The sequence below is a fragment of the Calonectris borealis genome, chromosome 2 (genome assembly GCF_964195595.1).
Source record: "Calonectris borealis chromosome 2, bCalBor7.hap1.2, whole genome shotgun sequence".
Lineage (NCBI taxonomy): Eukaryota > Metazoa > Chordata > Aves > Procellariiformes > Procellariidae > Calonectris > Calonectris borealis.
In genome coordinates, this window is record NC_134313.1 from 27,841,311 (window position 1) to 27,985,489 (window position 144,179).

At 40.8% G+C, this 144,179-nt stretch overlaps 1 protein-coding gene across 2 annotated transcripts; it reads left to right on the forward strand.

Annotated features, from left to right (window-relative positions):
- Positions 1-51,132: 51,132 nt before the first annotated feature.
- On the forward strand, positions 51,133-117,302 carry TRIQK (triple QxxK/R motif containing). 2 transcript variants are annotated; one of them, XM_075141491.1, is made up of 4 exons: positions 51,133-51,178; positions 71,814-71,894; positions 102,243-102,328; positions 114,264-117,302. In XM_075141491.1, exons 2-4 carry the CDS (start codon positions 71,834-71,836, stop codon positions 114,375-114,377), a joined length of 261 nt encoding a protein of 86 aa, XP_074997592.1. In that variant the 5' UTR covers positions 51,133-51,178; positions 71,814-71,833; the 3' UTR covers positions 114,378-117,302. The 2 variants fall into 2 exon arrangements, with proteins under 2 accessions (XP_074997592.1, XP_074997593.1); XM_075141492.1 differs by lacking the exon at positions 51,133-51,178 and adding an exon at positions 71,238-71,335.
- Positions 117,303-144,179: the final 26,877 nt, after the last annotated feature.

Sequence of the window (144,179 nt, forward strand, 5' to 3'; positions counted from 1 at the left end):
TAAATACTCTGAGTTTGTCTGTAACAGAATTGTGCATCCAGAAAACTTGGGTATCATTCTTTCAGGCCTGTAACCCAGGCCACAGGCACAAGGTGACAGAAAATTTACTAATCAGCTGCACAGTGAGGCAAGTCCTCTGCAGTGTTTCCATGTGCCTGCTAGCACATATAAAAATTAGCTGGGCCAAATGAGATGGGTTAGAGCAAGACTTTCTGGATGTTTAGTGAGTCAGTGTACCTCTTGGGAATGCTGTCCATGAAATGCCCAGCGCTGAAAAGTCAATTGCACTTGTGCAGTTGCCCTGGAGTGATAGCAGGATATACATGATAACTCAGTTTGCCAACTTGTTACTGGGCAAAGCTTCAAGCTGCTCTCGATTCTTGCCTTCCCTTCAGTTTTGGTTACTCTGACGTCTGTGGGAAGTGTCACAGCTGACATCTGGAAGTGCTGAGTGAACAAACTGGGCAGAAATAGCAGCAAAATGGGAGCAATGGGAGGACTCTCTGTCCTGAACCAGTCTTCTAAGAGCTTCCTTTGAGCTCATCAGGTGTACAGCCTGAAGGGGCATTAGATTTTCTCACTGGATCTCCCATATAACATGGTCTATTAACACTTACCTGGTTACCCTTACACTGAGGGTTGACTAACATTTGTGAAAGGATGGCTAATCAGGCACCTTCCAGGCATCCAGTGTTGACTAAGCTTCCAAGAGACATAGGCTCTACCCCAGTAGTTTGATCATTCAGTGTTAAATGTTAGTTAATTTATATTATCAATATGTGTGACTTCAGCCATTATTTTCTGTTAGATTAAATGGGGACTTTAAGGTTCTTTGGCATTCACTAGCCAATCATCTCTCTACTCTCCATGCCATTTCTCAATCTATGTCTTATTAAAGAATCTGAATGAGTCACATTTCTTTGTAACACATCTTCTCTAGCCTTCACATAAAGTTTAAGACTTTTTTCAAACTCTAAATTTCCAGTTTAAAACTGTGTGCACAGGACCTGAACACATTGTCCCATCATTAATCTTGTCAATGTGCTGAGAGATATCACCTCTTTGGCCCGTCTAGTTACAAAGTTGAAACTAGCTTCCTCATGGCATTGCACTGGAAGCTCTTGTTGAATTTCTTGTCCTTTCCCACCCTTGAATCCTCTTCTGAGTCCCAGTTTCAGGTGTCACCTCTCCTCCTGCAGATGTATCCTCCCTGCTTCTTAAATGTAAAGAGGCTGTAAAACAGTGGATCCTAATAAGTAAGCAGTGCAGATCAATTTGAGTGACTTGTTCTCATCATCAAATGAACTACGTAGATATGCCTACTTTGGAGCATCAGAGAAGAGAAAAATCTTCATTGCGTAAGTCCACATGTGATCGAAACACTGAAACACAAATATTTGTAGATATTTGTACAGGGACCACACCCTTGGCTGGCATCTTATCTCTGGATTTCCGGAGGAGTGGAAGTGGTCCATAAGTATGTGGAACATTGCAAAGCCTGAATAATTAGAAATTTAAAGGACTCTCTGCCTAAAAGCATAACCTCTTTTGTATTTACTGCATAGTTTATGCACGAAAAATAGATAAGATTTTGTTGATTTTCAAGCTATCCATTTTCTTCCCACTTCTTCCCCTCTCCGATTTGATCATATTTACTGAAGTGACACATGAACATTTCCCCATGGTGACAGTCATGGTTGAAACATGCAAATCCAAGGAGTTGTTCCAGAGAAAGAGAAATGGAACATTACTTTAAAAAAAATCCCAGACATCCCAGAAAGCAGTCAAATATTTATGCAAAATGAGTGTAGCTTTATACACTGGCACTGAACAACACAATGCTCTGTCTCACACAATACTGTCATTCATGTGCGTACATACTGCCACAGGCAAAAGTCCCACACAATGTATTTTTATACAATTGCTAGCATATTTCATTACAAGTTGTTTTTTTAATTCCCTTATGCAGGGGATTCTCTTGATAGAGACATTCTGTCTCCCCAGTGTTTCCTAAAAGGAAGAAGAGTTGCAATATAGAATCTAGAGAAAATTATGGAATAAAACATTAAATTTCAGTTGTAAATAGCATTAGCAAAGAATATTGTTATAGCAATAACAAAGGAGATGGAAAGAAACTTTTTCTTCTCTTAAGAGAATTCAGAGCACACTGAGTTATATTTTGTGTTCTCACAGCTACCATGTAAGCAATTAGAAATACACTGCAAAGTAGAGAATTGCTAGTATTAAATTTATGATATACAGCACATTAGGACTCTGGAAGCTGTTAGTGTAAATTAGAACTGGAGCAAACCTGTGCAACTGAAGCACAGAGCAGAATGACCATCAACCTCTCTATTTCAAGAAGCAAATACCTGATATCATCCTACCTACCCAAGTAGCAAGTGATAGGATGAGAGGAAACGGCTTCAAGTTGCGCCAGGGGAGGTTTAGATTAGATATTAGGAAACATTCCTTGTCAAGCATTGGAACAGGCTGCCCAGGGAAGTGGTGGAGTCACCATCCCTGGAGGTACTTAAAAGACATGTAGAAGTGGTAGTTAGGGACACGGCTTAGTGGTGGCCTTGGCAGTGCTAGGTTAACAATTGGACTCTATGATCTTAGGGGTCTTTTCCAACTTGAATGATTCTATGATTCTACCTCAAAGGAATATCAAAAGGCAAATTTCCAAAGACTGAAAATTTGGGGAAGGGCAAACAAAAGCATATGAGATGCTTCACTTTAGTTATCTTGCATGTAATTCTGATGCAGAAGCCATGGATGAACACAGTAATGATACACGAGTTGAATCCTGGACTGTGGACTTTCTGTTAAACTGAAGCCCTGTGCACGCCACAGGCAGCCTTTCGAGGGCAGTGGTAGTGCCTAGCCGCACTGCTCCGCACTCCAGCACTTGGAAGGCCTGTGCGTGAGGAAGGACTCGGATACGCCAGAAAATGATGAGGCTCTTCCTGTTCTACTCTCCCAAACTGGACTGACCCTCTTCATCCAGCATGGGTAAGAAATGGGAAATATGGAAGCATTGTCTGGTTCTTTGCTGCACAAATAGGCCAGTATTCTCCTGTGCAAAAAAAAAGAAATAAAATAAATGAAATAAAATAAAATGAAATGAAATAAAATAAAATAAAATAAATCCTCCAGAAGCATCTAGTGAGGACCCAGCTCTTTGTTCTTCTTTGAGATACCAGAGACAATGAAATGATGAAATCTACACACAAGACAGTCTGTATCATAAATGAATAAAACATTTTTTTAATTCCTCTGTGGGGGCTTTTCTGTGAAATCCAGGTGTCCTTTCCATTGAAACTCTCAGAAGAGGAAAAAATTATACTATTCATTATCCCAGGCACAGCATTTGCATAGAACACTCTTCACACAGTGGCTCCTGTCAAAATATCCGTCACTCTGCAACGTCAGCTCTCTGGCTACCATGCACCATTTGTGACACCTTGACATGCGTTTCCTATGTCCACTACACTCCAGCATGCTAAACATCCTATACCACCCATCCCTTTCCCCTTTGCAGGACAATTAAGATTTTTCTTCCTTCCTCTCCCTGGCCGAGCAGCCATGTCATCCTGCTTAAAACCCGTAAATCTGTACAAAAACTTCAGGCCTTTATTAGAAGGGGCATCTGAATGATTTGAAAGTGGGCTCACTTTATAGGTGTTTTTTGTCAGATCATTTTTCTGTGACATTTTTCCCAGAGGTTCACAGATACTCTTTTTTGGGGGAGCCAGTTTGTTTTGTTAAATGATAGGGACTTCACATAGATTTCAGTATCGTTACGAAGCATGGAGTAAGTAGTGTTTAAACAAGCCTGCTCCTGTAACTTCATGGCATTTAAATGCACTCCTCCACTTTAATATCCTCTTAAATCATTTATGTGTACATCACTATTGAACATACCATACTTTACATTCCACATGTAGCGACACAGGACAATTACAACAATGCAAGCTAATTAAAGCTACAGGGTAAAACTCTGACCCCGTTGAAGTCAAAGGGAGTTTTGCATCTTACTTCAATAGAGTAAGCCTTTCACCCCGAGGCCCTTTCTGTCCCCCTAAGTTTCGCCGGCTGTTTGTGCAAAGAGTCCTGGAGAATATCAGGTCTCAGAGAGCCAATTAGCCAGAGACAGCAGTACAACAAAGCTTCCCCCCGCCGATGCGGAGCGGGCGGCCCTTTGCCTTCAGGAAACAGGCCCAAGCTGGGTGGGGCTGTGGCTCCCAGTGGCAGCCCCCCCATGGGTATAAGGTAAAGGCGGAGGAGCCGCTCTGCGGGCGCAAGAATGCGATGGGGGTGAAGCTACATGAAAGTGATTGAAGGTGAGGGGAAAGGGCCTGAAGCTGGGTTGCGAGGGCAAGTGATCTGAGCACTTGAGAGCCAAACGTTTCCCTAATTGCTGTTTAAAATGACTGCTGCTGACCAGGGGTGCCCAACCCTCCCCACTGGCTGGGCCACACAGCTCCCTCCAGTTGCCGCCGAAGGGCGGTATGTGGTGGCGCATCCCCTGGGAAGGACCAGATGTCCCGCACATGCAGAGCACACGTGACCTTTTGCTTTTATCTTCTACTTTCCCAGGGGCTCCTCAGCAGAGGACAGAGAGTAGGTTGCTGACTGGAGGAATTACTCCAGCAGTGGCAATCCATTCCTAGTCGCTCTGTGTCCCACCGGGTCCCTCGGCCTCTCCCATGACATTTGAACAGAACGTGCACTTTCCACCTAATGGGAAATAGGGTCCCAGGCAGGGCTGGAGCCGTGGGCTGACTGCTCTCCACCTCTGCCTGCCAGAAATGAGACTCCACATGAGATCTCTAATCACCAATGCCACTGGCCCATAGTCTGTGAAGTTTTAAAATGCGACCTGAAGAGGTAGGTGCTCATATGTTCAAAATGTCCAAGGGGATTGCTTCTCAGTGGATTGTGAAGTGGTCTTAGTAGCCCAGTGGGGTTAGTTGTTCCAAGAGTAAAATTAGTTTTTGAAGAATGGAAGTCCATTCTTGTTCTGAAATATTGAGTGAAGACTAGACTTTTTCTTGACACATTTTGTTTCAATGGAAAACAGATTTTGGCATGATCTGGCCTTAATATTGGATAGTACATTACAGATGATGGAGACGCTGACAAAATGGAAGGATCATAAGATAATTACAAGCTGTTGAAAGGTGTTTTCTGGGTGAAGATATTCATACTCATAGAATAGTGCACTGGGACTACTGTTCTTGGACCAGGGTAACACTTACTGTGAAACTGAACCTAGAGAAGAAAAAGGATCCTTGAATTTGGTATTAGATCAAGGCTTTTTGAAGGTTTTTGAGGTTCTTAGCCTTATGAAAACCTGAATCAGACATTGTTCACCTTCCAAATGACAATGTCATTGCCTGAAGGCCTCCTTGGTGCCTGAAGTTCCTTGCTATTTTCATACTTCACTTTTCGCTGTGGGAATTGAATGTGAACAAACAGTGTTCATTTTGAGATTCTTGTGTTGCAAAAGGTCAGGTCCAATTCTATAATTCTATGTATTCATCTTTACAAAGAAGTGTTTTGTTCAATCTGGACACAGAAAGATAATGAAAGCTCTTTAAACTGGTTAAAGGCAGACACGGATTCATTTATCCAGTCAATTTTGTTGTTTTTTGAATAATAGTGAAACACTGCCTTTGAAAAATCTTCGCTGAATTGCCTTGGGGAACCTTAGTGAAATCAAAATCAATGTGAATACTTAAAAGACCTGCCCATGCCATGATGGCACATACTTCTTTTGTCTCCGTACTGCAATCATTGAAGAAGATGACATAGAAAAGGAGCTCCACATTATCAAACGTTTTGGTTTTTTTTTGCTGAAATGCTTTAGCGACATAGGGATATGTTAGTCAGAAAGAAGTTCATATCAAGAAAAATAAAGTTATAAAAATTAATGATCATGAGCTTGTCTATCTCTGACAGTGTTATTGATGAAATGCTAGAGCATGCAGGAGAGTTGGATAAACTGGAAAGAAATAACTGTAGTTTAATCCATACCAAGTGTGGAACAGTTGTCTAATGATCCCCTTACAAGTACAGACCAGATCATGAGATTACATAAACATGCCTTTTATTAATTTCCTTCTTCTAGCTAGAAACAATAATACCCTTTTTTTTATGGTGATCTGTTTTGGGACACAGTAACCACCTTTGAAGAGTAAGAATCAGTTTTTCTTCTAGACAAGCACAACTGGGACTCATCAGGAGACCATGACAGATGGGCAGAGGTCTCTTCCAGGTATTCCAACCACGGCCTTCATTCCTGGTTTGTACAGGGAATAAGGCTTTATAAAAGGGATTTCAGGTGCATGCTGGTGAAGATATTTTTAGCCAACAGGGAAGAATATGTCATTGTTTTTCCTGTCAAAGTCACTGATTAGCACTCGATACTCTTGGGCATCTGAGGTGTAGGGCTCAGTGAACTTGCAATCATCATTAGCAGCAATGGGTTCCACTGAGCATAACTGTAGGCTGAAACTGTTAGGCCAGATTCAGTGACCTTCCACAAGATATCAGGGCCATGCAATATACCTCATGGAATGGTCTTTTATAATAACAAAGTATGATGCATTGAACTGCATGATTTCTTGCCAATCTTGATTTCTGTCATGTGGCTGCTCTACTTTATGGGTGATAGAACCAGGTATCAAGAAACACTAGTTTCCACAAGTCCAGGGACCTGCTGGGCACAAGTTTGGTCAAACTGAGTATCTTCTGAATTGCTGAGGCCACTGCAGTCAATAAGCCCATGACATTCAGTGTAAATGTAAACCATATTTTAGAGCAGCTCCAGCCAAGAGGAATTTGGAGGTGTTCATGGATTCAGCATGGCACCAGCTAGAGGCATTTTGGGAGAAGAGGACCTTTGGCTGAAATGCTTATGCTGGGAGTGTGACTTGCCTAAAGCCTCTCCCTCTGGGGTATGTCTCAGATTTTTATTCACTGTGTTTTGGACAGATGACAGAAAAATTGAGTTACTCCCCATGCTGTAAGGAATATCCCTCCCGCTGTCAGTGATGTGGCAGGCATTTTCAATCGGAAGCTGTTCTGTGATTGTCTATCTTGTGGCAAATAAATGGAAGTAGGTACAAGGAGGTGTCTCGCACACTAACCAGGAAGAGGGGAGCCTGAGGACAGTGGCACAGACTGTGCTAAAAAGGTATCCATTAGTGTCTGCTGTACATTTGTAAGTCCCCAAGGTAGGATGGATGGATGCGCTGTATTATAGGGACCAATAAGGAAAATATAGTGGGTTGGTCAAAACCCAAGTCCTTTATTACAGAGTCATTCGAAGTCAGCGGGTTGGTCCTCTGGAAGTGCATGGTGAATGTACAGTGCAAACATTCACAGTTCATAGCCTGTGATTGCTCTGTCATCACTTTCCACATGGAATCTCACTACTATCAGTTGTGTTCTACCCTTCCAAAAGTTACCTTCAAAATAAGAGTTATTATACAATATTGCATTAGGGAACTGGCTTGATAAATGGAATGCCGTATTTCTCTATTCCTTTGCTGCTGTGAAGTATTGATCTCTTAAGTTTATACATGATCATACTTCCTCCTCTGTTCTGACATAAGCATGCAAACCATTGTTGTTGCAAGGTTGTAAAGCCTTCAAACATATGACTACATTTTGTCCTTGTAAGATGACAGTTATATCAACATGTGTTTTTTGATTAAGCAATGCTAGCAGCATCTCATTTTGCATACCTTGTTGGTGGCTTTTTTATTGAATGTCTGAAATATAATAGATAGAGACATGTCCTTGGAAATGTAAAATAGTATTTCCTTTCTCACATATTTTACACTTTTCTGATGAAAACCAACCCTCATCTCCTTGACTGCTGAAAGGGTTGATTTGCATCATTGGCTAAGGATGGTTCTGATGCCCAGACAGCCAACTCCAAAAGGCTTGTCCTTTCCACTCTTTCTAGGTATTATAATGAAGTGCTCTGGAGTAATCTAAATTATGTAAATATTCTTTCCTATCAACTATGCTTCTCATATATTCCCTTAGAGCAAGATTAAAACAGTGTACGAAGTGTGCTTGATAGTGCCTCTAAAATGCTATACACTTAAACTGTACTTTTTCATGGCTTTTCTACTGGAATGAATTAGGCAAAGCAGAATTAACCTTGTCAGTCACCAAGTCAGCTTCCATGACACAGAGTGCTGTAACTAAGAATACAGAAATAACAAGAGAGCCCCAATGCAGTCACCCTCCACTGATTCCTGCATAGAGTATGTAAAGTGCTTTGGGGTGCTCTGAGAAGATAGACCTAATATAAATGTAAAGTAAGAGTTAGCAAAGAAAAGCCCTTTTGCTTGGAAGTCAAGGGCAAGGGAAAGCGTTCTCAGGCAAACAAAAGGTTTTATGTCCAAAACTATGGATGGTGGGGGAAGCTCTGCACAGACCTCAGACACAGAAACACTGAGCTGCTAACTGGAGTATGTGGTGTGAGCAGGAGTTTAGGCAGGGGAAACAGCCTGCTTTAGCATGAGGCAGAGGAAAAGTGAGTGACCAGAAAAAAGGAGTGAATTACACCAAGTTGGCCGGGAGTGTTGATCTGCTGCAGGGTTGGAAGGCTCTGCAAAGGGACCTGGACAGGCTGGATCGATGGGCTGAGGCCAACTGTATAAGGTTCAACAAGGCCAAGTGCCGGGTCCTGCACTTCGGCCACAACAACCCCAGGCAACGCTACAGGCTTGGGGAAGAGTGGCTGGAAAGCTGCCCAGAGGAAAAGGACCTGGGGGTGTTGATTGACAGCCGGCTGAACATGAGCCAGCAGTGTGCCCAGGTGGCCAAGAAGGCCAACGGCATCCTGGCCTGTATCAGAAATAGTGTGGCCAGCAGGAGCAGGGAGGTGATCGTGCCCCTGTACTCGGCACTGGTGAGGCTGCACCTCGAATCCTGTGTTCAGTTTTGGGGCCCTCACTACAAGAAGGACATTGAGGTGCTGGAGCGTGTCCAGAGAAGGGCAACAAAGCTGGTGAAGGGCCTGGAGCACAAGTCTTATGAGGAGTGGCTGAGGGAACTGGGACTGTTTAGTCTGGAGAAGAGGAGGCTGAGGGGAGACCTCATCGTGCTCTACAACTACCTGAAAGGAGGTTGTAGCGAAGTAGGTGTTGGTCTCTTCTCCCAAGTAACTAGCGATAGGATGAGAGGAAATGGCCTCAAGTTGCACCAAGGGAGGTTTAGACTGGACATTAGGACAAACTTCTTCACTGAAAGAGTGGTCAGGCCTTGGAACAGGCTGCCCAGGGAAGTGGTTGAGTCACCATGCCTGGAAGTATTTAAAAGACGTGTAGATGAGGTGCTTAGGGACATGGTTTAGTGGGCATGGTGGTGTTGAGTTGACGGTTGGACTCGATGATCTTAGAGGTCTCTTCCAACCTTAATGATTCTATGCTTCTATGCTTCTATGATTCTAATTAGAAGAGAGAGAGCACGTGCAGAGTGGTGCGAAAACTGAGTCCATGTGGTGGTAAACCAGCATTGTGGTTTAACCCCAGCTGGCAACTAAGCCCCACACTCTTTCCCCCCGGTGAGCTGGGGGAGACAATCGGAAGCGTAAAAGTGAGAAAACTCGTGGGTTGAGATAAAGACAGTTTAATAACTAAAGCAAAAGCCGTGCATGCAAGCAAAGCAAAACAAGGAATTCATTCACTACTCCCCATCGGCAGGCAGGTGTTCAGCCATCTCCAGGAAAGCAGGGCTCCATCACGCGTTACAGTTACTTGGGAAGACAAACGCCATCACTCCAAACGTCCCCCCTTCCTCCTTCTTCCCCCAGCTTTATATGCTGAGCATGACGTCATATGGTATGGAATATCCCTTTGGTCAGTTGGGGTCAGCTGTCCCGGCTGTGTCCCCTCCAACTTCTTGTGCACCCCCAGCCTCCTCGCTGGTGGGGTGGTGTGAGAAGCAGAAAAGGCCTTGACTCTGTGTAAGCACTGCTCAGCAGTAACGAAAACATCCCTGTGTTATCAACACTGTTTTCAGTACAAACCCAAAACACAGCCCCATACTAGCTACTGTGAAGAAAATTAACTCTACCCCAGCCAAAACCAGCACAAGCATAAACCCCAGAGAACAGTTGCCAGATCTTCCTGTTCTGGTTAATTTAGTCCAGTAAAGGCAGATGTTAAATGGGAGCAAGGCAACCATGTGCTTCTGAAAATATGACGTCTGCCTTTACGTTGATGTAAGGCCCTAGGAACATCCTCTGGGTTAGAAAAGGAAAACATTCTATCTTTGTATGTACCTTATCTCACCCTCTCTCGTCTGTCTCAAAATCCTGAGCCAAGCTCCAGTCCTTATTCCAATGGGTTGTTCCCAGGCAGAGGGCAGGATGAACACAAAACACAACATTCGGACTGCTTCTGCCGATGTTCTTGGAGCTGGGGCAGGTGGGGGAGGACTCGCTTCTTCTCAGACTGAGGAAATCAGAAAAAACGGGAAGAATAAGGGGAAGCCTCATCAGGTGTGAACTGCTGAACAACAGTGTTACATATGAGTATGTCACAGAGTGCAAGGGGCACTGTGTTAGAGACACCTAAGCAGCCTGCACAGATACCAGCTGAGATAACAAGTCAGAAATGCCATCCCATGGTTGGCTTGTGCACACTGACATGGTGCCAGGCCTGCCACTGCATCTGGCACTAGTTCAGGAACCTCTGCAACACACCCTGTTGCACGGTGAAGACAGGACTATAGCCCACTGGTTACCAGTAGCTCTACCAGTACAGTTCAGTGATACCTTTGCTTTAGAAACCCAGCTCAGTTCCTCACTAGTCAGGCTGTTCCTGGAGTAACTTGCTGAAAACTATTCCTGCAGCATACTTAAGAGAGAAGACACATTCTCTGAAACAAGAGCTGAGGTTTTTGCATTTTTTAAACGCAAGCAAAAAACAATTTCCAAAACTGTAGGGGTTTTAACATTATCAAACTTTCTTCTCCATCCCAGACTTAGTGGTACCAATTGACTGTGTTCCTGCTTGGTAACTCTAAAAAAATGATGCCCCTTAGGCTGTGCAAAATTCACAGGCTCTTGTCACCTAGTACAGAACTCCCTTGTGACAGGATGTCCCCCAAATTGGAGATAAAGTGCAACGCTATGTCCATTAGTTTATCATTAGTAACCAAGTTTTGTGGTGTTGTTTCCTTGCCACATCTGGTTAATGGAGAAAGGAAGTTCAGAATACTCTGACTGGGAGCTATGGGGGCAAAATCCTTTTTTTTTCGGAGCTTTATCTTGCGAGCACTTCAGCACAACTCAAACGAACATCTAATTGTAAATGCTGAGTGGCATAAATGGAAGTGCCTATAGTTAGATGGAGAGTCCAACAAGGCCCCATGTATAATTGCTTCCAAAGAAATAACAGATGACCAGAAGATCTGTCCTATAAAATTTACAAATTAAGTAGATATAACTTTTGAATCAGAAAGAAAATGCTCCCTACTAACACTGGAGCGCATGATGAATCCAAATGTTTCTGGCAAGCTCTTCTTAATTCTGTCTTTCTAATAATGACTAAAGCAATGAAAGACTCCTTTGTGTGGCAGGAAAGGAGATAAACTTGAGCAAAGCAGAAGCTTCAAGAAGAACACGTCATTTCAAAAGGGCTTGCCTTCCTGAGCTTTAACAGAATAGCCTAATTTTCATGATACAATGTTGTCAAATTAGAACAAAAACATATCTCAAAATACTCTTTGTTCTGTGAACGCCTGTTTGTGTAACAGCAGCAGCATTGTTATTCTGTGTCATCCCTTGTTGACAAGCCTGTTTGAGTTCCAATAACAGAAAACTATCATGTTGATTTGCTTCAGATTAACCTCATCTTCTTGTCATACTACAGGTATTTTCCGTTACAAGAAACAAATATATGGTGATAGGTAAATGATTTTGATAAAGTCTGACAAAGATTTTAAAACAGCTGCATAGCTGCTTATTTTATTTTAGAAAAAACAATAGCATCACAAAGATGGCATCTGTCAGATGTCTTTGGTAATTTTATCATTAGGTGTTGTCATGACTTTCTACATCTGGCTGTAAGCAACAAATGCTTTTTTCTGTGTTATAAATATTATTTTTAATAACTTAGAACTTCTAAACCAATCAGTAAGAAGAGCTGAAAATAGTGAAATCACCAACAAAACTAACTGTAAATAATTGCTCTAACCAATTCTGATATGTTAGCTTCAGACTACAATGATTTTGTATCCCAGGCACAGAGCTGCTGATTGCTTCTTTTGTATTTTTCCCTTCAGATGTAGGACTTGGGAAAACTGAATTATTCTGATCCTATAATGATGGTACTAGTGTCGTGATGCAGAAAGTATCAAAGCATACAGAGGTATACGCTTGTTCTATGCAAAGAATGGTGTTTACTTTATTGTTAACAATTACCAGAAGTGACTCAAAGTCAGCCTAATTTCTGGGTATAATAAGACTTACCACTTCAGTCCCTTCCAACACAACAAAAACTTGTGCAATTGAAACTTTAAAATTCTGTTTCAGAAGGTAAGCTCTGTGCTTATTTAAAATCCGTAGATGTTGCAAGCCTGTATTTAACCACATACAGGTACTGTGGTGTGCACAGTAACTGCCTGTTAGGCGAATAAAATACAAAACCACTTGCGTTAAATGCTACCAACACAGGTCTGCAACTTGAAGGCACTGTCTGCTCTTTTTCTAAAAATTTACCCTTTTAACTCCTTTTGTTTATCAAAGGATGGAGAATGCTTGACTCGTAACAAACTCTTGTGTTTCCAACCCTTTGGACTGCAGCGTGTAGCAGAATGTGGCGTTGCATTTGTCTATGTTGGAGTCAAATCACTGGGGAAAGACCTTGAACAAAAACAGGACTCTATGTAAAGCCTTGAGATGGCCTCTACACTCCATAATAATATTGACTTCAGATATGATTTTGAAATTGCCAGGAAAACTTGTCAGGGAACCTGCAGGTCTTAGTCTGGTATGAAAAAAAACATGTGCCCAAATGACAAACCATGTCTCCCTCCAGACTTAGAAAGAGCTGGTGGTTCTGTCTGGTGTTTTAATGCAGAGCATTTTAAACCTGAACTCCATTGCTATCTGATGCCTACTTGGTCCAAGTGAAATCATTTGCTAGTCTCTCTCCAGCTATGATCAGAGAAATGGCCCAGGTACAAACTCCAGCATCATGATTAGCACTAATCATAATTAGCACCAACCTCAAAAGACAGGAGAAGGGCTGAACAGCCAGCAAGGCAGAGCTGAGCCCTCTGATGTGACACCTCTGAATTAGGATCTCCCTCCCTTAACAGCCCACAGGAAGGAAATCTACCTTGTCTCTATCTTCTCTGTAACTGTCATCATCTAGCAGTACCAAATGACCATGACTGTCCAGCTCATGGGACGTAAGACTCCGTCAAAGACCTATTACAGACCACAGTAGCTGAGAATGGGACTCCTTCTCTTGTTCCTGCTGTGTCTGCAAGCTCTGTGGAGCTTGCTGGACCGAGCTTGCTGTTCAGCTCATGAGTGTCCTCTCACACACCCACGACCCCACTCTGCCATCCAGTTTCTTTGTCCTACATGTGTGAGGGAAGTGCTTGGAGCCAAATGAGGGTTTCTATTATCTCTTCCGAGGAAGATTTAGTGCATTTTTAGTGGCATTATCTGACAGTCCAGGCACGAAAGTAAGGTCAGATCTGTTCCTAGGGCCCTGTTGGCATCTATAACTGTCTGAGTTGTACTCTAACCGTATGTGACACCCACCGAGTGAATTTATTGTAGCAATCACTTTGAGCATATCTCAAGGATTTCATGATGATATTTTGCTGCTTGCAATGCCAGAGAGAACAACAGCATGAAATAAAATGCACAGAACTTCCCCTCTTATGAAAGAGAAATGGAAGAGCAGAAAACAGGCTGAATTTCTCCAGGGTAATTTTATGTAAAAGAAAGACCAGCAACATCCTTTAAGGCCTGAAATGTCAAGCTTGTAAAAATAGTATTCTTGGGAGTTGTATTTGATCATTTGTTAAATACTGTGATATAAAATGTAGAAATCCATGTGTAATGCTTCAAATCCCTAATCTGGTTTAAAAGGTCAGTTGAAGCCTAAAAGGACTTGACATTTTCCCTTTAAAAATCTGACTTTTTGACTCAGAGCTAACAACATTTGAGCCTGAATGACCTGAAGGATAAATACAAAAGCTGATTTCAATTGAACTATTTAGAAAGCAGGGGATCTTCTAATTTGTAAGATAGCATTCAGGGAGGTTTTTCCATTAAGAACTCAATCGACTGAAAAATGATTTCCTTGGGTATTCCACAATCTTTCAATGCTTGTGTAAATTTTACACAGGAGGGGGCAGCGAGTGAGGCTGAAGATGTATAACACAATGCCAGGAGAGCAGAAAGCTCTTTATGAAACAGAGGTAACTGGTATTTGCCTCAAAAAAATGTACCCTTTCCACCTCCTGCTTTGCTACCTTGGAAGACCGGGTCTATTCAGAACCTTTATTGTCCAGTGCAGATGAGGCTTGCTGGCTAGTACTAATGTCTTGACAAGCATGATGACAGTCCCTTCCAGCGACACCCCTTCCCATGCCTCAGACCTCATCTGGCTCGCAGTGAGTACTACGTGGGGGTTTGATGGTTGCTTTTGTGGAGATGCGCACTAACCACCCGCCTGGCTGTACGGGTGTGCTGTACGGGTGTGCTTCCTCGCAGAGCCTCAGGCTCTCCTCCTGCCCGGCTCCAGCTCCACCAGAAGGTCACTGTGGCAACTGAAAGCATGGCCCCTTTTTCCGTCCCAAGCCTCCACTGCTCCCCGATTGCCTCTTTCCCTCGTGACCTCCAGCGCCAGACCTCCTCCTGGACACTTTGCACCCTCCCATCCATTTTTCCTAAAGCAATGATGGATAAACTAGGGCTGCCTCGTGGTGGGTCAGCCTCACACCTCAGGCCTTGCATGCTCATGAGTGTTGGCTCCACTAAGCACAATCTCCCAAGGGGCCCATGAGGCTTGAGGCGAGCATGGACCCACACCAGGGGTGAGGTACTGACCTCCCTGTCCAGTGCCATCTCTCAGGGGCCTGAGCCGAGCCCTCAGCCATGGGTGTCCCCAGGGCAGAGGTGGGAGGCAGACGTGCAGCCCCCCTAGCCCCTCCACCACTGGGTAATCTGTACTCGGTCCCCCCCGCCAGCTCTGGCAGTCGGATAAGCAACGGGGCTGGAGAACACCACCCGGAGGCTGGGAGTGAGGCGGAGGGTGACGGAGGGGTGACACCACATGACACCTCACAAAGCCCCCACAGAAGCTCCTCTCTGACTGGGCACCCCGTGCGGGCGCCTGCTCCCCCTGGCCAATCAGCACATAGCTCCCCGCAGTGTGGTGAACGGGAACATTGTGTCACACTGACACCCGTCAGACCGAGCAGTTGCATACCCATCAGTCACTCGCTGGAACAGAAATACCACTGATTTAACAGAGTGTTGTCCCAGGATCGATGTCTCCCAGCTTCCCCCGGTGTTTATTTTTGATAAATGCCTCGGTTTCAGCTCACATCCACCCAGCAGCTGGGGACTATTATACCGTGACAACCTTCTATTCCATTGTCACAGTGTCAGATGCCTGAAAAGGATAATAGGTAGATATTTCTGCTCTTCGGATGTTAAGAAATTAGTGGCATTCCTATTCCTGATTTAGTTACTTCTTAATTTTAATGAATAGCTTTAGTGATAATTACCAGATTCCTATATTGATAAAAACTGGCACATTCTGCATGTTAATAATAGCACAAATTTGATATTTATGAACTGCTGTTCTTTTGCAAATATAGACATTTGGTAATCATCATTATGATGATAAAATTCATTAAAATTTGAGAAACAACCTATTATGCCTTCTGCCCATCATCTTTTAATTAAGTAACACAGAGAGATTTTATAAGACTTTCCTAGTTACGCTGCAGAGTATTGTTTCTGTAAGGGAGACTCTATGTATCAAAATACCTCCATTCCAGTTTTGATAGACTTAATGTAAAAGACCGAAAGAAGACTAACAGTAGATTTATTCCAAAATGTATTTCAGACATTTCAAAAATTTTAGCCACATTTAGTTCAGCACATACTTGAATCTTGTTTGGGTGTAGACTGGAGTTTGGGTGTAGACTGGAGGCTGTAACAATGTTAGAGTCTATATTAGTATTTGGTAGTTTGCAATAGGAAAAAACTTTTGTGATAATTTATTCTTCAGAAATTTCTAGCAGTGTGAATGCTGGAAAATTTGTGAGGTCAGTCACTTACATGAAAAGTTCAGTTGTATCTAAAATGATAAGTAAAAGTCCCTTTTTTTAATTTGGATTTGGCCAAGACTCAAAAATGTATGGGGACGGGTTAGATTCAGACACATTCAAACCATTCAGGCATTTGAAGAGGTTCGGTCAGAGCTCTCAGTCCTTGTCGACTCCTGGTCTGCATTATAATTAAAAATTTTAAGCTGTATTTTGAATGACAAAAATATAAGCAGTATTAAAATTAGTTTTTACTTTGGATCTCTTAGATATTAATATCTAGACAGAAGAGTTTTCTTAAGTAATAGGAGTGTTTTGTTATTATAACCGTGACTTTTAGGACTACATCCACAATAGGCAGTTTGTATTACTTGATATTATCCTAAATTTAAATCTCATCTTGTCAACATGCACCTGATGTTTTTTCATTTTTAATGCATTTATTTACCTGACTTACTTATACTAATTTCCTTTGATGCTACCTTTGTACTCAGTAGAACTGTCAAAAATACTGTTGAGAACTTATTTTAAGAGTTCTTATGTATTTCCTTTTATTCCTGATCACTTAGATGCTGGAGAATACTCATGTGGGTAGCACTTACAGCACTAACAAATGCTTCAAGGAAAGATGCAGCCTTTGCATATCCTATCTTTGCCTTTCAGTGTTAACTAGGGCCTAATATACTAACAAATCCAGGCAGATTCTCATGCATACTGTGATATATCATCACTGTGTTCAGCCAAGAGTGAAGGAAGCAATTTTGTGAGGTCGCAGGATGGTCAATGCTCTTCTATTTGAGTTTTTCTTGGGTTCATCCAGACAATTTTCATCTCAAAAGGTTGTTCCCCTTCTTTACATAGTTAATTCCTTCCTCTACAAATCTGACATAACTCATTTGAGGAAAGCTACATAGGAGTTTCTTCTCCCAGACAGAGTCTGGTGTCATGCAGAGGCTATGATGACATGATCACAGGGAAACTCATGAAAAAAACCTCATGAAACAGAGGAACAAAACATTTTCTCTTACTTAGTCCAAACTTCACTCTCATGTTTGTTTGGAATTTACTGGAGCTAGCTGGGAAAGTAAAATTCCCATTCAAAAGAACCCCCAAAACTCAAACCAACAAACACACACCACTATTTTAATAAAAAATAAGTAAAAACTCAAGAACTGAAATACTTTGTCCTAAATGCAAAGATTTAGAGTTTAATATGTTGCACTACTACCTGGGATTTGCTTCACTTCTGTTCCCACCGTTGTCTGAGGGTTGACTTTCTCCGGCAAAGTGGAGTCTCCAGTGATGCATGAGAACCACTTCTATCCTTGAAGAGCAATGGTATTTCATGGAAAACACTGCCCTGTCCACCCACACACCAGAATGAGGCAACTGGACCACAACATCCAAGATGTACTACAATTGTACTATAGAACTGGGGGAAAAAACAAAGCAAAACAGTTTGATCCCCAAATTGCAATCTCTTCTGCAACATTTGCTTTACGAATAAACAAATCAAAGCACAGTTAGATTTTTCTCAGCCTTTCTCTAAAAATCGTGTAGAATCAAATCTTAGATGAATTCTGTGATAAACTACTGCACATCAATATAAACCTGCTGGGGAGGGGAGAAGAAGTGAAAATATTCCCCTTTCTAAGTTTCAGAGTCTAAATTGAAGTTACCTAGTGTAATGCTGAACTTCTTATTTGCAAACATTTTACACAATTCTTGGTAAATATGCCATTTTGATGCTTTGAAATGACAGATAAAACAAGCTATTTTAGCACAGTCTGCCAATCCTCTGCTTAAGTACTGTCTTTCACTAATAATAATAAAAAAGTGATGGAAATATGATTTATATCTCCAGAAATTTCCAACGGACTGTCAAATGTTGTCTTGAAGCACCCTGCTCTTAGGCAGCCACTATAGTGAAAATGTTCCCAACATCTTTCCGACGCAGCAAGCAGGAATAATGTAATACTCTTCCTCCAGATGCATTACATTGTTAAGCACTTAATCTCAAGGACCTTTTTGAAGTTCAGATAGTCCTACTTTATTCATCATCTAGTGTTTAGTTTAAAGTAACAAATGATTGAGCTGAAAGTCTTTCAGGAACAAAATTCCTTTTTTCCCCATACATAAACAGAGTTGCAGCCTTTGCATTTTTCGCCATCTGGCCCGCAGTGTGAAATGACATTAGTAGCATGTCAGGTTTATTCCCTTTTCAAAAAAAAAAAAAAAAAAGAAAGAAAGAAAAAGAAAGAAAAAACATAATCCTAATCTATAGTATGAAGAGTATTAAAATGAAACATCTGCCTCACTGAAATGAGTGGATGAACTCTGAAGTCTACAAGCTGCTGGAGTTTGTCAAGTACATGTTTACATTGCTGACTGTTGTAAATTTGCAGGATGATGACAAGAAGTCTACAAACTAAAATATCTGATTCAACTGTTTTTAAACATCTGTTTCAAACAGAGAAGGCCAGAACAATGAAGTGGCACGGTGATCACAGGCAGACCGGGGACGCAATAGTGCTATAACTTGGGTTACATAATAAAAGACGATGGCGACAGCGGTTTGTAACTGCAGTTACCGGCTTGTGGTCTGAAGTCGATAGACCGGAGTGCTGAAAGGGTTGTGTCTGCCGTCTAACTATGTGACTCCATCCAGAGTAAGGACAAAATACGTTCAAATGTCCCTTAAAAAGTTTGCTTTTACTACAGCACCTGCTGATTACAAAACCAAATAAATTCTGTGCTCCGGAGAACAGCTTTGAACACCTCCAGGAATGAAAGATGGCAGATTTCTCAAGAGCTTTGTACAATCAAAAAGCACTTGACCAATGAGACTGTATTGTTTAGCAAACAGAGTTTCTCCTCGCTATCAAAGGTTTTTGCTTTGCAGGACTTCAGATTCAAGTCCTAGCATATAGATCTTTTTTTAGTCACCAACGTGAACTTGAGATGTTGCCATGTACTGAATAGAAATCTTTATTCTCACCCTAAAAAAAATCCAGATATTATTAATAAAATGGTGGTAGATTTTTTTGCCTCTTACTTTTTTGAGAGGCAGACAAGAATGAAACATAAAAAACCAGTATCTTCCTGGTCATTTAAAAAACATTCTAAATAAATTTAATTTATTATTACTTCTAAATTGATTTTGTGATATGATATAACATTCTCCTGAAAATCACCAAACTCCTTTGGAGTTTGCTGGGACCTAAGCACTTTTGCTATAAAGCAGGGAGAATTCTGGGATTTAATTAAGTCCTTAGCTCAAGCAAAATTAAAATATTCCACTGCCTTCAAAATGCCTTTGAGCTGACGAAGCACAGTGCCAGGAGGCTAAGCAGGGTGAACATGGCAAAAATATCACCATGGCATAATTATGGCCAGGGCTGTTCATACTATTTATTGTTAGCACACTCTCCAGTCCAGTTTCGGCACATGCCAGTCAGCAGCTAATACGCAGGTGTGCTGAGGGAGACTGAACGGGACTAGGATTGCTCCCAGTAGGGATTATGCAGGACAAAACCACTTTTGTTTTATTTTTGGGGAATAGAAGGAGATACGAATTAAATTTAATGATATGGATGTGAGATGTGCCACTTGCTTTGAAAGCTAGAAAATAGTCCTTGGCCCATTTTATTTCCTAGTATCTGTATGATAATTTATTTCAGCTAGCATTATCACAAGCAACGTAATTTTACTGTGTATTTGATTAATCTGAATGATGCAATAATATAGTTGCACCACTGCTTCGCCATGTTATCATGGGAGGATTAATTCCCAATGACATAACTTCATGTTTATCCACCCGAGGTAACAACGTTTGCCTGTGCTTGTAAATGAATGACACTACTATTGACTGCACCAGACTGGAGCGGGATGAACCGTCCACCTGTAAAGGAAGCGCGTGTCTCGGGAGTAACGTCCAGGCTGCTCCGCCAGGAATGTCCGGTCTAGGTGCTAATGCATAGACGTACATGAAGTTTCTCAGGCAGTCACACAGCAGCACAAGCTAAATTAATGTTGGACCTTCAAGGAGAGGAAGTAAGAGAAAAGCATGAAAGAGAAGAAGGATGATTTATAAGCTAATGATAAAGGAATGAATAAGGCCCCCTCATCCATCGTCCATTATAGGGCAGTATGGGTCTTTGTTCTGGGGACATAACTCAAGATACAGTTTATACCAAAGAATGCAGTTAAGCTTCATAGTTGTGTTCACATTCATCTTTAACATAATTATCTGATGGGTTTGAGATAGCTTTTAGTATCATCTTTTTAATATTAATGCCTGATTTAATGTATCTGCATATTATCTCAGCCTTGCTAAACTTATAGTCAGTAATACTGACTGCAAGTCTTATTCTTTATTTTCATGGTGATTGCCCTAGAATTCCTTTCAAGGGGAGGATCCCAGTAGTAAGTCTTCATCAGACATATCTATGTCAAAGACATGATTTTCTCAGAGATTTTGCATGACTTAAACAAGAACTTGGCTATCCCTTTAAAGTACATCTTCAGCTTCTTTGTGCTTCCTCACAGTCAGATCCAAGACAAAGGATTTGGCTTCTGTAGCGTTTCAGTTCATCTTTTAGGGTCTCTACACAAACCTGGGCTATATCACATAAAGACAGCATATTAAAATAACAGCCCATACAGGAAAGAACACAAGTCTTATGAGAGTGGTTTAGATAAGGTATATTTAATGGAACTTACCCAAATAATAATAATTGCTTCTGTAAAGCACCTTTTTGTCCAGGAGGTTCTTAAAGTCTTCACAGACTTTATACCATTACATGTTCCTGTAAATATTTTTTACTCTGAGGTTGAACAGAGAGGTGGTGGTCGTCCATTTTAACAAGGAATTTTGGTGGAAAGCAAGCTAGGATCTGATAGAGATACTGGAATGGGTTGTTTATAAAGGTGTCATGGTCCAGCAGTCAGTTAGGCAACTTGCTTAAAAGAGTCTCCAGCAGCGCTAAGAACCACTGGTTAGTACTTACTGAAAGGAGTGTCATTTTCGACACTTTTGGTTAGCTGCCCCAGGCTCAGGTCTGTTTCTGTTGTAACGTCTGGTGAGATCATCGCCCTTGAGCACACGGTCCCAAGTTAATGTATAAATAAATTTCCTCCATCAAGGTGAAATTTTCTCCAACTCTTTTTTATTAATGTTTTTAATTTCACTTGAATGTAATACCCTTTTTTATCTAATTGTTCATTTATTAGGAAAAAGATTGCTATCACAAACTTACGTACTGGATTTTCCAAGCCCTTGGTTGTCAGTGAGTAGTGTTCCTAATTTAGCCTAGGGTCCAGTTCAGCTAAAAGCACTGGAGTGAAATCTTTCAGTCTGAAAGTTTAAGAGTTTAAGGGGTATGTGAAGTCCTCATTCACTCAGTAAATCTATTCCTACCGAAACCACAAAGCTTACACAATTACCAAATGTGCAGGCATGCCTGATGATAGAAGCGTGTCTCTTAAACTTAGAGACAAATAATCACACAGTAATTAATGCTTTAAATGCTATTTAGATGGGAAAGAGAAGCTAAATACCCACAAAGAATTTTCATTTTCTAACTGCTTCTCGCAGCTAATGCAGTCATATAAACATAAAGCAGCCTTTACACGTGGAGCACAACTTTCTTTAACATGTCTTTTGCGTTCCCAGCTCATCAGATTGAAGTTCTAACAGAAGGCCGGAACAATTCAGAAAGTGTAGAAAATGTACAATCACGGAATCTTCTTCTGTGACCTTAATTCCAACCAGTGGTAATGTACTGCCTCATTCTATATAGGGATATAATATCTATACATAAATACATCTTGTGGAATTATGTGAATATGTCATTTGCAGAATAGGCTTAAAAAAAGGTCATTTATTGGACTGTATTTATACTGAGGGGCAAATCCACAGGGAAAGAATCTACCTCACTAAAAATATGCTTCCAGCACACTGCCTAGGAGAGGGTACGACAAGCCCCCACGATGCTGGTACACAAAACTGCATTTTGTGGAAGGGCTTTCCGCAGAGCTGCAGCGATGCTAACGAACAGAGCGCAGATTTGTCATTCTGAGCGCTCTGGAGCTGTGTCAGCTCCACACGAATGCAAGCACAGCACAAAGCCCACTGGATCTCTGTTGAAGTCAGTGGGGTTATACAAATATATAATTTATTAAAATCTTTATCTAGACACATGGTTTCTGTTGTAGTGAGGATGCCAGAAGCATTGTTACCTTCTCCACTTCACTCTGATGAAGTAAAAGGACCGATCAAATATATCACATGCATGGGTTCACATGCTATACTGCATGGTTACAAAAGAAAGAAAAAAAAAACATTCATGAGAAGATGATGTTGTTGGAGAGTTTGCTCTTCCTCTGTGGACAGAAAATTGATCAATGCTAAAATAATTAAACTGATATTTAATGTTAGAGCTGTATTTTGTATATGTGTACAATAATCTTTGAGCACAATTTGAATCAATAGCAGCACATATTAACACTAACATTTTTTTGCTGCAAATGAAACAGAAAACCTTTGCAGAAGAACAAGTAGTGGAAGGAATTGTGAACATCAAGATAAATTAAGTGGAGAAATCTTTCTTTCCTATTTGCTGTTTTGGTTGGGAACAGAGAAGGCTGAAGAAGGTGTCTGTGAAACCCAAACTCCAGACTGCAATTTAAAATCCACAGACTTTTCATCTACTGAATTTTGACTGAAAGAAAGAAAGCTGGCTATAGGGCAGCCTTTCAAAAGCATGAGTATTTGCAAAGAATTGGAAAAGTGCAGGGTTACTAAGGCTCCTGTAAATTATAGTTTTCTGAATGAACTAGAATTTCATACAATGGAAAAAATATAACAAAATATTTATAGTATAGTCAAAAAATGATAATTGACTTACGGCTAAATATTTTGGCAAAGACTTCATTCTATATAAAAATATGGCAAAAGTTGAATAATATACTGTACCTCAGTACCTACGGTGCTGTTGTTAAGGAAAATATTGAATTTGCCAAGCATCTTTTACTGACCATAGAATCCTTCAGCTTGACTGTAACTTGATAAAACTCTCTTGAGTTATCCTACAGAGTGCTTAATACTTCCCCAGTGGATTCCCTAGGACTTCTCAAATGTAAAATATTTCACGAAGGGCCAGGCTTTTCTAATCAGGCTGCTTCTGCTTTCCAGTTTATCTAAAAGACACATTATTGAAAACCTTTTCCTTTCACAGGAATTTTGTCTATTGTTTATATAGGTATCACAGAGAGATACGTTTGATACAAATTGTTTCAGTTGGAAAGAACTCTGCCAAAGAAAACAGACAGGCAGCTGTTTGCATTGCATATAAAAATTTTGTTAAATATGGCTGCACCTGTGTAAACACAAATTTATTTCCAAGAAGTACCCCTGCAGCTGCAAAAGCTTTCAGACATTGCCAGACACGTTATTTTTATTAAACCATGTAACATACTAAATAGCTCTTTCGATGGTTGTCATGCCTTAAGAACATGTAACGTAAAAAATCTTGTCCGCTGTTAGGGAAGATATTTTTTATTTTTATTTTTCAAAAGCTAACAGAGCAATGGGCCCACTTTACAATTTAGCGCTATGCTATATTAGTATGAAAATTTAAAGCAATGCATAAGATGTATATACTGTATGAACACTCTGTGTGCGTGTGCACACGTACGTAGAGTTTTAGATTTTGTTAGTGCCTCAGTATCTGCCTGATCCAGAGTCTATCAGAGGTGACAGAGATTTTTACTGCCTGTAGCAGACTGTGAATCAGAGTCAACCCGAAATGCCTGGATCTGGCGTGGTATTGCATCTTCCATGCTTCACCTCCAGAAAGCATAAACAAACAAGAGTATTTAAAGACTGGGAGATGCTGGGAAAAATCCGGGGCAGTGCACTGCTTCTTCACAAAGTGGGAGCTCTTTGTTTCCTCCCGGCCCACGCGGACGCAGAGCAGGCGCTGCACGGCCACCGGCGTCCGCTTCCCAAGGCAGGCAGAGATGGAAGCTGGGGAAGGCACAGGGTCCCTCCTTCCCGGCATCCGCCAAATGCTTATGCTCACGCTTCAGTGGGAAGGGAGCAGAGGGGGAAAAAGTCTTCTGGGTGCACTGGAAACCCGCTTAGATCGCTAGGAATCTGTGACCAAATTAAATGGCCAAAGAAAGCAGCACGTCCATGCAGTTGACAAGCAGGACAGACCCAAGTCGGTGCTTTCTGGCTGTAAGGCAGAATTTCTTCCCCTGCCCTGGTCACCCTTGAAGACGCAAAAACACCTCGCCCAGGTGGGTGCAAATGGGTCTCGGGGGGCCGCCTGTGTGACCAGGGGACGCAGCCCACATTTATGAGCATGCATTCTCCAACCTTTAGGAGCCTCTGGGGCAGGATTAATCGACAGGGTGCGCCTGGGCTCTGGGTTTCCCTATGCAGATGCACATTATGTAATTTGTCCGGTGTATTTGCACTCACTCTGAGGTCCGTTCTGCTGCTGTGCCAGCCTTGGACTGAAAATACATGTATCATTATTTAAATCTATACCCATACACATTCAGTCTATGTGCAACACATCAAGAGGTCTACCTCTTCTTAATAAGTTCACAGATCTCCCACTGACATTTATTTTAGTTATTTATATTAAATCATTTTCAAGGAGAATAGAAGCTCTTTTATACACTCTAGGCTGTATGAATGGCTTCTGTAGAAAGCTGAAATCAATAGTGCTTAGTGATTCAATCAGTGTTAGGTGCAGCACCGTTTCAAGGGTTAGGGAGCCTTGTTGGATGGGGTAACGTGGTGCCAATAAGCCTATCTGAGCTTAGCTCTCCTTCCTCTCTCCATGAGGATGCAGAGGGCAGGGTGCTAGGGGCACTGCTTGAATTACAAGTATAAGATGAAGTAATAGCCTGTGCTTTAATTTGGAAAGTGATCGTGATCCAGCCATACATAATTCTTTTTTAAGTCATATTTCTGGTGATTAATGTGTAAATGCAAACACACACAGACACACATATATAAACATATATTTTTAAAGACATTTCTAAGCCAAGTCTGCCCTGACCAGTGTCTCAATTCAAGCACAAGCGAATGGATCTTCAGTAAATGCCACAGTACCTTTTCTCAGCAGCCTCAATCTCACTTCGAAGGCAAAACTAATTGGTAGGTAGGATATCACGGAGCTGCCACAGCAGCATTCAGTGAGAAATGTAAGCATCAGAGCAGGTTCTTACTCACTTTAACAAGAATGCAACCTGAATCAGCAGCACTATTCTTCATCTTCGCAGGAGGAACAAGCCTGAAATACTGAGAGAAGCAGTCTAGATATAGCTGGCCTGTACTTTCTTGACATAAAGCAGCCAGATTTCACATGCTGCTCCAGTTCTGACCTGCAACTCTGAAACTAGTGAGCCTAGTTAGGAGAGGGCAAAAAATGAAGCCTGCCTACAGATGTAGGAAAGAGAAAAAAGCAAAGCAAGTATGATAAAAAGTGATGACCAATGTTTGCTTGCATTCCAAAGGGACGCTGTTTCTGTTCTTCACAAGTTGCCTCTGGCTCCCACAAGCCTTTGGAGAATGATTTCTTTGAATGTTTCTGCAGTGACAAGCATTTGGATGGGCCATGCTAGGTCAGACACCTGCGGGCACGTGGCTAGCACCAGATACATGAGAAAAATATATATGGAGCTTGCAGGAGGCAAAGTTAGAACTAATTTGACCTTCAGAACCTCTCAGACAAGCCAAAAAGTAGGGATTCCCATAAATTTTGTAGGCTGAAATTTCAGGTGACTGCAAGAATGAAGGATTAATGTACTGTGGTTCTGGAGAGTCTTGCTATTAAAGTGAATTGCACATATGCATAAGAACAAGTGAAATTTGTTGTTCACTACTGAGGAATTCTTTATTACTGTTTCATAATTTCATAAGTTGGTCAAGAAGAAACTGTATGAAACAAGTAATGAGAACAATTTTCAAACAAACAAATGTTGAAATACATTGATGAATTCAGCCACAATTGAGAAGTGAATATATAAAAATGGTGAATCACACACACTCACAAAAAAATCAAAACACAAAAACAGCAGGGGAGAGGGGAAGGGAGAAAAAAGCTCTTCTCCAAAGAAACACCCTCCGACATTCACATTTCTGCTGGTGGGGGAAAAACATGAACCTCAGATTGTATGTGCCGCTCCCCTACCTTGTAACAGATGAGTTCATGCAGTAAGTGTCCATCCCAGAATCAGATTGTAAATAAACAAGCGCAAGACTGGATTATATTGTGTCCAGATCCTGTGACCACGATGACGGAAGAGTAACTGCTTTCTCTGCCATTTGTGTATGAGTGAAACTTTGACCCGTAGTCTGGAAGTGGTTTACTCCACACCCATGCTCATGGCTGTAATTTGCGATGTGTGGACTTGGCTTTTGTGAACAGCATATTCTTCATTAGTTTGTATGAGAGCTGGCTAGTTGGAAAAAAAACCAAAACAAAAAAAAACCAACAGAAAAATAAAAACACAAGGTCAGTCTGTCTCCAGTATTCTTGGTAAGTAAGACTCTCATATTCACAAGGAGGGAGGCTTGTCTCCACTCAATGGCAAAACATTCTCCTTCGGCAATAAGGATGCAGTCCCATGTCAGGAGGCAGCACTAGGGTACAATGAGGGACGTACAGTTTCCGCAGTGGGAGGCACGCTGGCATCTGCGATGGAAAAAACATGGCCATCAGTCTTCCTGCTGAACGGGTAAGGAAACTGATGACAGCGATCAGTTCGTGTTTTTTCCATCCAGACAAGAAAGACCATTTTCCTAACTGTCTGCTGTGTCCAGAATGTGCAAGAGTCATTTTGGGTTCCTTATTCCTGGGAGAAAGCACAGCGTGACTGCACAGCCAGCACTGTGCAGAGCAATCACGAAATATATGGTAATTCATATTTTATTGAAGAAAGCCCTAAAATATAAAGTGTTGGTTGATTATGGGCAAGCAAATTATGTTAGATGTCCATAAGCAATTATAATAAAATATTAAAAGAGTTTTATAGTCTAGCAAAAAAAGATAAAAATACAGAGCCACATACTTTTGATTTAGTTGCTTCAATTTCCCTTTTCGTACATTAAAAATGTATATAGGAGATGCCATCTCAGTTGCATAGGATATCAGGCCACTTCATTTTTTGAGAAAGACCAACTAAGTACAGTTGATTTGCCAAGTCACAAAGATTTGCCCCCACAAAGCTGCAGGTAACTGAGTCGTGCTCATGATCCCTCCTTAAATAATAAATTTAGAATCCTTGTTAGAAAAAGTGTTGCTGTCTAGCACTTGGAGATAAACTATGTTGTAGAAGTCTCTCGAAAAAGATAGAAATAAGTCGCTTAATAAAGTCTAAATCATTCCTTAGGTTAGCTAATAGAAGGACCCGTGGTTATAAAATTAATCAGTCTCTGCTATTACAGCAAATTGGTGAAGATTGTATTGACACATCTTCATCTGCATGTCTCATCAGAGGTGTCCGTGCCATTTAGCTACAAAACCCTGGAGGCTTTACTCTGCACAGAATCTTATAATACTTCAATTAAGGGACACCAAGCTGCCAGCCAGACAGCAGAGCATTTATTTCTTGATGACTCCTTAAGTTGTGCCACAGGCCTATCATTAAGAGAATATTTTTCACAGCATGTTGCAAAGATCCTCATGCCATTAAAAGGAATTGAAAAAGCATCAATTTGTTGTTTCCACCTAACACAGATATTTTTCATTGCTGGAGCAGCCATTAAAAACAATCTGTTTTATTGCGTTCTGAAAAGATCACAGGAAGTACACATTGTGATTTATTTTAAGTATGACATTAGTATTAAAAGCATAGTGAATCTGAAGTATTTGAAATAAATACTTAAGAATACAAAGTATTAAATATGCTTTCTTAAAAATTTTGCTGAAAAATCCTTTGCCACGCTTTCATATGAGACCTTCAAACAGAGATTCTTAAATGCCCTTGAGGTGATATTTGCTTTTTGAGAGAGAATAAGACCCTTTTTGGCCATGTGATATTCAGAAGTAATGAACAATGCCATATAATAGATACAAAACTGAAAAGTGAATTTTTGTCCTCATATTCCTCCTATGGCTGTGGCCTTTCCTCAAGGTGGGGTAATACAACCTCTAGGCCAGGGTATAGAAAGCTTTCTACGGAATATAATATATATGTTGAATAAATTACACTTCCTCTAACAATTTAGGACTAATCTGCAAAGGGACTCAGGCAGTGCTCAGCCACTTGAAGTACTTAACTTCAGTAGTACGAAAAACTGAGGTCCTCAAAAGCAACTAAATCCCCAGGTGCCTACATTTCCTTAGACACCAAGGAATTGCTAATACGTCTGCCAATGTGACAGTCCAAGCTAACCTTACTGCCCTGCTGTGTGCCTAACCCTGAGTAATCTGGAGATCAGCAAGCCCACACTGATCACTCCTGCAAACCCTCACGTAGGGCTCATTCCCAGACCTGCCTCCTCACTGGAGATGACTCAAGACGTTAGGGTCTAGCTGAGTGATATGCTCAGTTTTACTGAATTTCACTGGTAGGTGAATGGGGCTCTCCTCTTTTGTTCTCATCGTCACCACTCTGCCTGCTTTAGAGCAAGAACGTAAGCCCTGGTCTCATGCATCCGCAATGGAGTTCCCCCATCTGCCAGGGTGTGCTCTCCTCTGGGGTAGGTCACCTCCAGTGTCTCCTGTGGGAGGTCTTTTGCTTTGCCTTGCACTGAAAAGGCAGGCCAGAAAGGCACGAGGCTGTTTCCCTCAGCCGTTGTGCTGAGAGTCACAAAAACGGGGGTCAATGCTCCAAATCAGGCACTATGGGGACCTGAAGGGAGGTTTCTCGCATTCCCAGTGACTCCTTCAGCCATTGTGCTATCAACGACTGTGCTGCAACTCTTTCTTGATCTTCCCACTTTAACAGACAGTCTCTTAAATTCTTTTTTAACCCTGACTGTCCCACATACAGAGGGGTGGATAAGAGCCTCTCAAGACCCCACACAACCCTGACATTGCCATTTTCTCTTGAATATCACTACTCCTACCTCTGTGTGCTTGGATATCTTTCAAAGGCGCCCAGCTCTGATTCTGCCTGAAAGAAAACCAACTTGAGCAATTTGGAAGGAAGTGGTTCCACCACTTTACAGTTTAAGAGGAGCATCACCCTCTCCTTGGTGCTGGCACAGCTATTTGTGCAGTCATGGACTTCACCTGGGCAAACAGTAGGGATTAAAGCTAAACTGGCCAAAAAAATAGTTGGTTAGTTTTCAGCCAGATCAGTCCTTGACCTGGTTAATGTATAGCTCCACAACTGCTTGGGTGGACATAGGCCAGGGTGGGCTGAGAAGGCATAAACAAGCAACGTGGAGCAGAGCAGAGCAAGAATCCTTTTACAAGGAATAGTGCCAAATTAACTTATTCTCTCATGGAATTTTACTGCGGGTACATTGTTAAGTTAGAGCTGGTAAAGTAAAAAATAACATACCCTGAATCTTGCAAATAGTTTGCCTCCTGAGCATCTCTAGCACATAGAAATGAAAAGTAACACTGAAAAGTGTTTGTCACCCAAATCTGATTCCTCAAGTGGCTATTTCGGTGTAAAATGCTTATCTAATAGAGACCAAAAAGCAATCAATTATATTAGCCACTGGTTTATCTAGCCTTAATCTTGGTCCTGGAATCATAACCCATGTGAGTAATCCCACTGAATGAAATAAGATTCTCAACATGATTAAAACCTGCTTCCTTAAGTAAAAATTTCTAGGGTTAAGCCCCTTATTTGTAGTAAGTTGTTTTGGGATGAGCCATTAACAAGAGACATCTTCATTTTAAATCAGCACTAAACTATCATGTTAATATACTCTTGAGAGAGAGATAGAGAGATTAAATTATTTGGCCTCCTACCCTTATTCATAAATGTGAATTTCTGAAAATATATTGAAAGGAGCAGCATTTGCAATTTCATCTCCTCTCCAATTAATTTATTTAAAACTAACATGTATGGCAAGTGTCAATTTTGTGGAGAAAAAATACATTATAGAATGAGGGCCAGACTCTATAGCTCTAATTCATGCGAATAGTCTTGCTTGTGTGAATAGTCCCATTGGTTTCAATGGACTATTCACGTCAGTTCAATGGCATTATTCACATACATAATACTCTATGGTATTTGGGATGAAAGGCACTGTATAAATGTAAACTATTATAAAAGTATTAATAATATGCATTTTTAATTATAGCAAAATATGCGTTTATCCTGGTAGTCATTATAGCTGATAAGGTAAATCATGCTTGAGCTAAGAAACTCCTACTACACATCCAAAACACTTATTTAACTGTGCTACTAATAAGTAGGTTTTTTGTAAAAATACAAATACACATTTACGTGAACAGAAATACGACATGTATTTATGAAAAAGCTTTTGAGAGCTTTCAGGTAAATACTATGTATATTTTCTTATTCCATAAAGGCAATTTATTTTCTTTTTTCTTTTTTAGAATAAACAAAATACAAAGGTCCAAATTCATCTCTGCAGTAGTTCTATTGACTTCAGTCGGGTTTTACCAAAACCAGGAAAGCAATTTCACACAAAAGGATATCACAAAAAACTCTACTGCCAACCATTCAAAGGGCCAATTTGCAACATGTTGTGTGCAAGCAGTCCCTGCAAACCAGCATGGAACCCTTCAGCAGCTTCAGAGGAGCTGACTTGCACATTAGGCAATATTCACGTTTCTAATGCCAAAACCTAGAAATCCATAGTTATCATAGATCCACAGAAATTCATAGATATCATTCATAGATTGCAGTAATAATAATAATTAGAGAAAAATTGACAGACAAGTTACATCTGAAGAACCTTTCCCCAGTAAAATACTGTATTAAAGAAACTCTGTGGGGGCACATCCACAGCCATTGTGACTCTGCGGTCTTCAATTCAAAGTCAGCCAACTCTTAAAAAATAAAAAAGGGGAGAGAAAGCGTGCGAGTGATGTACAGTTTTGTGCCTTCTAAACCAATAGCCGTGCAGTGAGTTAACATCACATAGTCTAGGAAATCAGTCACTGTCAGGGAAAGAGTCTGATAATTTATTAGTTTGTTATTACTCTATTTTCTTATTTATTTATTTTTTACCAATTCTTCAGGACTCCCAGTAATGCAGTGAGTATAATGCAAATCCCAGTGGTGTCCCGTTGGGTTGAGAGGCAGGTCTTTTTAGGTAACCAGCATGACAACCTAGCGTAATGGAACCCTATGTTTGTACTACACGGGGCAGCTCCACAGCCTTTCTGCCCCCTCTTCCCACTTCTTGTTGGCTGCACGGGAGAGAAAATTGGTCAGAGATGATGGGCGTGGTGGCTGGATCTTCAAAGCTGTCCTCCAGGCAGAGCGCTGTGTGCCATTGCTTACATCAGCGACTGCTTGGGCTCAGCACTTCTACCAGTGTATTTCATTAATGTGTTTTTTCTGTCCCTTCTATGTTGTGTTTTGACCGATGTGGGTTTACAAAGACAAGAAAAGAGAGGACACTAAGGGTAGGCCTACACTACCAACTGGTATGACACAAAGAAGGAAGGACGAGGGCTTGATTTGCTGGATCCTTGTATGGCTCCAGTGCTGTAAGTCCACATTGTGACTTCAATGACAAGGAGGTTTGGATGAGGTACCAGGGCCAGGCACACACCACCTGTGCACAGAGGACAAACTGGTGGAGGATCCTGCAGCCACACTGTAGATGGACCACCCAGATGGTGCCTCAGTGTGTGTCTTCAACTTCATTTCCAGTAAGAGGGAAACTTCTTCAAGTGCAATGGTGTGTCTGAATGTATGCTGCATTACTCCATGTATAGGCATAAGGCAAATTTGGACCCCAGAAAAGCCCTCATGTTTACTAAATTGAGACACTCAATGGAGGCTTCAACCTTCTCCCTTCTCTCTTCCATAACTCCCACTGTTATGGTGATGGCACCAGATGATCTTCACATGTTGTGCTGCTCTACTTCTTTCCAAATCCTCCATCCCATGTGTCAGACTTGAGAAGACAGAGAGAATGCATAAGGATGCCACGTAGCCCAGACCCTGTCACATACCTCTCTACATTTTTCTGTCATTAATTTTCCAGACTTATCCAAACTATGCTGGGCTTCCCAAACTGAATAATAAATTGTTGTTGACCTGCATCGGATCTACACTGGAATGGCTTCAGTCACAGTTGAACCTGAACCAGAAACATGCTGATTCACATTCCTTGATTTGTTTCCTTTCCTTGGCTTGCCTTTGCTTTCTCCTTCCTCAGATGAAGTTCTTCATCTGATCTCTACACATTTTCTTTCACCTTTCCACCCCACCTCTCCATCTCAGGGAAAAAAAACCAAAGAAGTGCATTACTCTAAAAAGTATTCCACAGCAAAATTTACTCGTCCCTGGGACTCTTCTTTCTTCCCCTTCTCCATTTTGCAGTGTGGCCAGATGATTGATCAACCGAAAAGAACAAAGTTAACAGGAGGGCCAAAAATGAATGGAGATGACAACCAAGAGCTGCCCATCAAGCCATGGGAAGATATGAGAGGTTAAAAAGGAACTGTGCTTTGTACTGTCAGACCCAACTCAAGGTCTGGACAAGCTTCAGTCTCTCAGAAAGATCAGGTAGACCCATTCCAGTGGTTTCAAAAGGCCCATGAAAGTCTGGTATTTTCATCAGCATCATATAAAGACTGGTATATTCATCACCTTTAGTGACTCTTTATGTTCAGGACTTAGTGCCTTGTATCTGAAAGCAAAGGAATAAGCAGGTGGTAAGCAAAAGAAAATAAACCCCACCACTGTTTAGTGATTTCTTAAGCCGAAGGTTTCTTTGGGTCAGTCATATTTAATAGGTAGTAATGAATCTATCTTACATAAAAGTCTAATCTCTTTTTGAAAAAAAAAAATCACTTTTTATCTCCACAGTGTCTTGTAGCAATGAGTTCCAGAGTTTAAATATGTATTTTAAGTCTGCTGCTTGATCTCCTGAGCCCCCTCAAGACAGTGACTTGAGTCACTTTCTTACTCTCTGCTTTTGTTTACTCTCATCTTGCTCCTTCCTCTCACTATAAAAACAATTATTTTCCCATTTGAAAAAAGACTGCCCTTCAACTGCCACCCTATTTCTTTTCTTGCCTCTTCCATTTCGAAAATCTAGAGTTTTTTCTGTTCAAAGTGATTCTGAATCCTCTTCAACCTGACTTCCATATCACTAAGGCTGGCAAATTGCACTTGAGGCTCCCACGAGGCTATTCTGACCACTGAGGCACTGCATAAAACAGAAGCAGTGGCAGTAACTCTGCCAGATGTGTTTTCTCTGGGAACAGCAAATTTTCACAAAGCTGCACCTTTTTATTCTCTGCACAGCCAGCCTAGAATTTTCTTTTTCCGCGAAACCTTCAGCAAGCAATGCTGAGACTGCTGCTTGTTTTAATGTTCCCTTTAACTTCCTTACATCCATCTGCCATATCTTCTTTTATTCTCTGAAACTTACTGAAACATGTCTTTTTGTCCTGTGCTTGTGCATCTCCTTGCACACAGAACTCTGCTGTGCGGCTGAGATTCCCAGATGCTGCCGAGCTGCAAGCAGTACTAATAACTCCACATCCTGCACCAGGTTTTTTGAACGTGGAACATGTACAAATTTCCTCTTCATATGCAATGTGAATAAAATTTTGTCACAGATAGAAAGAGGCATTTCAAAAAACCTCAGGTATCTATTGGTAGGATGCCAGGTATAAGTGTCAGCATTTTATCCCGTTCAATCACTCATTTTTACAATATTTTAGCACTCATGAGATGGAGGAAGAGAGAAGCTGAGCGTTCTTTCCTTCTAATAATAGTTTTGGTGAGAACTAAATCCTTTTTTCATTGTTGCTGCAAGGTAATGGCATGGTAATTTTGACTGCCTGGCTGGGGTTACCACCAAACAAGAGACTGAATTAGTGCATGATGAGACGCTCATCATTCAGCTACTTGTTACCCCTCCATCACAGAAACGTTGTCTCTTACCATGTGCCATTTCTACTCCAGTGTGACTGAAGAAAAACAAGGGTGCTTAAGCCAAGGAGTCTCCAGTCCTTCAGCAACTCCTCAGCAAATATCTTAGTCTCTAGAATGTTCATTTTTTTGTCTGATGCCTAGTTTTGAGGCAAAGGGATAACTGCCTACCTGTACTTTAGAGTTGTGATTGTGAAAGGCCTTTCTACTTGTAAGGCTTTTTTTAGTTTTCTTTGAATTTGGGAAAGCTCCAAACACAACAGCAATGATCAGCTTTGCCCCCAAACATAGCAATAAATTTATAAACTATTAAGCATTAGAACCACATTATTTGCTCACACAAAATGAAACACATATATGAATCTCTGAAGGTCAAATTCTACCTAAGCACAGAATGAGAGTAATAAAATTATACCATGAATAAATTTGGGAAAAGAAAGACGTAAATACAGGTGAATGTGTGGGAATTTTTGGCACCAAGAGAAAAAACTATGAAGATTGACCCCGATCCTGCAGACATTGATATGAGTAACTTAGGTCCTCTATGCAGAGATTTGTTTCAGCATCTGAGGTTCTGAAACCAGAAACGGGTGAATTTTCAGCTGATTCCTTCCCTTTAAGAAGCCACCATAATTGAGCCATGAAAACTTTTTAATCTCTGCAAAAATGTGCCTGTAAGTAGAGTAATACCATACACACAGATGAATGCTCATTCATGCTGGACCTTTGGTAATAGATTTGCAAATCACTGTCAGATGATTTGTTTCCATAAAATGCCTCATTTTTCTTACATAATTTAGGCAGCTCAAGGCATGAGCATTATCTTGACCTAAAAGAAAAAAAAAATCTCCATATACAGAGTTTTGTTTTATTCTGGCAAAACTCCCCCACGAAAGAACTGATGTGCTTCAAACACCCCACTAATGGTACAGTAAATTACATTTTCTCATTTGGAACATTGTAATAGATTTCTCTACAGAGTGATTTATCATGCAACAATTAGGAACCCTAGGGAATTAGATGACCATTTTAAATTTTATCAGCTTGTTTCAATAAACTGTTAATGTGACCCTAATGTTTGGGAAGCACTTTAATATAATCAGATTTCAGTTGTTCAATCTACTGACATTAATGGCTACCTCATTAATCATAGGATTCTCACTGAGACCTCAGAGGCTGTGCTAAGTTCAGTGGACCAGTTTTTACAATAATAAAAACAACAAGCAATTTTCAACAGGGAAAAATTCTCACTTTAACTGCAAAACATAGTTTTTTGTTATCCTCCAGGAGTTGACAAGCTCATTTAATAATCCCCGAAAGCTTGGAAAAACAACATTTTTGTGTAGTTCAGCTTTATTCGTAAAGTGGTCAATTAAAAATGATACAGTCAGAAGAACCGCAATCTTTTGCTGTAATCAAACAGTGGCAGCCTAAGATGTAAAATATGGGAGGAAGACTACGTAATAGCCTACGTACGATTGGGTGTTATGGTTCAGAATATCTACCCCGTGGACCCAGGGACAGTGATGTTTCCTCTCTGAAAGCACTCGTGTTCCACGGTGATGGTTCTCACCTTTCTGAATACACGACTAATTACTAAGAAAGCTTACCAACCTGTAAGGCATTACAAGAATACTGCAGTGGCTTCCCTGCCATCACCATCAAAATATCTTGTTGTCCTGAGGAGTTTAATGGAAGACCATATGAATAATACCAAAGGCTTTGTAGCGGATAGGGTGCTACAATTTGTGTCTCAAGGTCTAGGGAAATTTTTATGACTGTCCTTATAAAGGCCTTGGCCTTAGGTGTCCTTATGGGATATGTTAGGAAACACACGGTCATATTTCAGTGCAAACCTTGAAGAGGTCTAGGCATGGTTTGAAGGAAAGTTGAGTCCTTTGCATGAACAAATAAACAACCAACCACTTGAATATTTCTTTCCTTTTGTTCAGAAAGTCAGTAATAAGAAAGGTGTGGGCATGGGATGTGAGGAGATATTAAAACAATTTCTGAGAAATTAAAACAGCAGCAAAAATTACTAGTATCATAAAAAGCTGTAAGCTGAATTCAGTAGAAGAAGGAGCTTTTCCATTCTAGTTGCACAAGTTGGTTCAGCAGCTGAAGACCTGCTTGTCAACCTTTGATGCACAGCAGAACGGTGGAAACTTCCATTGCTTCCAAATGAACGCACTTTTGCTAATAAGGTATCTTCTGGAAATGAAGGAGCCAATAATTGCTCATTGCTCTAACGCACAGGGTGAGAATGCCAAACAGCAGTAAGCACTGAAATAGTTAATTTTAAAAGTTGATTTTAATAGGTCTTGGTTTCTTTATTGATAATGCAATCTAACTTAGGTATATATAATTGATAAGTTATTCACCTGACAGTCAATACAGTTAATGTGTACTTAGTTTATTTGCTGAGTTAATCTATCCGAAACAGGAAAATGGTAGCAAGCCAAAGAGGATATGTACGGTATTGACATATTTATCCAATAGGTTGCTGGGGCTTCAATAAAATTAGGTTTACCAAGTTAGAGAGTCGGTTCTTTAAGACATTAGCAAGGATCATGCATTTTCATTCCTACTTTGTTTAGTAATATAGATAACAAAGACCGCTAAATTAAGTCTGTTTTTCTAATACATTTAAAATACAAAAAGATGACTTTGATCTTATCAGACAGATGTGTTCAGAGGAGGAAATGTTGGCAGCATTTTGGATAGACTGGAAGACAGCAATGCAGAGCCACACAGCAGAGCTGATTGCTTACATAGCACCTGAGAAAGGGATGTAGCATGCCCAAGGTCAGTGAAAAAAAGCAAGGAACAGTAAAGATCCCTGGATCACTAAGTCTACATCCTGGCTATCACAAGCACCACACCAGGCACTCTGCTTAATGTCTGTCTTAAAAAGGGTTGGATTTCTTGCTACAAATACTTCCATTGAAAGCTACCCCAGACCTTCTGCTCTCAAACGGTTAGAAATCTTCTTAATAATCAAATGAAAATCATCCATGGTGAGTTTTGTCATTGTATTACTCTTTTATAAAAGTATTACCATACTCTTTTTGTTATTTGACTAGCATTATCATCTAGCTTAAATATTTTCCTACCAGACATTCCCATTCCCTTGGAATATATCCCACCAAACTCCAAGTCTTCTAATTCACTGCCATAAGAAATATTTATCTACCCGAGTATCCAAAGCCTTTCATTGCCTGTTCCAGATTCATCTAATTCTTCTGGAATATGGCTGATGAGTCTTGTAGAAGTGGTCTCATTGGAAGAGAACCTAATACTGTGGTACAGAGAGCTATGACAAACACATAAGGGTGTGGTGGTGTTATAATCAGTATAGAAAAGAGGATTCTGATATTAAAAGGCTGAGAGTTGCTGTTCTGAACTAGCTAGATGCACATATGTGTGGCTATAGTAGAAATTGTATGAGGACAGCAATTAGAGAAAGTAAACTCACAAGGTAAGCTATCGTATGACAAGTTCTCAAAAGCTTATCTTCTAGTTCTGTATAGATTTTTTACTTATCACAAAAAATCCTATGAAAAGAAACCCTGATATAATTTAAAAGGGCCAATTTGAGGGAGTCAGGATCAGCAAAAGGGCAGAACTACTGCAGTGACAGCTGTCATTAGAAGCTAACTAAAAAGCTTGAAAGGTTCTGTAATACAGGACCTCTCTATGATATGCAAGTGCAAGAACAAAAGGGAGGGAAAGAGCTTCATGGAGGTGATTGGGGTGGGGAAAAAGAACTAGCAGAGAATGTAGCACAACTGGAGGCACAGGAGATCAGAATGAAGATATGGGAAAATGAACGGCACTACAAGATTTGGAGAGACTGAGTCATTTTAATTTTGACTAAAATCCTTAAAAAAAATTTCAAGCCATAATGTTAGTGATTATATATGTGGCCTTGTCTGTGCAGGAGTTACCTGATGTATGGCTTTAGTGTGAAATGTGACATTTTCAGTACATGTTATCAGCAGTGATCCATCGGGGCGTAGTATGTAAGATTACCCACTGGAACCCAGTCTTTTTGCTTCAGGTGATTTTATTTATAGTTTGTGCAGGTGCAGATGAGGCAGAATCTAGGCTAGCATACGAAGTGTCAAACAAACGAAACACCTTCCTTCTGGACCGTGCTCTGAGACAGAGGGGGAACTGTCAGTCAAGCATCTCATGTTGAAAAGCTATCACAGGCTTTACAGGGACACTTAACTCCAGGACACAGGTCTGGCTGTTTGCTCTGGTTTTGGGAGGGAGGGAGAATAGTAAGGGTTGCTGTTTCAAGGGAGGATGGTGTTGTTTGGATTTCATTTATTTTACTCTTTCTGATTGCCATTTAGGAAGGAATGGCTTTGAACTCTTAATTGTATATTTTGTTTTTATCAGAACACAGAGCCGTCCTGTCCTTTCTCACTCCCCCCCTTTTCTCCTGCAGTCCTCACTTTACTGCTTTCTTCCTTCTCTCTTTCCTTTCATCTTCCACTCTGACAATAAACAGTCTGGAGCTGAATCCAGAGAGCAGAAACGGCTCTGATTCCCTCCCCACCCAATAAGGATCCCAATAAAACTTTAAAATGGCATCCAGATCTTAGCCATGTGATATAGGGTCTGTCTCTGGTGAAGAAGAATGCATGAGTTGTCACAGAGGAGGATTTTCCTTGAGCAATCTTCCACACTAAAGAAGGTGCTCCCACATCAGCAGGAATGTTTTTGTGTGAGGAAATGGGCACTAGGAATGGAAGCAGCAGCAGCTTGGGAAGAGGTGGAGCCTGTGCAGAAAGGATGATGAAGATGCTAAGGATTAAGAGCCTGGTTGCCTCTTGATGCACCAGGTATTTATGTCAGTAATTCTCATTAGGTTTAATGTGAATAACAGTCACAAATCCCCTGGGGACTGAGAGAAGAACAGATTCCTTAATGTTTCCATGAGGAATACTTTGAAACCTTCATAAAACATTCATATTTGATGGAAAGGAAAACCTACTTTAATAAAACATGTTTACCACTATTATACAATCAGCAGTTGGTATTTTATCTACTTGAGTATCATGTATAACATGCTTGCATTGCCAGTATATATTATAAGGCTAAGATCACTTTACTTCATCTTATTGGTTTGTTTATCTAACATTAAAAGTTCATTTTACTGTAACCTCAAAATGGAGTATTTTAACTAAGCAAGCCAGAATGAACCCAAATTTACAGAACAGTTTCTTTTTTCTTTCTCTAAGACCCTATTTCTGAATGTGGCTTCAAAGGCAGACATCTGTACCACAAAACTGCTGAGCTTGAAGTGATTGTTATTTAAGGTTTATTTTACTGCCTTAAAGAAGGTCACAGTTAGGTTGGGGTCCCTTGTGCTGGGCACTGAATAAATGCATCAGACTTTCAGAGGGGTAGTTTGTGGACTAAAAAGGGGTGTCACAAGACACCTGACGTGCCCTAAGGTATTTCACCTGGCTGCTTCAGAAGGCCAAAATGTCCTGCAGGCTCTGTGCCTGACGTGGCAGTCCTATGGGGAGGCCCTTAATACACCACAGCACGCAAAACGGCCTTAAATGCCTATGTTCAAGCAACTTAATCCCATCTTTAAAATGTCTGCTGCTTCCAGAATACAACCAGGGACATTTTGCTTGTGACTACACACCTTTAATGTCCTTTGACTACAGAATGGCACAGGACGTTCGTAAAACAAGGCACACTGAAGGCATACTGAAAATACTCAGGGTTGCATATACACTGGTACTGCAACAGATACAAACAACTCGGAGGAAAGCAAGAAAAGCAAGCTCTGCTCCGTAACAGCCTTTCTCTGTCCTGGTGTCATTATCTTAATATAATAAGAATATTCCAAATCAAACTAATGGGTATCTAATGTTGACAACATTTTACTTATCGTAGGTTATTTTTAATTCATGTGCATACATTTCAGAAATCCAGGATAAAATCTGTCCAAGTTCCAGTGCAGCTGGGTAAGTACAGGCGTGTGATCTCTAGTGTTTTATATACCTTCTAATGGCCGCTGGCATTTCAACCCTTGTGCAACTAAGAGTAGTACACACTTAAAGCTCACATATCATGAGTAAAATCTGCCACACTTCTTGAGGAAATGTTAAAATGTTCAACATCCGTGTTCTCAACAAGTAAATAACACATTATAGGGCTACATTATGACCAGATTATATCTATTAGTTACTGCTGTGCACCATGTAAATCTCCAGATTCCCCTGGGAAATGAGAAAATCATTTCAGACTTCAATAACTAACAATCAGTTATTGCTCTGGGCAATAATAAAGCTGAATGCAATTACCTAAAGTGAAGTTAGCAGTGTAACAAATGAAATACAGATTTCTTTCTCTCCTAAAATAAATGTAGCATCTCCTCATCACACACTACTGCATGGTATAATAGGGTCTTCTAAACAGTGTATTGTCTGAACAGCCTATTTGAGATTTGAAATATATGTGATTAAAACTTATAAAAGTTACTTTTTATGACATCACTTGCATGATTAGTGCCAGAAAAAGACTAACGGCTATGAAACTGCAAAAGTAAAGCACCCATTCTAGGAAAACAGATTTCAAAACAAGATTCTCTGCTCCCAGTAGTACTCCTCTTCGCACAGTAAAGACAATTTACCCCAAAAGGGAAATAGAAAATTTCTGTTCATAAAATGCCTTTGATCAGATTTTTTTCAAAACATGTTAGAGTTGTAAAAGCAGCATTTCAGTCTTCATACTTATCCTACCTCTTCTCACATTAATTTATTATTTATTCTGCTAACATGAAAATGTACAGTCTGTTAAGGAGGAAAAAATGTTTTTATTTCAAGCTGATTTTCAAATGAAGTGTTTGAAAACTGAAGTCCCTAGAAGATAGAACTTTTCTAAACTTAGCACTGGATTGTATAATATAAAGCATATACATAAATGTTTGTAGAATGAGGATTTTTGCATATAACTCTGGAATGAGTAATATTTTCAGTAAGAATGAAGAGATTAGATACTGGATGAAAGAAAAATATGTACAAAAATATTCATAACTAAGAAGAATACTGTTTTTCAGCTATGCTAGCTTTTGTCTTATTATGTAGGGTAAGTATTAATTCTCCATGCTGAATTATTGCTAATTAATTATTTGCATGTACCTCCTCTTTGTCACTACAGAATTCAATTATCCTGGAACAGATTTCCCAGTAGAAAGTTAATCCTAATTCCTGACCTTTTGAGAAACCAGCTTTTTATTTATAAATACAGGTTGGGCTTGAACCAAGAACGTTCCAGTTATGTCCAACTACTCAAGTCTTGTTTCACACATGATGTTGAAGAAACAGCTCCTTATTATGTCATTAGGTATTTTTTTATACCTTATCCTAAACTGTTGTTGACATTTTTTAACAGGTCCTTGGAAGCTAACGACCCCCCTTTTAAACTGTGTCCACTATTTTGTTGTTGCAGGGTAGCTCATTAGTGTTACACGGAGCTCATTTTCAGAAATGTTCAGGCAAAGAGTATCTTTTTGCTGTATATTTATATGGTGCATAGTTCAATATATCATTAGTATTACCAGTATTAGTAATAATATATTTACAAAATGTGTCGAAGCAATTCCAGTCAGATCTGGCTGCCCTTCATTTGGGTAAATGTTTTATTGGAATAACGATATTGAGTCAGTGGATGCTCTAAGCAGATGAAAATGAAAAGATGGCTCACTTTGGCTATACTAACCCTGAAAATCTCCTTTTTAGGTAATTTTAGCTTGTATTTATATCATTCTGATATAAATCTCATTTAAAAAAAAAAAACCAGAATCCACGCGGCCATTAAAGCAGGGCAGCATCGTGAAGAACCACGATATGCAGCAGCTAGGACAAAACATTACAGCGCAAAGCTGCATCATTTCGGTTCAGTATTTTCTCAATTAACTGGAGCAGTGCCCGGCAATTATTTGTAAGGTTTGAGGAGTTCCAGCCTGTTACTGCTCTACTCTTATTCCACCCCTGCAAAACAAGGAGGAGAATGGGGATGCTCTCCACGAATGCTGTCCACCATTATGAGCTTAAGATTAAGCGTCCAAACTCTGGGTCTGATAACATTTAAATAGAGCTTGCATAGGGGAGAATGAAACTCACAAAGCCGTATTGCAGTCAAGGGGAATTAAGGAACTAATTACCTTACGTCTTTGGACTCGTGGCCAGCCAGGAAATACAGGTTATGTCTGTACTTACTTAAGTGGTTTGAAGTGCTGACAGAGAAAGCATCCACATTATCCTTGAATTCAGGCTGTGTAAAAATCCCATCTGCTTTTCCTAGCAGGTGATGCCAGGATCTTTCTAGGAAGGATCCTTCTGCCTCGTGTCAATCATTACCAAAGGGGAGAGGTGTTTGGGGGGGCAGCCCCGCCAGGCAAGGCATGCCAGCCGCACGGCGAGGGAGCCGCCGCCGCCTTCCCTCCCGACAGCAAAAAAGGACGGGCAGCAACCGTGGTCCGGAGGACAGCCCTGAGGTCGCTCCCGCGCTTCAGTGGCCGGTAGCCATGACGCATCCCGTCAATTAGGCAAAGGCTGTCAAACTAAAAGACCTGCTTTCTAATTGTGAATTTGTTAATAAGCTAATTAGGAAATTTTGGCAGTCCACTTATGTTTGTGGGAAGAAATGGTAAAGCGTGACTTTCCTAGTAACAAAACAATAGAGCACGCATTACAGATATTAAGAAATAGATGGTGAAGCAAAAAAGTAGCTATTATTGAAGATACGCTTCTACTGAGGTTTTGCAGGGAATGACAGCAGGCCACACACATGTTAAGATTTTTGCCAAAGCTCCAGCTAGAAATATAAATTTATTTTGATAAAAAATGAGAACAGAAAGGTTGGCAGGTAGTAAATAACATTGAAGATGGAATTAATATAGAGTGATAAGAATCTATTGCTAATCTGGAACAATTAAACCATTTTTTAATGACACCAAACAGAGAATTACAAGTGATACCCACAAGAACAATGATTTGAAACTATTATGGTCACTGATTCCAAATGATTCAATGCAGCTTGCCAAAACAAAGCTTTGACAAAGCACGTACTCAGTTGTTGGATATAAAATCATGTAATAAAGTAATGGTCAGGGTTAATGACATGCTTTAATTCTGAATTTGTCACTGATGGGATTATTTTTGGAATAACTCATGTTATTCATGTTATCACATGTTATCATATGTATTTTTAAAAACATTTTGAAAAATCAGACAGACCACAGCAGACAGCTGTAAAGATTATGTGAGAGCTGAAGGAAATTCCTAACAGTAGGAAATCTCAGTAAAACTTCCCAAAACTCAGTAAGTACAGTTTATTAAAATGAGGGTTAGACTGCAGTGTGATTACAGTGTATAAGCACCTTCACAGTGAAAAGATACTTGAAGACTTCTCTGATAGATAAGGACAGAACAAGAGCCAACGGCTGAAAGAGGGAATCAAACAAATTCAAATGAGAAATTAGGGACAACTTACTTTGGCTGTTATTTGTTGGTTTTTGATCTTAACTATTGATTAATTGTGGGAACAAACTGCAGCAGAAAAATGACCGATTCTCCACCTTTGCATTTCCGTAACTCCTTTGCAGAGTGTACAACGCATTCATACTCATGTCCCTGTGCTCAGCAAACCTCAGCACGACAGTAAGTGGGCAAGTTTTAATGGCACAGGAGAGCAGATGATCTAACCTTCTCTTCTGACTGTAAATTACGAATCTGGGGAACACAGGCACTGTTGTATGGGTGCCCATGATGAACTATACTTTCTCTGAAATACATGTAACCTGTCACGATGAGTGAGACAAAACTCTGCAGGGGCCATACTTACTTCAGTCTGAATCATGTTTTCATTTAATTGAATAATCTTGTTACCCATCCGTAAAATATATGAAATATATAAAAGTCTAACACTGCCCACATAAAACAAACATTAACTGAGAAGAAATATTTCTAAGCAGCCTTAACCACTAACTATAACATAAATGCTACTCTGATAGTAGTAACCTTAAAATAACACAAAATCTTTTTTAAAAAAGAGACGAATGTCATATTTATTGACCAGCATGGATCCCAGACGGATCATTGTGAATATGCCACTATCCCACTGGTATGAAAACAGAGCTGTTATTTCTACCTATTTTTTCTAAGTTTTAAACAAGAGAAGTATCTATCTTTCCTTTTATCCCACAGCAACTTAGCTGTTCTGGCTTTCCAGTTATAATATTTTGACCGGTCACCCTTATCCACATTTTTAGGTGACTCTTTCAAAGAACTGTAACAGGTGCAGGAGGTATGACCCTCATCTGTAAAAACCATGGGGTATCTTCCTCCATACGTGACACCCATCCAGTTCTATTTGCTATTGTAGTTCCAACTATTTTCCCTGGTACCGGAGTCAGACGTGCTGGTCCTCCCAGCTGCTCGTTGTGCCTCACTTCCCATCTGTAAAACTGTGATGCTGCTAGCCCTTATCTTATAGGCCTGCATTGAAGATTAATTAATTTGTGTTTCTGAATCACTCAGATATGGGTGATATGAATGACTATAAGGCATTTAAACTGTTGAGAGAAGTCTACTAAGTAGCAAATAAAAAAGGGAGACCACACAATAAACAGCAGTAAGAAATAAAATACTGAACTACTTATTATTTGTAGTGTGCTGAGTGGAAGCATAGAGTCTAAAGCTGAGAGGGATGATTATCACCCCCTAGTTTGTTTTACAGCTTCTTGAAAGGCAGGAGACATCCTCACTGAAAAAGGTCTCCTCTTGTGGGAGGAAAAAAACACCTATTCAGTAAAACAATGGAGAAACCAGTACAATGCTTAGAAAAAATGTATGCCTTACTTAGTCTCACTTTGTCAAGCTTGAACTCCCAGCTATTAGCTCTTTAAATATATAGTCTTTCTAATGGTATATAAAAGTTAAGGAGTTCTTTGTTACCAGATTTTGATTGCTTAGATGGCTTTTCATAGACGGTGATCAGAGCGTCCAGTAAATTTCCGTTGTTGCATTAAACAGATTGAGGTGCATGAGGCTGGGGTCTTACAGGGTCCCTTTGGATACTCAAAGGGACTTAGGCATCTAACTGCCGCTTTAGGTAACATTCACATAAAAATAACGTCCAACATTTAGTTGTCCCTTGACACTAGACTCTCAGAGAGTTGCTGCATCATCATGGCAGTTTCATTGGCATGATAGCACCTGGTCCGGTGGCACTTCTCAGATCACACCTTACACAAAGTTTTCCAAGTACAGGACTCTTCATGGAGAAGAAATTCCTGGTTTACCTTGCAGTCCAGAAGAAAGGGTATTCACCTGGTGGGAATTGTTTTCAACCCCTCTTTCTACTTGATTCGAAACAAAGACTAGATTTCAGGTCCCACACTTGCTAGGAGAGGGCCCTAAGGATTCTGCTGTTGGGTAACTGGGTGTATGAGGGAAAGCTCTCTGTTTCTCCTACTGATGTGTTCAACTCTGTATTACCTAATGGAATAGCAGTGTAGAAAGGGGTACAGTGCAAAATTCAGTTAAGGCACACATCTGAAGTAAGTTCAAGTCCGGACTTAATGGAATATTTTATTATTGGTACGAAATGGGGGGGATTTCTGAGGGAAACTGAGAACTGTATCAATCTAGTAATTTGGGGCACTATCCTGCAACATGGAGAACCTGGCTCCCAAACTATATTACAAACAATTTATAAAATTGTAAATAGGCTTTCGTTTCCTGGGTGACCTCTTTGGAGGCAGAGCATTTCTTTGGTTATTTTTGGCATGGCAAAACCCCCCTTCATTCTTGGAAGCCGGGCTTTTTCTTTGATGCTGTAATAGATAACTATTATGTTGATACTTAACAGGTTAGTTTTTTCTAAAAAATGAACCAAAATACCATCACAGTAATTTTCAAAGTATGTGATTTTTCCCAATATGAAATGTATCGTTGTAATTATCTAATTAAATCAGTAAATATGAAAATCTTCTCCCACAACATAGATGACAATTGTTCGGGTCTAAGAACTGTACATATTACATAGAATCATATTTCCAAGGACTGTATTAGAAAAAACATCATATATTATAATGTTATTAATCTTCAGTTGGAATTGGGACATGCACATGTATATATAAAATCATTATTGAGGTGTGTGTGGATGTTAGAGTGTCCAAATTCAGTTCATAAGAACAGACAATCTCTACCATATAGGAAATCTGTTAATATCGTAGAATATAAACAAGGGTTTTTTTGTTCTGCAGGGTCCCCAAAAAAATCACAGCTTACCTCTGTCTTGTAATAGGGCCTGTTCCAAAGACCTTTGAAGTTTCCAATTGACTCAACAAGCTTTGGATCTGGCCCTAAAGTAGTAAAACCTTTGTTGAACGTTTATAGATAACCACTTAGTCAGTGCAGGCTTAAGAAAAGAAAAAGGAAATAAATTAAATGCATCTTCCAGTGACATAAGCCTCATGAAGAATTAACTAGGATAAGCACTTATTCTAGTTGGTGCACTGTCGATCTGAACAATGCAGACAAAAATAATAATTAAAACATAGCTTCATGCTGAGATGAAACTTTCAAGAGTGTCTACTGTGTTAAGCTTACGATTTTTCTGGTTTTGTATTTGCAACCATAATTATGTCCCAGAGGCAACAGGAGCTAGTGCTTGTCAGTCCCCATTTCCCCCTCCAATAGGAGATTAATTTCTTTACACAGAAATCCAAAAGTTGATGCCAGAGCAATAATAATAATAATGTAAACAAGTCTTTTATTCTTTTAATCTGGAATGCATAATTTAATGGCATAGTTGTATAAATAATGAAAATACCACATCTACTTTAGACAATTAAGGGTAAACTGAAGGTAACATTTAATGCAGTATTGATTGACTGTATCAACAAAATGATGGCAGACATCTGTATGGATGATAGCAGTTAGGAAAATGCTACCGAGTCTATCGATACAGATTAAGTAGGGGTGGGATGGAGCAGACTTGATGGCTCAGAGTACTGGTAATGGAATACGGAGCCTTTCACCTCCAGCACACTGACTCGAGCCAGCCCAGGTCAGTCTGTGACTGCAAGTCATTACCATCAGATGGCTCCTCACTGAAATGGGTTTGTCCTAATGGCAGGCTGTCTGTGTCACAAAATGCACCATCTATCATGACTGACACCGCGTTGAGATTTTCAGCTGGAAGGCTGGAAAGAGAGAGGATGGGCTCCGCGTCCTTTCTACCCCTGCGGGGAGCAGGGGCAAGGACAGTTGTCCGGGGTTGCTCTGCTACAGGCTATGCTGCAGAGGTTTTAGCAACGTCTGATTTTAGGGACGGTGCTAAATATTAATCAAGCAAAGAGCAAGAGGAAGGTACCTGTGCTGAAGAAATTGCAACTGAAATGTAAGATATGACATGAACTAACGGACAGAAATGGTAAATACGGGAGAAGCATGATTAGAGTAGGCTCAGCACACCAGTGGCCTCAAGTTACAGTAGTCATCCTGCCATACTTGTGGTTTTGGATGGATTTGAGAGTCATAGTGTTACATGGGGGAAAGCAAAGAGGGTTTGTTAAAAAAAAATGAATAAAAGCACAGTGGAAGCTAGGTTAGTCAGAGGTGAGAAGCAACATATTAAAGCTAAGTGAAAACAATACAAGATAGGAATAAAGGATTTCAAAATGAAGGCAAAGTGCATACAGGGCCGGCGTAGGGATGGGAGACACTGGAGAGATGCAAAGTGGGGAATGACATGGGCAAAGGGATGAGCTAAGGGGATTATTTCTTTCAGCGGCAGTTCTGGTTGGATATTAGCAGAGCAAGATTGTATCTGTCAAAGCCACCAGAAATGACATTGTTAGGAAGTGACAGGAGCATAAAGAGAGTTTTAGCTTTGTGGTTGGATGGGGAATACTGTACCTTTTAGAAGTTCTGGAGAAAGGTATTACCTGAAAGATTTAACAATAGCCTGAATAGTAGCACCAATTAAGTAGCTGTTTTATTGGCAACATGCAGGCTACAGTCCTGGATAAGAGATGGGGCAAAACTCTTACTCATAGTGATGGCAAAATGAAGGGAGCAAAAATAATTTAGAACATTCTTTCACATCTTTGAGCTTAACCTGGTGGTTAGAGATACATGAGGAGACATCAGGTTAGACAGTAGACAAGTTGTTGCATTTGGGGGACTTAGCTTTGTGTATGTTAATTTAATCTGTGTTGTCAACTTGGAACAAAGATGTTGAGCATCATTTTCCAACCTTTTATCTACTGAACTCTAAAAGCTCAGGGACCGCTTCTAGGAGCTCTGCAAAAGATAAATAAGAAAAGGAAGCCTATTTTCAGTAGGCTTAACTTCTATTCAAAATTTTTTCACAAATCGTGAAGTTGAAAACCACTGCATAGGAGAACAAAAAGGGACAGATTCTTGTCAAATTGTCAGAATAAGCAGAAGATCTTGTGAAGAAATGAAAAGTAGGAGGAAAACCAGGAAAAGACAGCCACTGAAAACAACGGCAGATACATTTTCTTCAAAATTCTGTGAAATAAAACCATGTAAGTTTAAAAAACACTTTTGGATTTTTAAATTCATCTGCTCAACGGATACACCAAATTGATGGGTGTGACAAGATCAATAAAATATTCCTCTCTGATTGATATATATTTCAGTTATAGTTACATATTTAGTAATTTTATCCCTTGTGTATTTATACCTGTAAGAGACAGATTATAAATATCCTATGACACATATACTCCACCCAGGCTGCTTCTTATCCCCCAAAACACAGCAAGCCTGTCAGTAGTACTTTCCATCACCTAAATGTCAACTGCCGTTCTGACCATTCCACCAATATGCATGCCTTCTCTGCAGAAGAAACCTCGCAATGGGAAACAAACATTTTTCCTATAAAATGAGGATTGAGAATGAAGAAATTAAAGACAGTGAAACTAAAAATAGTGAAAATTTCTCAGTGGTTGTAGAGCTCCTTTTCATGAAGTCATAATTCCTTATGACTTCTTTATGGATTCAGTATTGAGGCTGCTGGGCATATATAGGTTTCTTACTTAGAAGAATAACTTGGTTGTGAAATGAATATCGTGATTAGGTGAAATTAGGTGAAACTGAACTAGGACTAAATGCATTTTGCTACAAAGATTCACAAGGACGAACTCCTCAGCAGTGGTTCAGATAACACAAAATTATGTCGCTGGATACGCTGATTCCGATATTCCTTCATGTTTATTTATTTTGGTTGTGATTACGCATGTAACGGCTATTTGAACGTGATTGCTGTTTTGCACATACTATATTCAAATATCCATGAGCATAATCATGAATTGGGTTTAACTGAATCATATTAAAAAAAATGAAGGAAGCAAAATAAAGTATTAAAATATTTTACATGTATATGGTTCCTGGCTTATCATTAAGAGTATGAATGAAATAAAATATTGTTGAAAATTCTGAACACACAGAAGTTAGAAAAATCAGAGATGGTGCCCACAGTGGGTGTGACACCCCTGTCCCACAGGGGACAAGATACCCTGGAGAGAAAACGTAAGGTTGTGTCCAGTGAGGTGCCACGTTCAAAGCAGCTAAATACCCTTAGCGTGAGATTTCTTGGCAGAAAAGGTACAAAAAAAGCTTTGTGTTTCATCACTCGAAATCAGGACAGACTGTATTTCTAAGAAAGCTGTTTCATTTCAGCCATCCATTAAGCTTGCTACAGAAATGACTGGAGAAAACCCTGCGGTTTGGTACGCGTGCCAGACAGAAACTCTGATTAATCAACTTTTCTGTAGGCTCATTCTCCACTTTGTATGCGTGCCATCTAGAATGATGGGAAAGTTCAGCCGGGTATGGCTTTCACTTCTTAAGCTGCAGAGGTAAACAAATGCAAATATTTCTTTTTTGTGTATCTTTCCTTACAGGGGAGTGTTACACTTGGTTATTCACTGCCACTTTGCAGGAAGCAAAGCGTTCACTTGCAATACTAATCAGTAAGCTGTTCCAACAGTTTCTTACTTCTTGCACCAAAGTAAATGAATTATCTGTTGCAAAGGACCTAGCATCATCTCAAGGTAGTGAAAAAATCACCTGACAGGGTTAATAATGTCCCATGTGTTGTTTTTAGGACCTTAAAAGTAAGTTCCCACAGAAGCGGGCTTGTGATGATGATGATGATGTGAAGGTGGCCAACTGCTTTTCACTCTACGTGTTTGGAGCAACACTTGATACAGGTAGGTGAAAGAGCAGTAAAAACTGAGCGGAGGGTGTCAAGGGGGGATGCTGAAATACTCCACGACTGAACTTTCAGCCTCCCCCAAAGCATTTCCCCTGCAAAACCCAGCGAGCCACCCGAGAGGGGCGGGCAGGCGGCGCGAGGCCGAGGCAGGAGGCGAGGGCCGAGCCCGCCGTTGCCCCTCCGGCGGGCCGAGGCACGGGCCTTTCCCCGACACACCTGCGGGCGCAGTTGCTGGGTGCCGCGGGAGGGCGGGGGCCGGGCAGCGCTCCCGCCGCCGCAGGTGCCGAGGGGCACGGGCAGTCCCCACCGCGGCGGGCTCGGCGCCCCGGCCCCGCGCAGGCCGCTGCCCGGCGGGGCGGGCGGGAGCGGGAGGCGGGGCGGTGGGGCGCTCGGGCAGGAGGCGGCGGCAGCCCCGCCAGCACAGGAAGTCGCCCCGCCGTGAGAGGAGGGAGGAAGCAGGAGGCGGAGCTCTGCCGCTCGGCCCGAGGTACCGCGCCGCTTCCCGGGGTGGGCGAGGGGCCGCGGGCGCCATGGCCGGCTGGCACCGCCGGGCCTGCGGTTGTCACGGCAACCGCCCCCCCTCGGGGCAGCGGGGGCGCGCTGCCCCGCCGCTCCTCCGGCGCCGTCATTGGCCTGCGGGCAGGGAGCGTCCGCACTGGCGGCGCGCTCGGCCGGCCCGTTGTCCGCCGCGGCCCTCCGCTGCCATTGGCCGGGAAAAAGCGCTCACCTCCGCGATTGGCCGGAGCGCGCTGCCAATCGGGGGTCGCCGCGGGCGCCCGGGTGCCGCCCTCGGAACGTGGGCTGAGGGGCCGCGAGGGGTTAGCGGCGGTGGCGGCCGCCGCGGCCATTTTGGGTGTGGGTGGGAAAAGCCCCCTCTCTCCCCTCCCCTGCGGCCTGCGCTGTGCCCAGGAAGCGAGAGCTGGCGGCTCCCCTCAGGGCCGGGGCTGGCCGTGCCACCTCACGCAGCCCCGAGCGCTTCTCAGCTGCCTGGCCTAATTCCCCCGTGCCCGCAGACGGCTGGTGCCAGGCTGGGTCCCTCGCCAGGCTGCCACTGGCCGATTTGGATGGGAATAAAGCCCTTACCAGGGGGTCTCCTCGGCGAAGGCTGTGTTCGAGGCTTGGCCCGGGGGCTGTCAGGAGCCTGCGATGTCTCTGTGGAAGGACATTCCACAGCTTTCCCTCGTGAGCTCAACTCCTCATGTGCTGCCCGCCAGCGCGGTGTGGCTGGGTGTGTGTGCGTGGGGTTTCCCGGTGTCTGGGAGCTGGACAAACAGCTGCGGGGGGTGGGTGAGTAGGCTGATGGCCAGGACGTGTTGGATCCCCTGCCCAGGCGGTGTGTAGTGGGCGCTGTATGTGGTCGGCCGGCTGTGCATATGCAGTAAATCTGATATAAGCCGGGCTTGTTGAGCTGGCTGTGTTTACCATGCGGGTGTGATGTGTTCCGGGTACATTGGACTCCTTTGTGTTTTCTGCAGAGTGCTCTGGTTGTGCTTACGCTCAGAAAATCCTGGACAGAAAATGGGAGCCGCATTTCTAAATGTGAAGTGTTGGCAGGGATTTCTGCCTGCCTACTTGTGTGGCTCTCAAACTGCTCTGCCTTACGTCAGCTTACATAGTTATGAGGACAGAGCATAGTACCAGAAAGCCCCTTTAGAAGAGCTTGTGGTGTAACGGGACTGTATGTACAGCATACGCATTCACACCCAGTAATTCAATTAGATGTTACGTAGGGCTCAAGTTCTTTGCAGTTGGGGACCAGGCTCATTCCTAAAGAGCTAATCAGAATGGGAAGGGTACCTGTTAATAACGACGTGTTGACTTTGTTCAAGCCTTTGCTACTGATGTGTGACTTCCATAGTGGAATATTGTAGCGAGTGATGTTTAAGGGATGCACAAAAATCTACACGTATGGGGAAAATTGAGCCATTTCTTAAGTAGTGTCATTTGGCACGTCTTCCTGAATCACTTCAGCTCTTGGTACAAAATGGGCTAGGGACAAACTTGGTTGTTCAGAAAATAGCTTGTCTGCTCACTAAGGGAAAATTTGGCAGATGCTTTTGTTGACATGATTATCTCTGATCATGAATTAGTACAATTTACCCTTCTAGGACTTGTTTTCTGTCTTCATGGAAGCCGTGAAGATGTAAGTCTACTTCAGGTCAGTGTAGAGAAAACAAGAACTGTTGACTTTTAAATAAACTAATCGCACTAATACAAACAGTTGATACATTTTTTTTTCCTTTTACGAAGGGGCAGTTGCTCGCTTTTTTTCTGTTATTCTTGCTTCAATATGTAAATTCTTTTTGTAGTTTATTTTATAATTTATGTATAGTCTTCTAGCTGAACCTGTTTGAGCAGGGATAGATGAACCCAAGTAGATGACCTCAAGAGGTCCCTTCCAACATCAATGATCCTGTAATTCTGTGAATTTGATTTATTAATTTAACCAAGTAGAGATTACAACAATATTCTACAATCGACTTCTTAGTCTGTCTAAAATAGTATTTTGTATCTGCAAAAGCAATACAGAAAATATTCAGTTGTATCAACACAGATGTGGGAGCTCTTCAAATATCTAGGTTTTGAAAGATTATTTCAAATCAAATTACTAAACCAGAAATTCCTGTTAACATTGGTAAAACACCTCTTATAATTAACTTTAATTCTTGTATCAATATACATAGAAACACATATATGTGTTTCTATTAAGTTCCATAAAAACAGGGCTATCCCTTCCATTTCAGATGCAAGCAGCTGAGTTCCTGAATGCAATTACTGTATCACATTGAATGAACAGGATTTTTCCACACATCTTTCCTTAAAAACAGACTTTAGCAAAAGGTAATATGCAAGAAGATACATACTTTTCTTCATAAAATCAAGAATAAAGGCAGTGCTTTTATTACTGTTTTTGTATTTTCATAAACTTGAACTGTACCGAGTAAGTTTATATGCATTGAAAGATTGCACATGCACTTCTGCCAGTTCCCCGACTTCTTCATAGCTCTTGCCATTACACTTTGCAGCCTCTTCAGAAAAGGAAGCCAATTTGTGTGTGAGTTTTATAGCAGGTGTGGGAAAATCCTTTAACTCACTATTGGTCACAAATACAAAACAAGACTAGTCATGTAAGCTAATATCTTAATCTGTGATACTGCCCAGTGTAGTATCTAGGATTTACTTGGTTCAAATATTTCAGCCAAATCCTGCAGCCAAGTCTTAAAGGACAACTTAAGCTCAGTGCACTTTATGGCAGTACCTCCAGGAAGCATCCAATTTTAGTAGAGTCTACATAGAAAACAAGATGAGGGTTTTTTTTTTGCAGTGAAGACATTTCCTGTGGATTTTTCTGTGAAATTTGTTTCTTGATACCATGAATTAGTTTTGTTTCTTAGGTAGTTTTAAAAATCTTTCAAAAAAACCCAGACAAATACCATCAAGATTAGTCATAATTAATCGCAGTTGGAATTTTAGAGTTTCCATGAGATTTTTCTTATAACTAGGAAGTTCTTGGTTCTGTTTTCCTTTGGGATATTTCCATATTGATCTAAACTTTTCATTAGGTAAGACAAGTTGTAAATTATAGATGAGGATGGGATACTTTGGAAAGTCTTTATGTGTTGCTAAAGCAGGCTAATGTTACAAAATGGGGTTACATGTTAAAAAAACCTAAACCAGTTTAATATCATCTTGGAGAGCCGAGTTGCTCTATTAAGTACTTTTCTTCATAAGTAAATTGTTGTGTTTATGTGTTATGAGATACATAATGAGAACGAAACATACATGGTTGTAAGGTGTAGACAAAGAAGCTAATGACTTTCATTTACAGGAGAAGTCTCCCTCAATTCTCCGACCCTCTTACAATGCTACTGTTGTAATACAGTTACTCCTAGAAAACAGGACTGCGAAAGTATATGTTTTCTGACACAAACTCTACTTTAAATTTTTCTGCTCTTGTAGATTTTTTCATTTGCTTGCAGGTTTACTTTTTATTGACGAAAAAATGTGAAGAGATTTACAGAATACATACAAGCTGATCATTTTTTAAAATAAAAAATGAAGTGCTTTTCAGTGAATGGCTATCCTCATTTCAAATGAAGACTGCAAAGATTAAATATTAAAGTGATCGATGGTTTAAATTAATATAAAAACTTTTCAGGAGATTATTACAAAGATTAACATTTTTAATGTTTTAATACTTCCATAGTTTATCAATCACAGGCACAGTGAAACTGTTTTTAGTTACCAAGCTGATGATCTCATATATCATTGCAGTATTATGCACAGCATAAACATCATGGTGTCGTTGGTAGAGGAGATGAAGAAACACAATTTATGTTATGACTCTTTAATAATCAGTTTTAGTCTTGAAGTATTTTTTGACACACAGAATAAGCAGGCAAGGTTTTTTTTTTTTCCCCTTTGGAAAGAAGATAAGAAAGAAAGATAGTTCCAGAAAAACTGGTGTTTGCCATTTAAGAAGGAACTCTGTTTCATGTAATGACAAACATAGATGGTCACTGGTACTGCTACAGAAGAAGAAAAAGCATTTGCATGTGTTTTTCCAAGTAGGACTTGCATTAATGCAGCTTTAATATCCCAAAATTATCCGCAACAGCCTATGATTCCTGATACATTTTTATTCATTAGAATTATGTTTGAAGGTCATGGGAAAATGTCAAGGCACCCCAGGTGCTTTTGTATCACTAGCTGCGCATAGATACCCCTGTAATTCAGTGGGCTGAGTAAACGCTTACTCCAGGCATTCTTGACATGGACAGTGCTAATCCCTTTGTTTCCCATTTCTTCTGCATTTTTTTAGCAGCAAAGCTAAAAATAACCGTTAGCGATTTTAAGTTTGATTTTGCCTCTCTAACCACATATTGCAATGATACAACAGAGCTTTATACAATACAGTTTATTATGTCCCAGGACTTTTTGCAATGTTAAATATGGTAATTCATACATCAACAAAATATTGCTTATTCATGTGTTGTGATTGTTCTTGCCATCCAGTATGTTTTACTATCAAAAACAAGACAGAATTGGAAAGACACGATGTGATGAATTAGCCAATGTAAACCCAATAGCAGGTGTAAAGAGGATGAGAGATAGTCAGGAGAGGAAGGGTGAAATAGAAATCCAGGAATAGATGTTGAGCTGGTGAAGTGAATAAATGGGGAAAGACTGTTCTGATAGCAGAAGCTTATGGTGGAGAAGTCACTTATACCAGAAAGGGCAAGTGTGAGATAGGGAAAGAGCAAAGGTTAGCATTAGGTTAATGTTGAGAATGGTATTGGGAAGTTAAAATCCAGTGGAGAAACTGAAGCACACCATTTTGTACACAAGTTTATTGTCAGCTACTAATGCTGTTATTTCTATTCTTAAGTAAGACAACAAAATAAAAGATGGGGTTACATCACCTGTGGTTGGTTGCCTCTAACCAGAAAGCCAAATTTATCCTTATGTATTTCCATTGAAATAAAATAAATAATGGATCAAAATAACCTTTTATGTTTTTTTATAGTGGGGAAACAGATTGGGTTGGAAATGTAGTAGATTTCAAAGTTTCAATTGTTTTCTCTCCGGCTGTGCTGTGTGGTGTAAATGAAGAAAAGGTTAAGTTTACCCATGATAATTCCCTCTCACATTTACATTATCAATCAGCCTTTGTAGCTTTTTGTGCTTTTATCTATTGTGTTTTCATTGTAATCTTTACATATGAAGTTCTCAATTCTACAAACTCTTATGCTCAAATCTATTCACGAATGGCTCTGACAGATGTGCTCTGGAAGCCTGAGATGCTGTGGTTTAAGATGCTGCCAGCTGGTTGCCTTCTTCCCACCCCTCAGATTGCAGTCTGTACGGGAGAGCCAGCAATACATGCACCTCAGTCACTGGAGTTTGCTTCCCTCACCCTAACTCACATTTCTTTTTGCATTCTTTTTGCATTCTTTTTGAGCTGATGCATAGGCTGGGAATGGGGTCCTGGGTCACCAGGGGCAGAATGTACCCCCTCTCGTTGCCCTTTCTTACAGGCTGCTCATCCCGGGCAGAGAGGTGATTACACATCTTAACCTCTGGTTGGCTTTTGGTCAGCAACATCCTAAAGCCTCTCAGAAACCCAAAGCTTGTTTATGAGACTCCCCTGTAATTTCAAGTTGAACATATTGTAAACCTTCTATTTTAAATAGAAGGTGTGTTTTCAACTTGTTACCGTACCAAGTCGGTGTGGAGGATATTTCAGTACTTGGCTTTATCATGTCATCATCTCTACTTAAACTCGCCTCATGGTTTTATCTACTCTTAAAAGTCATAGTGCCTAAAAGTTCATATTAAAAACCATGGGTCTGTCTTTCATGTAGTATGTATGCCATAGAAATTGTCCAGTAGGCGGTTTTAGTGTTGCACTCATTGTGTGTAGAGCTGATTACTCTGCCTCCAATTAAGATTGCATCATTTACTTCACTGCTAAACCAGTTCTGTATTACTTGCATTCTTCCCAAAAGGAAACAGTTAACCTGAAGTAGTGTATTACTTGTTTTGTTTTGTGTCTTGGCTGTCAAACTGAAAGTACACTATTTGAATAGCTAACATTTAAATTTGATTAGGTCCTTGATTTACTGTTACTCAACTAAAATGAATTTAAAAATTAGGACTGTACAGTAACGATAAAATGGATAAAGAGCTGCCAGCACTCAGAAGCAATGGCTGGAGGCCACTGTCAGCAGATGAGAGCTTGTGGGGACTTTCCCCAGTGTTCGTGTTGGGTGTGATGCTTTTTGCTGTATTAGTCTGGGTGTAAACATAAAAGCAATAGTGGCAAACTATGGATGGTTCAGTGACTGCTGGATTGATGAAGAAGGGATGAAGTTTAAAGCATGTCTGAGATCATGGAAATATGAGTCTGTTAAAATGCAGTTTGTCTGCAGATGTGTCAAGGAGAAAGGAATGCTGGATGTGTGTGCAGAATGGAAGATTTTATCTTGTAAAGCTGTGACTGTGGGAAGACTTGGGGTTGTGAGGAAGCACCTGTAGCCAAAGGGAATTCAAGTGCAGGGCAGTGGCAAGAAGGGCTGGTGCAGCCTGGTAGAGGTGTGGGGAGAGGTAGGAGGACAGTTTAAATCCCTTTAATAAGACCAGTGCTGGAACATTGCATCTAGTTCTAACTTCTATGAAAAACACGTCCTGAAAAATTTGAAAGCATGGTGAAGTTCCTGGAATACACGGACTTATTTCTGTTAATGGTATTACCTTTGGTAGGTGGGCTTGAGAGTGGGTTCAAGCTTGCCCTGACGTTTCTGACCACATGCCTATCTTAGCTCACCCATGTTGGACCTCAGTAAGCTCTATTAGCTATCTATCCCACTTGGCTGCTGCAGAGGTCCTCCTACATGCATAGCGTTGAGTGTCCTAGGTAAGGTTATGCTGCATCTGCATGTATTTGTTCGTTCTTCCCGTTACAGAGGGCGTGGAAAGCATAGTTTCTTTTTTGTTGTATATATGCATCATAGAAAGCTTTATATAACATGTTTTTTCAACTTTAGACTTTGGTGTAATTAAACTTAAGTATTGTTTTAATGGAACCACAAAGAATTGCAGCAGCTAATAATTTGGGTTTTTTTTTTATTCTGCAATCATAAAATGGTCAGAGCAAGGATGGATGTTGCTTTCTTTGGAATTTGTTGACATACGCTATTTAATTTATGAATTAATCTTTCTGTAATTTGGAGTGAAAAGGTTAACAAAGCATTCTTAGATTGCTGTTTACTTTTTTTATTCTGAAAGGTAGGATAATTTGAAAGCCTGGATTCTTTCAGTATCTTTCTGGGTATACAAAGCAGCAGACCAACAGGCTAAATAGGAAGAGGGTATTCTGGAAAAATGATTATTATAGAGACAAAACCTATTTTAAAAAGCTTCAAACTATTTCCATTTTAAGTACACCAGTGGGGTTAAATAATATTAGTAACTTCTGTTAGAGTAACAGATCATAATAATTTAAAACAAAAGGTCCCAGCGCACTTGCTAATATCCTTTATGGCTTCAGTAAAATACATCTGAAATGATTTACAAAGCAAAGCTTCTGGATGAATTCTTCCAGTTTTACATGGGAAGAGAGCCTGTTTATCTTCATGCATGTTTATATAGACCCATGGAAATTATGATCTAAATGTGGATACCGTACTAAAACATAGCCATATATGCAGAGTAAAGAATTCAAAGCACTTGCATTCTGTCATTTATTGCACACAAGTAATGTATATTGTATAGGCTCGGTTCAATTCTGTATCCTGACCATAGAAGGACTCTGTAGAATATGTACTGTACCTTGAGAAGACCTTCAAGGAGAGGGAATGGTGCGTGTAGGAAAAAGCTCAGGGTAATGGCTCTGTGACCAAACTTGTCGCTTGTCTGTTTTTGAGCCTTCAGACTTAAGCACTGTCAGTGCTATAAATAGTGAAGAGCTGGAAAGATGTTTCCCCTGAACTATATTGGTATACATTTTCATTAACTCACCTTATTAAAAAAACAAATCAGTATGGAAGCAACTGGGATGGCTGTAAAGCTGAGTGCATGGGATAGAATATTTCAGAAGTTAAAAGCAGAAGCAACTTAGCTAAAGTCCTTTCCAGAGTTGACCCAGCTGCTCTTAAACTTCTTAAGCTTGGTTACAGGGTTGTACAGCTTTTGGTACAGACTGAGCAATTGTAGCAGGAAGAGGACAGACCTGCAGTTTCTTGCGATGTTGGTGTTGAATCTGTTCTTATGAAAACCAGTCTGAAATCATTTTACTGTATGCTCTAGCGGGTTTTTTTTGTTGTATGCGGTCTACAGGGCTAGATTTCAGGCAGTATATCCCCCTCCTCCTAATAAAACTTTATGGCAGTGCTGAAGCATACATTCTCCTTTGACTCTAGCCAAGGGCATGTGCAAACCCCTAGTGCTTAGAGAGATGCACTCAGGAAATTAGAGTGAATGGAGTGGATTGGTGTATCCCGTTTTAGCTCAGGGTAGGGTTTCTGAAAAAATGCTCGCAAGCTGATAGCTACTCATTAAATGATCTCTTTTAGGAGTCTAATAACTATTCCATTCCATTCCTTACTAGTTTGAGGTATAGGAATCTCTCCTCAGAGGTATCTTTTAGGCCAGAGAAGGCCAACCTTTCACATGTCAGAACCCAGGATCTTAAAAATGTGCCGTCTCCAAAAGTAGCAACCCGTGAAAAAGTGTTCAATTTTGTATTTCACTAATATTTTTTACAGTAAATAGAATTTCACGTGTACTGCGTGACTTGAAACATCCAAAGGGGTACTTTTTTTCAATGTGCTAGTCTCAGTTGGTGTCATCCTTTCCTTTGACATTCTCCTGGACAATGAACCCTGCAGCAAAATTTCTTCCTTGTGACACATGCACACTGTTCAGGAGCAGTGAGAATAGATGGGGACACAGTCTCCTCCCATCCTGTGGTCTTACGTGGAAAGCCGTGAGAAGAGCCTAAGCAGACATTTGCACAAATGGTTGCATCTGGGACCTTCAGACGTTCACATGACTTTCTGCTATTTTAACTGATACTTTTCTGCTGGTTGATGATTTTTCTTTGTGCTGCCTTTTCTTCCCAACTGCACCCCACACTTGTCTCCTTTGCCTTAAAATGAGGCAAGTAAACAGTTTACCACATTTTCTGATGGCTGTCAAAGCTTATTTTTTCATTTGGCGCATATAAAGGTTTTAGCCTGATTTTGATCCATTCCTTTAATTCAGTTTTTGTTCAAGATTCAGATTGTTGATAGGTATCAATGATCTTATATTCCCTTTTTGCCCAAATAGAACATAAAGCTCCTCAAGAGATGGTATCATGTACACTATTACTTTATTCTTTAACTTAAAAATCATTGCCTTTAATGGAATCTCTAGGTAGGCTTCAGGAGAGCCAAGTCTTGAGCAATTTAGATATAATCTAGAGAGAGTGTGCTTTGCCTATTGTTTTGAACTACTTTGGAAACTATTGAGCTGATGTTATTTAAGCTGTATTAAACTCTTCACCCAATTACGGCGTAATCCTTCAAAACCAATAGACTAGGACTTGGTTTTGATGTTTGCTGCTGGTAACATCTATGGGTCTGTTCGCTAAGCCTGACTATTAAGCTCATTATTAAGTGCTGTAGGGCTCAACTTTACATCTGATACGTTAACACTAAGTTATCTACTGGTTTATCTGCTGGTTTTCGCCTCAGACAATTTTAAAGAAAAAGTACAAAAATTGATGTATTGTGTTAATGCTAAGGAAATGCATGTTGACCTTATCTTCTGATCTTCATGGAGAAGATTAACAGGTTATTCTGTCTTTAATCAGTTATTGAAAAATAGAGGAAAACATAAATGCCAAAACCACCAAATTAAAACTCTTTACACTTAATGTTTCTTTTGCCTGGTGACTAGAATAGATTTTTTTTTTTAAGCTGAGTTGCTTTCCTGAATGCCTAATACAACATGTGAGACAACAAAAGTGGCATGAAACTATTTTTCTTCATTCGTAGATCAGTCTATTTAATACTTACCGAGTTGCAGTTGTTTCAGAGAAAGGAAAAAAAACCCACATTCATTCTGAATGCTGGATGAAAAGATTACCTTTTAAGTCCTTTTGAACACCAGATTGAGTAATGGAACTAATAATTCAGTTTTGGTGAAGTGTTACGATTAGGTTATGTGTACTGAAGTGTTATTTGCTGCTGTCATTTGTAGCCTGCTTTCAACTTTTGCATGCTTGCTCAAGGTAAGAAATGAGGCACTCATTAGGCTATAAATGTGGTGACCAGTTTTAGCAATTACTATGACTTGAAGACGTGTATGATGGGACATCGTATTATACTACAGTGAAATACATAACAGAAGGGCACATTTCTTTGCCTCCTGGCTTTGTGTCTGTGTGGCTTATTTGTGGCTGGTTTATCTTCTTCTGGTTTTCAGTTATTAGGTTGATTTGTCAAGTAGGAATGGACTATTTGCTGAGAGCTGATTTTCTTCTCGAATCATAGAATATTTTGGGTTGGAAGGGAAGTTTAAAGGTCATCTAGTCCAAACCCCCTGCAGTGAGCAGGGACATCTTCAACTAGATCAGGTTGCTCAGAGCCCCGTCCAACCTGACCCGGAATGTTTCCAGGGATGGGACATCTACCACTTCTCTGGGCAACCAGTTCCAGTGTTTCACTACCCTCATCGTAAAAAATTTCTTCCTTATATCTAGTCTAAATCTACCCTCTTTTAGTTTAAAATTCTTCCTTCTCCCGCCGCAACAGGCCCTGCTAAGAAGTTTGTCCCAATCTTCCTCATAAACCTCCTTTGCAGCCTTTCAGTACTTGATAAGGTCTTCCCTAAGCTTTCTCCAGGCTGAATAACCCCAACTCTCTCAGCCTTTCTTCATAGGAGAGGTGTTCCATCCACCTGATCTTTTTTATGGCCCTCCTCTGGACCCACTCCAACATGTCCATGTCTTTGTTGTGCTAAGAGCTCCAGAGCTGGATGCGGTACTCCAGGTGGGGTCTCACCAGAGTATAGTAGAGAGGCAGAATCACCTCCCTCGACCTGCTGGCCACGCTTCTTTTGATGCAGCCCAGGATACGGTTGGTCTTCTGGGCTGTGAGTGCACATTTTCAGCTCATGTCCATCTTTTCATCCACCAGTACCCCCAAGTCCTTCTCGACAGGGCTGCTCTCAATCGCTTCATCCCCCCAGCCTGTATTGATACCGGGGGTTGCCCCGACCCAGGTGCAGGACCTTGCACTTGACCTTGTTGAACCTCATGAGGTTCACAAGGGCCCACTTCTCGAGCTTGTGCACGTCCCTCTGGATGGCATCCCATCCCTCAGGCATGTCAACCGCACCACTTAGCTTGGTGTCATCTGCAAACTTGCTGAGGGTGCACTCGATCCTACTGCCTATGTCATTGATGAAGGTATTAAACAGTACTGGTCCCTGCGGGACCCCTGCGGGACACCACTTGTCACCGATCTCCATCTGGACATTGAGTCGTTGACCACTACCCTCTGGATGTGACCATCTAACCAATTCCTCATCCACCGGCCAGTCCACCCATCAAATCCATACCTCTCCAGTTTAGAGAGAAGGATGTTGTGAGGGACCGTATCAAAGGCCTTACAGAGGTCCAGATAGACGACATCTGTAGCTGTTCCCATGTCCACTGATGTAGTCAGTCCATCACAGAAGGCCACTAGGCTGGTCAGGCAGGACTTGCCCTTGGTGAAGCCATGCTGGCTGTCTCGAGTCACCGCCCTGTCCTCCATGTGCCTTAGCATAGCTTCCAGGAGGATCTGTTCCATGATCTTGCCAGGCACAGAGGTGAGACTGGCTGGCCTGTAGTTCCCCGGATCTTCCTTTTTTCCCTTTTTAAAAATGGGGGTTATGTTTCCCCTTATCCAGTCAGCAGGAACTTCACCAGACTGCCAGGACTTCTCAAATATGATGGATAGTGGCTTAGAAACTTCATCTGCCAGTTCCTTCAGGACCTGTGGATGGATCTCATCATGTCCCATGGACTTGTGCACCTCCAGGTTCCTTAGATGGTCTCGAACCTGATCTTTTCCTACAGTGGGCAGCTCTTCATTCTCCCAGTCCCTGTCTTTGCCTTCTGCGGCTTGGGTGGTGAGGCTTGCCGGTGAAGACCGAGACAAAAAAGTCGTTGAGTACCTCTGCCTTCTCCATGTCCCAGGTAACCAGGTTTCCCGTTTCGTTCTGGAGAGGGCCCACATTTTCCCTAGTATTCCTTTTATCCCTGATGTACCTATAGAAGCTTTTCTTGTTGCCCTTGACATCCCTGGCCAGATTTAATTCTATGAGGGCTTTAGCTTTCCTAACTTGATCCGTGGCTGCTCGGACAATTTCTCTGTATTCCTCCCTGGTTACCTGTCCTTTCTTCCACCCTCTCTAGGCTTCCTTTTTGTGTTTGAATGATAGACAAATTTCAATGAAAATAGAGTCAAAATATAAGGGATATCAATATTAGATTTAATGGGGAAACAATTAAGCTGAAACTTAGCCTAACATACTTTAAAAAGCATTTTTTAAAACCAGTGTGAGAAGAAACAAAAAATTCCAGCAGTTTCAAATTGTCTTGTTTTGATATATTACTTTAAAGAAACTATTGCAATTTTTAAATAATTCACTCAGAAACTGTATTTTTAATGGTCCAAGATAGTGCAAGCAAAAAAAAAGAGATGCAATAGAAACAAAAAAAATCAGTATGGAATTACTTATTGTTCCAAAATTATTTTTGTGTGAATAACTTCAAAAGTTAGAAGATTTATTCTCACTGAAGGTCGTTATCCCATTTTTCAATATTGAAAACATCATGAAACAGACTTTCTGTCCTTTGGATGGTTGTGAACTGTAGTTTAAGGTGGATATGCTAAAGGGAAATATAATTACTCCCTAAATATTTCTTCTCATTTAAGGAAGAAATAAGAATTTCATTTCCGTCAAAAAATGAGCTTACGTTTAAGATCTACAAATGAGGAATTAACCAGTGTATATAATTAAAGCACCCAGGCTTATAGCAAGGTATGACTTGTGGCAGTCCCAGAAAGGAAGTAACATCTGGAAAAAGCGGAATTTTTGTCATTTCCCAACACTAAAGAGAGGGAGAGTAGAGGGGTTATTTTCTGATTTAAAGAAGGGAAAGAAGTCATTCTTCCCTGCTGTAACACCTAGCAGGGCAAAACAAAGTTTCTGACGTTTTGGAATAAGACCTCAGTGAGACCACGTGGTGCTCTATTAAATTCAAGAATTGTAACTTCGTAACATATTAGAAGTGAAGTGCTTAGGCAGGCTTACCTGATTTTGAAATTTAAGGTCTATGACCTCTAGCTTTATACCTGTTATTTAAATTACTCCCTGCTTCATCAAAGGAAATGAGTGCTGAAGGAGTGTGTGGTGGCGATCAAAGAGGGAAAAAAACTGCCTGGATTTAACTAAACCGCAAAATGTTTGCTGCTGCCGCTTCAATTACTGAGACAGAGCAAATAGTTGTTTTTCATCGTTGCTCTCGACTCAATGAACTTTTAACTGACGAGGCAGAGAGCGCGTGCTTCGTTTCCATGTTGTGCCGGCGTGGTGGTGGCTATGTCCTCCGTACTTGCCCTCAGACCACAGAGGTGTTTGTACAGCATCTGCGGTTGCTCCCATGGAGGCTGTATCCATCCTTGGTGGATGTGCCTCTGGGCATCGGGGTGGTCTGCATGCCCGTTCTCCTACCGCCCTTTTTAGCTCTGATTTCTACCATAGTGTCCCCGTCCCCCCCCAAAGTTTAAACAGATTCTGTTATTTTGAAGAATGTTATTCTGAAATACTGCATATGGTGTCATTTATCCTGTAATTTTCCCTTTAGCAGAGATTACTCTCTCCTCTGGGAAATACTACATTTTGAACTGTCTGGCAAGGCAGGATCGAACCACATATATGCTTTTTTCCTTCATGAACTTCTTTAAATTTTCTTGACACACCAATTCCATCATATATTCATAAAAATGAAAAGAAAGTTCATCTTTGAACATTTGGAATGTTAAATTTGTTCAGATGAAGATTTGTCTTCATATTAAAATGACTATATGTTTCACAGACGGTATAGCTCTGAAGTGAGTAGGGAATTTGGTTCTGAAGACAAATAACAAATCCTAATAATGAAAAGTAAATATAAGGTGCATAGAATTGCTACAAATGGGAATATTCTTCTGCAAAATGTCATACTGTTTTTGTAACAAGTATTGCTAAACAGATATCTTCTGTATAAGTGAGCTTTGGCCTAGTGCATTTTGATTTTTCTTCCCATAGAAGCTGTGACAAACTGTACTCTACTGGGAATGGAAGGAACCTTTGACATTTTTAATAGCCTCTTTTTGCTTAAAAAAAAAAATTTACATAAGTATGAAGTCTTTCAAAAAAATCTTAGTCAGGTTTTGCAATCCTTGAAATTTTCACTTTTTTCCTGGCTGTCATGAATATATTTAATGATTATCTTTTCAATTCTTCAGATGTTGAAAAACATTTTACATCTAGCATAAGTAAGTAGACTTTTTGCTAGAGGAGCAAATGCAAATGTTTGGACCTAAATAATCCCACCAAATTTGAGGTACTTAGGGGAGGTTTGTGCATGGCAAGAAAGCAAGATTGCGAGAGGCAATTTGGATTCGTTACCATTGCACCTCTTTCTTCATTCACTGTAAAGGGAGCGGAGGTGACCTCCTGCATAACTTGGGTGTCTCACTTACCTTCCTGAAATTAGGTGGAACTAATCTGGGTTGTTTCTGAAATTTATTTTTCATAATACATTGCCTCAGGATTTTGAAACATCCAGGAGAATATGCTAAGTATTCATATGGACTATTACCTGTGTACTGCTTTTGTTAAATAAACTTAGAGCTTATTTCATGGGATTTGTAGGCACCGTATAACTAACAAACAACAGAGCAGCTCCTTTCCCTAGAGTGCAAAGGGCACTTACTGGAAGTAACAATGTGCGTTTTGTTCCTAGTGCTTACATGAAGCTATGAAACAGCCTGATATATGTCAGAATAAAAGTTGTAATTCCTAGATGGTTTTAATCCTGCAATACGTTACAGTGTTTGTTGTCCTTATGTAGAAAGATAAGATTATTTTAGCAATATTTGTTCCAACTGGAGTTACAGATCCTGTGTTTTTGATTAATTTTCTCAAATTTAACTGAATTTAAATCACCTCTGCTGCTTTCAAGGTTAAATTAAGTAAAGAAATGAATAATTTCTTTTATTAAAAGAAAATGAAATAAATCCCCAAAGAAAGTACAGCTAGATTCTGCAAGAAGCACCATGGGCAGATACTCTTCCCTTTGAAATAATAGTCTCACTCTTTGAGAGGGACTTTCTAGAGGAATGGTAAAGACTACTGTAAGACTTACCAACAGAACATGAACGTGGTTTTTTTTTTCCAAATTTGTTTGTTTGTTTGTTTGTATGTTTTTTTTTTTTAAGTAGGAGTAGTAAAGGTTTTTAAATTCTTTCTCTTGGCTAAAGTATGGTTAACGTATTCAGCTGCATTATTCTTGCAATTTTGGCTGCAGGTTACTTCCACTGCATTTCTTCCACTGCTGTACAGACAGACCTTAGTTACTGTACTTCAGCAGTATCCAAAAAAAGCCAGTTAAAATAACCGACAGCAATGATTTCCAAAATACCTACATGCAGACAGCTTCCCACTTTAAATGCAGTGCTACCAGTTCTTTGGAATAACTTGCTGTTCACAGAGGATTTGATGTGCTCCTTGGATTTTACCCAAGGAGGATAAAAGGCTATTTTTGCTCTTTTGTAACTTGTAAGGGTTTTAATATTCATTATTTATTAAACTTTGAGCTATGGAATTGACTGGTAAAAGACCAATTCTTTCACTGGCATCAGTAAGCTTCGAATCATATTAAAAAATTATTTGGGTTACGAGTTCAAATTATCAACCTGCATTGCATCCAATAAAAAAAAAAAACAAGAGGATTTCTAAGTTAGATATCCATTTGCAATTAAGGATAAGGTACTTCTGCATATATGCAGATACTCACTGTGCATTCACCTGCATTTTCAATTACAGCTGAAGACTTGGTCCAGTACTTTTACATTCTGTAGTGGTTCTTTTCTATCCTGAAGTTTTACTTCCTTTTCTCTCAACTGACTAGCAATATTTCAGCTACAAAACCAGTCATTTCATTGATTATTTTTATTTCTTTAACATTCCCCCTATTAATATTTAGGCAGCTTATTGTTGAAGAATACAGACATACTATCAAATATCACCGCTAAGATCTGCACATATGTAGATCTTTGAGTGTTTGCTGATTCACGCTTTAAGCCTTATCACTGTTATTAATCATTTGTATTGCACCATAAATGTACAAAGTGCAATCTTTGTGCTATATAGTCCCTGTACTTATTTTTTATTGGTATTTCTAAAGTCATTCACGGTATGTTTCTATTTCATTAAAGTAATTGTTTTAAATTTTTTTTGGTTGATACAAGCTGTGTATGCATCAAGAATAATGAGTTGGGATTTAAACACTCCTGTGGCCAGACCTATGTCATGGTTTAACCCCAGCCGGCAACTAAGCCCCACACAGCCGCTCGCTCACTACCCCCTGGTGGGATGGGGGAGAGAATCGGAAGCGTAAAAGTGAGAAAACTCGTGGGCTGAGATAAAGACAGTTTAATAAATAAAGCAAAAGCTGCGCATGCAAGCAGAGCAAAACAAGGAATTCATTCACTACTTCCCATCGGCAGGCAGGTGTTCAGCCATCTCCAGGAAAGCAGGGCTCCATCACGCGTTACAGTTACTTGGGAAGACAAATGCCATCACTCTGAACATTCCCCCCCTTCCTTCTTCTTCCCCCTTGTTTATATGCTGAGCATGATGTCATATGGTATGGAATATCCTTTTGGTCAGTTGGGGTCAGCTGTCCCGGCTGTGTCCCCTCCCAGGGTCTCCTGCACCCCCAGCCTACTCGGGGGTGGGGCGGTGTGAGAAGCAGAAAAGGCCTTGACTCTGTGTAAGTACTGCTCAGCGGTAACGAAAACATCCCTGTGTTATCAACACTGTTTCCAGCACAAATCCAAAACACAGCCCCATACTAGCTACTGTGAAGAAAATTAACTATCCCAGCCAAAACCAGCACAACCTTGAATGGACATTCAGAACTGTTTTTTATCTCACAAAATGCTATTGGCAGTTGGAGGTGATAATAGGCAATTTATTGTATGTATTCATTATTATCAGTCACTGCTTATGAATAAAAGAGGAGAAAAAGAAAAATTGTGTTCTTCCAAGGGCGTAAGCCTTCACAGGTGAGTTACTAGACGGGAAGAGAAAGAGGGTGAAAAAACAGTGAAGGGTACCCCAAAAACAAAGACCTTTTTTGACCTTGTTGTATCTCTGAAATAGCAATAAAAAAATCATTCCCTTGGGCCTCACTTCGTTTTCTTAAACCCATCTTTTGTAAAAGCTTGAAAGTTAAGGAGGGCTCACGTCACCTTCAAATGATCTGAAATTACTCTTGAAGTATTTTTAGTAGCCTGTAAAAAGAGCAGTGACAAGCTTCTTTACATGTTTTTTAAATAGTTTTGTAGTCATTAAAATTCTAGGGACCTGAAGGCTGCTGGGGGTGCACGCAGCACGGTGCGCTGCCTATCCCTTCGGTTTGGCGAAGAAATACAGGGAAAGCCAGATGCTCCCCTTGCTGACGTCGGACGCAGCGGCGCGGCCGAAGACAGCTGGGAAAGACTTGAGTGCAAATTTTGTTTACAGTAAAGTTCAGATGACCCATTATTCTAGGATGACTATGATATTTTAAATGGGGAAAAGGCGCTTTTCAAATCGTTTCATGACTCATAAAGGTTCCAGGCTTTTCCTTTATGGAAATCTGATCAGAAAGTTACATTGGAAACCATTCCTACAGCAAGGTTCATAAATAATAAATATTATCTCTTATTAATCCATATTTTAGTTTAACTCTGGCTCATGGCAAGTTGCTTCCTCAGGGAATGCAGGGTTCTTTACAAGAGAAGGTGATGAGCCACAGTCCCCGAGGAATTAAATTGTGAAAACAATCTCGGTTTCGTACATGCTAATATAGATCTGTTATTCCCTTTCCACATCTATCACAACACATTCTAAATTGTGGCTGATCTTTTATGCAAATAGCTGTCTTATTAGACATTGCAGCTGTATGTGCTAATGTCTCCATGGGTTTCCCGGGCGTTTGCTATCTAACCATCAAAGCGGTGGAAATGAATGATGATTACTGCATCCCTTTGAAGAACAAAGAGGAGTCAAGGTTCTAGATGCGGGAGTTGGTGACACCCAGCCACGAGGGCAAATGCGAGCATCTCTGTGGCTCATATTAAGTCAGGAAATAATTTTTGCCTGTGTTTTCTTCTTGTGTTTTATTGGCACTGCTAAAACTGCAAACATCTTTCACAGCTGATGTTTTGTTACAAAACATTAGTAGGCTATTGAAATTGCAAAAGGCAAGTCAAAACAGTCTCTAACAGTGGCATAAAAAAGCCAAGAACTAGTTTTGCAGTGTAAAAATGTATCTGTTATCTCCTCAACTAGCTGAAAGTTCAAATGGTACTTCTATTTTCTACTCTCGTTATTATGATGTGAACGTTATGCAAGAAATACAACTCAGTCAAGAGAATAGCTGGGAAGCATAATAGAGGGGAAGAAAACCCCAGTGGATTACAGTTCACTGCTTATGTGTTTTACATAAAATGGGAGTATTCTCTGGATTAAACCAAAGTAACATATGGAAACATTAGAACACTATAATTGAGTTTTCAGTTTGGATTAAAAAATAATGGCAGTCTTTTATACCTTGTTATTATTCCTGAATACCTTTAAAAAAGGTTGCTGACTTTTGAGCACCAAAGTTCATTTTATGCCCTTCTGTCCCGCACTTTAAATTAAGGAGCCTGGATTTGTAACTTGGCATTAAATGCCAATAAGTCATACAGAATAGATAAATACAACCCCCCCCCCTTGTTTGAAGCTATGAAGGAAGTAATGGTGGATGTTTAAGGTTGGGGTGCTGATGGTAGCCCATTCAGCAGTGCCTTGGCATGCTTTTTGGCCCATGGTTTGGCATCGCAGTGCCTCCAAGGGCTGCACTTCCCAGACAGTGTGCCTTGGCAGAGCCTGGGGGAGCTTGTCTTGCTGTAACACAGCTGGTTATGCCTGACAGAAAAGTAAAACTCTTGCAGGTACTCCAAGGCCATCTGTGCACAATCTGCAGACGGTTTGTGGCTACCCGGGACGGTTCAGCCAAAGTTTGCCCTTGGCACTGTGCTCGCCAAGGCCGGTTGGGAAAAGGCAAGTGTTGGCTGTTGTGCGTCTTCTGCGCTGGAATGGTAAATCTGACACTTCTGGAAAATGTCAGTCCTCTTGGGAGCGCAGGCGTTGATGTTGGGACGCTTGTGTCGTAAGGATGGTCAAACAGTGGGGCTTATCATCGCTGTGATAAGTGATGTCTTCAGCCCAGCCAGAATGGTTGAAAACCAGTGTTTTGAGCAACAAGCATGACTATAAAAGCCAGGTATTTTTTGACTATGGAAAAAGATGTGAAATGAGCATGTTGTAGAATCTTACTGTATCTTTTGAGTGGCAGCCCTGTGAGGGGATGGGTAAGAGACCGTAAGGTTTTGCACATTAAATGGGTGTATCAGGGGTTTGCTAGAACACTACTCAGATGAGGCTTGTTCAGATACACAGATGGTGTGGAAGCACCAAAGTACCAAAAAGAGCATCTTAGGATGAATGATAGCGCAGTTCCCTGTGCAATCCTAGCATCACCTGCTTGCGCTGTGCACCGTGAGAAGCCCATTCAAGAGTCAGGATGGTTGTTACCTAAATGCATTGAAGGTGATTTAAACTCTCAATACTTTGGCAGAGAGGTGTAAATTGGGCACAGCCCCAGCTCTCACCTTTATTCTCCGCTTTCTTTTCATTCGCAGATCTCTAGAGCCCGTGACGGGAAGGGAGGAGAGTGTGGGGTTGCTGTGTTTTAAGTATCTGTTCCTTTCTTTTGCTCAGGGTGGCTGGAGGGCTGCGTCTGCAGGTGGGTTTCCTGAGCAGTTACACCTGTGGATGCGCACATGCCTAGTCCTGCCTCAGACTCCCGGGCGTAGTGTAAATGTGTTTGCCAACAATAGAAGCAGCTCACAATACTACCTTCAATCCCTGGTTTACTAAAGAAAAAAATTATATAGGAATGTAATTCAATGGTACCGAATGCTGAATTAGAGTGCAATCAGTTTAAATCCTTTTTTTTTCCTTTTTTTATTCAAACTAACAGGCATTCTGTAATGTTAATAACCCATGCAATGGGGAAAAAGGTATGTTTAGAATTTATCTAATAATCTTCAGAATAGTGATGATTAACTTCAGTGTCTTATTGTACTCTGGGAAGGCTTATGTCTTTGTGTATAATCATGTAAATGTTGCTCGTTACAGTTTTTTTCTGATGTTATAAGTCATTGATTTCCTTAGTAACTTATTTAGGAATAATGCATTTTTTTTTTTTCTGATACTGACAGTGATTTTTGGATTGCAAACGATGGGTAGAAAAGATGCCTCCACAGCAAGGACTCCTGTTGACCAGTACAGGAAACAAATAGGTAAGAGATCTGAAGAAAAGTTTGTGTGCTTAAAAAAAATCTCTGTTTTTGTCAGCCAGACCAATTAGTGTAACAAAATGTATTATTCCTCTTCAAAAACTGTTTTGCTTGCGAGTGGTGCAAAATAATGCACACTCCAGGGAAACATTTTTTATATACTGTTGACTAATTCGTTCAGCAAAACCTTTTATGAAGACAGTGTTTCAAGTAACTTGAAAAAGTCCATGTTCTGTGTTTGGAAATACTAGTGAAATACTGCAGTGCAGTGGCTCCGCGATGTTTCTGAAGTGTTGGAACTTTCCTGATTTTCCTGTTTGTCTCCAGTTTAAAAGATGGGCATTTCTAACAAAATACTTTTCCTGATTCATAACAATTTTTGATACACTGAATGATACAGACCTTAATATTGTATAACTGCATTTATTCACACTAATGGAATACTTTTAACATGTTAATCGTTTATTTTCTTAGGTCTTTTTCTGTTCTTGCCCGTTGTATATGCAGGTAACTTGTATACAAAGCACGCACATGCACACACACGAATGCACACATGTACAATTGCACAGATACCTACAGAGCAGACTCAAATCCCTATTTCTTTGCTTAAGTGCAAAGGTAAGTGACTTATTTTTGGAATCCATATATGAGGATTCTGCCTCTCTAGGTGTTAAATAATATTATAAAACAGACACAATATTTTAAAAGTACATATATAAAATGAAGTACCTTAATCTATACTCAGTTATTTAAGTAAATGACTTTGTTTTACAGTTGCTAAGCACCCACATCTGTGTTTAAATATGCAGAAAAATAGCAAGTGTCTGGGAAAAAAAGGCTGTTTATAATGTACATTCTTATGGTGAAAGAGCTAGGGGTATGTGAACAATCTTATTTTTATCATGTCTTAATTTTTTTAGTGCTGCCTTATTATTTTAATATAACTGTTTTAATGGTCTTTTCTGCATTTAAAGTAAGGGACTATTTTGTATTTTATTTGTTTTAGGTAGCTGTGGAATGCTCTATATTTCCTAATCTTGGGCAGTTTGTGTGGCTGGCTTCCTTGGTTCATTCTTTGAGATACTTAGAAACGTGGCTGAAAAATTCCGAGTACCTTTACAGATGGGACGCAGACATACTGGAAAATTGTTTCAATAGATGGGCTCTCCCTTTTTGTGTGATTTAGGTTTCGTGTAGAAAACCTTGCAAGGAAACTATTATCCAGCCGAAGATGACTCCACAAATATTTCACCCAACTGGGTTTGGTGAGAAGTGGGAGCCCTGCAGCTCATCTTGGGGACAAGTCGTCCCGTGTAACTGGGTGTTTGGAGAGAGGATGATTGCATCAGCCTTCTGGCATTTTCTCTACGTGTTTTTCATCGCGGTCACTTCTTTTTCAGCCACCTCCTTTAGGGTTGCTTTTCTTCCTTTTGTGAACACCTTCAGGTGACCACAGTTGGAGTTGTTTTTTGAAGTCCTCCGCAGGGTGAAAGATCCTGGTGATCTCCACTGGGATCTCTGGAGAGCAGGCTGGGCTGCTGCAGGACCAGGGGGGTGTAAAGCTGCATCAAAGTATGAGACTCACAAAATTACCTCCCGCTCTTTCACAGCTTGGGCTATTTCTTGCACATTACTACTGCGCGGCACCACGGTTGCACGTCTCACACCCGTGAGATGCCAGGAGTCATCAACTGTGCCTTGAGCAGGGGAGAGGACACTGTGCTGTAGCAAGGGAGCAAGAGTATTTGTATCGGGGCCCAGCACTCAGAGGGATCCTGTTATGTTGCTGACTCTCCGGTTTCGGGCTAGCATGTTGTCTCAACAATTTGACACCTTCCCTGTTACACGATGCAGCACCATGATCCATTGGGTACTACAAAATACAGTGTCTAAGGGGGCTCATAATAAGCTCATTTTCCTTAGATGCGACACATTGCTCTTAACTTGGCAAAAGCAAGTGTTAAAGTTATCGTAGGGAAGAATCTCACACTGGCAGGCAAATAAACTATATAACCTAGGAGGTGTTTCTGCGATTGTAGTATTCCTTAGAGGACAGAAAGCAAGAACTAAAATAGACTATCCACTGCCTTTTGCTCTGATGATGGTTGTTTCAGCTCCCACTCTGGTCATTCACTGATATAGCCATAGAGTTTGCCAATGGAAATTAGTTTTCTGATCTCACCAGTGAACTTAATGAATGTGAGAGGGGGGAGATGAAAATTTATGGATACGGTTTTATACTGTAATGTTGCGGGCATGTTTGAGTTTTACATATAAGCATTTTGGGCTATCTTTAGGCCTTGTAGCTGAGCTTAGTGGAGCTATCCCTCTAGGGTCATTATGCCTTTAGGTCTATTATAGGACAAATAGGTCTATTATTGACAAATATTGTCCAATAAAGAACTTTTCTGGCCATAATGAATATGGAAATCTTTCATTTTTTGCCATTACTTCTTGATTTTTTTTCTTTTTATATAGTTTTGCATAAGCGATGATAATTCATCTATTTATCACAGGATGGTTGAGGTTGGCAGGGACCCCTGGAGGTCATCTGATCCAACCCGCCTGCTCAAGCAGGGCCACCTAGAGCTAGTTGCCCAGGACCGTGTCCAGATGGCTTTTGAATATCTCCAAGGAGGGGAACTCCACAACCTCTCTGGACAACCTGTTCCTGTGTTTGACCACCCTCAAAGTAAGAAGTTTTTTCCTTATGTGTTTCAGTGTGTGCCCATTGCCTCTGGTCCTGTCACTGGGCACCACTGAGAAGAGCCTGGCTCTGTCCTCTTTGCACACTTTCTTCAGGTATTTATATACATTGATGAGGTTTCCCCTGAGCCTTCTCTTCTCCTGGGTAAATAGTCCCAGGTCTCTCAGCCTTTCCTCACGGGAGAGATGCTCCACATCCTTAATTTTCACTCCTCTTGATCTAATTCTTCATGATCTGATTTAATTCAGATACTTATTAGTAATTATACAGGAAGAATTTCAATTTTTTCATCAAATAAGCCCTAGATTTGGCAGCTTAGGTACTTTTGCAGGGATGCTTTAGTGTGAGGCTGTTCAGCGGAAGACCTCCCAGAATACAGAATGCCATCATGCTCCAGAACTGTGTAGCTTATGGGAGGGTCATTCTTGTTTGTAGGAGAACAGAGGCAGAAGGCTCATCTGTTTTGGAGATGGATGTTTGATCCCCCTTTCCCGGATAGGTTATATCTAGAACCAGTGCGCAAAGGGAGGCTGCATGGGGCCTGTCTTTAAACGAGTTTGATAAATTAATTTTTTTAAAATTCTAAATCCATGCTTGGAGTGATTGCCGTCCTTCCTTTCTAGGCGTTCAGTATCTATGGATTCTTGAAAATATTATGATGGATGCTGGCTGAACAGCTATTTCTTGCTGACTAATGGTGTGGTGTTAATTTTTAGCTCATGATTTAATGATTTCTAGCCTTGCTGGATAGAAGGTAACCAGATTGCAACATTTTTAATACCTTTTTTTTTGATAGAAAATGGCAGTCTTCAAAGAACAACATGTCACAAAGTCACATCAACTTCAACACAATTTTCAGTTAGATGTTTAGTGGAGTAATTTGAAATAAAAGCAGATTTTTAATTTCATTTTGTTCCAAGCTTTCTGTTTTGTTCTGAGTTTCCATACGGTATACCACATGTTTGCCCTGTGCCACGGTTCAAGTTCGTGTTGATCACTTCGGTTCAGCCATTTGTCTTCTTCTCTGCTCCATGAGCTTAGGATCGCTCGTGTCTTGTTTGCTGCTGTGCCGTTAGCGTTTGGTGTTTGCTTCAGTAGCATTTTCAGAGGATTCCCCCGGCACAGAGATTGATATTGCTCTTCTCTGTCAGCTGGCTTTCAGCCATCTCTCCTGCCACCAGCCAAAATTTGTCTGTAGTGCCTCTCGTTCAGCAAGTGCTCTGGTATCCGACAACGGCCCTGCCTTTTCCGCGGGGAGCAGAGGCAGCCTTTTAGGCTGCCGCTAGCTTCATGAAGACTGTCCCCGAGTGCGACAGGGAACAACAGCAGCAAACTGGCTTTTTCAAAGTGGCTTAGGCTGTGCCTGGAGGAGGGAGGATGGCGCCGAGGGAATCTCTCCCTGTTCAGTTCCCCTGAGCAGCCGAGGCTCTGGAGGAGACATGAGGAAAAGTAATTTTAACACTCTTTTTTCAGCTCTCTCCCACATACCCAAACATATACCTGTAGCGCAGCAGCAAACGGGGCAGCTCTTCTGCATAGTGTTTCCTTCTCACTGCTGCTGTTTGTGCTGCTGTGCTTAATTTGCTGGGATCGGAGGAAAGGTGTGAGGCAGTATGCATCTTTCTGCATTTATGCAGCTTTGCTCCGCAAATGCTGTGAAAATAGCAACAGGTTTTGCACCATATTTGCTTTGTTTACTGTTATGTGTGCTTTAAGTTCCCAGAACAATTCCACATGTATATTTTCCATCCTTCTTCATCTGGTGTGTCGCTTGCTCGGCATGGAAGCTGCAGGATTTGTGGGTAGTGTTCATGACTTGTGTGATTGCGGGATCCTAAGCAGGCATACTGAGAGGATTATAGCATAACTAAAACCTGGTCTACAAATCAGGAATAGACATACTTTTGGCTCCCATTACTATTGTGTTGCTGTAGCATAATTTTTCATGAGGAGAGGTTGTTTGCCAATCATTCAACCTCCAATTTGTAGACTCAAAGGTCTGCTTATTGTCTGCTCTGTATCTTCTGACTTGCTGGCTTGATCCTTTAGGGGCTGGAGCTTATATAGGCATAACCCAGGGGATCTCTGGAGTAAACAAAGCTCCTCACATCCCCTGGGAAGGAGTAAAAATTATGAATGAAAATAAATTCTCTTTTTGTTTTGGAAAGCACAAGGTGCTAGGCTGAGCATGATGGCTCGGTGGTGGAGGTAGTGCTAATTGGCATAGCACACGCAGAGGAATGGGACAGTCAAGGGGACTGGGTAGGAGTCTTGAGACCCTGGCTGTAGCAGCGCAGGAGGGGACAGAGCACTGCTCACCTGAACTAACAGATAAAACCCTGTGGGTAAAGCCTCCCCTTTTTTAAAACTCCTCGGTGTTGGAAACTGGTGACTCGTCCAGAAGAAAGACACCTCATCCTAGTGCCAAGGCTTACGGTCCCACTGTAGCCCCGATGGATGGAGAAGAGCTTGTCTCTCAGGGTGAGTGTGGTGGGCAGAGCTGAGCTCTGTTGCCTCCCAGCCTCCTGCACAGAGTAGCTCAGCTGTCAGCTGGGTGATTGCGAAGGAAAGCAGTCCCAGTCTCCAAAACCAGAGTCATTTGTGGTAATACGGTTGCACTGACAATATGAAGGAATAGACCTTGGCAAGATGGATGGATGGATGAATGGATGGAGATTAGTGGCAGCAAGAATGTCTTTGGGGTTCCCACCTCCAGCTACCCGCTCAGTTGTGAGCATGGACCTGTTGCCTCCCTGCCTCCAGAGGGAAGCCCTTCTTGTGGCAGATTGCCATCTCCACCTGCCTAAAGAAGTGTCTTTACTCTCTACCACCTCACCTTTTTCTCTGTTTTCTGTTATTGTTGACCTTCTCTATTTTTTTAGAGAGTTAATGTCCCTCCGCCTTCCTTATCCTGAGTAGTGCCATTACGTATTCAAACCAAACTGTCCGCTAACAGTCTTCCTTTTCGGCTCAAAAAAAGGAAAAGTTACATTTTGACTATATGCTTTGAAGTATGTGATTGTTTTGTTTTGTTTTGTTTTGGATCAGGAAGTGTTTGTTATCAGCATCAAAATTCTAGATTTCATTTCTGAAACAACAGCAACAGCAAAAAATGTTTGGACTGAATTCGTGATGAAATTTTCAAAATAGCACCATTTGGTCACAAAACAGGAATTCCTATATCTTTTGTCTGTTAAGAAAAGGCACAGGACCAGAGGGCAGCATTTGCATCATCGAGATTGCTCTCCGCTGTCACAAGCAAAGATGTAGCAGGACGGATATCAATGGAATGAAAATTCTCCAACCTATTTTTTTAATTAGTCATCTTTTTTCCCCCTGTTTTTGATGTCAGTCACCTATTTATTGGGGGAAAGCTAGGGAGGGGAAAAGTACAGAAACAAATACTTGCTATTCTAAGTTGAGACAAAAAGGGAAGAGACCTCTCCTACTATTTATTTAGAGTGTAAAAACAACGCAAGAAATAGGCAGTTCCAGTGCACAGGGTGCCCTTTGTTTTTTGCGTATGGAACATTACATTTACTTTCTTGAATTTTTCTAATAAAAATGTTCTATTAAGCACATAATAAAGAGAAGTAGGAAAAAAACCCTCCTTTTGCTATTATGTGTGACTGTTGGCAAGTTTTGGAATCTTTTCCTATGCTGAGTTTCGTACTTCACAGTGATATGCCATGGATACCACGTGTAGTCCCTTTTCTTTTGTTTGGGAGGAGGTTTTATGAAGAATGAATTTCTTTATCACAAAAATTGAACTAGATCTTTTGGTCAGTGATTGCTGTTTTGATTTCAGTTTTGTGCCAGTGGCATCACTTCTTGGAAACTAAAGCAGGAGCAGCTGAGGAAAACACTGCTGTGAAGTGAAGCCTAGTCTGGCTGTACTAATTTAATCCACGTTTTGTGATGATTGGGATGTTTTTAAATATGTTCTGTGAAGGCTGATGATGGATTTTAAGCACATACAGTATGTGATCACTTATTTTTTAAAGTCCAAAGCAGTAAAGCTGTATTTTATTGCCTTGGCTTAGAGCATAAAAGGTGATGGTAGATCTGGATATGTACTTGTGTTTGCGTGGATACGATTTAGTTTTCATTTGCCAGGCAGACGCAGCCCCAGCCTGAGCAGGGGGCTGTGGGAGCTGCAGAGCCAGGGGGCTGTGGGAGCGTGTACATGCACCGTGCAGGGGCGCTAAGGAGGAAGGTGGTGTGTCTAACCCTTGGCTCCCATCCTCTCTCCACAGCAAAAGCCTAGAGTTTCTTTGAACTTGTTTGATTATACTACTTTTACTATACGTTTATACTACACTCGTTCAGTACTTTTATACAGATGGAGGCTCATAGTCTGCTCTTATTTTAATCTCATCAACAATATCACCATTTCACTCAGTGGAGTTGCTACGAATTTTTTTATAGGTGTAAATGAGAGTGAAATTTGACACGCTGTTTCCAATTGCTGAACTGCATTTCAGCATAGTGTTATTTCAAGCACTTGCAATTCCTGTAAGGTATCTGGTGCCTGCAGGACTCCTGCAATGATACATATTTGTGCTTGTACTTACTCTCAGCTTCTGATCCATTCTTCAATGGATTCATTTCTGCAGTCAAAAAAATCAACCTAAAACAACCTCTTTGCATCCTCTCCAAAATACATAAAAATTTCACTATAGACACATAAGTATGTATATATTACATTCAGAAGCAGAGCAGTTTAACATTTTTAGAAATTCTTTCACCAGGCTTTGAAAATCTTGGCTCGTATGTGTGAAGGGTGGACTTCAAAGTACTCATATCTCAATGTGAATCTGTAAGTCTAACTTTAGACACCCATTTCTAAAAAATCTCAGACATAATTTTTCTCTGTATACAGTGTTCATATATATGCATTCTCTGTGTGTAGTGCCTATGCTTATATTTGTAGGTAATATTATGTCAATATAAATGCAAGGAGAGTTGGGCAGTGAACTACAAATGTGATATCCTCTTATTTCATCATAAGGCAGCAGTGCAGAAGGCATAAGAATGAAATGCCCAGCGCACATGCATCTGTCAAGATGTGCTTGATAGATGTTTAAGGTGGACATAATGCATACTTGTAACTGCATTTCTTCAGTTACAATGCTATGAGGTGTAGTGCTATTTTTTCTGGTGCAGTTAAGTTTTGTCCAGCCATTGTCCCGCAATGGAGGGTGGCAGTCTGTTAAACCTCCGCTGCTCCTCCACTGTCTGGACTAGCAGAAATGAAGGCAGCAAGGAATCTGGGGAGCGTTGCAGGGGGCACTGGTCTAAGAAGAAAGACATAGAGTCCCCTTGGCTCAATTCAAGAGGTTTAACTGAAGGGACTTCTGTATTTCATGCTTCAGGACATGACCATGTGCATTATGTAGTTCAGCAGGTATTGCACCTATTTATGGCCTTAAAAAAATGTGTTGGATGTCTGTGTTCAGGGTAAGCATGACCATAGAACAGTCATCTGGCTTTTGTAATGAATTTGTTCACATTGGTGATTGCTATCATGCGGTCCATTAATTGCGTGTTGTCAGGGATTTCTGTAACTGGTTTGTATTAAAAATATTTTTTCAGTGGAAGCTTTTGCGTCTATTATGCCTTATTTTGGAAGAAAGTTAGGAACTGGCTACATTGTGGTTTTCAAGGTCTTGAACTATTTATGGGATTGTCTGCTAGGCCCTACATATTACTTGCAGGCTTTAAGTGTTGGATGGGAAATGAAGTAATAGGGCAGCGGGAGAATGATCTTAGTAAGCTCAAACTGCTGGAATGAAAATGTAAAAAGGCAGTTGCTTGATTTGAATTACGGCTACAGAAATCGCAAACATCATGCGACTAGCTTTTGCTTTTACTCGATGGTAAAGGCTGATTAAAAATAAGCACTATTGAAAGTATTCACACATTCAAAGTTATTTTGAGATGTTTCATTTGTGTAGCAGTTGGATCAGTACAGCAAAGCACCATGAAGTGAACAAAGAGCTCTACAATAAGAAGTGGAATGTGGGAAATAAATACTCTGCCCTGATTGAGTGCTCTGGTTGCAGTTAATAAATTTACAGATAATATAAGGCAAGTCACTAATCTGTTGTTTAATCTCTGAAATACTTTGCTTGAAATCTGGTCCTTGTCATCATCCCGGCTACATAGATACCCTATTTACCATTGGACCAACTGAGTGAGTTTTGCTCTGCTAAGCTATTGGTGCTGTTCTAAAATAGCTCATGTATTAAATAATAATATATTCAAGAGTTTTGACTTCCTGTTTAATAGGAAAGGTTGAAAAAGCCTGCCTTTTCCTTAGTTTATTTTCTGTAAATATCTTATCATTATCACCATATCTGCATTGATGCTCTAAGTTTTGTAGCATGCTCGACTGTGATATTTGATTTTTCATTAACAAAGTAACTGTAATTTTAGAATGCATGGGTTTTTTGGTTAGAATTAACTTTCCTATGGTATTTTAACCGAATACCTGTGGGCTTTCTTGTTCATAAGAATTGGGGTTTGCATGATGTAAAGTGTGATAGGTAAAAGGAATTGACACAGCTCGTCAATAAATCACTTCCTCAGGTTCAGCCTAGGTGATAGTCATGGGAAGATGGTAACTGCCTGGCAGATGTTGGGTGGCATTTATGATGTGATGTTTGTGCATTCAGTTCCTAGTGGAGAAGCGTTGAAAAGCATCATTATTTGTTGGCAGTCAAAACAGAGAGGAGCTGGATAATGAACTAGCATATGGAGTGAAACAGTGTCTCAGCATTAGACATGGTCCCTTCAGCTCAAGGTTACGGCATACTGATGAGAGCATGGCCCAGATTCACTGAAGCTGTTGTGAGTAAGTCTGAACTCAGAGGGTGCGTTAAATCCCTCAGCTTTGGACCTCTTGAGGTCCAAAGTGCTTGTGTTGACCTGCCTCTTAGCAGTGCTGATTAACTTGGCCACGATGCTGTGTATTATGGCAGTGCATCTGCTGGTTTGAAGTTGGCTTGCACTCGACCAGTTCGTATCATAGGCAGAGTGTGCAACTGTTTGTGTAGACCTGGCCTGAGGGACCTTCAGTCACTGTCACTGAAGTTTTAAGTTAAAGTAGAATGCAGGTAGGGCCTCCTAGGAATTCTGCAGGCATCGAGTGGGGATGTGTAAGAATCACCTCTGTAGGCTTCTCTTCGAACAGGTGAAAAATCTGAATTTGGTCTGGTGATTCCTGTCTGCACTTGTAGGTTAAACAAGCCAGGTCCTGCTTTCTGGCACAGAGGCCAACTGGCATTGAGTGACCCTCACTATACTGTTAAACTCTTTTATCCCTAAAACAGAGTGGCTGCTTGCAAACCGCTTATTGAAAATTGCTCCAGGCCCGTGTTAACTCTTGAGCCACATGTAGGAATTGCTTGGGAGAGGGCTACTCTGGGCACAAACTGTGCCAGCGACTGTTGTAACAACTGGAGGGTGCAGACCATTGAATTCCAGTTCCTATTGACGTTGTATAATATATTGGTACACCTGCAGCCAGCCGGAGGGTACATTTTGACATTACAAGTGACCTTTAGCAACACCTACCTCTCTCTACTTGTTCCTGTCCCCATGTCACAGTGTATACTATACCATCCTCTGGGATGGCACAGCTGTTTGTGTGCCATTTTGATCCAGCTTGAAGAAAAAGATGTGCTGGGCAGTTTTTCAGTTGAATCCATCCCCTGATCTGCTTCATCATCTGGCTGCATGCACAAACTGAGGTAATATGCATCGAAGAGCAGGACAGCACACTGCAGGGACTGAAGTGTGTGGCAAAACTCAGGCCAACAAGTGCTATAAGCCAGTATTGCTGTTGAACATATTGCAAAGCCAAGCCATACCTCGAGTGAGTCTAGGAGTCTTTATTCCATATACATGCAGATTGAACCGATTAGGAAGTGTAAGAAGGATTTGCTTCCTGTGTAGGCTTCCCCCGACTTCTTAGAATCACTTTTGATTTCAGTCCAGTGGCCTCTGTAGGTCAGATCAGTCCTACTGGCTGAATTACTTTATGAATAATAACTACGATAGTTTAAATCCGTATATTTTTAGAGGTATTTTACACTGCCTGCGGTGAACAATGATGTTGTCTTCCATACATGTGGAAGGCAGAACAAAACCTGAATGCAGTTCTTTTTTTGGCACAGCCTTTTCCATAACGTTCAGGAATAGCACAGTGTATTTTGCGTACCGAACCTAAGAAAGAAATGGAGTGAAATGACTAGTGGGATTATTTCTGAAGAAATACTTTTCCAGAAAAGATAGGGTGCAGTCCGCTGTGTCTGTTCTGGAATAGATGGGGACTGTGCAAACTAGAATGAACTGCACAGGGAGAAACATTGAATAAATTGCAAATCAAATAGAACTGAAGGTACAATCCTTAACATACTTCATAGTGTGAAGTGTCTCAGAAAATCAACCTGTTAAGTACAATACCAGATGGAAACGATTGGTAGAGTTACAAGAAAATCAGACTCATGTCTGTAACACAGGAGGCTCCATGTATCTTGATAGGCAGCTTGGAAAACCGCAGACCCCATAGCATATATTCCATGGAAGATTTTCTGTCCAAATGGCTTAATGGAAAAAGCAAATATGACCTGTTGTGTTTGTGTAGAGAAAACTATGAAATTCTAATGAGTAATTGTCATGAAAAGGACAAAAAGGGAAGTGCTTTCATGTACTCTTCAGAGGGAGAATAAAACATTTTGGCTACGGCAAAAGCAGAAAAAATGTAGTTCACACAGGATTGTCTTCCCCATCTTACTTTTATCACTGATGCAAAAAGAGAAGTTAAAAAGTATAGTAGTGTTGACTTTTTTGCTTTATCCAGCTACCTTTCAGGTAATTTTTAGTCTGAAGAGAAACACTTCCTACAGTCAAGAGACCATGAGTAGGAAGGTTGGATTTTATGGTGGTGGAGATTTGGGACAGGTATCACACTACTGAATTTAGCAAAGTTATTTCAGATGCTCATCCTTGTAACTGGGAAGAAAATGCAATCTGTAAGTGTGAAGATAAAATGAATAAAGTTTAGGTACTGGAAAGGCTTATTGTGTTTCTTCACGATTTGTTTGTTGTCTCTTTCAAAATACTGTCAAAGAACTGTGCATGTTGCTAACTTAGTAATAATTTTGGAAAAGTTTCATGATAAAGGAGGCTAAACATCAGTATACAGGTTGCCCAGAGAAGTTGTGGCATTTCCATCTCTGGAAATTTTTTGAAGCTGAGTTGTACGAAGACCTGAGCCATGTGATCTAACTTCAAAGTTAGCCTGGCCTAGCTTCTGATTAGAGTAGGTAACCTCCAGAGGTCCCTTCCATCCTGAATTATTCTGACATTTTCTGCCATTATTTTCATTTGTTTCTGAAATGCTGGGAATATTTGCTTAGAGTGGTACCGGCATAGAGTCCTACCACAGGAAAGGTTCTCAGAGCTGCTCAGTACGCTCCTTTGCATGGGCAGATGAAGAAACAGAAAACTAATGATATGATACTTCTCATACATCGCTATGTGGGAATGTCAGGGTGGGTTGCATCAGCATCTTAAAACATGGCTTATATCTTTACTTTGATGACCAGCTAGCTCGATGCCAACGCTGTCAATCCATCAGCTGGAAATCTTAGAGGAAAGGTCCCCTTGTTCCTGATGATCACCCAAAGTATGGTAATGAAAAAAAGTGTGTTTTATCCTTGCATATATTTAAAGTAGAGATAAGAAATATTAAAGCCATTAAATAGGGCACTGAAGACAATGTTTTTGAAGTACTGAGTACTGCTTTGTTCATCCATGTTTAAGAAAGATTAATTGAAAGTGAAAGATGCTGAAAGAACTACTAGGATGACCAAGAAGAGCCTTGTCTAGCACAGCTGAACACAAGCTAAGACAAATATGTTTCCTTAGTGAATGTTTTGGGAGTAAACACTTGGGAAAGACAACAGTCCATATATATCCAGTCTGTAACTGTGTATAAATTGTCCGTAAAGAAACATAGCCAGAAATTAGAAGTTTCTTACCAATAAAAGATAGAGCTTCTTGAGTAATGTCCTACTTGTAGTGCTAAAGACAAAAAAAAACCCCAAAGCTCTAACTTGTTTTCCAACTGATCGTTTTCTATGATCAATTTTGAACAAAACTGAATGCTATGGGTGCCTTCACTAAGAGAGTACTGGATTTCAGTAGTTCACCAAGTCCTTCCTAGTCATATGTTCCATATGGACAAAGTTTCACTGTGAAGTGGAGCAGCTTTCTGAGATATTTATAGCTAGAAAATGCATTTGGAAGGATTACCATAACTTTCTGACTGTAGTTTTACTTGTGGAAAAATTAATACTGAGTATTTTCACCAAAATCAAGATTTCAGGAGAACTGAAAGCGTAATCATGAATTTGACAGGCTTTTTCCTTTTCGTTGAAGAGAATATGAAATTCATGCTGAAAGTCCAGGCTGAAAGGAGAGAGATGAGGGAAAAGGGGCACATTTCGATCGTTACATTAACCTTTATTTTTCAGTGCCTGTGCTCTCAACATAATGTGGTGAAACTATCAAAACATTTCCACAGCATCATCCTTTCCTGTTTGTTTTGGGGTTTTTTTAATAAACTGCTGGGTGCACATTTGTGTTGCTGCTCTTCTTGTTCTTTATAATTGTAGAACTGCAGTACTTAACAGTCTAGTAGTAAGTATAGTGTGCAGTTTCTTGGAGGATCCCCAGTTATACATCTTTGACTGGACTTTCCTATGTCACCCCTTGGCCCTAGCTGTTGCAGCATGTCCCACTGGTAGGAATAGGATGCAACTCAGGCATTCTTGTAATCAAAAAATGTCAATGGGAAACTCAAAAATGGTTCATACAAAATACTTCTAGTAATTAGCTCATCTCCAGGGGAGCAGAAAAGAGAAACACATAGTATTTGCAGGTTGTCAAGGAACCTGGGAACATATTTCATTCAGTAAGTAAATAGGAGGAGTTTGGAAACAGTTTACAGCAGGTGCCAGAGGTTGTGGAGTAAGGGCATGGTAATATGGGCTATCTCCACTACATACATCACTGACTGAAGTGCTTTCTTTAGGTGGAGTTTTCCTTCTCCACCTATCTATTTATTTATTGAACAACATATGCAAAATCAGTCATTTCCCAAGAATTATTTTAACCTAGTTTAGCACATTTTGAAAGCAATTCATGTTGGTGTGCAGCACTAAGCATTACCGAAATAAAATTCAGCATAAAATTGCTCAGATCTTGGAAGTGCACACCAGTATGGGGTACACAGAAAGAACTTTGTTCCCAGTAAATCTTGGAATAGGTCGATATATTGGCTAGAGTGGGTTATAGCTGGGTAAACACCTGGAGCAGAAAGTGATCAAGGCACATGTATTTATGCAGACTATTGGTTACTGACATATCACAGGGACATATCAACTAAGGCTGCCATTTGATTGTGGCATGGGATGCTGGCCTCGGAGAAGAATGAGGTAAGACTATTGCCATGTTTTACCTCATCAAATCTCTGCACTTTTCGTAACCCAAAAGAAGGAGGACTGTTATCTAGGACTGCTTGCGCATTTCATGAATCAAAACGTGAATGTCTTGTCCAAGGTCATACCCAAAACACGTGCCTGAGAGAAGAAAAGATATTCTGGTCTTCGTCTATTACCCTAACCATAAATGCATTTGTCATCTTCCATTGGTCCCTTGCCTCATTTACCACACTTCATACAACTTGATCAATGAGTCTTATCATTCATATTTACTTAGCTACTGAAAGAGGAAGGGGCTTCTGAGCAGCATACATCATTATAAAATGATAAAAATTCATAAAATTCTGTATTCTGGTATGTATGTTAGGAGCAGGCAACTTTATATTTATTCCTTGACTTTTCAATGCCTGCCTTTGAACTTGCTAGTATCCATATCTGTATTAAAAATACAGGTGGGTGCCTAAAGGTTTTTCTTATGATATTTCTGTGGAGAAAAACAAAAAAAATAAAACACTAGCACACCACAGAGTGAACTGTCAGTGAGTCCTTTTGCCACACTCTGTAGCCCTTTTACTGTAAGAAAAAAAACTTACTGATTAGAACACGAGCATTAAATTAGCATTGTATTTCTGCCACGCCTTTGGATTTTGCCCCAAAAGAACTAAGAAGTAACTCGATGTAAATCTTCATTTCATGCATGTTTCACTCAAATGTTAGTTGCAGTAATTTTGTTTTAATAATTTAGTGTCCTCTCTTCTGCATGTGCAAAATCCCTTTGCTAAATTCTTAGATCTTGACGTAATCAGATCCACTGGCTTTTTCTTGCATATAGGAAAAGTGTGTCTGTCGTAAGGACTGCGTTGTTACTGAAAGTGAAGTTGTGTCTCTTTTCTTCTGAGGAAATGAACTGTTAAAAAACAGGCTATAGGGAGGGTGTGTGGCTTTGTTTTGTTCTGTGGTTCTATATCTATCTATCTACAAAATGAGACATTCAGAAAAACAACATACTCCGAATGTGAGACAAACCTCGAGGTTGCGAGGAACTGAAAAATGACTCTGAAAAAGAAATGCATTGACTGTTTTTCACTCTGCATGCTATGTATAATAAATGTGTCCTTTCTGGTATGTTTAAGGAACGGAATCAATCAGAGCGAGAAATGTTAATAGAGAACTGTTCAGGTAGTTTACAAATAACCTCTCTCCTCTCTCCTGAGCAATGGCTTTCCTGTCTGTCGGGAGCCCACCACCGCGGCGGGTGGGGGATTTTCTCTGCTGATGCTGCACATCCGGACTTTCCCGCAGGAGATGCACTTGAACTAGGACCAAGTCACTGGTCACCTAATGGTGCATGGCTGAAGTTCTGTGTCCTGTATTGCGAGCTAGACCACACTAGGTGACTCTACACAGAGGGACTTCTTCAGCAAGGGAAGACAGAGAGGGGTGTGGGGTTGCATAGGACCTTTTTGATCAGAGCAGTGCCCATATAAACAGTTTGAGAGGAAACAGGCATAGGAAAGTTAGTTTTCTGTTTAATTCTGTTTAATTTTGTATGCTTTTAATTCCAGACACTGAAATTGCTTTGTGCATGGGTTTATAAATATTTAACACACATTTTTAATGAATAAGAAATTGACTTTAAGGGTCAGTAGCAGATTTGGTTACTTTTTCGGGTACTTTTTTTAATTGTTTCTCATTATATTTGTAAATGTAATTTTAAAATCTTTAAAAAGAAATTAATATAGGCCATCAGAGAATCATCTCTAATAGAAAACACTCATGAGTGTTTTTCACTTCTATTACACCATTAGACCAGGATCTCAGAGTTTTTTGCAAGGAAAAGAGATTTCCCAAGGTCATACAGTAGTTTTATGGAAGATTCAGGAATAGAAAACAGCTCCATGCTTTATCTGCTCTAATCGAATAGTTTTACAGATGGTAGACTATTTTCCTCAGCGGTCTTTCCAGCTTTTGTATGTTTCCTACAAGAGGTAGAGTACTTAAAAGATCGTCCTGTGGAATAAACTTTCGGAAAAAATGGTGCTGGGAGCAATCCTTATTTCTTTGAATAAATTGCCTAATGCATGTCTTTCACTGTTTAAATTGTTTATAATATAGTCATGTTCAAAATAAGATTATTAATGAAACCGACTGACTTTATTCATTAAAACATCAACAGAGCACTGATGCTGGTGCGAATGACTAAGTAAAATCAAAAGGTCTCAGATAAACTCATTACCATCACTTTGATGGCAAAGTGATTGGAAAAATACCGCATTTAAGTTACTTGACAAATTTATATGCCTAAAGAGAAGATGTGAAGTAAGGCCTAGCTATTCTTCATTATATATTGAAGTATTTGTGAATGATACCAGACATTCACCTGAAAGGCAGCAAGTCCAGCCCCGAAGTCAGGAGTGAGATGCCATTATGAGTGAGATGCATACACATGTACTTCCTTTTGTGTAAGCCTTCAGAAAGGGAAAAGGATGAAGTAGTATGTCTGGAAAAATAAAGATAAATTTTGAAGTTAGCCAGGCTCCTCTATCCTATTATCTTAACACAAACACGTATCTCATCACTGGCTGTAGCCCAGTTTGGCTTTTGAAGGTAAAATTTTGTCTCCTAATATGCCTTCAGTTCTCAGGTCCATAAACCATTACCCTGGGTGCTCATAAATATGCATTTCCTTTACACACTTAAGTAAGCTGCTATTGCTGTCATTCACTTTTAGTTAAGACCTGTCAGGTGGTGTTTCTGTTGAAGGAAAGAATTTTAAATTATGGGCGAACTGAAGATATGTAGTTCTTAGGCGTGCTAAAATTATGAGTGAGTTGGAGAGATTATTCCTTACAAGTAATTTTAGGATCCCAAGGGATAATGGTGATGCGTACAAGAGATCTTCCCTTCTCCGCTAATTCCATTAAAAGCCTCTGATTTCTGCATTGCTGGAGTGAGACTCCAAAAACCTGCTTTTCCATCTTGCATAATCACTTTCACAGTATCCTGTAACATCCACCTCTGCTAAGACTGTCAGTGCATTGACTCCTGGAGTGACAGTGATATATAGGTCTGACAAAGCATCCTTCGCAATATGCTTCATTGAAGTGGGAACTGCAAATGCTGACAGTATTACTGGAAACCTTTTACTCAGGCAGAATTAATAAATTACAACTTGTATTTTGGGATGGTCTTGTAATATACAGCTGGTCCAGAATGATATGACTTACTAGTAAGGAATTACTGCATCTTGGCAGACAGCATCCAATTTATTTTCAATTCTGAGAAAAGCATTATCCACTGGATAAGACACTGGATCAGGAGTTAAGGCATTCAGGATCACGGTTGTGCCATTCTTCCGGCGCCTGACCTCATGCAAGTCTCTTCACCCAGATACCTTTTGTTCCTTCCCCCACTCTTTCCCTTTTCAGACTGTGCTGTTGTCCTTGGGGTGTGATGTGTGATTGTTCATAGGGTGTGCCCCTCAGCTCTCGCAGCTTCTCCGCTCCTAAGTGAACACCATGAATCCCATACTTGGACTAAATCCGTAAATTTAGTCCATTACCCACAACTTCTAGCTCCAGTCCAGGCTTTGTCTGGTTCAGACTTGGGAAGCTTTTCTTTAGCAAGTTGTGACCAGTGGTGAATTAAGGGTGAGTCAATCTGAAGCAAAGAAAGTTTTTAATCTTGGCAGCAAGGACGCAGGCTAACATTACAAGGGATTTCAGCTCAACAAGGCAGGTGTTAGAGAGAAGTGACCCTAGCTTCTCCTGAGCTGCACTGTCTCTGAGACTCTGACCCTGGCTCATCATGCGACTTTGTCAATATTCTTTCTTTCCCGCAAGGCTTTTTTTATTTTTCATAAAATTGGACATATGATTTAATGCTGGGTGATGTACTAATACCGTTCAAATACTGCCATCCTATCGTGTGTGAGAACAGAAGACTGTGAAACTGTTAGAAATGGATACGGTGTGGTATCTGCAGTGGAAGTCCTGTACTTTGTTTCACATGGCCTCATCCATCCCCCGAGTTGCCCAGGTTTTCTGTGCCACCCCCAAGACCTCGCTGTTCCAGCTAGGGAAAAGGAAGCTGTGGGTGACAGGCTGTGTCCTTCCCTTCCTGGCGTAGCTGTCCCCCTTCCTCCTCTAAGCAAAGTCCCACAGCAGAATGGCTGGTCAGGTTTGGTTGGGGAGGTCTGTGGCTCCTGGGTGGGTGCTCGTGGAGGAGAAGGGGCATGGGAGAAGGGATGACTCCAGATCCATGAGGTGCCGTAAGCCCACTGTGACATCCCCAGGACAGGCCCCGGTGACCTAATAAGGTTGGACACATCAGGTAGCGTGGGGTTAACTACAACAGAGGGAGAGAGATCCTCCTCCTGAAATACCACTGACCCTTTATCCAGAAAGTTTAATATTATTATTACAGTACTTGGTGATGTTGTGGTGCTTATTCAGCAACCACTGTTTTGAATGACTCAGTGATGTTGTCTGGCAGTAGCATGATATACACCAGAGTTATTGGGGATAAATTTCAAATTACTGGTACTGAAAACATTTTTCAGGCAGTGGTTGGTTTGGTCCTGTTCATGTGCGCAAGAGGTTAAACTTATTGCCAAAGACATGGTCTGGAAGAGTTTCTTGCTGGTTCAGATAGGCTACGGCTGTTGAAGGGGTTTTCTTCAGTGGGGAAGAGGGAAGGGGGTATTGCTTTCCTTTTGATCATGGTCTTATAATCATTTACATGTGTGTTGGTTTTTTTCCTAAAAAAGTACCACAGTAGGGAATCTTTGACTTCTCCTGTGACATCAGTTGCTCCTTCTGTTTAAGGTCAAAAGTAAGTAATTTATGTAAGACAATGGGAGAAATTTCTGGCTATGTAGATGTGAGGATAAGAACGAACAGAGATGTTTTGTGGAACATCTGTTACATGGATATGCTTTATTGTGGGCAACTGAATTGGATGACCTGGTCATCAGTCTCTATATTTTCCTTTATTGTCTCTAAGTACTCTCAGTGGAGAACTATTAGTAGTATTTTTCTACCTTCCTGCCTAAGAACAGGCTAGCTTTTATTGGAGCTAACCTCTAGTAATTATAAAGCCAACATCACAATAACAAGCAAACAGATGGGACATATAATATTCATAAATTATTGAATGCAGTTTCCTCATCCTTCACAGTAAGCTCTTCAGGACAGGGACAGACAGTGTCTTGTACGCACCTACAGTACAACAAGGAGGTAAGCAACAGCCAACGTGATTTGTCAAATCAATTCAATTTTCTTCTCTGACAGGGTAGCAAACCTCATCAATGAGGAAGAGGAAGAGGTGCCATATGTCTTGACCTTGTCAAGGCTTTTTGACAATGTATTCTGGTAAACAAACTAGAGATGCATGAATATGAAGCTGCTGCAAGATGGGTACCAAATTGGTATGAAAGCTGTTCTTGGTAGTTATTAATAGTTTATTGTCTGTTTGCAAAGGTGTAATGAGGGATCCATAGTGGTCTGTCCTGGACCCAATATTTTAATTGCATGTGGGATGATGAATTTAGTTTGCAAATTATACCAGTATGACAGGTAGTAAAGAGATAAGAGTTTAAGATTAAAATTCAAAATAAATTTGAGAAATCAATGAAATGGCTTGGAAAAATAGAGTATAATTCAACAAGGAAAAGGGCAAGATTCTTAACTTTGGTATAAATAATCAACCTACAGACTGAATATGGGTAAGAAATGCTTAGGCAATAATTTTTGAGAAAGTGTTTGTAACAGTGAGCAGAGTGACAGGCAGACTATGATTGAATGTGTAAGGAGAGTATATACATAAAAGATACCAAAGGCCTCAGATGAAGTGCTGTGTTCAATTTTGTACAAAGATTAGGAAAAAAGTCCAGAGGAGAGCAAGAAGAGCCCAGAAAACAAAGACTGAAGGACTGGGACTGAAGGACTGGTTCAATCTGGAGAGCAGAAGGCTTGAGAGATGTAATGGCAGTCATTAAATATATAAAAACCTTATGCAAAGAGGAACGGAATAAATCAACTGTCCTTCAAGTCTGTGGTGGATATGACAAAAAGTAATGTGCTAAGAGTTCAGTACGGGAGATTTGAGTTAGACATTGGACATGAGGAAGCTTTTCATGATAAACCTAGTGAACCACCAGGGGAAAGCTAGTGAGGCTGTCCCAGCTCCATTTTTAAGGACCTGTTTTTCTGTGACTCTGTAGTCCCTGTGTGGAATATGGTTGCTGGATGTGTCCCCCAGGTCGGTATCTGTGACAACAATGTAATCATCTCTCTTTCTCTTGTCTTTGCTACTTAGCTTCTACCTGGTAGATCCCCTCCTGTTCAGCTTTTTGCCCTATTGAGCGAGCTATGAGTACACCTTCAAACGGGATATATTAAAAGAAGTCTGAGGCCTGTAGGGACAGAGATGGCAAAGACCAGAAGAGCACGCTTAGGACTTGCGCAGCTCTCGAACGATGGCGCTGCATGCTACCTCTGTCTTCCTAGAAAGCTCTGACCATAAGTCTGTTTCCACTTATTTCGGGGTATATCACATTTTCCTCTATTTGCAGCCAACGAAGTTAATAAAATCAGCGTAAGCCAAATTGGAGCTGGGCGCAGTCTGTCTCAGAAAGGCAGAAAGACCCTTTGTGTGCTGTGTGTCTCTCTTACCACACGTTACGCTCACACCTCTCATCATCAAACAAATAGTGCGATGGTTTCCGTTGTCCAAAAATCACCTAATCAAATATTTGATAAAAATATGGCTTTTAGTTACATTAATGGTGCATACTTCACTCCTAAGCAGTAGTATTTTTGTTTGGCTTTTCTCATTTTCAGAATTTATACTAAAACATAGTTGTTTATGAAAGTGCAACTGCTAATAGTTGTTCGGTAGCAAGGTAATAAAAATGTGCTCAAAACTACATGTGCACATTAATGCATGTATATATTATGTAGGTGGAGGCGAAAAGAAGCGAAACACACACCCAGTGATCTGTTTCAAATCAATTGTGTTAATTTATTTTTAAGAAAGGTATTTAATGTTTTCATAGTTGTCTATTTGAGTAGGAAACGTTAAGGAGATTGTTGGAAAGGTTAATTGAAGAACTGCCATCACGTGCGTTGAAGATACTCCTTTTACATGGAGCTATTACTTTTTAATGGCTGTAGACATGCACCTGTTGGGCTTGAGCAAGATTGTAAAAGATGATTTAGCATTGACAGGTGTGAAAAAGGACTGCCCATCAAATAGTATCTAGTAAGCATCAGTATTTTTAGTGCTGTTCTTCAGATCTTTTATTATGGTCTTGCAGTTAATTGACTATATTATACAGGTATTGAAAACAATGAAATTACCTGACTAATTAGCTGATTTAAAGTGTTGATGTTATTTTTTGTTTTGTACATTATTGATAACCAGTTTTCTGACTTTCTTTTCTTAATTGCTTATAGATTTTTAAAATATTCTTTAAAGAAGTATCAGAAAAGATGCTAATTTAAATATGTTCTTAATTGCTCATTATAATCAACATATGTCTAATACAAATTTTAAACGTAAAGCATTTCTTTATTGAAATGCTGCTTTTCATGGCAACTCATGGCAAATTCTGAGGGGTTTTCTAAGGGATTGTTTCCAGTCAGAATATTACATTTAACAAATATTACCAGACTTCCGTTTTGGAATCAGGGAAAGATAGCAATTATTAAATGCGTATATTTTGGTATATTTAAGGATGCTTTATATTTGGGGGTTTTTTTAATTTTGCATGCAGCATAAAAGGAACTTATTCATTTTAATGCATCCTTCTTGTTTGCTTAAAGCTGAAATATAGTTGCTTGAAAATTAATTTACCCCTCATGAATGACTAGTTGGATTATCTTTGTAGCATTAAATGTCAGCCCTGAGCTCAGAGCACATTGCGTCTACGGTAAAAAGTTGTCCCTGAGCACTTAATGTTGTGTTAAATGATGATGTGTCCTTTGCAAATGTATTATTAGTGTCAAGCTGTTCCGTCTCTCAAGATTGAAAAATGGTCAGTGATTTGAGCTGCCATTAAACCTGAATAAAAAACAGAGAGGCTGTGGGGGGTTTTCATGCCTTTTCTGAGTACAGACATACTTTTGAGTATGTATAAGACATATCAAAATGTTTCTGTTAACCTAAGACTCCAAAAACTCCATTTGGAATCACAACAATTAAAAATAAGAAAATCTCACTTTTGCTTCTCAGGAAAAGGATGGTCATTGACTATATCTGTGTGACACTAAGAGCACAAAAAACAATAATAAATACTTGAGAACTTGGTCTTGCTTCTGTAGATGTGAGCTAGAGTTCTGGTGCTGATTCTCAAATGTAGATTGTAACACTGTTACTGATGCGTGATTTGCTGTCTGATTTTAACTGAGGTTAGGCCCGAAATTCCTTTGGAATTTTGTTTTTCTGAGGTTCCTCTAACATCTTAAATAAATAGTTATTTCCAGTTTTAGAGTTACAGTGTTATGGATGAGGCATGCATGTTTAAGATGTGTTGTGTGTGAGTAGAGTTTCACTGGATTGAAATTCTGTTAATGAATATACAATGAATATACAGTGACTGGTTTAAAATCTCCCAAAGATATTTGATCATATACTTCTGTCCACGCACCTTAGAAGCTAGGGGCCTAGGTACCTTTATGGATCAGGGTGATCTTACAAAGCACTTGAGAAGACACTTCTTTCCCCATGCCAGACACCTAACTTGCTGGCATTAATAAAGCACTTAAAGAAAAATTCTGCTACTGTGTATGAGATGTTAGAGCCCAGTTTTGAGGAGTCGCAGGACATGTAGGAAAGGAATATATTCCCTCCTATTAAAAAACAAACTACTGTAAAGTTATGGAATTGTTGAAAGTACAAACTAATTTGAACTTTTTAGTCCATTGACTTGCTGTTTATAGACCCTACTGAATTCCTTTGGTGCACTGTAGTTACATTACTATAGTTACATTAAGGTATTTCAGACAATGTGATTTTATGGCCAAATTCTCCCTGAGTTGTCAACCATTTAGCTGGTTCCAAGGAAGTGTTCCCTGATGACTGGAAAAAGGCAAATGCCATGCCCATCTTCAAGAAAACTAGAAGGACATGGACATACTAGAGTGAGTCCAGTGAAGGGCCAAGATGACTATCTGGAATACAGGATCTATAAGGAGAGGCTGAGAGAGCTGGTTTGTTCAGGTCTAAGAAGAGAAGGCTCAGCTGAGATGTTACTGCTGTCTACAAATATTTAATAGGATGTTACAGACAGGGTGAACCCTAGCTTTTCTCAAAGGTGCACAATGGTAGAACAAGAGGCAAGTTAGAACATGGAAATTCCAATTAGATAAGAGAAAAATGTTTTTACCAGAAGGATGATCAAATGTTGCAAAAAGTTGCTCAGAGAGGTTGTGTAATCTCCACTTTTGGAAGTACTCAAAACTCAGCTAGACTAGCTCCCTGAGCAACTGGAGCTAACTTTCAGGCTGGATCCAGTTTAGAAGTTGGCTCTGTTGTGAGTGGAGGGTTGGACCAGATGACCTCCAGAAATCCCTTCTAACCTAAACTATCCTATGAGCCTGTAGCTTAAAGCGGCAGGGACCATAGCTGGCACACAGGAACTGTTCTGAAGAAGCAGTGTGGTAATTATGATACATCTTCACAACGGTGGCTCTATAGTACAGCGGTAGCTAGCTGGCTTGGGAACCGCCACAGCATAGCTGAGCAAGAGTGGAATTCACTGGGAACCTCCAGCTAAGCTGGGATTTTAGATGCATTTTACAGTCCCTTCATGGCTCTGTGATGTTCTCTCTATAGTGCTAGTTATACTTAAGATAATTGCTTCAAAGGTAATTTGGCCATGTCCTCAAACGTCCCAAGAGTCCAGATAAAATCATGTAGGAAACCGATTCTCCTTCTCCACTTGTCTTTTAGATCTAGTTTTCTTGGCTCAGATTCATTCTGCTTAACCTTCGAGGTGAAACCAACCCAGCTGACTTGGGTGCTGAACAACTCTAGGCTCTCTCTGTTTTTGATGACAGTAAAATAGGCGCTGCCAGGGAGCGCTTTAGGCTGTCCTAGACTGCTGTCACTCACTCTTTGGAGAAGTCTCTCTATGGGAAGTAAAGGGAGACCTAAACAAGCAATCACCTAAAACTGAAGTCAGGTGCAATGGCTGTGACCTTCTATGTCTTGCATGTAAGGAGGTTGTGGAGGATAGCATGACTGAGCCTTCCTCCATCTTGGACCTTCACCCCTGCCAGCGAGATCTGACTTTTCCCTTCTCCCGGTTACAGCGGGGAAGAGGCGGAGATGCTCGAAGTCAGGCTGTGGAAACCCTGAAAAGACCAGAGGACCGTTTTCTTGTTTGTGTTTGTTCTGTAGGATTTCGTGGGCAGGTTCCTGGAACCTTCGGTAATTCAGATCAATAATCATAATAAGAACATTGATTTCAGCTTAACTAGGTGTGTGATTTCACACTTCCAGTTTGACAGTAAAGCTTACCACAGTCTGTCTCTAGCTTCTAACTAGCTATGTATACATTTACTATAGGTTTCAGCATCAGTTACATTAATGTACTTTAGTTAAACTACTACTGGTAACTAAAATTTACCCAGTAGTTGTAGTCTTATTACAACTTAAATAATACTTTAATATATGAAATGGATTGCTACTGTATGAAAAATGTCTTACTAATGTTTTGATTGTGACTATAATACCAGCGCAGAAGGATTCAGGACAGCAGTTTGTTGGTTGTTAGGAATTATAGTGAAAGTGTTGAAAGGAATTTTAAATCTGTAATGTTGATTAGCAAATTTTACTATCTGTCAGGTTTTTTGGCATGCTGTAAATAACTCATCTTCAAATAATTTGTCTGAGTAATTAAATTTAGATTGCACATTTCTCATTTTAAATATTTTGACTCTTATCTATTTGCTTTTCCATTGTGGCTTAATTGGTGTGGTCTATATAAACGGACAATAAATTTATATACCTTTGTTATAAAGATCAGTCAGTGAATAGAACTTGGTATTCATCCCAGACAGAATTATGACTGAATGTATTTGCAAGATTAAAGCACTGAATTTACTTTTTTCTAATTAAAGGCAATTAAAGATTTGCAGACACAAATAAAAGACAATGAATTGAGGAATAAGTGTAGGAGCAAGTCCATTTGCAGGTGAAAAGAAGTGCCTTTGAAGCAGAACCAGCTGTATTTTCATTGAAAGAATAACAGTTTAGGAAGCTTTTCTGCATGTGCTTGCTTGATAGCATAATGTACTCATAAGCAGCTTATGCAGTACAGTATTCAGAAAATAGCAGTGCATTAATTTTTAAAGTAGCAAATGCAGGCAAAGAGCAATGCTGCCACATGATGATAATGAAGGTGGATATTGTAAAGTCTACTGAGAGAAAAGAAAGCAGGGAGCTCCCGAAATGTGAACATTTATAAAACAATAACTAGATATTCATATGATAATAAGATTGGACAGCAGCATCAACACAGGCCAAAGATGCAGTCCTGTTTCTGCTAAAGCCTGATGAATTGAAAAGCAGAGAGGCAGTCTTCAGTCTTATTCAACTCCAGTAATGAGCTATTGTTAGAATGAAAGAGTAAATATCTAGAAGTGTTGGAAATCTATTTTTTTTTCTCATGAAGTTATTCTATAGATTTGTTCAGGTTGTATCTTAAACAGCAGCATCTTTAAACACAATCTTAAATGTAGTCCGTTTTCTTAAATATGGTGCTCAGCATGTTGCATTCTCAGTTACATAACAGAGCTTGGTGTGTATGCAAAAGTACAATGTTATGCATACTACCTGGTAATGTCACGGTATTTCTGTAGACTAAAAAAAATGGTTACCCAGAACTTAATGAACTTGTCTAGCTCATATATATTATTTAGTTTAAGTTTTGCATTAATCATGGTGTCATTGGAGGTTTAGTTAAAAAGAATACTGAATATACTGGATCAGGTCATCTCTAATCTTTTATTAAAATTATTGAATAGAAGATACATGGGATCTCAATTTCCCTTGTGAGTAGAGATAATCACAAAAATTCTTGTGAAATGTGTAGATTTTTAATCCTAGTTACATGAGGAGAAACAAACTCATGTTGCATATTGTATGAATCCCTAATATTCACTCTGAGGGAGACACTTTGGCATTTTTCACAATACAGCTGTGTTTAGTAGCTCAGAAAGTACCTATATGTCACCCTTATCTTCACCCTTTTCTAATTCTACAGCTAGTGGAATAGTCTTCATTTCTACCTGTGGAAAGTTTTCAAAGCAGGACCTGTAAACTGGGCACACCTCAGTTCAGCTGCTGCTGAGGTCACCCTGCCAGCAAAGGAGTAGAAAAAACTGTGCAGGAAGGATGGAAGGAAGGAGTAGGATGAAAGGTGAGCTCTGGAGAGCTTCCGAAGGGCAAAGGCAACTTCAGGCACTGAAATGGAAAGGTGGATGATCTTTGCACCTGGTCTTGGGAGGGACTGGCAGGAGGCAAGACAAGCAGGGAGATGATGGCTGTAGTCAGTAAGAAAAGTTGTCTTATCGTGGACTAGATCTTTGGCCTTAATAACGGAAAGAAAGTGATGGACTTGGGAAAAGTTGTAAAGAAAGAAGTGGCAAATTTGTAAAAAAAAACTTGGAAATTGGGGTAGTTATTAAAAAAAGTTAAGGAAAGCCAACATGGGAGTTTGAGAAAACAGATGAGATGAAGAATTGATAACGATAATGAGAAGTAGAAGAGAAAAGGATTTTGCTTAAGTAATACAAAAAGTAAGATTTGGTCTGGAAATTTTCCAGTTCTATCCTTTTGGCTTTTTCTTCTTGCCTCCTACATTCCCTCAGGAAAACTCAGTGTCTGTCTTGAATAGACGTTGGATAAAGCAGACAAATGGGGCTATGTCTGATGACTCCGTCTTAACTGGCTTTGATGGTCGGTTCCTAGGAAGAAGAAACAGCTTAAGCTGATGACTTTGGCAGATAAATGTACAAGAAAGCTTGCAGGATAAGTGAGATAAAACTAGAAGACATTGGGAGTGTGAATATATGTATTCCAACTGGTTGAATTTGCAGACCCAAAAGAACCTAGGGAGCCTGTGTTATTTATTTCTGCTTGTTTTCCAGGTGGTAATGATCAGTATTCACGTGGTAGAGGCTTTGCATTTCATAGTTCTTTTAGTCCTGTAGTGCAGATGTCTTTCCCAAGGCCTCAGAAAGTTCAGATGCTTTAAGAGTCTTTTAGTACAATTGCTGAATCTGGTTTTCATTACAAAGGACTCCATAGATGCCCTTTTTAAACTTTTGCACTTGGTGGACTCAGACTGTTTCCCTACCATATTTTTTTTTTCCTTTTGGCTATCACATTTAGCAAGGAGAGTGGTAAATTAATGGCAGGTGCATAGATTTGGAGAACTACCAGCTCTAGAGTCATTACTAAAATGGCCTATTTGTTATGTAGGGGGGTTTAGTTGTTCATATCAGATTTAATATAAATCTGGAAGTATTCTCCAGATAAGTAGAATCCAGTCTTAGTCATAGCCACAATACTGGAATAAATAGTACCAGAGTGCTTGAAACCGAGGGAAAGAACACCAATAAGCTTTCCCTTTTCTAGGAGTAGCCTTGGTCCTACTGATAGATGTAGTTCATAGGCTGGGTCTCCTGTGCAATGTTTACCCCTGCTCGTGTCACCTTCACAGTTGAGCTTTGGAGACGAGGAGGGAGATTGGGCAATGGCAGGAAAGGGAGGTGGGTTTCAGTAGCTGACTTGTTTCCCATTTCTTACGGGCCTTAGAAAGCTTTCCAGTTTTCATTATCTAATGCCATTGCATCACTGGAAGGGAAACCTCTGACTGTCCTGCTTTATTTATCCTAGATGGGAAAGCAGCAAACCTGAATTATGAGAACTGAAATTGAACTTAGTCCTTGTCAGTTATATACGTCTAAACGAAGGTATTTGTCATGCTTAAAACATCTCAGATGGATAAATTTCTATAGTTTGTTTGCAAGTAAGTAAGAACAGCTGCATCACTTTATTAAAAGTTGGCTCCCAACAAACAAACAAAAAATTCAAGGCTGGGGTATATCTATGCCAAATTTCAGCCTGGAGTGAATTTTTATGAGTTATAAACTCCTGCCATTTATAATGGAAATTCAGACAGCTCTTTAACTATTTCATAGCAAAAGTAGACTGCAGTACTTTAGGGAGAAGAAACATTTCTCTTTCTGGCTGGCTTCATCTCATGACTTAGCCATTTAGGTGGTTCCTGCAATTCTTTACCTAACTGTTAAAAAAAATTACTGTGCTCCTGATGCATCCTATTATCAGATATCAGAGATCATTGACTTCTGAAGAATAATGCTGCAGTGGTCCTGTCCTGCAAATGAGATACATTGACTGGATGAATATATTGGAGCATCAGACATAAATAGTCATTCTGTCATCTTTTCTTCACTCCATCCTCTGAGAAGGTTCCTTGGATAGGTGCTTTTTTTTTTCTGCCCAATAGACGTCGTTTCAGGTTTTTTTTTCCTTTTGTCACTGAGTATTTTCTAAGTTATTTCAGGTCTTTTATAAATAATATCTGACCAAGGGATAATACGGAGACCTTCACGATATATAATCCCTAGGGCTGAGGAGAGATTATACAATGAAAGCAAATTCATAATGCGAGTTCAGCATCCACAGTATGCTACAGAGAAGAGCTCTGTATTGAATATAAGCAGAGTGATAGAGTGGACAAAAGTAGAGGTGTGTTTCCATGAATCCAGTGTATATCGCTGGAGAAGACCTTTCTTTTCCAATTCATGTTTCAGAATTCACCACTGCACTATAATATCCCAGTTTTGAAGGTGACCATAAAACGAGAAGCTTGCACTATTGATTATGAATGTAAGACCACATCTGGTTGAGCAAATGGTAGTGTTGCATGCACAAAATTACTGGGCACGGTTTTAGAGAAAAGGTTAAACTATTTGAATGTAACAATGATGAAAGCTAAATGTAAAACTAGGTAAAATTAGTGGTTAAAAATGGCCAAAGATTTCTGCTTTAAGGATTGTAGCTCAGCTTTGGAAATAGGCAAAAAGGACAAAAAAGCATGGATGCATTGGGGCGGGGGGGAATGGAAATGACTTTTTTAAAAAGCCAAAGCGGTTGTATTGAGGCTCTACCCCCCTGAGCAGTTTCTTCACAGATTTGTCTTTTCCTTCTCCTCCTTTTGTGACTGTGTCTGTACCTTGACTTTTGTTGACTTAAAGAAGCTGTGATTAATAGTACATAGTACAGCAGTAACAGGCCCTTCAGATAGCAAAAATATCCCTGAGAGATATCAAGTGTTTTGTGCTTTATTATTAAGTTGAGGTAAATGATTTATGCTATTTCTAAGTATTTGCATGTCCTCCTCTGAACCCAGTTCATATGGACTCGCAGTAACCAAGCACTTGGCTGTACTCTTTGTCACTGCAAGAGATAGTCCCCGAAACTTTTAAAAAGTCCATCTAAGATACTTCTAGAAGATTTTGTGTAACGTGTTTCTACAAGCAGATGGTGTGAAGCAATGGTTTTATTAGTGCTTACTTGGACTGACTTGCATGTCTCCGAGTTCTGCTACTTGCAAGTAATGTTCCAGTTCAGGATGATGAAACATTTACATTCACCGTAATGTCCTGTATTACACATTTATGTATGCATTAGAGACGACTAACCAACAAAAATTATAATGAAAATTTTGTTTTGATTGAAATGTGAGGGAAAAACATCATCCAACTAGTCTACTTATTTGCTGTCTGATGCTTACTGAACAATTTAATAAACATTGTACTAGTTGATGGCTATCCGTACGTGTATTTTAACGTCTCTCTGGAGTAATAGGTTCTATGCTGATGTGTTGGTTCTTGCTTGTTGCTGTCGTTGTCTGTGTTAAGGACCGTTGTTCCACAGATCGGGCCCCTGTCTTACAGAGTAGCTCCTGCTTAAAGTGCTGGACTGTGGGATATTTTCGAAATGTTAGATCTGACTTTTCAAAACTGAAATAATTGCAGACATTCTTTATCTTCTTTTTGCATCGTTTTCATTAAATGTGCTTTTCTACTCTAGGAAAACAAGATTATAAGAAAACCAGGCCTATGTTAAGAGCTACAAGATTAAAAGCAGAGGCCAAGAAAACTGCACTAGGCGTAAAGGTAGAGATCTATTTGATAGCTTATACCACCTTTGTGTATATGTTGTTTCTTTTCCCCATAGATGTACTGTGTGAATATTGATTTCTGAGAGATATTGTTTATGACACTTCAAAATCTGAGTGGAATGCCAGAATCTAAAATATTTATGATGGATTGCTTTTACTTAACCCTAAAATAACTAGAATAGTTGAAATGCTATAAGATTTTAAGTAGTCCCTGTCCTTGTTATGATGCATACTTACTTTAAGGTCAATAAAGTACTGTATGCTCAGAAAATTCATCTTTTCAGGGAGCCTCTCTACACACAGAACAAATGCTTTAATGATTTCATATAGTTATAAAAATTACAATAAACATCTTCCTTCTTCCTCTTCCTATCCTGTACCCAGGAGTAATTTGAAGACTGGGTTTGTTAAGTATTATAAATTCTCAGCATTATTAACTCAGTCTACATCCTTGTGTACTGCTGCTGACTTGGAAAACAGAAGGTTTAACTAACAGCAAAACACATGGAAAGGTACTGAACTTTATTTTGGAAATGTCCCTTTTTCAGGTAGGTATGAAGTATAATAATGACTAGTTGATCATGGCTGTGAATATGAGCAAGGAGGACAATTAGGAATATTTTGTGCTATCTGCTACCCAGTGTGTCATCAAAATGGGATTTATCTGAACGCACATTGTTTATTGAAGTTGCATCCAGTATTTTTCCCTCAAACTTATTTTTGAATCAAATTGGTATACAATTAGCTTAGTAGCAAGGGTAAGAACTGAGGAAAATAAAGAAGTGGATCAAATACCTGGGTATTCTAGTGAAAGAAACTTCAGAAGTGTTAAAAGGAGAACATTTTCTTGTTTCTGGCAGATGAGAAATCAATTTTTTCAAGTTATAGCTTATAGCAAATGCCAAGGTATTACTACCAAGCTGTAACAGCTGTTGAGCTGCCAGATGATGTATTTGGTTGTCTTCCAGAATTTGCTATTATAATCACGAAACAGTGCTTTCTTTTTGCTCCTGATTGCTGATCTCGATCAAGCATTACCGTGCGATGCAGTATGTTTTCACAACATAATCTCCTCAGTTAGTGCTGTGTGTCAGGTTTTAATGAGAAAAAGTAGATTGCCTTTTTTATTTAAAGGATAGATTATTAACCTTTTGAGTTCAATGTTTTTTCCTTCCTTTCTTACTAATTTTACTTTTTCTTTTCATTTTACTTTCAATGACATGACCTTTTAAAAGTGATGTTCTATTCGGAGACTTTTACTGTAACAGCCTAGTTCTTTTAAAATGTGCAAGTTTTTTGCATGTCTCACTTTTTGCAAGTGAGAAAAATATGAAACTTGGTCCTTCAAAACCTGTTTTGTTTCCTTATTTTCTTCAGTAATTCTTACTGAAAAACAAGGTAGAATAGGAAAGCATATGAGTAATCATATCTATAATGAAGAATCAAGCATTCTTGAGTTAAGAAATCAAGAATAGTTTATTTTGTACAAATACGTTCCTGCATCTTATGGCAGAACACCAGCTGACTTCTAGGTAAGAATGAGTTTTGCCATCAAGGCACACACATGCTCTCAGGTCATGGGATGTTGTGTTTCTGGGGTTCTGCTAGTTGCAGTGTGCAACGTCTCAGGTTTGCAATTCTGCCTCTGCCTTTAAAGACAAAAAGAAGGAAATTCTTTAAAATATTGTCTTCTGACTGTAATATTTTTTGCACGCCTGGACCTTTAAAATATGACTCTGGATCATCCCCGAACAGATCACAGTCATTTGCTTTGCTTCCTAATTGCTGAGAAAAGCTGACAGAGCTGAAGCAAAAGGGAAGTTGGGCACCTTTCCCTCTGGGGATATGCTTGTGGGGGAAGGAAAGCAGGGTCTTTGTATGCATCCTTCACTGAACCTGCTTAATGCCAACAACCTCAGGCTTACTAAATGTTACAGTACTTCTGCCAGAATATGGGCAATCCCTGTAGAATAAAACTCTGCACTTCTACTGACAGACCCTGCAGCGCTCAGCATGGAAGCAAGGCATATTTAATGTCTCAGGGTAAACTTGCACCTCTTCCCATCTCGCAGTGACAAGTCTTCACCCTGCTCTATCCCTCTAGTTCAGCAGAGCTTCACCATGGGCAGTCGATGCGCCTGGAGTGTCTGCAGGAAAATTGCTCTCCCTACCCCAGGAGAGGCTGCTTAGTTGTGAAGCCCCATAACCTCTCGCCCTCTCTCAGGCAGGGCTTGTTTTGCTCAGTCCATTGTTAAGTTTCTCAAGCTGTCCAAGACCAATCTTCTTACATTCATCCCCCACACCTCTCCCAGATACTCCTCTGTTGTCTTCTGGATAATTTTGAAATAAAAATTTCTTGAAGTCACCTGCTTAATGTGACAGCAGGGTATTAAACTGCTCCTCATGCCTGTGGCTGTCAGAAGAGTCAGCAGTTGAGCTCCCATCAGGTTATGTACATTTGTGAAACTATTTTGAGGCTTCAGTGTGCATTCCTTTCATCGTTTCCTAATATTCAGAGCTTTTGAGTGTGCCTGAGTTCTTCCTTTGGGAAGGTATCGTCACAGTTGTTACTTCGTATTAACAAAGTTTTCTGATGGTGATAAGCGACATGATTCACCTTCCAAAGGCTGGGCTTTTAGTCTTTTTGTACGATGTAGGCTCTGATTCTGTGCTGTGACCGTTGGTTAAATTCAATCTGTGTTGAGGAAAAAAAAGTGCGGTGTAATAAGTAGGCAGCACTTCAAATAGAAATGTCCAAAGTTCTTGTAAATCTTTGAGAAAACACATACATATATGTATTTACTACATATTTTATTTGTTTATCCAGGTTTCAGTACATGATGCGGTATGCATCATTTCAAAATATATTAATATTTTCTTATAAAAAGCTAAGTTGCAGTTAATAAAAATATTGTACAGGAAGGATATCCTTATTGTACATGTAAAAGTACAAGCTGTCTGGGAAAGAGGAATATTTTTATAATTCTGTGAAATACCTAACGCAGTAAGTACCATACTGCCACTTAAAACGATGGGATTTTTAGTGCTTGTTGATACGTCTAGAGTTGTTTTGCACTAGTGTCCTGAAGAGCTTATATTCCTGGCTGTAAACTAAGACTTGGTGTAGTATTTAGGGGTAAAAAAAAGAGGACTGGAAAATAATGAAGGGATTTTAGTCCATAATTTCTATGAAGATAATGAAATTCAACTGTTGTGTATTTCACCATGAGAGCTGACAACATTCGCTTAAAAAAAAAGGCCCTATAAATGACATAAAACTTTTCAGAACCAATCCCCTGGAGATCCTTCACATTTCATCGCTGGCATACTAATTAGCTTGTCTTGTCAAATTTTGATTGCCTTGTCATTTTAATGCAAGGTTTAAAGTAACAAAGTTTCTTTCAGTCACTGGCATTTAGTACTTTTTAATTTCCCCAATGAGAGATTTTATCCATGTTGATAATGTCAGAGAAGCAGCTAAGCACTAGTAACTATCAAAAGTTAGTTCAAGCAGGGTGACCATGCTAGTATTTGATGTTTAATATTTGCTCTTTAAACATGTTTAAAAATTAAATATTGTAGCAGAGCTATTGTGCTGGTTCTGTTTGTATATGTGACACTAATGCAGACAGTGCCAAAATACACGATGTCTCTTGGAAAAGCAGGACCCCTGTCTTGAGAAACAACTTGGAGAGAAAGCAGTATGCTGTATGTCTCCTGGTGTTTGGATAAGACAAAATTCTTTGTCGCAGTCCCAAAAAGGGAGCCTCTGAACCTTCTCTGTGAGGTGGTTTTGTTGTCCCCCCGCGGGGGGCTCATGCTGGTGGAAGCCCACCTGTTCATCCTTACCGGTGGAGCAGCAAGGGGTCTGCACCATCAGTGCTAACTCTGCTCTCAGTGGGGGAGGGAGAGATGCCAGCAGGAGGGTGGCGAGCAGAAAATGGTTTGAGGAATGTGGAAGCTCAGCTCCAGATAGCTGGGGTTTGGTATGCAGAGACTGAAAGTAATGGGAGTTTCTGGGGAAAGATTTTTTTCACAGGCTGCAAGAATGAATCAGTCGTCCATGGGATAGATAATAAAGTTTTCTCTTTTGTTGAAAGGTAGACACAAATCTGAACAGTAGTATTTTACACTCACTTCCAAAGACATAATCGACTGCAGAATACCACTCCATAGAGAATTATTAGCAACATAGTACATCGATTGAGATAAGGAAAAAACGTTCCCTAAAAAAGTGAGAACTTACTGTCTGTCATTCTTTTGCATATCATCTACTTAATCTATTGTGTAGCTAGCTAGCTCACTATTAAGAGTTTATCTCATCTGGAACAAGTTATGTATGAATAGATAACAAGACATTTCTAGTGTATTTTGGCAAAGGGTATTCTCTGATTTCACGCTGTTCATAATCTGCTAAGTTAGTGAACTACATTTGCCAAGATAAGTTGGGAATATAGTTTCATAACTTTGCAGAAATTAAGGCCACAAGGGACTATTAGATCATTTGATCTGGCCTTCTATATGTTACAGATCATAAAATTTCATCCAAATACTTTCTAGGAAGTCCAAACACTTTATAATGGCCAAAATTCTGGGTCTTCAAACCAGCTTATGTGCTTCACATAAAGAGCAGGACGGCTTCATGTTCCACCATGTGTCATATTCCCAGTGATCCCAGTAGTCAGCCTTTGATCCCTGACCTTGAAATGGAAGGGAGGGGAAAAAACCCGTACAAAGAGAAAAACAAAATCAGATTGCTCCCATCTGACCCTGGCCTGACCTGTACATGTAAGTACAATAATCATGGTGGTTTGAGCATGTGAACAAGATGCACCAAGCAGGACCTTAGGTTATCAGACCAGTTATCCTCAGGATATTCAGCCCCCTGAGCTGCAAGACGAGGGACGGCGAGCAGGATAAACCCCCCATAACCCAAGAGGAAGCAGTTAACGACCTGCTACGCCACCTGGATGTTCACAAGTCTATGGGGCCGGATGGGATCCACCCCAGGGTACTGAGGGAGCTGGCGGAGGAGCTTGCCAAGCTACTTCCCATCATTTACCAGCAGTCCTGGTTAACAGGGGAGGTCCCAGACGACTGGAGGCTTGCCAATGTGACCCCCATCTACAAGAAGGGCCGGAAGGAGAATCTGGGGAACTACAGGCCTGTCAGCCTGACCTCGGTGCCAGGGAAGGTTATGGAGCAGATCATCTTGAGTGCCATCAAACAGCACGTACAGGACAACCGGGCAATCAGGCCCAGTCATCATCGGTTTATGAGACGCAGGTCCTGCTTGACTAACCTGATCTCCTTCTATGACCAGGTGACCTGCTTACTGGATGAGGGAAAGACTGTGGGTGTTCTCTATCTAGACTTCAGTAAAGCCTTTGGCACTGTCTCCCACAGCATTTTCCTGGAGAAGCTGGCTGTTCATGGCTTGGACGGTGTCGTGGTTTAACCCCAGCCAGCAAAAATAAACGCCACGCAGCTGCTCGATCACCCCCCCCCGGTGGGATGGGGGAGAGAATTGGGAGGGCACAAGTAGGAAAGCTCTCGGGTTGAGATAAAAACAGTTTAATAATTGAAATAAAACTAAGTAGAACAGTAATAATAACAGTGAGAACAACAACAATAACAGAATACACAAAGCAGGCAATGCACAACACAACCGCTCACCGACCGCCGACCGCGTGTCACGAACGGGGGGCGAGCCCCCCACACACACCTGGTTTTTATACTGAGCATGATGTCACATGGTATAGAATACCCCATTGGCCAGTTGGGTCCACCACCCCGGCTGTGCTCCCCCCTCCCGGTGCAAGCATCACCCAGCAACAGCCAAAGCATCAATGGGCCATCAACGCTCCTTTCACACCGAACCCAAAACACAGCACACCCCCCAGGCTACTGGGAAGAAAGTTAACCCTGTCCCAGCTGGAACCAGGACAGACGGACATACTCTTCACTGGGTAAAAAACTGGCTGGACGGCCGAGCCCAGAGAGTCATGGTGAACAGAGCGAAATCCAGTTGGGGGCTGGTCACGAGCAGTGTTCCCCAGGGCTCAGTACTGGGGCCGGTCCTGTTCAGTATCTTTATCAATGATCTGGATGAGGGGATCGAGTGATCCCTCAGTAAGTTTCAGACGACACCAAGCTGGGTGGGAGTGTTGATCTGCTGGAGAATAGGAAGGCTCTGCAGAGGGACCTGGACAGGCTGGATCGATGGACCGAGACCAACTGTATGAGGTTCAACAAAGCCAAGTGCCGGGTCCTGCACTTCGGCCACAACAACCCCAGGCAACGCTACAGGCTTGGGGAAGAGTGGCTGGAAAGCTGCCCAGAGGAAAAGGACCTGGGGGTGCTGGTTGACAGCCGGCTGAACATGAGCCGGCAGTGTGCCCAGGTGGCCAAGAAGGCCAATGGCATCCTGGCCTGTATCAGAAATAGTGTGGCCAGCAGGAATAAGGAGGTGATCGTGCCCCTGTACTCGGCACTGGTGAGGCCGCACCTCAAATCCTGTGTTCAGTTTTGGGCCCCTCACTACAAGAAGGACATGGAGGTGCTGGAGCGTGTCCAGAGAAGGGCAATGAAGCTGGTGAAGGGCCTGGAGCACAAGTCTTATGGGGAGCGGCTGAGGGAACTGGGACTGTTCAGCCTGGAGAAGAGGAGGCTGAGGGGAGACCTCATCGCGCTCTACAACTCCTGACAGGAGGTTGTAGCGAGGTGGGTGTTGGTCTCTTCTGCCAAGTAACCAGCGATAGGACGAGAGGAAATGGCCTCAAGTTGCGCCAAAGGAGGTTTAGATTGGACATTGGGAAAAATGTCTTTACTGAAAGAGTAGTTAAACATTGGAACAGGCTGCCCAGGGAAGTGGTTGAGTCACCATCCCTGGAGGTATTTAAAGATGTGTAGATGAGGCACTTAGGGACATGGTTTAGTGGGCATGGTGGTGTTGGACTTGATGATCTTAAATGTCTTTTCCAACCTTAATGATTCTATGATTCTGTGATTTTCTGTACCATCTCAGAGCAGTAGCGCATCTTTCTCAAGCTTTGGTCTCTACTGATGACCAATCTCTAACACTTCAAAGGATAGTTGACAACAACAAAATCTCAAATCCCAGAAATCAAATGAATAGAATTGGAGGAAAATTTTCTGAAAAAGAAGGAAATGTCTTTTGATCCTGTATAGAAAATTCTGAAGCACTGAAGCATGAGGTGCCATTACTTTTAACAATCTGGTACTTCAGGGGTTCAGAATATAGCACTGACCATGTAAGTAATCCGTCTTCCCAGGGCCCTGAAGGAAGGGAGCAGTCTGGAGGGCTGAGTTCGTGAACTCCAAGGCTGGCAGCCAGGTCCTCTTTTTCACACAAGCCCAAGTTGAAATATTCTTCCCATAGCTAAATAAAAATGTACTTTTTTTGAGAGACCTGACTATAAGAGACTCACAGCCATGGAAGTCCATATTTCCCCAAGAGGTATCTGGAATGTTCAATCATTCTTGCTCCTAGGAAATGGCATCATATTTCAAGACTGAGCTTATCTAACCACAGCTGGACCTTGAGAGGTTCTTGTAAACAAGATAGAAGGACCCCACACTGTGAAGTGCCTTACTTAAATACAGGTTTATGGCATATATACTTATATGCTGTAACCAAACTACCTCTCATTCTTCTCTATGATAAAATAAATACCAGTCATCTCCCTACTGGAAATCCCTCTGCCTTTGCACATCCAGAGATCACACTGAGGGAGTGGTTACCCCTTAAATCCAAAGACCTTTTTAGAGTGACAGTTTTTCAAGGCAGAGTTCTCCACTTTGTAAGTACTATCTCCATCTTTGATACCTGTACATATTATCTTGCAGTTAGCAATATTAAAATGAATCCTGTTGCTTTGTGAGCCAGGCCTTTTAGATGACTCTGTAATAGTACCTTGTTCTCATTATTTGAGACAATAATAATTTTTGCTCCATCTGAAATTTTTACAATAAAAAATTTATAACATAAAAATTACTGCTAAAAGTTAATAACTGTCTTTTGTTACCTTGTATTAGATCTAGAATGTCCTGCATTAAGGAAGTAAACGTCCATTTTTAAATATGATTTTGTTGAAACTCTAAAAAATGTTCACAGTGAATGTCCAGATAAAGTCTTCCAGTTAGATATTGCATGGGATAAAAAGGTGGCTTGTCAAGTCCATGTATGTTTGTTTTATTTCTACAGGTATCCTTGATCAGCATAATTTTATTCTCATCTCTTTTCAGAAATAGCTAGGGATAGTTTAGCATTTCAAAGACAGCAATTTGTGGTACTCTTTCACCTAGTTTTAAGCTGATTTCAGATGAAAAAGGTACAATTCTCTTTGGAGGACAATAAAAAATACGTAAAAAATCTGAAATTTCCTGAAAGTGTGATATTTCTCTATATGTCTAGGATATAACGCTGCCATACACAGTGTCCAGATTTGTGTTATTATAGCCAACATTTTTTCCTCACCACTATTTTTTCATCTCCTGATTAATCTTGCTTAGATGCCGACTCTGCAGCTTGCTCCATCAGGGTGAATCTGAGGACATTATCTGAGTATTTTGGCATGAGAGACATAAAACTGACAAAAAATGATAGGAGAATTAAATCTATGTTATGCTGTAATGGCATGTGTCTCCTTTATGGAAAAGTTTCTGAAAAACTTAACCAAGCTGAAATCAGTAGGGTTCTACAGATGTTATTCTAGATAAAAGAGAATATAATAGAAAATTCTGTTCCTTTTAAAGGCTTCTTTGACTGTACTTTGGGGTTTGAGAGCAGGGATGTTATTTCCTAGCGTTCTGTACCATGTTATAAAAGAAAAAAAAAGGAGAAAAAGCCCTGTGATCATTTTAAGTTTATTTCTATAGGACTTTTTCTATATTGGTTAATTATTCATGGTGAAATCCTCTGAGTAAATGGATTTCGCAGAGGGATGACGGGGATGATCCATAAAGTGCAAGAGAAAGGGAGCCGTATATGCCGAGCAGGGAGTATTTTAACATTTCATTTCTATGCATGGCTTAAAATACAAATTGCAAAGCCTGGTAAGTATAAAACAAATTAAAATGACAATATATACTGTTGTTGCAAAGACAGTGTAGTGGTGTAGCATCTCATTTGCTATTTACATTGGAAAATTTATGTTTATAAAAGTTCATAAACTGGCTGCAGTTCTTAGGAGACTGCATATCCCTAGCTGAGAGCCAGGTGTCCTTTGTTAGGCCATTTATTTTAGATTTTTGTTACTCTGCCTTCTTCAGTAACTCAAAATTAAGGTTCTTGCATAATTCTCAAACCTGGAATTTCAATAAGGCTTTTCATTCCCAGGGTTAATAAATACTGATCCAGCCACCCAGTTCCTAATGCCTGTGTAAGGAAGGTAGTATTGTTGTCTCATGGTTATTCACTGTAAAACTTACACAGAGAAATTAAAGAACTGGGCAGCCTGAGAATAAAAATCAAGATTTTCCCAGTTCCACTTCCTAGAAAACAAATCTTTAATGCAAACATTCCCCAAAGTTTTGCTGTTGCTACCACAGCGTTTCATAAGGGAGATGGGGGAGAAGGGAGAGGAAAGGTGAACCTATTGTAAAGCAGAAAGTGTGGCAAGCGTGGCATCCAAACAAGGGAAAAAACTTTTTAATACTGGAATGAATTTGCTCTCTGTGTCAAGTGTGAACGGTGCCTGCATTGTACGGTTTTGTTGTCCACTCTCCTGAGCAGATGGAGCTTGCAGTTGTATGTCACTTGTTTATTACATCCTCTTAAGATTAGTAGCTGTGTGGCCAGATGGGTCTGGGAGCACAGCTGTGGATACAAGGAAATAAATGAAACCTGTCTGATGCTGCCATGCCCTTTTGTGAGATACTGACGTGTTGCAACTGCAACAAAGCAAAAACTCACTTTCCTTTAATATATGAGTGAATTAGATGTACTTTCTTTTTTTTAATCAAATCATATGAAATCAGGAGGATGAGGTTCAGAGGATGATATAATTCTAAGAGGAAAATGTAGTTGCAATCTGTAGCAAACAGCCTCGGCAAATTTACAGGAGCAATTTTAATGTGGTAAAATAAATTTAAAGTACATCTCAATTAATCATCCATATAAAATGTAAAGCAAAGGTTTCTATAGAACAAAGACTCCTATAGAGCATACGCCAACTAGGCAGTAGTATTTCAAAGTTTATTAGATGGCATATGTTGAATTATTGATCCAACATTCTGATAAACTATATAATGCATTCATGTAAATGCAAATGAAATGCTGTTCTATAGAAGAATGCCAGATTATGGGCTAGACTAAAAAATGAAGCTCACACAGTTTTAACTCCTTCATGGCAGTGGACACACAAGTTGGTTACAAAGCCACCACCAATCTAGAGATACTGGATGGAATTCTTCCTACAGTGCAGGTCTCCACACCAGAGACATCTCCACTCCCTTTATAGTCTAAGGGAAGAAATAGGCATTTTTAGGAAGAATTCGCCTGGCCTCTTTTAGAGGACACAATGAATCTTACAGCAAAGAGGGTCACATTCTCTCCTTGGACGGTAAAGTGTGTCCGATTGTCTAGGTGTGGTGTAGGCAGTCCTTTCAGTCCCACTGGCAGAGTAGATTTGGTGTGGTGTCTTCTGTACCTATTCAGATTAGTTGTTACAAAGTCACTGAACTGTTTTTCTTCTCTCCTTTTAAGTATACAGCTGGATTGTTCTGATGCAGGTGGTTTGTAGGTTAACCTGAAGCTGAGATTTGGAGTGGAGGTTGTTGCTTCTTTTTGTAGAGGCAAAATGGTACAAACATGTTCCTTCTGAGCACCCCAGTGCATGATTTTAAAAATAAGGAATGAAGTAATGCATGTTGTTAGCTGTGGAAGTGGCACTTTCTGTGATCTGAAGGAACATAAGGATTTTTCTCAAATTTATATTTCTTTTTTCATTGTCTAGCAAAATGAGAGTCAACACTATAGAAAGTGTGCTGTGCTTTCCAGGAAAATAAAAACTTAAAAATGTGAAATACTGTGACTTTGAAAGAAGTAGTGTTATAAAGAGGATGATCGTACTGTGATTTATTATATCTGAGATCTAAAGTTGGAGCTTAACAGAGTCCAGCCTTAAGATAGAAGATGATGATAGGCAGTCACATAATGAGTATGGTGTGTAGTACAAAAACATTTTTCTGCTTCTGAAAGCTGCTATAAATCATGTATATTTTGGAAGATTCTTTTATGTTAATTAAGGAAGATGCAGCAAGTTGCAATATTTTATGGGAAGAGAGGCAAGTGCAAGTGCAAATTGTGCTTTTTGCCTTATTGCAGAGGGGAAGGAAGAAAAGTTTGGTCCAATTCTGAAGGATTTTGTAGCTCCATATTGTGATGCATGCCAGGAGGTTGGGAGGTAGAGGTAGCAATTTTCATTGACTCCCACCATACTGTGTTTGCTTCATTAAAAAATTACAAATTTGTTGGCAAAAAGCAGTAACATATTGCTAGAAAACATCAAAATTCACAGTGTAAATTCATAACTTAAATTTGTGTTCAAAACTGTAGTTTGTGAATTCTGTCTTTTCTTCTAAAAAATAAGGAATAGCATAATAAAAGGACGTAAATCCCCTATTTCTAGGTCAGACCAAAGATCTTTAAGCCAAATATCCTATTTCTGGCAGTATATCAGACTCACCAAAATCTTTATTAAGTGAATGGATTTTACAATATTCTGAAATGGTAATCACAAAGAAGAAATCATTAAAGTGTCGATGCCTTATGCAATTATATATGTCTGATGTTACTTTGATGTGCATTATTGAATGGAAATAATATTTATTCCTGATTTATCTGAAAATATGGTACTATTTCTAACAGGTTTTGTTTTGCTTTTTTTTTTCTCTTATTTCTACAGGAAGTTGCCCTTGTCCTTGCAGCTATACTGGTATTTTTGTTGGCTTTCTATGCTTTCTTTTATCTTAACATTTCCAATGAAGTTGACCTTGATCTGGATCCAGATGAAAACTAGCAGATGCAATGAATCTATCATCAAGATTTCTGCAGCTTGAACAAGACTACGTAGGAACACACAATCCCTTCACTGTGATGCCATTTCTTGCAGTCCAAATTCATAAGAAAGTTTTGCAATATGTCAGTCACTTTTGCATTCCAGATCTCCAAAATAAGAGAACACTCATACCCGGCAAGTGTATTTGGTTAACACCAGAGCCAGGAGCAGCAGTACAATACATGAAGTTTATTGTTTACATTTTTTTTTTCTCAGGCAGAGAACTTTGATGTCAAAAGACAGGTGCTATTATTATCATGGGTATTGATGCTGACTTCACAGGAGGAGAGTCTGCCTTGACTAAATTTAGGAATCAAAGCTTCCTAATAGCCAAATTACGTTCCTTTTCCTTTCCCAAAAGAAAGCAGAAATACCAAATAAAAAGTCTTTTCTTCATTTGTATTTAAAATATGTCAAAAAACTCTCATCTTTTCTCTCCCTTTTAATCTTTCTTGTGCATGTGTGTACACGCGCGCGCACGGAGATGGAAGAAATTGTAGGAAAAAAATATCTTTTTAGAAGCAGTCTGTCACCTCCTATATGGACTTAATTTTATGTCATCCCAGATTCTGTGTGCCCATATATCTGCAGTAATCTTTTTCATTCTTTTGCCAACTGTTCAGCGCACATGTGTTCTGTCAGAAATGGCACCTGGATGACAGAAGCTCTAACATTCGCATATGCCTCTGAAACACAGTTCTTTGCCTCCTGTGCTGTCTGAACTAGTGTAAATAGAAAGTTCAGTCGATGTTGGTTTTAATTAGTGTATTGCTCTATTATTAATATAAAGTCAAAATTGTATTTTAATTATACTCTTCCTGCTGGTTGTGGTATCAACTTGCTCTACCTGTTAAGGGGATATTGTAAAAAAATTGCTTTCCAGTTGTACAATCATTTTAATCATCAAACTAATGTGAGAAGTTGTAAGTATTAAGGGACCTTTTTTCTCATGCATACTAATAATTCGGAAAATCTTGGCCCCATGACATCCTTCAGTTCTTGCAAAGTACCTTTCAGAATACGCACTGTAGATCACATTTCTGATCCCTTTGATAACCACAAGCCACTTGAAGAAGTCAGTATGTCAAAGCAGCTGCAGGAGCTGTAAAATTCTGGTTTTATCCTGTTCTGCTTCGGCTTTGGCATATAACTGAGCTTGTGGTTGTAAAAGTTCCGTTTTGATCCTTTTAAAAATGTGGTCAGTCTTTCTCTAGTTTGGATTCACTTTGATACCCAGAAAAGCATAGAGCCATTGGTGCTGAATGTGGCAAGGGAGTTAGGCAGATTGACTTTCATAATTCTGAAATTCTATTAGCAAACTAGCTTGGCTTTATCTTTGATACCAATTTCAGGGATGAATGTTAGGTTTAGTTGCAACTGAGATATTTACTGACTTGTTCCAGAAACGCCTGACTAAGATTTCTTATAGTGGTTTTGAAGACAAAGGGACACAAATCATAGCAAATATTATAATGGAAAATATATTTATTTTAAATTGACACAGTCCCATTATCACCACTTAAGGAACTTAGATCAATACAGTTAATTTTTAAACCATACAGTAACTATGACCATATACATTATGGGTCTCTAAAGATCCACTTCTTTTCTGTCATAATCCTCATTCACTTTCTGCAATGCAAAACAACTCTAGAAATTCAGAGTACAACAGTCTTCCGAGAAGAATATGAAAGAGAAGCATAAACATGTCTGTGCAAATATTTCTCATTTTGTAATTATGACTGTTACAGACGCAAAATCCTAACATTTATGCATTCATATGACTTATAGTCTGCTAATACTCGCACACATGACCAAACGCTTAGCAACATGTTGCATTTATGGTGAAGCATTATCTGACACATGGCCCGACTTTCAGTAGAGAGAAAAGCATATCACAAGCTGTCTCCTTGGATGTGACATGCCTTTCATTTCACCAGTGCCACACCACATGTCACAGAAGCTGCAGACCTCTCCTGTTACTTTGCATGAGCAATTTTCTTGTTCCATAAAATGCTGGAAGGATCGCTTTCTTAATGTCTGTATGTAGCTCTCTGGGTGATGTGTGGCCTGAGAATGATGTGTAGTTATCCCCTTCACGCAGGTTGTCTCGTAACTTGCTTTCTGAATCAGTTACGTGAAAAAGCAAGCTATTCTTACTGTCAAATTTATGAACATGAAGTTCCTAGAACAGGAAGATTGCATTTCCCATAATTATGACTCATAGACAAAATCCGAAGCGCGTATATGTGTGATTGAAGCAGCTTCCCTGATTTGTGGCTTATCAGTCCATATTGCCCACAAGTGCCATAGTTTGCAGTTTGCCTGTTGGCTTTGTTTAGGTTGGGTCTTTTCATTCACATGAAAGATATTCTCATGTAACAAGAAAATTCCCTTTTGTTTAGATAAACTGGATAGACTTCAGTGTACATGGAAATACATGACAAATACCGCAGCAAATACACTTTTTCTCTTATCAGTACAATAATTTCTAATGGGACTATGTCAATAGTTTTTTAAAGCTAAACGCTCCCACTTTTTCAGCAAATTATCCATCCTTGGTTTTCTAAAAGGCACAAGCACAACAATATTAGCAATGAGGTCTGATTCTGAGCTTGCTAATTGATGATTCCCCTGAGTTCACTGAAATTACAACTCATTTACTCCAAGGGAAAATCAGAATCTGACCTGAAGTTATTTCTGCTTTCTGGAGCACTACATTGTCCATGCCTGATATTTTAAAGTAGAGACTGATTTTAGTCTTGCAAACATGTGGCTTATTTTGCCTTTAATTATATCTGAGATTGAATGCCTCTTGGTTTTTGGACCACCTATATTTGTATGAGTTGCTCGGTGTCTATTTTAATAATAAATGTATTTTTACTATTTTTGTGCTCTTATTAATGTTGGAATATGTCACACTAAATTATATATACATTTGAAAGGACATTAAAGCAATCTAAACAGCACAATGTTCAAATGTGAGCAGTGAAACTCACCAGTTTTAGAATATCTGGATTATTCTAGGCACTTCTAGCGCCTAAGCTCATATTAAAACTAAGCACAGCCTGAATACTTACAAGATAATAAAGAGAACTTCCCCTGGCATCCTACCCAATACCAATAGATTAGATCTCTTTCTGCAGACAAAGTTGTTCCATGTAGCTCCCATCAACTTCGGACAGATTGACTTTATTATAAAAGTAATACTTTTATACGCTTGTTTCAATGAAAGATTGCTGATCAGACTGTTTTCACAGCAGCCCTGGCTTAATGGGGCACGTTTTTTCAAGGATATTCACCTCTGGGAAAAGTGTAGATGTCAATATTGTTGTTGCCCTCTGCTTGTGGAGTAAACTGAATTTCTTTCCAGCAGAGGTTGTGGAGGAGATGCCTGTACTGACTCCTCACGCTGTGGGTGGGAGCGGATGTCCCATCTGGAAGAGTCTCTGGCTAGGAAGGCACGACAGTCTTCCAGCAGTGATTTTGCTCAGTAAATCTTTCCTCAGCAGTTTTCCTTTTCCCTTTGATCCTACAAAAGCAGAACCAGCATGTAGACCATCTCAGGACAGAAGCCTCAATATAGTAGTTTTACTAGTGCTGCTGGTGAACATTGCCAAGGAAAGGCTTTAACTCTATTTCCTAGAGTCCATAAATATATTTTACTGGAAGCTTAGGAGGCATGTTAAGCATTTCCCTAATGGACCCTAGAGATATATTTAAACTTTTCTTGAAGAACGCTTTATTTAAAGTTCACTCTTGCATATCATATAGACATCATGTGATTCAGGATCTCTCATAGCTCCTTCCATGCATCAGACCAGCTGTAGCAGGGATGACATGTAGGCTGTGAGATTATGCCGCAACACATAACTGCGAACATACGTAACATGAGCAAACTCACCTGTTTAGGTGTCATCTAGAGTAGTTGACCTAACAAGCTGTGTTTGAAAACAAAAGGTTTTTAAACAACCCTGCTAAATGAAGGCACAGTGAAAGCCCTACAAAACCCCTCATCCCGTTTCCATGAAAATTGCGACCATGGAAGAGGCTTATCTGCTGACTTAGGGCCAAGTTTTGAATGCTGCCCTTTCAGGGGGGGAAATACTGCTAGCAGCTCCCGGTAGAGTGATGATTCATTTTGCTCTGATATGGGATTGTGCCTGTACGGCACAACTGAGCCAGTTGGTGAAGGTCGAATGCATTCAGGACAATTCTTAGTAAAGGACTGTACTTGAAATGCAGACTAGGCAAGTTAGAGTGCCAACAGACAGGATACTACAGATCTTGATTGCATTTCAAGTTTTACTTGCAGTAGCATAATAATTAGTGGTGCTTATGACTAAGAAAATAACAATATGGCACATCAATAAGACAGCAGAAATGTGATGTTGGAACTGCTTCTTAAAAGATTTTGTAGTGGATTATGCCTGCACTTTGGGAAATGAATCCATGAGATGAATAAACTGGCAAAGATTGTCTGTGATCTTATGCTTACAGTATTTTTCCCTGAAAGAGCCGATGGAGATATTTTGCAACACTTTTCCCCATCATCCTCTTAGTTTGCTGTAATACATTCTTTTGTAGATGTATTTCTACACTTTTCCAAGAGCGGAAAAATATTCTTTGTAGTTCATCAATGCATTTAATTGACAAAATCCTCTACTCTTCCTTTTATCCCCCCTTAAGCACAACAAAATTGGTGGGGAGACAGCCAAAATGTTAGGTACCAGTGTCTCTCAAGCAGATGTCACACCACTATTTTTTAGCTCGTTTAAATGAATAAACATGTTAAACTGTGAAGTATTACATTTTAGATTTTTTCATTAAAAAAATGGGACAATCTGTTTACTGTCCTTAATTGAGACAACAATCCTGGTGGTTGCCAGTTTTGGCAGTTGTAATGATGAACTATAAATATTGGGACAAATCAACTAACTGGTGATTGTGGAGGATAGTTCAAGTAGAAGCCTCATTCTGCATGAATACTTTTTTCAGTGCTATATTTTTTCTAACTTCTATAATTGTTCTACTGGTTTTGCATGTTAAAACCACAAATAAATACATGACTAGTCCAACAATAGGCTTGATTCTCTTGTCTTATTCTGAATCACTAAAAAAGCAGATAGAAGCTGACAGCCCTGCAGCTCATGCCTTGCCCAAATTCTCCCTAAAAGATGTTTGTTTGGGTCTGTTATAAATGTGAGCTACAAAGAACTTCGTTTTGCTGAACCTTGGAAAAAGTGAGCAGCATATAGATCTTTGGGAGTCTGCCATTTTACAAAGAGATTGTAGGAATTTTAAAGAGCGAAGCCACAGGAGATGACTATGGAGTTTGGTGGCAAACTGATGTCATTCTCCTATAGCAGTTCCTCCGGGAGAAAGAGTGGAAGAAAATCGAAGTAAAATGGCCAATTCTTCCAGGAGACAACCACCTCACAGCTCACTGTGTTGCTCAAGAAGAAGAGGGTGGAAGAAAAGCTAATTCTGATATCAAATCAGAGCTACCTCAACTTCTTATTTTTCATAGGACAAAAAAAGAGCCTGGAGGAGATAAAGATGTCTGAAACGAAGCAGCTTCTCATTGGATCAATGGTTCATTTATTTAAGTAAGGAATAAAAAGGGTTTGGGGGATTTACACAAAGCGTAAGTCAGGCTAATTGCTGTTGCCTTCATGTATAAAAAAAAGTCACATTATGCCAAGCTAGAGTACCTTTATGTGTCTGTTATTGAGTTAAATGATACTGGCAATGTCCCTCTTTCTCTAGAGACACCTTCTTCTCCTGTGATACTATCAGCAGAGAGGAGGGACAGGGAGGGAAATGGCAGGGGAGCCCTTTTGCTGATTCTGCACTCCTAAGGCATCACTCCTGCTCCGTGGGGAGCTGCTGGTGTTTAGAGTAGGGCTGTGGTCCTGGATTGCTTTGGACAGGCTACAAAAAAGAACAGAGCAGAACTTAACCTACAGGGTGAGTCTCCTACCATCACTGGTGCCTGATTTGTTACCACAAATAAATAGAAGCTGAGATGCTCAGGCTTTTTACTTTTATTTATTAGGTTCTCAGGGAGGTGCCAGAGAAAATGTCTTGTGTTGTCCTTTTGAAACTTGTTTCTGCATAATTGTTTCCCTTACGGTCTGTGGGACTGCTTTCCAGTCAAAGAATGCCACGCTCATGCCTACTGCTTTTGGTAGGAAAGCTGTAGACTTTATCCTTTTGCAAGGAGGGGCTGGGAATGACCTGCCATCTCCCCTGCTCTCGCCTGGCTGAAGCTGAAGAGCCCTCAAGTAGCTATTACTGTGTAATATAGTAAGACTTGCTCTGGTTTGGGAAGGACAGCAAGTTCTGAATTCAGGGCAGCTTTATTTAGCCTTTCCTGCCTGAGGAGCCTTCAGAGCAGCCCGCATGGTGAAAGTCAGGTTTTTGCTTGCTTCCCTTTTGATGGCTTCCGTCAGCTTCTCATTTAAAAGATGAGCTACGGTGCTATGGTTGTCTACTTAAAGCAAGACTGTTTTAACAACGGTATCATGGGTTCTTACTGCCCTAATATGCTTATGACTGTTCCTTCATAAAAGGCAGACAATCATATTTGTGTTTATCTGTTCATTAATTGTAGCCGTTCTCAAGCTGCTCTTCTCAGGCACTTTACCTTTGTGCCACTGTATCTCTGCTGCTCCAGTAATAACGGCAACAGAGAAGAGAACAGAGTGGCTTCTTCAGATCATTACCAAAGCCACAAATTCATTTAAAGTTAGGCAATATATGTGGGGGAAGTTTTCCCAGTACGCTATATAGATTTTTATTTTGAAGAGCAGCCCTTTAAAACCTGCTTTGTTCTTGTGAATGCCATCTGACAGTCCTTGCCTTTATACATGAAGGCTTGTGAGTTCACGATAAAATAAGACAAGTTATAAACATGATTGTGTTATTCAGTTTTGGGGCGGTCTTGTTCAATATCTTTATCAACAATCTGGATGAGAGGATCGAGTGCTCCCTCAGTAAGTTTGCAGACGACACCAAGTTGGGCGGGAGTGTTGATCTGCTGGAGGGTAGGAAGGCTCTGCAGAGGGACCTGGACAGGCTGGATCGATGGGCCGAGGCCAACTGTATGAGGTTCAACAAGGCCAAGTGCCGGGTCCTGCACTTCGGCCACAACAACCCCAGGCAATGCTACAGAGTGGGGAAGAGTGGCTGGAAAGCTGCCCAGAGGAAAAGGACCTGGGGGTACTGGTTGACAGCCGGCTGAACATGAGCCGGCAGTGTGCCCAGGTGGCCAAGAAGGCCAACAGCATCCTGGCCTGTATCAAAATAGTGTGGCCAGCAGGAGTAGGGAGGTGATCGTGCCCCTGTACTCGGCACTGGTGAGGCCGCACCTCAAATCCTGTGTTCAGTTTTGGGCCCCTCACTACAAGAAGGACATGGAGGTGCTGGATCATGTCCAGAGAAGGGCAATGAAGCTGGTGAAGGGCCTGGAGCACAAATCTTATGAGGAGCGGCTGAGGGAACTGGGACTGTTCAGCCTGGAGAAGAGGAGGCTGAGGGGAGACCTCATCGCGCTCTGCAACTACCTGAAAGGAGGTTGTAGCGAGGTGGGTGTTGGTCTCTTCTGCCAAGTAACCAGCGATAGGACGAGAGGAAATGGCCTCAAGTTGCGCCAAGGGAGGTTTAAATTGGACATTGGGAAAAATGTCTTTACTGAAAGAGTGGTTAAACATTGGAACTGCCCAGGGAAGTGATTGAGTCACCATCCCTGCAAGTATTTAAAAGATGTGTAGATGAGGTGCTAAGGGACATGGTTTAGTGGGCATGGTGGTGTTGAGTTGATGATTGGACTCGATGATCTTAAAGGTCTTCTCCAACCTTAATAATTCTATGATTCTATTCTATGATTCTATGAGAATACATCAGAATTTTTTTTTTCTCATAAACCAGCCATCAGCTGTTTTTAATTAATAGAAAAGTGGCTTTGTTTGTGTGTGATACAGTTTGGTCAAATGTAGCTTCTCATCTGAAATGTTACAGAATGATAATTACCTCCCTTTGGTTACAAGTTGCCTCAAAACAGGAATTACTTGTAATATATATGACTTTTTCCAAGGATTGTGATGCTGAAATTTGGTAAATTCTCCACAGAAATATCAGATCTATGACTCTAACAAGAGCAATGGTTTTGAATTTTTTCCTTGTCAATGAGTTTTATCTTTCAAGTTTATATCATGATGGAGTGGGTAATGGAGTGGGTAATGCCTGAAGGACAACTGAAAAGAACAAAATAAATGCTTAAGAGACTCTTCACATGCATTATTCAACCTCTCGTATACACACTGCTGTGACTGGACTATGTCAGTGTTACAGGGTGATTGAGAGGCAACGCATCTGAGACAATCTACTTTGCTTGTGATTCTTGTGCCCTCAAACTCACGGGGGCAAGTGTTTCTGCTACACTGATATGCTCTTATACACAAAAAAGATGTCTCTTACTAAATGAATTCGTGTGTACAGAAGAAGATAACTTCTGTTTTGTACATCTTCATGTAAAATATACAGATAGAAGAAAGAAAAAATGCTCCCTGTGAGCAAGGGCATTTGGAAACAACAATCATTCTGGGAGCACAGGAATTGTGCATAGGCATAAAACATGTTAAATGTAAAAGATAATACAAATACAGAAAGGAAGTTTTCATTACACTGCACATTTATAAAGGATAAAAGTAGGCCTCACTCCTTTCTCACATATTCATCATTCCTTACAGTACAGATCTCTAGAGTAGTTTCCACAAAGCTATTATTCTCCCTATTCCACCACTAGTTTGGGGATTGTCATTGCCAACTCAGAATGAAAAATCATAGAATCATAGAATCATACAATATTTTGGGTTGGAAGGGAAGTTTAAAGGTCATCTAGTCCAAACCCCCTGCAGTGAGCAGGGACATCTTCAATGAGATCAGGTTGCTCAGAGCCCCGTCCGACCTGACCTTGAATGTTTCCAAGGATGGGATATCTACCAGATCTCTGGGCAACCTGTTCCAGTGTCTCACCACGCTCATGGTAAAAGATTTCTTCCTTATATCTAATCTAAATCTACCCTCTTTTAGTTTAAAACCATTCCCCCTTGTCCTGTCGTAACAGGCCCTGCTAAAAAGTTTGTCCCCATCTTTCTTATAAGCCCCCTTTAAGTACTAAAAGGCCGCAATAAGGTCTCCCTGGAGCCTTTTCTTCTCCAGGCTGAATAACCCCAACTCTCTCAGCCTTTCTTCACAGGAGAGGTGTTCCATCCCCTGATCATTTGTGTGGCCCTCCTCTGGACCCACTCCAACACGTCCACGTCTTTCTTGTGCTGAGGGTTCCAGAGCTGGATGCGGTACTCCAGGTGGGATCTCACCAGAGTATAGTAGAGAGGCAGAATCACCTCCCTTGACCTGCTGGCCACGCTTCTTTTGATGCAACCCAGGATACGGTTGGTCTTCTGGGCTGCGAGCACACATTGCTGGCTCATGTCCATCTTTTCATTCACCAGTACCCCCAAGTCCTTCTCGACAGGGCTGCTCTCAATCCCTTCATCCCACAGCCTGTATTGATATCGGGGGTTGCCCCAACCCAAGTGGAGGACCTTGCACTTGGCCTTGTTGAACCTCATAAGGTTCACAAGGGCCCACTTCTCGAGCTTGTCCACGTTCCTCTGGATGACATCCCGTCCCACAGGCGTGTCAACCGCACCACTCAGCTTGGTGTCATCTGCAAACTTGCTGAGGGTGCACTCGATCCCACTGCCTATGTCATTGATGAAGGTATTAAACAGTACTGGTCCCTGCGGGACACCACTTGTCACCGATCTCCATCTGGACATTGAGCCGTTGACCACTGCTCTCTGGATGTGACCATCCAACCAATTCCTCATCCACCGGCCACTCCATCCATCAAATCCATACCTCTCCAGTTTAGAGAGAAGGATGTTATGTGGGACCTTGTCAAAGGCCTTACAGAGGTCCAGATAGATGACATCTGTAGCTGTTCCCATGTCCACTGATGTAGTCAGTCCATCATAGAAGGCCACTAGGCTGGTCAGGCAGGACTTGCCCTTGGTGAAGCCATGCTGGCTGTCTCGAATCGCCTCCCTGTCCTCCATGTGCCTTAGCATAGCTTCCAGGAGGATCCACTCCATGATCTTGCCAGGCACAGAGGTGAGACTGGCTGGCCTGTAGTTCCCCGGATCTTCCTTTTTTCCCTTTTTAAAAATGGGGGTTATGTTTCCCCTTTTCCAGTCAGCAGGAACTTCATCGGACTGCCAGGACTTCTCAAATGTGATGGATAGTGGCTTAGAAACTTCATCTGCCAGTTCCTTCAGGACCCGTGGATGGATCTCATCGTGTCCCATGGACTTGTGCACCTCCAGGTTCCTTAAATGGTCTCGAACCTGATCTTTTCCTACAGTGGGCAGCTCTTCATTCTCCCAGTCCCTGCCTTTGCTTTCTGTGGCTTGGGTGGTGAGGCTTGCCAGTGAAGACCGAGGCAAAAAAGTCGTTGAGTACCTCTGCCTTCTCCATGTCCCAGGTAACCAGGTTTCCCGTTCCGTTCCGGAGAGGGCCCAATTTTTCCCTAGTCTTCCTTTTATCACCGACATACCTGATCACCAACTGTACAAGATCAAAAATTATCTTGTATTTCCCAGAACTTAAACAAGAAAATTAAAGTATCCTTGTTAAGCGTTGAGTTATTCAGTTGCTTTGAAAGGGTTTACCAGAGGGTACGTACAATAGCGTATAACGCAAAGAATTTTGTATAAGAGAAAAGAATTTTAACTGACTTCCAACTGATCAGCTAACTATGGAGCTGGCCTGGGGGTCTTCAGCGCTTGCTTGCTGCTTCCTTGTAAAGCCTTGAGGAACAGATCTGTCACATCCACTCATCAACATTTATCTCAGTTACCATCTTAGTTTCCGTGTCCTTTGTAAAGAATTAAAACTTCAGGGTCATTGGTCTGGAGAAGGCTGGTTTTGATCTTTGCACCTAGATCAGGCCTTCCAGCTTGCTCAGATCAAGGCTCTTTGACAGATTCCTTCCAGAGAGCTGTGAGCAGTTTGAAAAGAGACTGCATACTCTTCCATGAGGTTAGCAATGAGATAACACAAGATGAAGACACTGAAAAAGTGACTCAGCTTCCCTTGGAGAGAGAAATATTTGCTGAAGTTGTCTGGCAGTGGGGTACCAGATATTCAAGCTCTGTATGAAGGGAGGAGTGAGCCTGGGCAGACAGATCTCAGGATGTCAGCAGGGACTGGAAGCAGACGTACTGCCAAATGCTGCTTCTTATGCACTCCCTCCTCCAGTGGCACAAACCCAAGAAAACTTATGAGAGGACCCCAGTGCAGCCTTGCTCTTCAGGAGTAAGAGTTGAGATCATGAGAAGTACCTCTCATGCTAAGGATGGGGAAAAGCTGGTCAATTCATTAACAACTCAGGATTATAGGAATTGCAAGTGCTAAAATAAACCTTGCTTAACCTAACAGCAGGGGTTCATTTGTAAATGAACCTTTGCGAAAGTCTAGGCACATTATGGGTAAGCAAACAGTTTAATACTTGTAATGGGGAAATCTATACAGCTGAATATGAGAGAAAAAACATTTCAATGAGAAATATGTTAATTCTCTTCCAGAGGAGCTACAGAGGCCCTAGCTCTGATGGGGTCTGAGGAAGGAGTCATGTACACTAATGATGTCTGCCTCCTTTCATCATATGCTAGTAACAGGGTAACACATCTTTCCACCCAGCCAGCAGGAACACTTTAATTAAGTAAAACAGGATTACAAAACACCAGGCTACCTAACTGCCCCAGTTTAGAGAGCTGCAGAAATAAAGCTCTCAGTTCACTAAATTATAGCTTATATAGGTACCCCACTATTACGTGCCTCACAGCCAAATCAAAAACAGATCCACCAGCAACATGTTCACACGCTGTCAAGTTCTCCTGTGTCTCAGAAAGTCTTGAGGAATACAGAGACTCTCACATGTGTGAGAGATTTTGTCTTATGTCGCTCCTCTCACAAGGTGTTCCTTGACCTTAGCATAGGCTGAGACTGAAGTTGGCAGGCTAATGAGGAGGAAAAAGAGAATATTTTGTAAAACCTCTACTCTATGCTAGTCTTAATCATTTAGAGGCAGACATCACAGCTGTCCTTGGAGGTGGAACTGGGATAAAGTACTCCAGGAAAGACACTGTTGTTCCTCTTTGGAAAGCACAGTGGAAAAAGCTTTGGGCTGTCTCTGTCCTGGTGGAGGAATAATCAGTGATGTGGAAGGCTGAATAGATGGTCCTGAAATGAGGACAGCAACCAGCAAGCAGAGCAGCCCCTTCTTCCAGAGCCTCAAACCCACAGCAGTGCCGTGGCCCAAAGGAACAGCACTGCCTCTCCATCCGAAGCCCAAGCCTTCGTCCAGCTCACTCTGCCTGGGAGTTTGGGAAAAACAAATCTTGTGTGACCCTTCAACAGCAATTACACAGGATGTCTCTCCAAGAATGAAAATTCGCTCACACAGGAGAAAAGAGCTTGAAAATCTCTGCGAAATACTACCACCCACCAACACCCACTATTTGTGAATTATATCACTGGCTTTCATCCCTCTGAAAAACAAAGTTGATTTGACTAATACTGTAATGTTCCTAATGACTTGTTTTTTGGATATATGGCAGCGGCATTTTAAAAAAAAAAGCCCACGCAGATACTGGCTTGATTCACTGCGGCTGGCACAGATCCCCCTTGCTCGCAGAGATGGGTGCAGTGTCTCCGGCAGGGTAGCTTGTGTTGGAGAAGGCAGGAGTCTGTTCATGGTTATGCCCTCGCGACGCACTTCTCCCGGTGGTATTGCCTGCTCTGGGAGTCCCGAGTCCCTGCAGAGCCAGGGCGGCTGACGGTGCTCCCTGCTGCTGCATCAGCCCTCCGAGCAGTTTAAGTATTGACAGGGCTTATCTGTGCAGTAGACCTGCGCAAGCAATACCCTGGAGGCAAAACCAAGGCAGGAATGCACATGGGAGGATGAGCAGAAGCCCCAGAGGACACAGAGCCTATACGCTAAGTTGTCAGGAGAACGGTAGCTAAATCCAACTCCAGTCAGAAATGAAGGGAATTTAGAGGATGGTTTGGTTTAGGGTTGATTCTCGGCTGATCCTGAATGTGCAGTGAACAACTGCCCACACCAGAAGTCTCTGGAGAGCAGAAGGCAGTCAGGAGTTGCAGATGTGTGAACGTGCCTCCAGAGGGCTGCTGCCCTCCAGGCTGCCTGCTCCCCGTCCGCAGTGGGACCACAGGTGACTTCTGCAGCAACCTGTCTGGTAACACACTGACCCACTTCACGCCATGGCAATATTAAATTTACTTCTGGGTGTGCTCGGGTTTGTGGGCCTTGATGTCTGAAGGGCTGACCCCAGCTGCTCCCAGGATAGCCCGTGTGTGGCCTGTATGAAGGGTGAATATACATGAATATTGCATTGATAAAGAGTCTGTGGGCACATTCAGAGTAATTCAACTTTTGGTGTAAAGGTTCTAAATTTGCTCTGGCATAATTACATCCTTTTTGTTTATGACTTGTGACTTGTTTTTTTTCTGATGTTTTTCACACAGCTGTATCTCTAACCACTACTGAGATTTTAGCAGAACTTTAGGAGGCTGCATCATTTTCTGTCTCCCACACAAATGTGTGTTTTCTTGGGCTGCATTAAATAAGACGTTTTGCACTCACTATATTTTGCAGGAAGCCAGTATGGCAGAGTTGCAACTTCTGAATAGTTCTGAATTAAAAATACAGGGAAAAGAATAAACTTAGACCCTCATTTCCAAAACATAAATTGAATAGTTGTATAGTTTTTCAGTCATGGATTAAAATACTTATTTCTAATTATTAAATCATTAATAATTTAAATACTTTAAAATATTTTAATTAAATCCATCACGCTGAATAATACTAAATTCATTAAGATAAAAGCGATAGGTTGGGATGAATATAGGCATTTTAAAAAGCGGTTCACTTCGCTTACTGCGTGGTGCTGGCAGGCTTCATCCCGAGACTTGCTCAGAACACGTTTCACAGCCATTGGGAAGCTGCAGTGCTGGCCCGTCACCGGCAGGTTTTTCCGTCCTCCAGCATGGTGTTGGGATAGCTGTACAGCTTAAGATTTTGCTGTTAGGATGAGGCAAATCTCAAAAACCTAATAATTGCTAAACACCCCGTAGAACTTTTCTCCAAAGCTAAGGGTTTTTGGCTGTGGTTCTCCTACAAACCTCAACTCAAATAATTTCCCTTTCATTATGACTTAGTTATACTACTTCTCCCTTCTCCTGATCCTAATCTATCACACAGCATGATATTATCCGTGTTTAAGCAGATGTTGTGATTCACTCCAGAGGTGGCTGCATTTCAGTAACTGGATAAAGTGGTCCCACCACATCATTTTGCAAAATTTGTAGAATGGTTTGGGAGGAAACATTCTATTTAAATGTAAATTATTTTACTATTATCATTATTATTATTATCATCATCAACTACTAGGAGTGAATAATAAGAATTTATCCACATTTGGAGTAGAAAGAAGCACACAGAGGAATACAGCAAAGGTATTTGTCTACCTATTGCTTAATGTGAATGGATTTATAGTTTATTATCAGTGTTGTTTTTTTTGCCTTGGCTCAGCTAACACTAAATGTAATGAAAACAATTTGGAGGTATTTGTCTGAATTCAGTAAACAAGTTGTTTTAAACAGCTTTGAACATGAATTTCACATTATAGATTCATTTTCCTGGCAGGCTTTATTATTCAGTTGTAGGACATCATTACACCGACTGTGTGAAGCACTCAAAGAAATGGTTTACAGGTGCATCTCACCTGTTGCTCATTGTGACAAGATTCATGCCATTTAAAGAATGTCTGTAAAATGCTCTACATGGAAATCCGCTACCTGATTATCTAAACATGGTGCATACGATTAATTCCTAATAAAATCTGCATCAGTCTTTGTTAACATAGCCTGTTCTCCAACAGTGGGGAAAAAATCTGTCCTTTGTACCTCTGAAACATGCTGGCTGATGGCAGAAAAATACTTGGAAGTTCCCAAATACAAACCCCAGGGTTTCAGAGGATTCAAGACTAATGACGATTTTACCTATTGCAACACTCTAACATTGCAGTATGCAATTTCTCAGTCCCTGATCCTTGGTTGGGTACCCGGGGTTCATGAACAGCAGCACATGCAGGTACACAAGGATGGAGCATGCTGCCTTAATTGATCAGGGACCACAGAGATGTGGATGCCAGGAGCCCATCTGAAATCCCATTCCCTTCCCACTTTTGAATGGCTTTTTAATATGCTTTTGAGTTTCTGTGCCATCATGAAGACTTGTCCTTTTCCCACCATCTGAATGCTCTTTTGATGGTAGGTGCCTAAACCATCTCTGCCAAAAGTGGAGTAGCCATCACATCTCTAAATCACAGTCCTGATGGAAATTACCACTCCTTTTCTGTGAGAAGGGATGAGAAAATCTCACACTGACTTCCAAGGAGATGAAGCCTCCTGACTAGAGTGTATCACAGGAGGAATGAGCTCTCACCAGGCAGAGTGAGGCATTGAACTGTATCATCTCTCATATCCCCTTCAAATACTGCAGTAGCTTAGAAAAGAGGAGGACTCCAGTGGCCATATTTCAAAAGAAATTGATAGCTGCCATTGTGTTTTATGTAAAATCCAATTTCAGAGCTGTTTAGTAGGAATTTTCCGAGTGCTCAAACCAGCCCTGGGGGAAGATAAACAGAGGAACATATTTTTTGGGTCCCAACTAAGCTGGTGCCTGAGCTGCATGTTGGGCAACTTGAGCCTTTTAAGATTGAAGAGCTCTTGGGTATCACCATAATTCAAGATGTCTGGGGAGCTTTTGTACTGGCAGTTGAATTCAGGCAGAGTTTGGAAACCTTCTGGAGTAGACAGCAGAATCTCTGTTTTGGATTTAAGCACATCAATTCCACTTCCGCCAGGTTTTAAGCACCTAAGTCCTTTTCTGCGTACAAAGATGTGACAGATATATTGCCACCCTTCAATCTGAACTCCGAGTGGCTTTTTCATTTGTATTGCACAACTCAGGAAACTTTTATACCTTAATTAATGCTCAATGTATATTGAACAGCACTTTTTATCCTGAGTTTTTCTTCCACCATTTCTTGCTAAACTAACATGCAGTGGGCATGAAAACGCATGAGGGGTTTCTATAACAACACTGTGAAATAATAAATACCACAAAGCAACTCTGCAATCTCCAAATAATGTAAATGTTTTTTTCATTTAATTACTATCCGCATTTCTGTCCAGCTTCAGAATAATACAGCTGCAAAAGTAATTAATTAATATAGGAATGCAGTTTAATAACAGCACAAGGGTTCTGTGTTCACCCATTGGTTACGGGCACTAGCTAGCATGCTGATAACAGGTTGTTGCCATTGTTGTCACCTCATTAGAAAATTAACATTTAATTAACTTAGGAAGATATGGAACAATTTTGATATGGGAAATATTTGTACACGTTGTCTATTGGAATTAAAAGCTCCCATCCAGCAAAAAGCACAGCAGCCTCTACAGCTGGTGGCTATTGGCCCACAGAAACTAAACAGACTCGCCGGACTGTGCAGCTGCAGTCGCTGCCTTTGATTTGGAGGGGAAAGAGAAGCTGTGAGATGCACCCGTATCTGAGGCATCAGATGAAAGGAGTGACGTCAGCGCTGGCCTTGCAGGCACTGTAGCAAGTCCCCAAAAGTCTTAATGCGCGGCCAGCGCCAGCCTATGAACTGTCAAGTGAAAGTTTTGAAGGAAAGATGGCTCTGCTTCAACCTGAGCCTGATGCAGCCTCCTCTGAAGTCAGTAGGAGTCTTTCCACTGACGTCAGTGGGCTTTGGACGGCCCCGCTGGGGTTTCCTGGCCCGAGAGCCCTGGTGCTGCTGTGAGCCAGATGCAGGGAGAGGCAGGTCAAGCTGTGCAAAGGTTAACCACCGCCAGTCTGGAGGGGCAGAGGGTGGGGAGGAGAAGGGGACAGCAAGAAAGGGAAGGGGCTGCTGAAAGGTAACTGGATTTTCTTGCTGTTGCTTTCTTGTGTTGACACTGGCTGAATGGTCTGCGGTTTGATTTAGATGCTCTTGTGGATGAAAAGATCCTCTTTAGACTGCAATGTTGAAAAACAGCCTTAAATCTCCTGCTAGCAGACACAAGATAGAAAAAAATCCCTGGCTCCTAGGGTGATTTGTTATTCTGACCGGATACTTTTATTTAGGTTCATGCAAAACCAGAGGAACAGTCAGACAACGTTGAGCCTTGCTCCTGCGGGATGAGGAATTCACACCTACGTGTGCCAGCACTGCCGTGCGCATCCGTGGGGGATTCCCCCAAGCAGGGGTAAATGGTTGTATCACCTCTGTCATCCCTCAGGCTCGGGAGCAGATACTGCAAACCCTCTGCACGTGTTTAATGTTGCACATGCAAAGCCATGGAGTCGTGCCAACATTCCACAAGTTTCTCCCACTGACATCCCTGCAGCTGCAGCTGCGGCAGCAGGATCTGTCCTAACCCCGGGCTGAACCAGCCCTCTGCAGCAGCCAGCCTGCCTCAGCTGCGCTCGCAGCTCTGCTCTGGCGTCTCCAGGTACTTCTGAGAGAGATGTCACTGCCCTTGCCAGCAAAAACAGAGCTCACAGCTCTTCGCTTGCCCTTCCCCAGCCCCGCCGAGCAGATTACCACCTGCTAGGAGCACTGCAGCAGGACGTTAGGGTCTCACTGAACAGGATGGGTGGGCTGTATTGTGTAAGGCTGTCTCCCTTGGGGGGATCTCACTCCTGTCAGTGCGATGGGCTGACAGGTAGGGACGGACAGCACCCATCAATCACACCTTTAACAGCCTGAAATGCTGCCATTTCTCTTGCGGAGAGCAGCAGCCAAGCCGACAGGCTGCGTGGGGCTGTCAATGAGGCAAACGTCCTCGGTGACAGAGCTGCTCCTGAGGGGATCTCCCACAGTCATTCGTGTTTATCCACAGCAACTGCCCCCTATTCTTCCTCCTGGCGTGAGGTGAACAAATATCAGAGCTGGAGGGATTAAGAATAATTGTGTTGTGATCGGCACAGATGCTTTTTAAGGCAGACACTGAAGTGCGTGACACTGCTGTACGCTGTGTGTCAGGGTGTGAGGCAGGCAGATAAAATGCAATGGTATTCCTTCAGCAAAGGACTGCCAGACCCAGTACCGCAGGGACAAGGTGTGTATGCCTGCGTTACATGCCTTTAATTGGCGGCAGCAATTAAAGGCTGTTTGTGCGTGTGAAGCAAGTGATGTAGATGAACATAAGCTCAAGGCTTTGCCATATCTTGAGAGAGAAATGATCCCGGCCTTGAGAACTGCAGCAGCATTTTATCACCCAAAAATCATCCGGTGTGTTCAGAGTAAGACCAGCGCTGAAGGTCAAAGGTGGAAATAATGTAGCTCAAAGTCCTTTCAGTGCCCAGCAGCAATGGTGAAATACCTGAGGGGAGAGACAAATAAATGAGGAAGCAAAGCAAAAAGCAGCAAACAAACAAAACACCTCATTAAAATCTCACTCGGTGTCAGTTTTATGTTTTCCCGCAACTGGTTCAGAAGAACTGGCTGCTTCTAGCTCCCAAATAATCCCACAAGCCTGTTGTAAGGAGCACAGGTTGGGCCCTCGTTGAGAAATGACTCTGTTATTGTGTGTGTGGCTCCATAGGAAGATAAAGGGACAGATCTCTGTCTGGCGGGGCCCGATGAGCCGTTGTATAACGCAGACTCCTTTAGGCCAGGGCCTGCAGAAGAAAATGCCACATAGTCATACAGTTTTACATTGGCCTTTCCATTTACATTTTCCTATGTTTACGCATTGCTCTCACTGCCAATAATTTATCCTTGGTGAGATTCAGACCACCTACTTTGGTGCTAAAATCCAAGAATATGATTTAAAAACCTACAGGCCATCGCAGCTTAACCCTAGAGGCACCTACATCCATTTTAGACCCCAGAGCTCCGGGAGCAAACACCTCTTGTTCTCAGAAAGGAGCAAGAATCGGAGCACAAACCCATCATCTTGTCCTTGCAGCCAAGAGGCAACTGAAGCATGGTTGGGCTCTCTGACCCTTGAGCCTGTGTCAGCTCGGGGCCCAGCATCAGTGGCAGGGTCGTTGCGTCCCTGCTCCGCGTACTTTGCTCCCACCAGGTTATCCCACTTTCTGGATGAGACTTGTGGGCCACATCTGTACTAGCAAATCGCACCAGGCCAGAACACGGTTGTGTCTCCGAGAGGCGTCTGGACTGTTTCCGTGGCAGGTTCTCCCCATCAAGATTCGGGCCTAAGTCCACCTCCTATGGCCAGTCCAGGTCTGGTCAGGATCTGGGATGTCATGTCCATGTCTGCCCATCCTTTACATAAGAGCCACTTCTGCCGTCTCTGGGCACAGACGTGCAGTGGTTGAATCCTTACAGCCCATCCAGGCCCTGCTCTCAGAAAATGTAAGGAGAGTTACACTGTTGAATGCTGATGAAATTTCAGGTAGCGCTAAGTTCTGCCCCCTCCATGCTACCTACATTCTGGCATTTCACTAATTTGAATTGCTGATCTATTTAAAATGTAAATTGCTGATCTATTTAAAAGGCTACAGCAGGAGCACAGTTTACATGGAGATCCAGCTGGGATGGAGGGTCAACATTCAAGTTCAGTGTTTTCTTTCTAAATAACTTGGCTGCTAGAACAACACCTCAAGGATTTGAATTTAGTAGATCAAATTTTCTTCTCAGTACATCCCCACTGACACCACTTAGGTCAATGGACCAGCTTGTGATCTCAGTTAAATCAGCATGTATTGGGAGTAACGTTACAGAGACTAGTGGAACTATTCCAGATTTATATTGGTGCTAATGAGACCAAAATCTGGTCCAATGTACTTGCAGAGATAGAACTGAGAGCAAAGCATTCATTCCATTCCTCAAGTAAAATATACTGCCCTGCAGACTTTTTAAAATCTTTGAACACAAGTCTGCATATAACAAAAGGAATAAACAGAGTGAACACTAAAAGAATAACAGATTAGAATTTATCCACTAACCTATACCAAAACTAGTAAAACCTGGGAGTGTTCCTAGATAGATGCAAAAAAATATTGATCATATCAATGAATGTTCAAGTTATGAGTTAGCAATTATTTTTAAAATGTTCTAGTTTAACACAATACTTTGAGATAAGAAGAATAATTCAAGGTTCCAGCCTTGCAAAGACTGGGGTACACTACTTTTGTAAGTGATACCAACATCTCATTTACTTTATTCATGTTTTTTTAATCACCCATATGATTCTTTGTACTTCTATTCCCAAATACCTGCCACTTCCTTTCTTTTGATTTTTCCACTTTAGCTTCTTTGTGATTTGTCAGCTTTTTCAGAGATTGTTTCAGAAAGCAAACTTTTTTCTTTATATTCAAGAAGAATAGTATGAAAATTTTATAGTTGATATGAGAATGATTACCAAAATCAAAAAAGGTTGGTTCAAGTTCTTCTTGAATGCTTATTATGATAGAAGATACATTCCCCTTTTTAGCTCATTGGAAACACCTGAATTCTTCCTGTTTGGATGATGAAAAGTGCTGACTAGCATCCTGATAACCAAGCTTCCAGTGTTAATACAACTGCAATGCAGTTGTAGAAACCAATGCGCCACCAAAAATAGAAGTATGACTGGAGAACAACCAGAACAGCTCCAGCTCCTCTAGCATTAGCAAAACCTGTAGTTCAAAAGGCCCTACCCATTGAGATGGGGTAGCAGAAACCTCTATAAATTGCCTTCTACCAAGCTGGCTCCTTTTTCCAGGTGTGCAGAATGCTGGTATGGAAGTGTGGGAGAAAAAACATCAGGAAAGATTTTTTCATAAAATGAAAAACAGAGGAAGAGAGAGAGATACCAAACATATATATCTAAGCTGTCTTTTCCTTTCCCTTTCAAATTAGATGAGAATAGGGAAAGAGAAAAAAAAAAAAAAAAAAAGAAAGGGACAGTAGGTCAGGGGAATAGGGGAAACCTAAGGAAAGGTTTTAATCCCTCAGGGATCCCTCTGAAGGAGGATGCTCCTGTCTTCCTGCTCTGGGAGTCCTATTTCTAGGGTTTTGCTTTTTCTTTTCCCTTCTTTCTTTCTTTTACAGTTATATCTACATGGACTGGGATTCAGTATAGAAAAATACATCTATACATGCTGGAGGTTTAGCTTTATGGGAATCAGTGGAGCTGTGCTGATTTACATGACAAGAAGATCACACCTTCCTCCCCGGTATTTAAACTGAAATAGCAAACTACTAGTGGCATAAGTTGTACAGGGTTTGTATTTCTGTTTTAGTCAGTTTCTGATATGGACAAAGGGAAAAAAACACACAGAGATCTTTATTACCATCTCTAATAAGAATCTGAGCTCCAAACTTGATAGTATGTGACTGTGCATAAAATTAACTAGATGTGTCTGTTAGCAGATCTGGCTGAAGTTGTGCATGATTATATTCTGCATGCATATTTGTTTTCAGTCATATTTACAGGGGTGCCTCTATCCTGATGCTTCAGTTAACTGTTACTTTGAGGAAATAAACAGAGGTGAGGGTCCAGTCACCTTCAGCTGTTGGAAGCTAATAAGGTGTTAATGAAACATTGGCAAATAGCAGCAGTTTAGCACTCGGTTGACACTTGATTTTTAAAAGAGACAGAGTGTAAATAAGCTGTGTTTGCAGTGAAAATTAAAAAAGTGGGAGGTGAGGGAACAAATAACACTCTCACAGCTTATTGGTTTTAATCAGGAAACACTTGATAGACCACATCAGGGAGAGTAACTCGCATGCCACAGTCACTGGCTGTCAAACAAGACAGGATGGCAAAGGGATCTGTTTTCATACATGCCTTTTTAAGACACTCTTAGAATCATAGAATCATTTAGGTCGGAAAGGACATTTAAGATCATCGAGTTAACCTAACCTAACACTGCCAAGTCTACCACTAAACCATGTCCCTAACCACCACATCTACACGTCTTTTAAATATCTCCAGGGATGGTGACTCCACCACTTCCCTGGGCAGCCTGTTCCAATGCTTGACAACCCCTTTAGTGAAGACATTTTTCCTAATGTCTAGTATAAACCTCCCTTGGCGCAACTTGAGGCCATTTCCTCTCGTCCTATCGCTGGTTACTTGGCAGAAGAGACCAACACCCACCTTGCTACAACCTCCTTTCAGGTAGTTGCAGAGAGTGATAAGGTCTCCCCTCAGCCTCCTCTTCTCCAGGCTGAACAGTCCCAGCTCCCTCAGCCGCTCCTCATAAGACTTGTGCTCCAGGCCCTTCACCAGCTTCATTGCCCTTCTCTGGACACGATCCAGCACCTCCATGTCCTTCTTGTAGTGACGGGCCCAAAACTGAACACAGTATTCGAGGTGCGGCCTCACCAGTGCCGAGTACAGGGGCACGATCACCTCCCTGCTCCTGCTAGCCACACTATTTCTGATACAGGCCAGGATGCTGTTGGCCTTCTTGGCCACCTGGGCACACTGCCGGCTCATGTTCAGCCGGCTGTCAACCAGCACCCCCAGGTCCTTTTCCTCTGGGCAGCTTTCCAGCCACTCTTCCCCAAGCCTGTAGCGTTGCATGGGGTTGTTGTGGCCGAAGTGCAGGACCCGGCACTTGGCCTTGTTGAACCTCATACAGTTGGCCTCAGCCCATCGATCCAGTCTGTCCAGGTCCCTCTGCAGAGCCTTCCTACCCTCCAGCAGATCAACACTCCCACCCAACTTGGTGTCATCTGCAAACTTACTGAGGGATCACTCGATCCCCTCATCCAGATCATTGATAAAGATATTGAACAAGACCGGCCCCAAAACTGAGCCCTGGGGAACACTGCTCGTGACCGGCCGCCAACTGGATTTAACTTCGTTCACCACAACTCTCTGGGCTCGGCCATCCAGACAGTTTTTTACCCAGCGAAGAGTGCACCTGTCTAGGCCGTGAGCCGCCAGCTTCTCTAGGAGAATGCTGTGGGAGACAGCGTCAAAAGCTTTACTGAAGTCTAGATAGAGAACACCCACAGCCTTTCCCTCATCCAGTAAGCAGGTCACCTGGTCATAGAAGGAGATCAGGTTAGTCAAGCAGGACCTGCGTCTCATAAACTGATGATGACTGGGCCTGATCACCTGGTTGTCCTGTACGTGCTGTGTGATGGCACTCAAGATGATCTGCTCCATAACCTTCCCTGGCACCGAGAACAGGCTGACAGGCCTGTAGTTCCCCAGATTCTCCTTCCGGCCCTTCTTGTAAATGGGCGTCACATTTGTAGATAGACTTTCTACTATAAGGCCAGCCAATGCACATAACCAGTGTAAGAGGACACTTGGCACCCCTGCCTCCAACCCTTGGAAGTGTTCTGTGGGAACATCTGGCCCGTTTCAGACCATGAATCCTATGAACACTTGTGTTTGTTCATGAAAGGTGTGCAGTCCTTTTCTGCAAGGCACCTAAAGCTGTCAAGGAGCATGAGCTGTGTTGTTCCTGCTGCATTAAGGACAACAAACTACACCTTGAGAAATGGCAGCACTCTGAAGATTTATTAACTTCTGTGTCCTGCAGCAGGGCTGTGGAAGTGATCTCTGGGATGCAGGGGGCAAGTAATTTAGGTTTGATATGTATCAGGCAGCTCTACATAAGGCAGTACAGCATCCTCCTGAGTGAATCTTTTTTTCACCACTCACAGTGTAGAAGTGGGTCCTGGAGATGGTATAGCCAAGCTATAACTGGTATCCTGCATCTAGCTCTGAAGGAAGAGGATGGTGATGGAGCAGGAGCTTCCTTGGTGAGGGAGTGGAATTAAACAAAGGTAGCTTAACAGGCTAGCACTTCAGAGACATCTGGGAAGAGCATTAGCAGCTTCGTTTCAGAGTGGCATCTTGGAATAGGGAGCATTGACATCGACACCTAGAATAGAACTAGGCTCAAAAGGAAGGTGCACATTTGTAACTGATGCGCTGAGGATTTTCTGTTTATGCAATATATCCAGAAAGATTCCTTGATAAAATGTTCCACAACAGAAGAGCTAATGCCAAGGCAATTAAAAAAGGGAGATACCCTGGGGACATCACTTTTTCTGCATAGTTACGAAGACATTGTTTGTTTTGCAGGTGAGTAGTTTGCGAGTGATGTTTCCTTGCCAGGTTGGAGAAACTGGTGGGTTCCAGCAGATTATCAGCCATGTCTGAAATTACTTTAGCAGTGTGGAATTGTTATAGTTAGTAACCTGAGTTACTTGATTTATTTTTTCCCCTGTTCTCATGTGTCACATTCATTCACAGCAGCCCTTACTATAGTGTACCTTACGAGCATAAGGCAGGTCCTTTGGCACACATACTGTATAATAATCTCTTACAGTACATTACAATTGCAAATTAGATTTAGCTTTAATTTAAAATGTAAAAATTTCATTTTTCTGAGGTAAGGATTGTCAGAGGAATAAACCTGTGGGTGTAATAAACCCATGGGTATTAGCAATTCTGAAGTGTTGAATAAATGAAAGACACAAAGCCTATATTTTTGTGTAGGGTAAATAATGCCACACATAAATATTGAAGTATTGAACATAAAACACTCTATGCAAAAATATAGACGACGTTTGCTTGATTCTCCCCGATGTGTTAGAAAAGCTTTAACCCAAGGGGGACTATAAGTGCAGTCTTTAAAATGAATTCAAGTGTTGTATGTTGTCTATAAATTTCTCTATTGAATTACTGTCTTATTTTTGGTTTGAGGCAATATATTGTTTTGTTTATGAAGACTACAGCATAGTGGGTATCTTTTTGGTATCAACACACCGTGAGATAAACATCTTGCAATATGTTTGAAAGAATCTGCAAATTCACACTTCCCAAATGAAACAGAATCCCACACTCTTGAATGTTCTTCCCAGTAGCACTGGAGCTTGGCCCCAATCAGAGTCAGGATGTTGGGGAGGGCACAGGGGGTGTCCCAAATTGACTGTGAAGCAGCTTGGGTACCTGTCCACTCACGCACTGGGACTTGGAGTCAGGATTTCCCCTGGTCAGGCTGGCAAAGAACATTGACAACCTTTTTTTTGCCTTTGTAGCATATGGTCCATTTCCTAGTATAATCCATTTTTTCACTAGCTGCTATTATGAGGACATAAGACACCAGGAGGTGCACTTTGACCTCTCCTGTTCTCTTCCGTCATACACAGAGTATTTGAAGCTTTTGGCCTTTTGTACTAAAGGTCCAGTTTTGTTGTAGGATGTCAAGGCTCCTTTTGTAAGGGGCACAGAGTATAATTCCTATGATGCTTTTGTCACAACAGTGTATTTGTTTTAATGACAACCAAGCCACCTTTAGCAAAAGCAATTGACCCTTGGTGATGGACTGACTTTCTTGCTATCAGAGCATGGAACATTTGTTTTGACATTAATGCAATAATACCAGTACTACTGTTTTCGCTAAGTATTGTGCTCTGACTATTGTGAATTCAGAAAATGCATGTTCAGTAGTTAGAATATAGAAATCTGAGTGAAGAATCTTTTGCAAATAGAATTTTCATCCTTTTTCTCCTTGTTTAACATTTAAAATAAAGAATACAAGGTCTATTTTCTTCAGATCCAGGACAGTGCAGCAGAAGATTGTGTAACCACTTATAAAAGGAGTCCTTTGAGGCTATGAAACAAGGAGAGAGAGAAGATGAAGAAAAACCACTATCATTTATGGTGTAGCAGAAAGTAAAGAGGGGACTGAGATGAACAGAAAGAATGAAGGAAAGAGCACTAATATTTCTAGAAAGAAATTATTTCCTCTGGGATATTTTAAAGGAAAAACAAATGTAATAGGAGTTTAACACCTGCGGAAGATCTGCTCTATGATTGTGCTGTGAGTTGCTCCTTGCTCATAAAGGTTCAAAATCTGAAAATGACCAGTTTGGATTATTCAGGAGCTAAAAAATTACTGCTCAGAGTTCTGCTTGATTGCAGAACTTGGGAAAGATTATTCCAGATGTTTCTTCTCCTCAACCCATGAAGACAATATTTTCCTAGGCTGAGCTAGAAGTTCAGGGCAGGATTCAGTCTGAGATTAAGATGCACATTTGAGTGCCTAAATGCAAGTGTCTTAATCTAAAACAAGTCTAAACAGTCTGACACTCCATGGCTATTCCAGACTAATGTTTAATTTCCATTTATGTTCATTGAACAGGAACAGTCATCTCCTGAGGAACTGCCATCCCAGCCTGTGTTCAGGACTGCAAGCTAAGTGGGATAAACCTCCTGGATATGCTCAGGTGACTAATTTGGATTAGGCACCTAAGTTAATTTGATTAAGATGACTTCTACCTCTAGCCTTTAAACTTCACTTTTCAGCTATTCCAGATTCCTGTCAGTCCTTTGGGGAGCATATTTGAAAAACAGGGTGTCCTCTGTTAGCATACATGTTTTTCACACCACAAGGGCACTGGTGGTTTACAGAAGCATTTGATGGACAGGATGGCACACTGTCCTGGGGACAGATTTCAGCCTGTGAACAATAGTGTGCTGGCCATGCCAGAATTTCAGCTTCTGTTCTGGGCAGCTCTGGAGGAACTTATGGTCTCACCTTGCTGAACTGCTACCAGTTGGTTTGCAGTGTGCAATGGAGAGTGGTTGTTTTCCATGCTCTGAGAGGGACTTTTTTGGAACAGTATCTAGAGTGCATTGCTTATTTTGCTGCCCTTCTACACTCTCTGCAGGATCAGCTTTTGAGCACTCTTGGGGTGGGGTGTTTGTACATTAGCGTTCCCGTTAGCTGTAGCATGTGGATTGCAAATATAGCTTGCATTCAGGTTGCAGAGTACCAAGGATTGACTATAGGCTACTAGCCTCTTTGGGTAGCTTGTTTTGGGCTTATAAATGTCTTGCACAGGTCCAGCATACCCATGCATAAATCCTCATCACAAATGAGGAGAGAAAGGAAGGCAGATGTGGACAAATGGGCCAAGTTCCTAAATTAGCAGTGAAGCAAAGGATGTTGAGACCTTTCTCCCATATGTAATAATACCTTGTGATTTCTTTCACTGTGGGCAGTTTGAAGTTTACACAGGTGATTTTCTGATGGATAACTGTTAGGGTGCTCTGAACCCAAGCAGTTGGACCACTAAAGTTGGAAGCACTGTTTAACTGCATTCTCCATGTCCAGATAAATAGTCATTCTGTTATGAAACAGCAAGCATGACCACGCACAAATGGTCGAGTCCTTTTTAATTAGGTACTTCCATGATGATTATGTTCCTGGCATACAAAAAAGCAAATTTAACCTATGCGTAGTTTGCCTCCAAGCACTCTTCAAGGGTTTTATATAATTTGTCAGTGATACAGAAAGAAGAGTAATTTCTTAGTAGATATTTATCTGGAGGGAAGAAGGTGGTAAACAGTTACCCAGGCCTGTGAAGTGCAGGTGTTCATTAAGTGTACCCTGACATAAATCTCTTCCTTTTTCCTTTTGTCTCTTCTGTTTGTTTGCTCTCTTTTGTTTTATTCAGGAGCAACCGAGTGTTACCCAGCAGGGATATCCACCTGTGGTCACTGGGGTAGATATGTCATAAATGTTCCTGGAAGCTCATTAAAATGAATACAACTCCCAAGCAACTTTTGTTTGCTTTTGAGCATTGCCTTAAAAAACTCTGCAGCCAGCATTTTATTACATCAAGATATGGCTTTTTTTCATGGACTTGTCTTTTTATATCACTTTAAAAAGAACTGGTTCTGTTCCTTTTTAGAATTGACAGTTAGGATTTCATCTATAATTACAGCAAGCCCATAATTCCTTAATAGGTTGCAACTAGAGCCTTAAAAAAAAAAAAAAAAAAGAAAACCCCACAACCAAAACCCTAAACAAACCCTAAACTTCAGAAAGCTTGAAACTTTGCTCTGCAGTTTGCATTACTAACCTACTGGTCGTTTGAAACACTGGCCATATAAAACACCTCTCTTACTCTCCCATTTTTTTTCTGAGTCTGACTGTCTGGTTATGGTTTTTTGGGACAAATTTTTTTACACTTGTACCTCTTAAATCATTCAGAAAAGTTACAGCAAAAGCATGTTCAAATCAAAAAGGCCTTGAATACGGAGTCACATTCCAAAATAGTTGCATTTTGCATTTTTCTGACCTGTTTCTAGGAGTTGGTTTCACAGTTTCTCCCTTTTCACTTCAAATATTTTACCTCCAAATTTCAAAAAAAGCCTTCATTATGGTCACAACCATTTACAGTGAGCTTTAGCACATAGAAGTGCAGCTACCTCAGTGGTTTCTGAGTTGAAAGCAGTTATTAACATGGCAATGACTTTACCTGCTGTCTTCTTTTGAAGATTAGAATCAAGGCACTGACCTCATGAAGTTAGACTGGGAATTAGATATGAGTTTGGAGCGCACAAAAACCCCAGCCATATATTGTCTTTCTCTTGGTTAAAACTATAATTCCTGTATTTCTATGCAATTCGAAGTATATTTTAGGATTCCTGATAGATGCATGAAGATTTACTGAAAAGGATTTGATTTGTTAAAAATCAAAGATATGATGTAATAAAAAATTGTTTTCCTGCTTTATTAAGATTGTTGTCATGTGCAATACAGTAATAAAATCCAAACAATTAAAACTGAAAGCTCAAAGTGTTTCTTTGCCATGTTCAAGTTTGCAGAAATGTGTTGTTCAGGGATTGAATGCTATCAATTTTAAAGCTTTTTGGCATTTGTTCAGAAGAAAATAATGATGATTTTGTAAAAATATAGATGGTTGTGTCTATATGTCACTGGAAAATAATACCAAAGAGAAGAATAGAAGCAGTAGACATTAAAACTCAGAGCATAGTTGTGACCAAATGAGAGAAATTGTTCAAGGTGGCTCTCAAAGGTAAGCAAAGAAGACCACAGAGGCCTAGAGGATGGCAGCAGTCAAGGTATGGGCATGACGGACTTTATCAAACACAGCTTGGAGATAGGATTCTGCAAGGTCTGGAGCCTCAATAAGGTCTGGTGGTGGACGTTGTCTTTCCAGCTGGAGAACCCTAGGCAATGATGTCAAGTGGAAATCAGCTGCTATTGCAGATGTATAGTCTGAAGGGTTCTGTACTCAAGCCATGACATAGCATGCAACACATAGTGCAGATCTGGCAGTATGACCAGTCCATACCATAAATTAGTCTTTGTATGTGTTATGTCATTGCTCTTTTCTTCTTATAATAGGCAACTTCCCTAGCCATGCTTAATTCATAATGGAAAGTGTGGTCAGCAAACACATATTGGAAAAGAATATTTGTCATTTAGATATTCAAATAATTAATTTTCAGTATATGTTATATTCCAGGGGGGAATAACAGGCTGGTGTGTTTGGGGATGAATACATAAACCATTCAGGAACTGTTTGAAAATAATTAAGGAAATAAGATGCCTAGTGTATATAAAGTGGGCTTTTAATTATAATAGAAAAGAAATTCTTCAGAAATCATTTGTAAGATAACTGATTTCTCAAGTGTGTTTTGGCAGGGTTTCAAATAATGTATCAGATAGTGATCGCATATTGTGTGACAGGATTACCACTAACCCAACACATTATACAGACCCAGCTACCGCAGCCCAGCTCCCATCCAAATTTAATGGTCTGCTGAGAAGGTTTTGGAAGCGTTCAGTCTGCATTCAGGTAC

What these genes read in the sequence shown, in the direction of transcription:
- TRIQK (XM_075141491.1), top strand. Translation starts at nt 71,834, where the DNA reads ATGGGTAGAAAAGATGCCTCCACAGCAAGGACTCCTGTTGACCAGTAC. An exon ending in CCAGTACAGGAAACAAATAG is followed by an intron (nt 71,895 to 102,242) that starts GTAAGAGATCTG and finishes TTTCTACTCTAG; the next exon opens with GAAAACAAGATTATAAGAAA. An exon ending in AAACTGCACTAGGCGTAAAG is followed by an intron (nt 102,329 to 114,263) that starts GTAGAGATCTAT and finishes TTATTTCTACAG; the next exon opens with GAAGTTGCCCTTGTCCTTGC.